At 38.0% G+C, this 141,989-nt stretch overlaps 2 protein-coding genes across 6 annotated transcripts; one reads left to right on the forward strand and one right to left on the reverse strand.

The window, feature by feature from the left end:
* The first annotated feature begins 52,881 nt into the window (after window positions 1-52,881).
* On the forward strand, window positions 52,882-71,255 carry LOC576677 (BTB/POZ domain-containing protein KCTD5). Its single transcript, XM_776958.5, has 6 exons — window positions 52,882-53,151; window positions 61,438-61,546; window positions 62,126-62,217; window positions 62,704-62,799; window positions 65,000-65,122; window positions 66,960-71,255. Exons 1-6 carry the CDS (start codon window positions 52,912-52,914, stop codon window positions 67,002-67,004), a joined length of 705 nt encoding a protein of 234 aa, XP_782051.2. The 5' UTR covers window positions 52,882-52,911; the 3' UTR covers window positions 67,005-71,255.
* A 9,460-nt stretch (window positions 71,256-80,715) lies between these two features.
* Window positions 80,716-121,686, reverse strand: LOC576611 (axin-1). 5 transcript variants are annotated; one of them, XM_003729028.3, is made up of 11 exons: window positions 119,164-119,294; window positions 112,319-113,225; window positions 106,501-106,650; window positions 99,270-99,378; window positions 95,723-95,854; window positions 94,809-95,299; window positions 94,454-94,591; window positions 93,741-93,971; window positions 93,101-93,256; window positions 92,277-92,477; window positions 80,716-83,002 (listed from the first exon to the last, which is right to left on the reverse strand). In XM_003729028.3, exons 2-11 carry the CDS (start codon window positions 113,146-113,148, stop codon window positions 82,870-82,872), a joined length of 2,571 nt encoding a protein of 856 aa, XP_003729076.1. In that variant the 5' UTR covers window positions 113,149-113,225; window positions 119,164-119,294; the 3' UTR covers window positions 80,716-82,869. The 5 variants fall into 5 exon arrangements, with proteins under 5 accessions (XP_003729076.1, XP_781992.2, XP_011682433.1 ...); XM_776899.5 differs by lacking the exon at window positions 119,164-119,294 and adding an exon at window positions 121,421-121,686 and having other exon boundaries at window positions 82,847-83,002; XM_011684131.2 differs by lacking the exon at window positions 119,164-119,294 and adding an exon at window positions 118,747-119,042 and having other exon boundaries at window positions 82,847-83,002.
* Window positions 121,687-141,989: the final 20,303 nt, after the last annotated feature.

The raw sequence follows: 141,989 nt of genomic DNA on the forward strand, positions 1-141,989 counted from the left end.
AAAAAGCTGCTAGTATATGACAACAGATGCTTATAGTTGTTTACTTGTAGTTTATTATTTATATTTATATACAGTCTCCTAATAACCGATAAAGGTGTATGTTAGATAGAGTATTTGATCGTAAATCCTAACTTTTCCTTTTCTTTTCATCCAGTATATATTCAGACAAATGTCTGTTTAACTTATTTTTTTCTATTTGTTTCCATGACGCACCGCCACACGAACAAGTAACAACAACAGCATAAGGCAATTAACCAAAATATACATGTTTAGCGTCCCCGCCCGCTTCCCTTTTGAGGGCCCCCTCCTTTTTTGTTTTCTTTTTTAAAGTTAAAAAAAACATACAAACACTGTTAAAGGTACTATGTCCCATTTGCAGGCCAAAACATGAAAAGGTTAAATTCCAACGGCATTTGAAAGACAATACTAATTTAGAACTTCCCTAAAAAGAGGGAGCTTGAACATGTCTTTAAGTGGGAAAATAAAGATTATTAGTCGTCGAATCGACTTAGGAGCTATAGAGCCAGTAAGTAATAGTCTGATTTTCAGACCATTGTACCGAATGGTCGTACGTTTTATGCTTCGCAAAGATTCAATTAGTTTAATTTTGGCCATTACAAGAAGTGGGTTATTGATGTAGACAAATGCTCATGTACCCTTTACAGCTCACTTAATATATATGTTATTACCAAAGATGAAAACAGCCAATCAGTCACCCAATAGTGTCTGACAGTGAAGTCAAGCAAGTAAACCAGTTTCATTGCATAATTTGAATATTAGGACACTGCTCAAGTTTAAATTTCACAGATAGGACATACATAACATATTCATAATTCCTGCAAAGTTCTGCAGAATTTGATGTAGGCTGCAAAAGGGACATTGTATCTTTAAAATGGATCTATTTCTGATTTTAAAATTTAAAAAATCCCCTCAGCCATCTTGGCTGCAGGGAAAATGTACCAAGCGGCCATTTTGAAAAAGAAAAAAAAAGAAGAAAAAAGGCCTCCTCCTTCCTATTTTTTTAAAAGGCAGAACGCTAAACATTTTTATTTTATTTGGCCTAATATATGTCGCCGTCATGTTTTCAAGTTCTAATGAGTTGCGTTTTAAAGTTCAGTCTAGAAATCAGGGGCACTTTATCTTTCGAACAAATATAAATCTAAGGTCGCCTCTATCGGTTATTTGGGGACTAAATAGATATGAATGAGGCCAAATAACAAAAACGAAGTGTTTCTCGCCTCCTTTTTGGCCGCCGCCTCCTTTTTTTGTTTTACTATTCCGGAACCCCCCCCCCCCCCAACAAAAAAGCCTGTGATATATATTTTGTTTAAATATCTTCTAAAGTGATACAAATCATTTATTTTGTCATACATTACATCACTATACTCACTTAGCACAATATCTGTGAATAAATGGGCTTGGCCAGCTATAATAAGCAATTGGCAGCCATCTTGGAAAAAAATTGAAAAATATAGGATTTCCCATTCAAATTAATTTGTCGTGCGTTCAAATTCGACGGTTTTAGTGCAGTCAGGTATATATCGGGTTTATATTCCCTTTTCTAGTTTTCAAATCTATGGAATTTTCGTTAGAATCTACGTATGTTTCATTCATATTAATAAACAATGTGCTTCTTTAGCTATTTGGTCATTCGATTTGGCGCAACACGATTTTCTGACAACGCGACGGTGTACTTTTAGCATTCTAATTCATTTGTAGCATTCAAATTAGCACCTTGTGCACTTCAATTGATGGTCAATAATACATTTATCGTTTATTACACACTTTTTATAGCTCATTCTTTTTCTTTCAAGATTGTTTTTTCATGTGTATTTCATCATATTTCATTTTCTTGCAATTATACACTTATACTTATTAGATTGATCTGATATTCATCAGCATTTAAGTTTGATTGTTAAGAAGAAAAAAACGACTTGCATCTACAGACCTGATAGTCTCGGCATATTTGTAAATGTTCATTTAAGGAAGATGTTTGTCTTATGTTTCATCATAAATTTATCATAATTTCATCATAATTTCATTATGGAAGAAGGGTACAATATTGTGACTGGGGTAGGTACTAGAGTCAACAATTTGAACATGATTCATTATTTAGCCATGTCTTTAGTCATCGATCTATGAAACTCTTTAAGAAAAACAGAGTGGTGCGCTGGGTATAAGAGACGATGTGAATTACTTGTGTAAAATTCCGAGTCTGTAGTAAAACAACAACAAAAAAAGGGGGGGCGATTGAGGGTACCCCTACCTTTCCCGGGTATATGAACATGTCTGTGCAGAAATGCCTTATCCCTTGATTTCGCCCCTTCTTTACTTTATGTCTGACTACACCCATCTGCATTGTCCTGAAAATAAATAAATGGAATAACAGCTTAGACCCCAATGGCAAATGATGCATTTTAACTGCATTATTTAAAAATTGTAAAAGTTTGTTGCAATTCTTCCCCCTAACATTCCTAACTTGAATAAAAAATATTACGAATACGAATGACAGGAGTTAATTTGAATGATAAAAAATACGCTTCGACAAGTGAATATTAATTTGAATGCTAGTTGAGCAGTTTCTATAAAAAAGTTTAAATACAAAAACTGGAAAATTGAATGATAATTGGCACGGCAAAGCCGATCTGCGCTAACTTAAATACAAAGTAAATGAATTCAAATGACAAACACGCAAATTTGGCCGGGAAATCCTATAGTATTACTAAAAAGTAATGCCCTGCATGCCTCCTCCGTTTTGTGTTAAAGTCTGGACGAGAAACACGTTATTTTTATTATTTGGCTTAATAACAAACATGTCAACGGCGAGCTCAACAATGAGGTATCTGTTGTCATATACTAGTAGCTTTTTACTACGTAGTCGCGCGCTCGGCGACTCAACGCTTTTTCGTGGGGCGGCGCGTCATGGAAACAAATAGAAAACATAAAGTTAAACAGACATAATGAAAGGAAAAGTTAGGATTCACGATCAAATACTATATCTAACGTACACCTTTATATGTTATTTGGGGACTTAATAGATACAAATAATAACAAACAAGTCAATGGCGAGCTCATCAACTAAGCATCTGTTGTCATACACTAGTAGCTTTTTACTATTCGCGCGCTCACTCAACACTAGTTTGATCGCTTTTGTCCGGCTTGTCAGATTCTATTGTTCTGGCGCGGGTTGAGGCTGCCTAACTTGAATTACCCAAAGTGTCGGCATGGCATAGGCTATGTGTGTGGAGGGAGGGGGTGATTTTTTTTTAAAATTTGTTAGATTTGTCGGATGTTCAATGTTTGATGAATGTTCTGTAAATATATTGAGTAAAGCATGACGAATAAAATGTCTTAGCATGCTGCCCGGCACGTCGAGGGCATGGGTCGCACCCCATTAATGGCATGCCTTATTTTCCCCTGCTGCACGCAAGGGGCTTGTTTCACCCAATCAACTGATGACTCCAAGCATGTCCAAATTATAATTCAAACGCCATAACTGTTTCCAACAAAACGCAACAAAACGGACGCTTCGTGTCACAACTCTTGGTATATAAAAGGGACTCTATGCGCCATCCCTGCAAGGCCTGTGGGCGCATTAAACAGTATTGCATGGCTTTCACGAACAATACATGGGTCAAAGAAGAGGAAGAAGCAAAGAAAAGGGGGTAAGGAGATCGAGGGCCTTGCCTCTCAGGCTGTTGCCTCCCCAACCCTCCCCAACCCTCCCCAACCCAACTCCAATAAAAAAAAATTAAGAGCGAAAGAAGGAAAGGGAACGAAAAAAGGAAAAGAGGAGATAAAGGAAAGGGGAAAAGAAGAAAAGAAAAGAAAAGAAGCCAACAAGTTGTGGATCGGGGGAGGCAAAATTCAAACGTGGTGTATTTCTAATTCCATAACCTTACGGTGACTTACAAATGTTGCTAAATGATGGTCATTTGACGGTAATTTAATGCCTAAAACCCCTGAAATTCTTGGGGGCTCCGTCCCCTAGACCTCAAGTCAAAGAGTGTCCTGCCAGTGTCACAAAATAATATGGTATAAAAAATACTCACCTGACCGTAATAAAAACGCCTTAAACCCCTAAGCTTCCGGCGGCTCTGCCTTCTGGACCAAACCAAAGGCCCTAAAGCGGGCCTCTAAATGTTTATCTGACCGAAATTAAACGCCTAAAATCCCTGGGCTCCCGGGGGCTCCGTCCCTGAACCCCATGCCAATACGTGACCTGCCAGTGTCACAATAAGATCCCCTCCCCCCCAAAAAAAGGAGATAAAGGAAGAGGACATAGGAAGAAAAAGTAGCAGACAAAGAACATTTATTTTTAATTCAGACAAGGATTATGAGTCGAGAACTCTACAAAGAATCGTCTTCTTTCTCTAGTAATATTTTAATGAAACGTCAAAGCTTCCGCGCTTCGCGCAGGAGAGGGAAGGGGGCAATTGAATTCAGACATGGATTAAGAGTTCATCTTCTCTTTCCTTAAAAACAGGCTTTACTACTTCAGCAAGAAGGGATTAGACCGCCCAGCGAGCCAGCGAGGTCACTGTGACAGGTGGCTATCTCAATAACTCAGCTCTTATTTAACATAAGAAAAAGAGGATCATGGGGGACCAACGGGCACCGATTGGAGAAGTTTTCTATATAGAGGGAGCTTTGAATTTGGCCGCCTTTTAAAGACAAATAATTAAGACGTGCGCTGACCGGACAATTATTGATATTTCTATCTTTCCTTCTAATCACGCACTTGCATTCTCGACATAACTTTTGTTTTCTTTTTCTTTTTAATAGAGCTATAGAATTTCTATTTTAAATGAAAAAAATACACTCGAAGAAAAACTGTTTATACCTTCTACCCTTTTCTATTATCGACCTATTTACTCAATATATTTACAGAAAATTCATTTAATAAAAAGCTATACGACAATATATGCTTCATTGTCTTGCTTGCCGTTGACATGTTTGTTTTTATTATCTATTCAGTCCCCAAATAACTCATAGAGATGTACGTTAGATTTATATTTTCTAAATTCTTCGAAAAACAAAGTACCCCTGATTTCTAGACTGAAATTTATCTTTCAAACGCAACTCATCAGAACATGACGGCGGCATATTATAATATAATATTAATATTGTCTGTCTCGCCTCGACTTGACAAAGATAATATTATCTGCCTCACCTCGACTTGACAAAGATAACATTTTGGCAGGCATATTTAAAAACAGATCATTGTGGCGGGCATAGTTAAAATCACGACTTCACATTCAACCAATCAGATGGCAGGATTAGGAAAAATTCTTAAAGTAAGGTATACAATAGGATTTATATCATTGAAGCATAACAAAAATAAACACAAATATATGATCTGGGTATTAACAACAATAGGCGAGCCAGTAATTTAAAATAGCAAATCTTGTGTTGTTACCAAAATTATTTTTTTGAATATGAAAATACAAGGCATCTAATCCATTTACAGGCAGGATGCATCTACATGAAGTGAGCCCACATATATCTAAGGTACGACTGGTCTCTTTATTGAAAAAGGCATATCAGAAAAGAATGACCACATATTTGTCTCTAGTGACAAGTTGTTATTGTTGTTTTGGGGTTTATAAGGCTGTCCAATCTGAAAAGATTATTTTCGCAAGGCTTTACTGGTTTTTTGAGTTATTTATCAGTGATGATAAGATGGCGCTGTTTATTTTGCTCTGACAAATTAGATTCTGCTTTATGAAGATATCGTTTGGCAGGATGTGGCGGTGAACCAGGCGGCGGGTGGCTGGTTCAATTAGGCCGGCGGGGGCCCAGACGACCTCATTAAGAAGAGGCTCGGCTCCCATGCGAGAGGCTGGAGTTTGGCGGCATATCACTGTCCTCCCGTCGGCGGCAGCCAGGCTGACCTCGTGTTTTCTAGCTTTTTCCGAGGCTCGGTTTCCATTCGAACGGCGGCAGCCGGCGCATGCTTTTGGATGCCATATCCTACCGCCAGGCGGTAGCCGGCTGAGCTAATTTAAAAAATGCAGCCAAGACGCATAAGTGCAGTTAGCTGCCGCCGGCTGGTATATTTATTTTTGACGCCTCGCCTAACATTGTCCGATTCTAATGATTTTAGGGTCTAATAATATGTTTTCTGACATGGCAAATTCAACTATACAACTTTCAAAAGTAAAGTGCTTACCTTGACCATGTACATTCAAAATGGCTGCCGTTTCGGTGACAAACATCTAACAACTTCTTATCCATGGGTTTGGGGGAAATTTCAAGTTTATGGCAACCACTTTTGACTGCACCGTTCACTGGGAGTTTAAGGATCGAGTCCAGCCAGCTCATAACTCACAAGTGCTCTATTACTACAAGTCATTTACCTACATTTATTTTACACCTAAAACATGAAGCTAGATAGAAAACAGAAAATCATCACCTGGTATTACTGCACTGTTTACTGGCAGTTTAAGAATCACGTCCAGCCAGCTCATAACTAACAAGTGCTCTAGTAATAAAAGTCATTTACCTAGATTTACCTATAATTATTATACTCCCCAGAACATAAATATAGTTGAAACAGAAAAATACCAAATGGTGTTACTGCACCGTTCACTGAGAGTTTAAGGATAAGTCCAGCCAGCTCGTAACTCACAAGTGCTCTAGTAATACAAGTCATTTACCTACATTTATTTTACACCTAGAACATAAAGAAGATAGGAAACCGAATACCATCACCTGGTATTACTGCACCGTTCAATGACAGTTTAATGATCAAGTCCAGCCAGCTCGTAACTCACAAGTGCTCTAGTAATACAGATGGTCACCTATAATTATTATACTCCCTAGAACATCAATATAGTTGAAACAGAAAACTACCACCTGGTATTACTGCACTGTTCACTGACAGTTTAAAGATCGAGTCCAGCCAGCTCATAACTCAAAAGTGCTCTAGTAATACAAATCATTTACCTACATTTATTTTACACCTTAAACATAAAGATAGATAGAATACAGAAAACCATCACTTGGTATTACTGCACTGTTTACTGGCAGTTTAAGGATCAAGTCCAGCCAGCTCATAACTCACAAGTGCTCTAGTAATACAGATGGTCACCTATGACTATTATACTCCCCATAACATAAATATAGTTGAAAAAGAAAACTACCACATGGTATTACTGCACTGTTTACCGGCAGTTTAAGAATCAAGTCCAGCCAGCTCATAACTCACAAGTGCTCTAGTAATACAAGTCATTTACCTACATTTATTTTACACCTAGAACATGAATATAGTTGAAACAGAAAAACAACCAGCTTGTATTACTGCGCTATTCACTAGCAGTTTAAGGATCAAGTCCAGCCAGCTCATAACTCACAAGTGCTCTAGTTTTACAAGTCATTTACTTATATTTATTTTAAACCTTAAACATAAAGATAGATAGAAAACCATCACCTGGTATTACTGCTCTCTCTACTGGCAGTTTAAGGATCAAGTCCAGCCAGCTCATAACTCACAAGTGCTCTAGTAATACAGATGGTCACCTAAAACTATTATACTCCCCATAACATAAATATAGTTGAAACAGAAAACTACCACCTGGTTTTACTGCACTGTTCACTGACAGTTTAAAGATCGAGTCCAGCCAGCTCATAACTCAAAAGTGCTCTAGTAATACAAATCATTTACCTACATTTATTTTACACCTTAAACATAAAGATAGATAGAATACAGAAAACCATCACTTGGTATTACTGCACTGTTTACTGGCAGTTTAAGGATCAAGTCCAGCCAGCTGATAACTCACAAGTGCTCTAGTAATACAGGTTATTCCCCTTAAATTATCTTACTCCCATGTAGATAAATATACATATGAAACAGACAATTATCAACTGGTATTACTGCACTGTTCATTGGCAGTTTAAGAATCGAGTCCAGCCAGCTCATAACTCACAAGTGCTCTAGTAATACAGGTTATTCCCCTTAAATTATCTTACTCCCATGTAAATAAATACACATATGAAAAAGACAATTATCACCTGGTATTACTGCACTGTTCATTGGCAGTTTAAGAATCGAGTCCAGCCAGCTCATAACTCACAAGTGCTCTAGTAATACAGGTTATTCCCCTTAAATTATCTTACTCCCATGTAAATAAATATACATATGAAACAGACAATTATCACCTGGTATTACTGCACTGTTCATTGGCAGTTTAAGGATCAAGTCCAGCCAGCTCATAACTCACAAGTGCCCTAGTTATACAAATCATTTACCTACATTTATTTTACACCTTAAACATGAATATAGTTGAAACAGAAAACAACCACCTTGTATTACTGCGCTATTCACTAGCAGTTTAAGGATCGAGTCCAGCCAGCTCATAACTCACAAGTGCTCTAGTAATACAGATGGTCACCTATGACTATTATACTCCCCATAACATAAATATAGTTGAAACAGAAAACTACCTCCTTGTATTACTGCGCTGTTAACCGGCAGTTTAAGAATCAAGTCCAGCCAGCTCATAACTCACAAGTGCTCTAGTAATACAGGTTATTCCCCTTAAATTATCTTACTCCCATGTAAATAAATATACATATGAAACAGACAATTATCACCTGGTATTACTGCACTGTTCATTGGCAGTTTAAGAATCGAGTCCAGCCAGCTCATAACTCACAAGTGCTCTAGTAATACAGGTTATTCCCCTTAAATTATCTTACTCCCATGTAAATAAATATACATATGAAACAGACAATTATCACCTGGTATTACTGCACTGTTCATTGGCAGTTTAAGGATCAAGTCCAGCCAGCTCATAACTCACAAGTGCCCTAGTTATACAAATCATTTACCTACATTTATTTTACACCTTAAACATAAAGATAGATAGAAAACAGAAAACCATCACTTGGTATTACTGCACTGTTTACTAGCAGTTTAAGGATCAAGTCCAGCCAGCTCATAACTCACAAGTGCTCTAGTAATACAGATGGTCACCTATAATTATTATACACCTTAGAACATGAATATAGTTGAAACAGAAAACAACCACCTTGTATTACTGCGCTATTCACTAGCAGTTTAAGGATCGAGTCCAGCCAGCTCATAACTCACAAGTGCTCTAGTAATACAGATGGTCACCTATAACTATTATACTCCCCATAACATAAATATAGTTGAAACAGAAAACTACCACCTGGTATTACTGCACTGTTCACTGACAGTTTAAAGATCGAGTCCAGCCAGCTCATAACTCACAAGTGCTCTAGTAATACAGATGGTCACCTATGACTATTATACTCCCCATAACATAAATATAGTTGAAACAGAAAACTACCACCTGGTATTACTGCACTGTTTACCGGCAGTTTAAGAATCAAGTCCAGCCAGCTCATAACTCACAAGTGCTCTAGTAATACAAGTCATTTACCTACATTTATTTTACACCTATAACGTGAATATAGTTGAAACAGAAAACAACCACCTTGTATTACTGCACTGTTCACTGACAGTTTAAAGATCGAGTCCAGCCAGCTCATAACTCACAAGTGCTCTAGTAATACAAGTCATTTACCTATATTTATTTTACACCTTAAACATAAAGATAGATAGAAAACAGAAATCCATCACCTGGTATTACTGCACTGTTTACTGGCAGTTTAAGGATCAAGTCCAGCCAGCTTATAACTCACAAGTGCTCTAGTAATACAGATGGTCACCTATAACTATTATACTCCCCAAAACATAAATATAGTTGAAACAGAAAACCATCATCTGGTATTAGTGCGCTATTCACTGGAAGTTTAAGCATCAAGTCAAGCTAGCTCATAACTTATAAGTGCTCTAGTAATACGAGCCATTTACCTACATTTTTTTTACACCAGAACAAAAAGATAGATAGAAAACAGAATACCATCACCTGGTATTACTGCACTGTTTACCGGCAGTTTAAGGATCGAGTCCAGCCAGCTCATAACTCACAAGTGCTCTAGTAATACAGGTTATTCCCCTTAAAATATCTTACTCCCATGTAGATAAATATACATATGAAACAGACAATTATCACCTTGTATTACTGCGCTATTCACTAGCAGTTTAAGGATCAAGTCCAGCCAGCTCATAACTCACAAGTGCTCTAGTTTTACAAGTCATTTACTTATATTTATTTTAAACCTTAAACATGAAGATAGATAGAAAACCATCACCTGGTATTACTGCTCTGTTTACTGGCAGTTTAAGGATCAAGTCCAGCCAGCTCATAACTCACAAGTGCTCTAGTTATACAAATCATTTACCTACATTTATTTTAAACCTTAAACATAAAGATAGATAGAAAACAGAAAACCATCACTTGGTATTACTGCACTGTTCACTGACAGTTTAAAGATGGAGTCCAGCCAGCTCATAACTCACAAGTGCTCTAGTAATACAAGTCATTTACCTACATTTATTTTACACCTTAAACATAAAGATAGATAGAAAACAGAAATCCATCACCTGGTATTACTGCACTGTTTACTGGCAGTTTAAGGATCAAGTCCAGCCAGCTTATAACTCACAAGTGCTCTAGTAATACAGATGGTCACCTATAACTATTATACTCCCCAAAACATAAATATAGTTGAAACAGAAAACCATCATCTGGTATTAGTGCGCTATTCACTGGCAGTTTAAGCATCAAGTCAAGCTAGCTCATAACTTATAAGTGCTCTAGTAATACGAGCCATTTACCTACATTTTTTTTACACCAGAACAAAAAGATAGATAGAAAACAGAATACCATCACCTGGTATTACTGCACTGTTTACCGGCAGTTTAAGGATCGAGTCCAGCCAGCTTATAACTCACAAGTGCCCTAGTAATACAGGTTATTCCCCTTAAATTATCTTACTCCCATGTAGATAAATATACATATGAAACAGACAATTATCACCTTGTATTACTGCGCTATTCACTAGCAGTTTAAGGATCAAGTCCAGCCAGCTCATAACTCACAAGTGCTCTAGTTTTACAAGTCATTTACTTATATTTATTTTAAACCTTAAACATGAAGATAGATAGAAAACCATCACCTGGTGTTACTGCTCTGTTTACTGGCAGTTTAAGGATCAAGTCCAGCCAGCTCATAACTCACAAGTGCTCTAGTTATACAAATCATTTACCTACATTTATTTTAAACCTTAAACATAAAGATAGATAGAAAACAGAAAACCATCACTTGGTATTACTGCACTGTTCACTGACAGTTTAAAGATGGAGTCCAGCCAGCTCATAACTCACAAGTGCTCTAGTAATACAGATGGTCACCTATAACTATTATACTCCCCATAACATAAATATAGTTGAAACAGAAAACTACCACCTGGTATTACTGCACTATTCACTGGCAGTTTAAAGATCGAGTCCAGCCAGCTCATAACTCACAAGTGCTCTAGTAATACAGATGGTCACCTATAACTATTATACTCCCCATAACATAAATATAGTTGAAACAGAAAACTACCACCTGGTATTACTGCACTATTCACTGGCAGTTTAAAGATCGAGTCCAGCCAGCTCATAACTCACAAGTGCTCTAGTAATGCAGATGGTCACCTATAATTATTATACTCCCTAGAACATCAATATAGTTGAAACAGAAAACTACCACCTGGTATTACTGCACTATTCACTGGCAGTTTAAGGATCAAGTCCAGCCAGCTCATAACTCACAAGTGCTCTAGTAATACAGATGGTCACCTATGACTATTATACTCCCCATAACATAAATATAGTTGAAACAGAAAACTACCACCTGGTATTACTGCACTGTTTACCGGCAGTTTAAGAATCAAGTCCAGCCAGCTCATAACTCACAAGTGCTCTAGTAATACAAGTCATTTACCTACATTTATTTTACACCTATAACATGAATATAGTTGAAACAGAAAACAACCACCTTGTATTACTGCACTGTTCACTGACAGTTTAAAGATCGAGTCCAGCCAGCTCATAACTCACAAGTGCTCTAGTAATACAAGTCATTTACCTACATTTATTTTACACCTTAAACGTAAAGATAGATAGAAAACAGAAATCCATCACCTGGTATTACTGCACTGTTTACTGGCAGTTTAAGGATCAAGTCCAGCCAGCTTATAACTCACAAGTGCTCTAGTAATACAGATGGTCACCTATAACTATTATACTCCCCAAAACATAAATATAGTTGAAACAGAAAACCATCATCTGGTATTAGTGCGCTATTCACTGGAAGTTTAAGCATCAAGTCAAGCTAGCTCATAACTTATAAGTGCTCTAGTAATACGAGCCATTTACCTACATTTTTTTTTACACCAGAACAAAAAGATAGATAGAAAACAGAATACCATCACCTGGTATTACTGCACTGTTTACCGGCAGTTTAAGGATCGAGTCCAGCCAGCTCATAACTCACAAGTGCTCTAGTAATACAGGTTATTCCCCTTAAATTATCTTACTCCCATGTAGATAAATATACATATGAAACAGACAATTATCACCTTGTATTACTGCGCTATTCACTAGCAGTTTAAGGATCAAGTCCAGCCAGCTCATAACTCACAAGTGCTCTAGTTTTACAAGTCATTTACTTATATTTATTTTAAACCTTAAACATGAAGATAGATAGAAAACCATCACCTGGTATAACTGCTCTGTTTACTGGCAGTTTAAGGATCAAGTCCAGCCAGCTCATAACTCACAAGTGCTCTAGTTATACAAATCATTTACCTACATTTATTTTAAACCTTAAACATAAAGATAGATAGAAAACAGAAAACCATCACTTGGTATTACTGCACTGTTCACTGACAGTTTAAAGATGGAGTCCAGCCAGCTCATAACTCACAAGTGCTCTAGTAATACAGATGGTCACCTATAACTATTATACTCCCCATAACATAAATATAGTTGAAACAGAAAACTACCACCTGGTATTACTGCACTATTCACTGGCAGTTTAAAGATCGAGTCCAGCCAGCTCATAACTCACAAGTGCTCTAGTAATGCAGATGGTCACCTATAACTATTATACTCCCCATAACATAAATATAGTTGAAACAGAAAACTACCACCTGGTATTACTGCACTGTTCACTGACAGTTTAAAGATCGAGTCCAGCCAGCTCATAACTCACAAGTGCTCTAGTAATACAGATGGTCACCTATAATTATTATACTCCCTAGAACATCAATATAGTTTAAACAGAAAACTACCACCTTGTATTACTGCACTATTCACTGGCAGTTTAAGGATCAAGTCCAGCCAGCTCATAACTCACAAGTGCTCTAGTAATGCAGATGGTCACCTATGACTATTATAATCCCCATAACATAAATATAGTTGAAACAGAAAACCACCACCTGGTATTACTGCACTGTTTACCGGCAGTTTAAGAATCAAGTCCAGCCAGCTGATAACTCACAAGTGCTCTAGTAATACAAGTCATTTACCTACATTTATTTTACACCTATAACATGAATATAGTTGAAACAGAAAACAACCACCTTGTATTACTGCACTGTTCACTGACAGTTTAAAGATCGAGTCCAGCCAGCTGATAACTCACAAGTGCTCTAGTAATACAAGTCATTTACCTACATTTATTTTACACCTTAAACGTAAAGATAGATAGAAAACAGAAATCCATCACCTGGTGATACTGCACTGTTTACTGGCAGTTTAAGGATCAAGTCCAGCCAGCTTATAACTCACAAGTGCTCTAGTAATACAGATGGTCACTTATAACTATTATACTCCCCAAAACATAAATATAGTTGAAACAGAAAACCATCATCTGGTATTAGTGCGCTATTCACTGGAAGTTTAAGCATCAAGTCAAGCTAGCTCATAACTTATAAGTGCTCTAGTAATACGAGCCATTTACCTACATTTTTTTTACACCAGAACAAAAAGATAGATAGAAAACAGAATACCATCACCTGGTATTACTGCACTGTTTACCGGCAGTTTAAGGATCGAGTCCAGCCAGCTCGTAACTCACAAGTGCTCTAGTAATACAGGTTATTCCCCTTAAATTATCTTACTCCCATGTAGATAAATATACATAGGAAACAGACAATTATCACCTGGTATTACTGCACTGTTCATTGGCAGTTTAAGGATCAAGTCCAGGCCAGCTCATAACTCACAAGTGCTCTAGTTATACAAATCATTTACCTACATTTATTTTACACCTTAAACATAAAGATAGATAGAAAACAGAAAACCATCACTTGGTATTACTGCACTGTTCACTGACAGTTTAAAGATGGAGTCCAGCCAGCTCATAACTCACAAGTGCTCTAGTAATACAGATGGTCACCTATAACTATTATACTCCCCATAACATAAATATAGTTGAAACAGAAAACTACCACCTGGTATTACTGCACTGTTCACTGGCAGTTTAAGGATCAAGTCCAGCCAGCTCATAACTCACAAGTGCTCTAGTAATACAAATCATTTACCTATATTTATTTTACACCTTAAACATAAAGATAGATAGAATACAGAAAACCATCACTTGGTATTACTGCACTGTTTACTGGCAGTTTAAGGATCAAGTCCAGCCAGCTCATAACTCAAAAGTGCTCTAGTAATACAGATGGTCACCTATAACTATTAAACTCCCCAAAACATAAATATAGTTGAAACAGAAAACTACCACCTGGTATTACTCCACTGTTTTCCAGCAGTTTAAGGATCGAGTCCAGCCAGCTGATAACTCACAAGTGCTCTAGTAATACAGGTTATTCCCCTTAAATTATCTTACTCCCATGTAGATAAATATACATAGGAAACAGACAATTATCACCTGGTATTACTGCACTATTCACTGGCAGTTTAAGGATCAAGTACAGCTAGCTCGTAACTCACAAAATAATGCTCCTGGGTGGTCACCTATAATTATTATACTCTCTAGAACATAAATATAAATGAAACAGAAAACTACCTCCTTGTATTACTGCGCTGTTAACCGGCAGTTTAAGAATCAAGTTCAGCCAGCTCATAACTCACAAGTGCTCTAGTAATACAAGTCATTTACCTACATTAATTTTACACCTTAAACATAAAGATAGATATAAAACAGAATACAATCACCTGGTATTACTGCACTGTACCGGCAGTTTAAGGATCGAGTCCAGCCAGCTCATAACTCACAAGTGCTCCTGGGTGGTCACCTATAATTATTATACTCTCTAGAACATAAATATAAATAAAACAGAATACAATCTTCTAGTATTACTGCACTGTTTACCGGCAGTTTAAGGATCGAGTCCAGCCAGCTCATAACTCACAAGTGCTCTAGTAATACAGGTTATTCCCCTTAAATTATCTTACTCCCATGTAGATAAATATACATAGGAAACAGACAATTATCACCTGGTATTACTGCACTGTTCACTGGCAGTTTAAGGATCAAGTCACCCCAGCTCATAACTCACAAGTGCTCTAGTAATACAGATGGTCACCTATGACTATTATACTCCCTTAAACATAAATATAGTTGAAACAGAAAACTATCACCTGGTATTACTGCACTATTCACTGGCAGTTTAAAGATCGAGTCCAGCCAGCTCATAACTCACAAGTGCTCTAGTAATGCAGATGGTCACCTATAATTATTATACTCCCTAGAACATCAATATAGTTGAAACAGAAAACTACCACCTGGTATTACTGCACTATTCACTGGCAGTTTAAGGATCAAGTCCAGCCAGCTCATAACTCACAAGTGCTCTAGTAATACAGATGGTCACCTATGACTATTATACTCCCCATAACATAAATATAGTTGAAACAGAAAACTACCACCTGGTATTACTGCACTGTTTACCGGCAGTTTAAGAATCAAGTCCAGCCAGCTCATAACTCACAAGTGCTCTAGTAATACAAGTCATTTACCTACATTTATTTTACACCTATAACATGAATATAGTTGAAACAGAAAACAACCACCTTGTATTACTGCACTGTTCACTGACAGTTTAAAGATCGAGTCCAGCCAGCTCATAACTCACAAGTGCTCTAGTAATACAAGTCATTTACCTACATTTATTTTACACCTTAAACGTAAAGATAGATAGAAAACAGAAATCCATCACCTGGTATTACTGCACTGTTTACTGGCAGTTTAAGGATCAAGTCCAGCCAGCTTATAACTCACAAGTGCTCTAGTAATACAGATGGTCACCTATAACTATTATATTCCCCAAAACATAAATATAGTTGAAACAGAAAACCATCATCTGGTATTAGTGCGCTATCCACTGGAAGTTTAAGCATCAAGTCAAGCTAGCTCATAACTTATAAGTGCTCTAGTAATACGAGCCATTTACCTACATTTTTTTTTACACCAGAACAAAAAGATAGATAGAAAACAGAATACCATCACCTGGTATTACTGCACTGTTTACCGGCAGTTTAAGGATCGAGTCCAGCCAGCTCATAACTCACAAGTGCTCTAGTAATACAGGTTATTCCCCTTAAATTATCTTACTCCCATGTAGATAAATATACATATGAAACAGACAATTATCACCTTGTATTACTGCGCTATTCACTAGCAGTTTAAGGATCAAGTCCAGCCAGCTCATAACTCACAAGTGCTCTAGTTTTACAAGTCATTTACTTATATTTATTTTAAACCTTAAACATGAAGATAGATAGAAAACCATCACCTGGTATAACTGCTCTGTTTACTGGCAGTTTAAGGATCAAGTCCAGCCAGCTCATAACTCACAAGTGCTCTAGTTATACAAATCATTTACCTACATTTATTTTAAACCTTAAACATAAAGATAGATAGAAAACAGAAAACCATCACTTGGTATTACTGCACTGTTCACTGACAGTTTAAAGATGGAGTCCAGCCAGCTCATAACTCACAAGTGCTCTAGTAATACAGATGGTCACCTATAACTATTATACTCCCCATAACATAAATATAGTTGAAACAGAAAACTACCACCTGGTATTACTGCACTATTCACTGGCAGTTTAAAGATCGAGTCCAGCCAGCTCATAACTCACAAGTGCTCTAGTAATGCAGATGGTCACCTATAACTATTATACTCCCCATAACATAAATATAGTTGAAACAGAAAACTACCACCTGGTATTACTGCACTGTTCACTGACAGTTTAAAGATCGAGTCCAGCCAGCTCATAACTCACAAGTGCTCTAGTAATACAGATGGTCACCTATAATTATTATACTCCCTAGAACATCAATATAGTTGAAACAGAAAACTACCACCTTGTATTACTGCACTATTCACTGGCAGTTTAAGGATCAAGTCCAGCCAGCTCATAACTCACAAGTGCTCTAGTAATGCAGATGGTCACCTATGACTATTATAATCCCCATAACATAAATATAGTTGAAACAGAAAACCACCACCTGGTATTACTGCACTGTTTACCGGCAGTTTAAGAATCAAGTCCAGCCAGCTCATAACTCACAAGTGCTCTAGTAATACAAGTCATTTACCTACATTTATTTTACACCTATAACATGAATATAGTTGAAACAGAAAACAACCACCTTGTATTACTGCACTGTTCACTGACAGTTTAAAGATCGAGTCCAGCCAGCTGATAACTCACAAGTGCTCTAGTAATACAAGTCATTTACCTACATTTATTTTACACCTTAAACGTAAAGATAGATAGAAAACAGAAATCCATCACCTGGTGATACTGCACTGTTTACTGGCAGTTTAAGGATCAAGTCCAGCCAGCTTATAACTCACAAGTGCTCTAGTAATACAGATGGTCACTTATAACTATTATACTCCCCAAAACATAAATATAGTTGAAACAGAAAACCATCATCTGGTATTAGTGCGCTATTCACTGGAAGTTTAAGCATCAAGTCAAGCTAGCTCATAACTTATAAGTGCTCTAGTAATACGAGCCATTTACCTACATTTTTTTTACACCAGAACAAAAAGATAGATAGAAAACAGAATACCATCACCTGGTATTACTGCACTGTTTACCGGCAGTTTAAGGATCGAGTCCAGCCAGCTCGTAACTCACAAGTGCTCTAGTAATACAGGTTATTCCCCTTAAATTATCTTACTCCCATGTAGATAAATATACATAGGAAACAGACAATTATCACCTGGTATTACTGCACTGTTCATTGGCAGTTTAAGGATCAAGTCCAGGCCAGCTCATAACTCACAAGTGCTCTAGTTATACAAATCATTTACCTACATTTATTTTACACCTTAAACATAAAGATAGATAGAAAACAGAAAACCATCACTTGGTATTACTGCACTGTTCACTGACAGTTTAAAGATGGAGTCCAGCCAGCTCATAACTCACAAGTGCTCTAGTAATACAGATGGTCACCTATAACTATTATACTCCCCATAACATAAATATAGTTGAAACAGAAAACTACCACCTGGTATTACTGCACTATTCACTGGCAGTTTAAAGATCGAGTCCAGCCAGCTCATAACTCACAAGTGCTCTAGTAATGCAGATGGTCACCTATAACTATTATACTCCCCATAACATAAATATAGTTGAAACAGAAAACTACCACCTGGTATTACTGCACTGTTCACTGACAGTTTAAAGATCGAATCCAGCCAGCTCATAACTCACAAGTGCTCTAGTAATACAGATGGTCACCTATAATTATTATACTCCCTAGAACATCAATATAGTTGAAACAGAAAACTACCACCTGGTATTACTGCACTATTCACTGGCAGTTTAAGGATCAAGTCCAGCCAGCTCATAACTCACAAGTGCTCTAGTAATACAGATGGTCACCTATGACTATTATACTCCCTATAACATGAATATAGTTGAAACAGAAAACAACCACCTTGTATTACTGCACTGTTCACTGACAGTTTAAAGATCGAGTCCAGCCAGCTCATAACTCACAAGTGCTCTAGTAATACAAGTCATTTACCTACATTTATTTTACACCTTAAACGTAAAGATAGATAGAAAACAGAAATCCATCACCTGGTATTACTGCACTGTTTACTGGCAGTTTAAGGATCAAGTCCAGCCAGCTTATAACTCACAAGTGCTCTAGTAATACAGATGGTCACCTATAACTATTATACTCCCCAAAACATAAATATAGTTGAAACAGAAAACCATCATCTGGTATTAGTGCGCTATTCACTGGAAGTTTAAGCATCAAGTCAAGCTAGCTCATAACTTATAAGTGCTCTAATAATACGAGCCATTTACCTACATTTTTTTACACCAGAACAAAAAGATAGATAGAAAACAGAATACCATCACCTGGTATTACTGCACTGTTTACCGGCAGTTTAAGGATCGAGTCCAGCCAGCTCATAACTCACAAGTGCTCTAGTAATACAGGTTATTCCCCTTAAATTATCTTACTCCCATGTAGATAAATATACATATGAAACAGACAATTATCACCTTGTATTACTGCGCTATTCACTAGCAGTTTAAGGATCAAGTCCAGCCAGCTCATAACTCACAAGTGCTCTAGTTTTACAAGTCATTTACTTATATTTATTTTAAACCTTAAACATGAAGATAGATAGAAAACAGAAAACCATCACTTGGTATTACTGCACTGTTCACTGACAGTTTAAACATGGAGTCCAGCCAGCTCATAACTCACAAGTGCTCTAGTAATACAGATGGTCACCTATAACTATTATACTCCCCATAACATAAATATAGTTGAAACAGAAAACTACCACCCGGTATTACTGCACTATTCACTGGCAGTTTAAACATGGAGTCCAGCCAGCTCATAACTCACAAGTGCTCTAGTAATACAGATGGTCACCTATAACTATTATACTCCCCATAACATAAATATAGTTGAAACAGAAAACTACCACCCGGTATTACTGCACTATTCACTGGCAGTTTAAAGATCGAGTCCAGCCAGCTCATAACTCACAAGTGCTCTAGTAATACAGATGGTCACCTATAACTATTATACTCCCCATAACATAAATATAGTTGAAACAGAAAACTACCACCTGGTATTACTGCACTATTCACTGGCAGTTTAAAGATCGAGTCCAGCCAGCTCATAACTCACAAGTGCTCTAGTAATACAGGTCATTTACCTACATTTATTTTAAACCTAGAACATCAATCTAGTTGAAACAGAAAACAATCACCTTGTATTACTGCGCTATTCACTAAAGCAGTTTAAGGATCAAGTACAGCAAGCTCATAACTCACAAGTGCTCTAGTAATACAGGTTATTCCCCTTTAATTATCTTACTCCCATGTAGATAAATATACATAGGAAACAGACAAGTATCACATGGTACTACTGCACTGTTCACTGGCAATTTAAGGATCAAGTCCAGCCAGCTCATAACTCACAAGTGCTCTAGTAATACAGGTTATTCCCCTTTAATTATCTTACTCCCATGTAGATAAATATACATAGGAAACAGACAAGTATCACATGGTATTACTGCACTGTTCACTGGCAATTTAAGGATCAAGTCCAGCCAGCTCATAACTCACAAGTGCTCTAGTAATACAGGTTGTTCCCCTTTAATTATCTTACTCTTATGTAGATAAATATACATAGGAAACAGACAAGTATCACATGGTATTACTGCAATGTTCACTGGCAATTTAAGGATCAAGTCAAGCCAGCTCATTACTCACAAGTGCTCTAGTAGTACAGATGGTCACCTATAACTATTAAAACTCCCCAAAACATAAATATAGTTGAAACAGAAAACTACCACCTGGTATTACTGCACTGTTTACCAGCAGTTTAAGGATCGAGTCCAGCCAGCTCATAACTCACAAGTGCTCTAGTAATACAGGTTATTCCCCTTAAATTATCTTACTCCTATGTAGATAAATATACATAGGAAACAGACAATTATCACCTGGTATTACTGCACTGTTCACTGGCAGTTTAAGGATCAAGTCCAGCCAGCTCATAACTCACAAGTGCTCTAGTAATACAAATCATTTACCTATATTTATTTTACACCTTAAACATAAAGATAGATAGAATACAGAAAACCATCACTTGGTATTACTGCACTGTTTACTGGCAGTTTAAGGATCAAGTCCAGCCAGCTCATAACTCAAAAGTGCTCTAGTAATACAGATGGTCACCTATAACTATTAAACTCCCCAAAACATAAATATAGTTGAAACAGAAAACTACCACCTGGTATTACTCCACTGTTTTCCAGCAGTTTAAGGATCGAGTCCAGCCAGCTCATAACTCACAAGTGCTCTAGTAATACAGGTTATTCCCCTTAAATTATCTTACTCCCATGTAGATAAATATACATAGGAAACAGACAATTATCACCTGGTATTACTGCACTGTTCACTGGCAGTTTAAGGATCAAGTCCAGCCAGCTCATAACTCACAAGTGCTCTAGTAATACAGATGGTCACCTATAACTATTATACTCCCCAAAACATAAATATAGTTGAAACAGAAAACTACCACCTGGTATTACTGCACTGTTCACTGACAGTTTAAAGATCGAGTCCAGCCAGCTCATAACTCACAAGTGCTCTAGTAATACAGATGGTCACCTATAATTATTATACTCCCTAGAACATCAATATAGTTGAAACAGAAAACTACCACCTGGTATTACTGCACTATTCACTGGCAGTTTAAGGATCAAGTCCAGCCAGCTCATAACTCACAAGTGCTCTAGTAATACAGATGGTCACCTATGACTATTATACTCCCCATAACATAAATATAGTTGAAACAGAAAACTACCACCTGGTATTACTGCACTGTTTACCGGCAGTTTAAGAATCAAGTCCAGCCAGCTCATAACTCACAAGTGCTCTAGTAATACAAGTCATTTACCTACATTTATTTTACACCTATAACGTGAATATAGTTGAAACAGAAAACAACCACCTTGTATTACTGCACTGTTCACTGACAGTTTAAAGATCGAGTCCAGCCAGCTCATAACTCACAAGTGCTCTAGTAATACAAGTCATTTACCTATATTTATTTTACACCTTAAACATAAAGATAGATAGAAAACAGAAATCCATCACCTGGTATTACTGCACTGTTTACTGGCAGTTTAAGGATCAAGTCAAGCCAGCTTATAACTCACAAGTGCTCTAGTAATACAGATGGTCACCTATAACTATTATACTCCCCAAAACATAAATATAGTTGAAACAGAAAACCATCATCTGGTATTAGTGCGCTATTCACTGGCAGTTTAAGCATCAAGTCAAGCTAGCTCATAACTTATAAGTGCTCTAGTAATACGAGCCATTTACCTACATTTTTTTTTACACCAGAACAAAAAGATAGATAGAAAACAGAATACCATCACCTGGTATTACTGCACTGTTTACCGGCAGTTTAAGGATCGAGTCCAGCCAGCTCATAACTCACAAGTGCTCTAGTAATACAGGTTATTCCCCTTAAATTATCTTACTCCCATGTAGATAAATATACATATGAAACAGACAATTATCACCTTGTATTACTGCGCTATTCACTAGCAGTTTAAGGATCAAGTCCAGCCAGCTCATAACTCACAAGTGCTCTAGTTTTACAAGTCATTTACTTATATTTATTTTAAACCTTAAACATGAAGATAGATAGAAAACCATCACCTGGTATTACTGCTCTGTTTACTGGCAGTTTAAGGATCAAGTCCAGCCAGCTCATAACTCACAAGTGCTCTAGTTATACAAATCATTTACCTACATTTATTTTAAACCTTAAACATAAAGATAGATAGAAAACAGAAAACCATCACTTGGTATTACTGCACTGTTCACTGACAGTTTAAAGATGGAGTCCAGCCAGCTCATAACTCACAAGTGCTCTAGTAATACAGATGGTCACCTATAACTATTATACTCCCCATAACATAAATATAGTTGAAACAGAAAACTACCACCTGGTATTACTGCACTATTCACTGGCAGTTTAAAGATCGAGTCCAGCCAGCTCATAACTCACAAGTGCTCTAGTAATGCAGATGGTCACCTATAACTATTATACTCCCCATAACATAAATATAGTTGAAACAGAAAACTACCACCTGGTATTACTGCACTGTTCACTGACAGTTTAAAGATCGAGTCCAGCCAGCTCATAACTCACAAGTGCTCTAGTAATACAGATGGTCACCTATAATTATTATACTCCCTAGAACATCAATATAGTTGAAACAGAAAACTACCACCTGGTATTACTGCACTATTCACTGGCAGTTTAAGGATCAAGTCCAGCCAGCTCATAACTCACAAGTGCTCTAGTAATACAGATGGTCACCTATGACTATTATACTCCCCATAACATAAATATAGTTGAAACAGAAAACTACCACCTGGTATTACTGCACTGTTTACCGGCAGTTTAAGAATCAAGTCCAGCCAGCTCATAACTCACAAGTGCTCTAGTAATACAAGTCATTTACCTACATTTATTTTACACCTATAACATGAATATAGTTGAAACAGAAAACAACCACCTTGTATTACTGCACTGTTCACTGACAGTTTAAAGATCGAGTCCAGCCAGCTGATAACTCACAAGTGCTCTAGTAATACAAGTCATTTACCTACATTTATTTTACACCTTAAACGTAAAGATAGATAGAAAACAGAAATCCATCACCTGGTGATACTGCACTGTTTACTGGCAGTTTAAGGATCAAGTCCAGCCAGCTTATAACTCACAAGTGCTCTAGTAATACAGATGGTCACTTATAACTATTATACTCCCCAAAACATAAATATAGTTGAAACAGAAAACCATCATCTGGTATTAGTGCGCTATTCACTGGAAGTTTAAGCATCAAGTCAAGCTAGCTCATAACTTATAAGTGCTCTAGTAATACGAGCCATTTACCTACATTTTTTTTACACCAGAACAAAAAGATAGATAGAAAACAGAATACCATCACCTGGTATTACTGCACTGTTTACCGGCAGTTTAAGGATCGAGTCCAGCCAGCTCGTAACTCACAAGTGCTCTAGTAATACAGGTTATTCCCCTTAAATTATCTTACTCCCATGTAGATAAATATACATAGGAAACAGACAATTATCACCTGGTATTACTGCACTGTTCATTGGCAGTTTAAGGATCAAGTCCAGGCCAGCTCATAACTCACAAGTGCTCTAGTTATACAAATCATTTACCTACATTTATTTTACACCTTAAACATAAAGATAGATAGAAAACAGAAAACCATCACTTGGTATTACTGCACTGTTCACTGACAGTTTAAAGATGGAGTCCAGCCAGCTCATAACTCACAAGTGCTCTAGTAATACAGATGGTCACCTATAACTATTATACTCCCCATAACATAAATATAGTTGAAACAGAAAACTACCACCTGGTATTACTGCACTGTTCACTGGCAGTTTAAGGATCAAGTCCAGCCAGCTCATAACTCACAAGTGCTCTAGTAATACAAATCATTTACCTATATTTATTTTACACCTTAAACATAAAGATAGATAGAATACAGAAAACCATCACTTGGTATTACTGCACTGTTTACTGGCAGTTTAAGGATCAAGTCCAGCCAGCTCATAACTCAAAAGTGCTCTAGTAATACAGATGGTCACCTATAACTATTAAACTCCCCAAAACATAAATATAGTTGAAACAGAAAACTACCACCTGGTATTACTCCACTGTTTTCCAGCAGTTTAAGGATCGAGTCCAGCCAGCTGATAACTCACAAGTGCTCTAGTAATACAGGTTATTCCCCTTAAATTATCTTACTCCCATGTAGATAAATATACATAGGAAACAGACAATTATCACCTGGTATTACTGCACTATTCACTGGCAGTTTAAGGATCAAGTACAGCTAGCTCGTAACTCACAAAATAATGCTCCTGGGTGGTCACCTATAATTATTATACTCTCTAGAACATAAATATAAATGAAACAGAAAACTTACTCCTTGTATTACTGCGCTGTTAACCGGCAGTTTAAGAATCAAGTTCAGCCAGCTCATAACTCACAAGTGCTCTAGTAATACAAGTCATTTACCTACATTAATTTTACACCTTAAACATAAAGATAGATATAAAACAGAATACAATCACCTGGTATTACTGCACTGTACCGGCAGTTTAAGGATCGAGTCCAGCCAGCTCATAACTCACAAGTGCTCCTGGGTGGTCACCTATAATTATTATACTCTCTAGAACATAAATATAAATAAAACAGAATACAATCTTCTAGTATTACTGCACTGTTTACCGGCAGTTTAAGGATCGAGTCCAGCCAGCTCATAACTCACAAGTGCTCTAGTAATACAGGTTATTCCCCTTAAATTATCTTACTCCCATGTAGATAAATATACATAGGAAACAGACAATTATCACCTGGTATTACTGCACTGTTCACTGGCAGTTTAAGGATCAAGTCACCCCAGCTCATAACTCACAAGTGCTCTAGTAATACAGATGGTCACCTATGACTATTATACTCCCTTAAACATAAATATAGTTGAAACAGAAAACTACCACCTGGTATTAGTGCACTGTTTACCAGCAGTTTAAGGATCGAGTCCAGCCAGCTCATAACTCACAAGTGCTCTAGTAATACAGGTTATTCCACTTTAATTATCTTACTCCCATGTCGATAAATATACATAGGAAACAGACAATTATCACTTGGTATTACTGCACTGTTCACTGGCAGTTTAAGGATCAGGTCCAGCCAGCTCATAACTCACAAGTGCTCTAGTAATACAGATGGTCACCTATAACTATTATACTCCCCAAAACATGAATATAGTTGAAACAGAAAACTACCACCTGGTATTACTGCACTATTCACTGGCAGTTTAAGGATCAAGTCCAGCTAGCTCGTAACTCACAAATGCTCCTGGGTGGTCACCTATAATTATTATACTCCCTAGAACATGAATATAGTTGAAACAGAAAGCTACCTCCTTGTATTACTGCACTGTTCACTGGCAGTTTAAGAATCAAGTTCAGCCAGCTCATAACTCACAAGTGTTCTAGTAATACAAGTCATTTACCCACATTAATTTTACACCTTAAACATAAAGATAGATATAAAACAGAATACAATCACCTGGTATTACTGCACTGTTTACCGGCAGTTTAAGGATCGAGTCCAGCCAGCTCATAACTCACAAATGCTCTAGTAATACAGATGGTGGCCTTTAACTATTATACTCCCTAAAACATGAATATAGTTAAAACAGAAAACTACCTCCTTGTATTACTGCACTGTTCACTGGCAGTTTAAGGATCAAGTCCAGCTAGCTCATAACTCACAAATGCTCCTGGGTGGTCACCTATACTTATTATACTCCCTATAGAACTTAAATATAAATGAAACAGAAAACTACCTCCTTGTATTACGGCGCTGTTAACCGGCAGTTTAAGAATCAAGTTCAGCCAGCTCATAACTCAAAAGTGCTCTAGTAATACAAGTCATTTACCTACATTAATTTTACACCTTAAACATAAAGATAGATATAAAACAGAATACAATCACCTAGTATTACTGCACTGTTTACCGGCAGTTTAAGGATCGAGTCCAGCCAGCTCATAACTCACAAGTGCTCTAGTAATACAGGTTATTCCCCTTAAATTATCTTACTCCCATGTAGATAAATATACATAGGAAACAGACAATTATCACCTGGTATTACTGCACTGTTCACTGGCAGTTTAAGGATCAAGTCCAGCCAGCTCATAACTCACAAGTGCTCTAGTAATACAGATGGTCACCTATAACTATTATACTCCCCAAAACATAATTATATAGTTGAGACAGAAAACTACCTCCTTGTATACTGCGCTGTATACCGGTAGTTTAAGAATCAAGTTATGCCAGCTCATAACTCACAAGTGCTTTTCCTACATTAAATTTACACCTTAAACATAAAGATAGATATAAAACAGAATACAATCACCTGGTATTACTGCACTGTTTACCGGCAGTTTAAGGATCGAGTCCAGCCAGCTCATAACTCACAAGTGCTCTAGTAATACAGGTTATTCCCCTTAAATTATCTTACTCCCATGTAGATAAATATACATAGGAAACAGACAATTATCACCTGGTATTACTGCACTGTTCACTGGCAGTTTAAGGATCAAGTCCAGCCAGCTCATAACTCACAAGTGCTCTAGTAATGCAGATGGTCACCTATAACTATTATACTCCCCATAACATAAATATAGTTGAAACAGAAAACTACCACCTGGTATTACTGCACTGTTCACTGACAGTTTAAAGATCGAGTCCAGCCAGCTCATAACTCACAAGTGCTCTAGTAATACAGATGGTCACCTATAATTATTATACTCCCTAGAACATCAATATAGTTGAAACAGAAAACTACCACCTTGTATTACTGCACTATTCACTGGCAGTTTAAGGATCAAGTCCAGCCAGCTCATAACTCACAAGTGCTCTAGTAATGCAGATGGTCACCTATGACTATTATAATCCCCATAACATAAATATAGTTGAAACAGAAAACCACCACCTGGTATTACTGCACTGTTTACCGGCAGTTTAAGAATCAAGTCCAGCCAGCTCATAACTCACAAGTGCTCTAGTAATACAAGTCATTTACCTACATTTATTTTACACCTATAACATAAAGATAGATATAAAACAGAATACAATCACCTGGTATTACTGCACTGTTTACCGGCAGTTTAAGGATCGAGTCCAGCCAGCTCATAACTCACAAGTGCTCTAGTAATACAGGTTATTCCCCTTAAATTATCTTACTCCCATGTAGATAAATATACATAGGAAACAGACAATTATCACCTGGTATTACTGCACTGTTCACTGGCAGTTTAAGGATCAAGTCCAGCCAGCTCATAACTCACAAGTGCTCTAGTAATGCAGATGGTCACCTATAACTATTATACTCCCCATAACATAAATATAGTTGAAACAGAAAACTACCACCTGGTATTACTGCACTGTTCACTGACAGTTTAAAGATCGAGTCCAGCCAGCTCATAACTCACAAGTGCTCTAGTAATACAAGTCATTTACCTACATTTATTTTACACCTTAAACGTAAAGATAGATAGAAAACAGAAATCCATCACCTGGTATTACTGCACTGTTTACTGGCAGTTTAAGGATCAAGTCCAGCCAGCTTATAACTCACAAGTGCTCTAGTAATACAGATGGTCACTTATAACTATTATACTCCCCAAAACATAAATATAGTTGAAACAGAAAACCATCATCTGGTATTAGTGCGCTATTCACTGGAAGTTTAAGCATCAAGTCAAGCTAGCTCATAACTTATAAGTGCTCTAGTAATACGAGCCATTTACCTACATTTTTTTTTACACCAGAACAAAAAGATAGATAGAAAACAGAATACCATCACCTGGTATTACTGCACTGTTTACCGGCAGTTTAAGGATCGAGTCCAGCCAGCTCGTAACTCACAAAGTGCTCTAGTAATACAGGTTATTCCCCTTAAATTATCTTACTCCCATGTAGATAAATATACATAGGAAACAGACAATTATCACCTGGTATTACTGCACTGTTCATTGGCAGTTTAAGGATCAAGTCCAGGCCAGCTCATAACTCACAAGTGCTCTAGTTATACAAATCATTTACCTACATTTATTTTACACCTTAAACATAAAGATAGATAGAAAACAGAAAACCATCACTTGGTATTACTGCACTGTTCACTGACAGTTTAAAGATGGAGTCCAGCCAGCTCATAACTCACAAGTGCTCTAGTAATACAGATGGTCACCTATAACTATTATACTCCCCATAACATAAATATAGTTGAAACAGAAAACTACCACCTGGTATTACTGCACTGTTCACTGGCAGTTTAAGGATCAAGTCCAGCCAGCTCATAACTCACAAGTGCTCTAGTAATACAAATCATTTACCTATATTTATTTTACACCTTAAACATAAAGATAGATAGAATACAGAAAACCATCACTTGGTATTACTGCACTGTTTACTGGCAGTTTAAGGATCAAGTCCAGCCAGCTCATAACTCAAAAGTGCTCTAGTAATACAGATGGTCACCTATAACTATTAAACTCCCCAAAACATAAATATAGTTCAAACAGAAAACTACCACCTGGTATTACTCCACTGTTTTCCAGCAGTTTAAGGATCGAATCCAGCCAGCTGATAACTCACAAGTGCTCTAGTAATACAGGTTATTCCCCTTAAATTATCTTACTCCCATGTAGATAAATATACATAGGAAACAGACAATTATCACCTGGTATTACTGCACTATTCACTGGCAGTTTAAGGATCAAGTACAGCTAGCTCGTAACTCACAAAATAATGCTCCTGGGTGGTCACCTATAATTATTATACTCTCTAGAACATAAATATAAATGAAACAGAAAACTACCTCCTTGTATTACTGCGCTGTTAACCGGCAGTTTAAGAATCAAGTTCAGCCAGCTCATAACTCACAAGTGCTCTAGTAATACAAGTCATTTACCTACATTAATTTTACACCTTAAACATAAAGATAGATATAAAACAGAATACAATCACCTGATATTACTGCACTGTACCGGCAGTTTAAGGATCGAGTCCAGCCAGCTCATAACTCACAAGTGCTCCTGGGTGGTCACCTATAATTATTATACTCTCTAGAACATAAATATAAATAAAACAGAATACAATCTTCTAGTATTACTGCACTGTTTACCGGCAGTTTAAGGATCGAGTCCAGCCAGCTCATAACTCACAAGTGCTCTAGTAATACAGGTTATTCCCCTTAAATTATCTTACTCCCATGTAGATAAATATACATAGGAAACAGACAATTATCACCTGGTATTACTGCACTGTTCACTGGCAGTTTAAGGATCAAGTCACCCCAGCTCATAACTCACAAGTGCTCTAGTAATACAGATGGTCACCTATGACTATTATACTCCCTTAAACATAAATATAGTTGAAACAGAAAACTACCACCTGGTATTAGTGCACTGTTTACCAGCAGTTTAAGGATCGAGTCCAGCCAGCTCATAACTCACAAGTGCTCTAGTAATACAGGTTATTCCACTTTAATTATCTTACTCCCATGTCGATAAATATACATAGGAAACAGACAATTATCACTTGGTATTACTGCACTGTTCACTGGCAGTTTAAGGATCAGGTCCAGCCAGCTCATAACTCACAAGTGCTCTAGTAATACAGATGGTCACCTATAACTATTATACTCCCCAAAACATGAATATAGTTGAAACAGAAAACTACCACCTGGTATTACTGCACTATTCACTGGCAGTTTAAGGATCAAGTCCAGCTAGCTCGTAACTCACAAATGCTCCTGGGTGGTCACCTATAATTATTATACTCCCTAGAACATGAATATAGTTGAAACAGAAAGCTACCTCCTTGTATTACTGCACTGTTCACTGGCAGTTTAAGAATCAAGTTCAGCCAGCTCATAACTCACAAGTGTTCTAGTAATACAAGTCATTTACCCACATTAATTTTACACCTTAAACATAAAGATAGATATAAAACAGAATACAATCACCTGGTATTACTGCACTGTTTACCGGCAGTTTAAGGATCGAGTCCAGCCAGCTCATAACTCACAAATGCTCTAGTAATACAGATGGTGGCCTTTAACTATTATACTCCCTAAAACATGAATATAGTTAAAACAGAAAACTACCTCCTTGTATTACTGCACTGTTCACTGGCAGTTTAAGGATCAAGTCCAGCTAGCTCATAACTCACAAATGCTCCTGGGTGGTCACCTATACTTATTATACTCCCTATAGAACTTAAATATAAATGAAACAGAAAACTACCTCCTTGTATTACGGCGCTGTTAACCGGCAGTTTAAGAATCAAGTTCAGCCAGCTCATAACTCAAAAGTGCTCTAGTAATACAAGTCATTTACCTACATTAATTTTACACCTTAAACATAAAGATAGATATAAAACAGAATACAATCACCTAGTATTACTGCACTGTTTACCGGCAGTTTAAGGATCGAGTCCAGCCAGCTCATAACTCACAAGTGCTCTAGTAATACAGGTTATTCCCCTTAAATTATCTTACTCCCATGTAGATAAATATACATAGGAAACAGACAATTATCACCTGGTATTACTGCACTGTTCACTGGCAGTTTAAGGATCAAGTCCAGCCAGCTCATAACTCACAAGTGCTCTAGTAATACAGATGGTCACCTATAACTATTATACTCCCCAAAACATAATTATATAGTTGAGACAGAAAACTACCTCCTTGTATACTGCGCTGTATACCGGTAGTTTAAGAATCAAGTTATGCCAGCTCATAACTCACAAGTGCTTTTCCTACATTAAATTTACACCTTAAACATAAAGATAGATATAAAACAGAATACAATCACCTGGTATTACTGCACTGTTTACCGGCAGTTTAAGGATCGAGTCCAGCCAGCTCATAACTCACAAGTGCTCTAGTAATACAGGTTATTCCCCTTAAATTATCTTACTCCCATGTAGATAAATATACATAGGAAACAGACAATTATCACCTGGTATTACTGCACTGTTCACTGGCAGTTTAAGGATCAAGTCCAGCCAGCTCATAACTCACAAGTGCTCTAGTAATACAGATGGTCACCTATAACTATTATACTCCCCAAAACATAATTATATAGTTCAAACAGAAAACTACCTCCTTGTATTACTGCGCTGTTTACCGGCAGTTTAAGAATCAAGTTCAGCCAGCTCATAACTCACAAGTGCTCTAGTAATACAAGTCATTTACCTACATTAATTTTACACCTTAAACATAAAGATAGATATCAAACAGAATACAATCACCTGGTATTACTGCACTGTTTACCGGCAGGTTAAGGATCGAGTCCAGCCAGCTCATAACTCACAAGTGCTCTAGTAATACAAGTCATTTACCTACATTAATTTTACACCTTAAACATAAAGATAGATATAAAACAGAATACAATCACCTGGTATTACTGCACTGTTCACTGGCAGTTTAAGGATCAAGTCCAACCAGCTCATAACTCACAAGTGCTCTAGTAATACAGATGGTCACCTATAACTATTATACTCCCCAAAACATAATTATATAGTTGAAACAGAAAACTACCTCTTTGTATTACTGCGCTGTTTTCCGGCAGTTTAAGAATCAAGTTCAGCCAGCTCATAACTCACAAGTGCTCTAGTAATACAAGTCATTTTCCTACATTAAGTTTACACCTTAAACATAAAGATAGAAATCAAACAGAAAACAATCACCTGGTATTACTGCACTGTTTACAGGCAGTTTAAGGATCGAGTCTAGCCAGCTCATAACTCACAAGTGCTCTAGTAATACAGGTTATTCCCCTTAAATTATCTTACTCCCATGAAGATAAATATACATAGCAAAGAGACAATTATCACCTGGTATTACTGCACTGTTTACTGGCAGTTTAAGGATCAAGTCCAGCCAGATCATAACTCACAAGTGCTCTAGTAATACAGATGGTCACCTATAACTATTATACTCCCCAAAACATAAATATAGTTGAAATAGAAAACTACCACTTGGTATTACCGCACTGTTCACTGACAGTTTAAAGATCGAGTCCAGCCAGCTCATAACTCACAAGTGCTCTCGTAATACAGGTTATTCCCCTTAAATTATCTTACTCCCATGTAGATAAATATATATAGCAAACAGACAATTATCACCTGGTATTACTGCACTGTTCACTGGCAGTTTAAAGATCGAGTCCAGCCAGCTCATAACTCACAAGTGCTCTAGTAATACAGATGGTCACCTATAATTATTATACTCCCTAGAACATCAATATAGTTGAAACAGAAAACTACCACCTGGTATTACTGCACTATTCACTGGCAGTTCAAGGATCAAATCCAGCTAGCTCATAACTCACAAATGCTCCTGGGTGGTCACCTATAATTATTATACTCCCTAGAACATAAATATAGTTGAAACAGAAAACTACCTCCTTGTATTACTGCGAAGTTCAGCCAGCTCATAACTCACAAGTGCTCTAGTAATACAAATCATTTACCTACATTAATTTTACACCTTAAACATAAAGATAGATATAAAACAGAATACAATCACCTGGTATTACTGCACTGTTTACCGGCAGTTTAAGGATCGAGTCCAGCCAGCTCATAACTCACAAGTGTTCTAGTAATACAGATGGTCACCTATAACTATTATACTCCCTAGAACATAAATATAGTTGAAACAGAAAAACATCATCTGGTATTACTGCGCTATTCACTGGCAGTTTAAGCATCAAGTCAAGCCAGCTCATAACTCACAAGTGCTCTAGTAATACAGATGGTCACCTATAACTATTATACTCCCCAAAACATAAATATAGTTGAAACAGAAAACTACCACCTTGTATTACTGCACTGTTTACCGGCAGTTTAAAGATCGATTCCAGCCAGCTTATAACTCACAAGTGCTCTAGTAATACAAGTCATTTACCTACATTTATTTTACACCTTAAACATAAAGATAGATATGAAACAGAAAACTACCAACTGGTATTACTGCACCGTTAACTGACAGTTTAAAGATCGAGTCCTGCCAGCTCATAACTCACAAGTGCTCTAGTAATACAGATGGTCACCTATAACTATTATACTCCCCAAAACATAAATATAGTTGAAACAGAAAACTATCACCTGGTATTACTGCGCTGTTCATAAGGATCAAGTCCAGCCAGCTCATAACTCACAAGTACTCTAGTATCAGGTGGTCACCTATAATTATTATACTCCCCAGAATATAAATATCGTTGAAACAGAAAATTATCACCTGGTATTACTGCACTGTTCACTGGCAGTTTAAGGATCAAGTCCAGCAAGTTCATAACTCACAAGTGCTGTAGTAATATAACTGTTATTTAGTCCCTACATGTATAAAGCAGGAAATTTGCCATCCCCACTCTTCTTTGCTCGAAAAATGCTAGAAAGTTATACATTTTTTTGTATTTATATGAAACACCACCCCCTAAAAGAAATGCGGCACACAAAATTAATTGTTTAATGTTTACATATGTGTGAGTCCAAGCTAGTTTGTCCCATACATCACCTACCACAGCGAAGATTTCATTACTTCAAAGAGGGTAGCTCTATTAGAGCCACAAAACATTATAAAATGGTAAGGTATGGGACTATTGGGACATAAGCCTACATTGGATACGACCACTCAATATCAGGTTTAGGTTCAACTTCAATTTCAAGTTCAATTTTAAAGTTGACATTTATTCCATTCGTTTATAAATAGTAACTTGATATCAGTCGCAACTATGTACATAAGAGATATAGGACTGCAAGCTTGTGATTGACTAGAGGACTTATGATTGATTCGGATTAATCGCAACTCTTTACAAGACGGGGACAAGGATATAAAGATATATGATATATAAATGAGGAGACGGCTTATAAAAGGCAAGAGCCTTGTTGGTGTTGCCACCGAAGCGGGAGATTACAACATAATAGGGGAAATATACAGAGAAGTCAAAGCAACTTTTTATTTGAATTTGTTAAAATAAAACAATACAAAAGTGAGACCCTTCAAGAAAGAAAAGAGTACATCCAGCAACTGTTCTTACTGTCCTGTCCTCTGACAGTTTGAGAATTAAGTCTACAAAATTTTGTAATAATAATACAGGTCAACCATCTAAACTCACCCTCACCATGCATGGTGCCCCCTCCCATATATGTGTATTGATCTTGAAAGATGCACGAGATACTCAAATTTTGAAATACATGTATCTCCATAAAAAACGACATATAATCCCAACAAAATTATACATGAAAATCTTGCCCACAAAAAAAGAATACACAAGTAGCAAATAAGACAGTAAAAATCTTAGATATATATTCTGCCCTGGACCCACCCCCAACAAAAATCGGGGTATGGGGGGGGGGGGGGACTCAACAATTGATGAATGATCTACAGCAGCAATTATTCTTACTAGTAGTTCACAGGAAGAACAGAAATCCTGCAATGAAGCTAATGTCTAGTGGGGCATCAGAGAGCCAATTATTCAATAGGCCATTTTTCAATAGGCCATTTTTGAAATGTAATCAAATTCAATGCACAAATCTTTAATGTTAGTTTCTAATATTTCATTTACCTGTTTCTAGGTAGGAAAAAAATTCGGCTTGTCCTACCTAGCAACATGTAATGTTGCCATTCGCATTCTGACTATTGAAATACAATTATTCGTAACAGGTGAATGAAATAATTTGTAACGAGTTACTTGACAAAGATTTTTGCATTAAATTTGATTACATTTTGAAAATGGGCTATCCGGTATTCGGCAGTTTTAAGCGATATGGGTGAAAAAATCCCAACCATATCCTCAGAATCTGATTACTTATTCGTATAATTTTTTCATTTCAATTATCATCTGGGTTAGGAGTGGTAATAAATATACATATATGTTCAATTCAATTCAATTCAATTCAATTCAATTTCGGTTTATTAATATCAACATATACAATGTACAATGCAGTAGTCCAGGGACCAATAATGCAATGTTTACAATGTGCATAAAAACAGGAATGATCATATAAATGTACAATAAAAATGATAAAAGATAAAGTTAAAATTATTGCTCATACCTAAAGTTATATACATATATAAATAAATGATAATAGATGGATGATAATAAATGTTGAACCAGTTATTGCAAGTACAAATAATCTTTAAATTTAACAGTTATTTAAAACAAAATATATATATATAGAGGGAGAGAGAGAGAGAGAGAGGAAATTATTATATTGCAATTGTTAACATGAGATCCATAGACTAAACAATTATACATGCAGGTGTGTCTGTTGTGTGACAGGTAAGGTCAAATTATGTTGAATATAATTATTACATTAAGAATATATCATTAAAGCATTTCATATAAAGTGATGTATAGTGCCCATGAGCATACACAAATTCTCATAATTGTTGAGTTTCACATTAAATTTTAAATTTTAAATTGGAGTTGAGTTACAATCATGTTATTGCAGCAGAATTATACACGGTGGTTTAAGAACAACTTCATAAGAAAAATGAAGAGCACTCCATAAAATGTGCACGGAATTTTGAATTTTGGATCGATCTTGAGTTGAATTAAACAAAGTAACAAAACAATAACTCCAATATTATTAAAAAAGAGAAGAAAAACAAATATGATATATTACTATAGATGATCTACAACTGAGCATTGACCAGTTTGACAAGTGTGGGGACACTTGATTTTCTATATCGTTCAGTTCTTGCATAAGGAATGTGTAGGTGGTTAGAATTCCTAAGTCCACCTCGCGAGAGATGCTGTCGTTCTGCCGGAAGCAAATCACGGTGTCGCGAGGAGACAAGGATTGATTTGGCAAAGTTGGTAAGTAAGTCACTTCTTCGCCTGGCAAGGGAGGGAATGCCGAAGCTGCTCAGGAGTTCCTCATAGTGCTGTTGATCAGGGTAAGATATCATCCTGAGTGATCTACGTTGTATCCGCTCTATGCTATCTGACTGCTGTGTTGTCAGGCTACTGCTCCACACTGGTGCACAATATTCCATCAATGGTCGGATATACATTGTGTATATGAGCACAAGATCACTGGTTGGAACTCCATTCCTCTTCAATTTGCACAGGATATATAAACGTCTGGATGCACGTTTGATGACCTGTTCCACTTGTAGATCCCACTTTAGGTTTGTCTGAATGATAACACCAAGCAGGCGAAGCGACGTTACAGACTCCAAAACTTGATTTCCAATAGTAATCACCGGTGAAGGTGGACCATTACGCAGGAAACTTACATGCATCACCTTACATTTTTCAGGTTTTGGTTTCATTGAATTCAACTCACTCCATGCAGATAGCGCATCCACATGAGACTGTAGATGACTTGGCTCTGCTTTATGGATAACTTCAGCAATAGTTACGTCATCAACATACTTCCATCTCTTCGAGGTAGTCTCGGCGGCATCGTTGATCATAATTAGGAAGATTACCGGACCGAGTTTGGTTCCCTGTGGAACCCCACATGATAGCTCTTGCTCAGATGATGATGTACCGCAATATCGAGTTGTCTGCGTACGTTGCGTGAGAAAACTAGCTATCACTGTGATGATGGCCGGGTTGACATCCAGTTGAATCAGCTTCTGTAGAGCCTTCGTATGGTCGATGAGGTCAAAGGCCTTCATGAAGTCGATTGTACAAATCGTTGCATGATGACTTGGCTTATCCAGGCCCCGCTGTAGATCATCAAGCAGGCTGACTAGGTAATGCGACACAGAGCTGCCTTTCATATTACCAAATTGCTTTGGATCGATTTGGTGTTTGATATCAGCCATCACCCATTCTGCCAGGAAGCCTTCAAAAACACGTGCTATGATCGGTGTGATTGAAATTGGTCTAAGCTGATTGTATTCAGTGACTGGTGATGTTTTCGGAACAGGACACACTGATGCAGTTTTCCAAGAGCTTGGAAAGTGTCCATTGTTAAGACAATTATTGAAGATGATGGTCAAGGGTAATGACAGTTCATACGCAAACTCCTTTAAGAGTCGGATGGGGACATCAGTTGGGTGTCCAGCCTTTGATGCATTCAACCTTCTGAGCCGTTTGTAGACTTCCTCCCTATCTATGGTTGGGGGACGAGGCCCAGGAAGGTAAGCCGATAGGGTAGCCAAGTTGAGAGAAGGAAGTTCATTACAGATTCTAGCAAAGTGACAGTTCAATTCATGAGCGATCTCTGCTGGAAGTTTACCTGTTTCCTTCAGCAGAGGTGGTGCTTTGCGCATTCCAGTTAGATTCCTTATCTGCTGGTGCCATTTACCAGGTTCGCTCTGTTTCAACTGTTGAATCTTCCGGGCATAGAAATCCTTCTTGGAGCGGAAAATCTCTCGTTGCACAAGATTACGAGCTTGATGGTAGGCACGAACATCCCCTCGGCGAAAGTGTGCATCACGAGTTCTAATCAGTCGTCTGATATAGTTGTTCATCCATTCTTTATCCTTTGGCCTACGGACGATGGAGATTTGTTCAAAGTGTGATCTATACTGAGCGGTAAGAATTTGTTGGAACCGGGCAGCTTTCATGTCGGTACCAGTCAATTCGTCTAGCTCAGACCAGTCCGCCTGCGTTATCCACTGCCCAAAAGATCGCAAAGAGGAGTCTCGAAAAGGTCGACTGAAGTACTGTGATCTCTGTCGAGGGATCTGACCACTCTTTGGTTTTAGAGAAATAACCATGTGGTCGCTTTTCCCTATTGGTGCAGTAATCACAGAGTCGTGATAGTCACCTCCCATGTCGGTAAAGATCTTATCCAGGACTGCAGTTCCTCTGGTTGGTTGAGTGACAATCTGGCGAAGTAACGTGTGTAGTTCAATAGGTTGAGACTTCAGGTCATTGAAGTCTCCCATTATTAGGAACGAGGCACTGCCATACGTCATGCGAATCGTATCAACCATGTTGATGATGTGGGTGCAGAGTTCCTCTTGGTAAGGAGCTCTTGGCGGGTAGTAGACAACGCAAGCAAAAATATCATTGTCCAGTTGTAGGTTCACAGATGATCTCAACCTGACCCACAAAACTTCAAGGTGTCGAGGGATAATGTCATCAAAGACTCGAGTAGCATTCATGTCCTCTCGTACATAAAGTGCCACGCCTCCACCAGTGCGGCTTTCTCGATCATGATGGAACTGTTCATATCCTTGAAGAGTACATGCAGAAGCAGGTTTTTCTTCTGAAAACCATGTCTCCGTCACTGCAATCAGATGAACATCCTTACACAGTGTATCAACCGTTGCTAGAAGGTCATCGACTTTGTTAGAAAGTGACCTTGCATTAAGCAACATGATGGATGGGAGATTTTGCTGTGGTTGCTGATTACGTGACTCAGTTAAATATCTGTTTGTTAATGAATGGCTGCTAATAGTTACAAGATCTCTCTTATCTTGTTTCCTCTCATGATCCCTCTGGAGTAATTTCAGATGTGTCCTTGGTCGTGTAATGACTGGAATAGGATGCTGGTCCTTGTGAAAGGATCGACGTCCACGTCTACTCTGCTGTACACTACATATACCATATTGTTGCAGTGTGTGGTATACATCTAATGTTACTGGATTATGCTTACAAGAAGCTCCAATTGACAAAAGCTCCTCTCTAGAGTAGGATAGATCAGGCATTGTTGTGATGGAGAACCAGAGCAAAATAACAATAGTAAACCTCACTATACTGGTCATCATGTGTCCATTCATGTCCATGTGTGCTCGATCAACTGGATGAAACACAATAGCTCACTGTGAAGTCAATGTGCTGTACCACTGCCATGTATACAGTACTAGGCAAAAATTGATTCAGTTATCCAAAATTATGTTCAGTCATATCAACTGAATCGGAAGATATAAGAACTTCAAACTGATCTTGTAGGTCCTCTACTACTAAGTAAACAGACTGGTATAGAACAAATGGCGACAGGATCAAAAATAATGGAGAAATCAATGAAAACATGGAGAGCTCTCATACAGTGCAACCTGAGGCGCCACTAACGCCCTCAATACTGAAATTTTGCTGATTGTCCGTCTACTGGTACTGGGGAAGCGTGTAAACAGTATCATTTAGAATTACATCAATCAAACATTGTCGTCACCCCTATCATTGAATTATCTGACCGGAATTGTAATGAAGTTACTTGAAATTAAATGAAGGGGAAACATGGACAAGAAAAGGGAAATGCAAGCCAATAAAAATAAAGCATATGCTGAATGAAAGCAAGTGTTAAATAGGCCATTTTCGTATGTAACCAAATTTAATGCATACGTCTTTGTGAAATGCCTTTAATACAAATGATTTGATTAAAGGGCCCATGACATCGAAATACAAGTGTATTCCTGTTGGTGTGCAGTCCCAGCATACATCTCAAATTTTGATATGTGAACTTTTGAATTTGTTTCATAATTTTTTTAATATTTTTTTAAATATGTGTTTTTCAAACTTGCTAAGCTCCACCCCAAAAACCTGCAGATCTCATTCCCCTTGTGACATCATCTTTCAGTCATCAATGAGCTAACTTGAAAAAGTGGCATGTAACTTTGCCAAAGTTGACCACCTGTTACAATAAGGGAGTTTACAGATAGCACATGGTACAAATGACCCCAAATATCCACAGATCTTTTACACATGGAGAAGTTCCACTTTGAGCATCTTAGAATAATAACTGCCAAAGTCCGAGATGTGCTTCATGAATACCTTTTGTGTGACCTCTTGAAAAGAATACTTCAACCTGCGTATCATAGAATGTACCGTTGGTGCATAAATGAATAATGTTACACAACTTTCATGAGCGCATATCCATTATTCATCTCTGTGGGTTTTACCATTTTGGTACCTTCATCTGCCCATGCGCAGATTGTATCTGTGAACTGGCTTATACCACAAACAATAGCAACATATAAGTTGCTATGTCAGACATGTCAGACTAAACTAATATCCTAGAATAGACAATGGTATGTAATTTCCCCCAGCTTAGGACACGCTCATAATAGAATTGCATGCTTCCAAACATAATGTACAATACATCATCATTGCCTTTGTCTTCGTGGTGATGCTACATCATGTCTGACATTATGTTGCTATTTTATTACGTATTGTAACAGGTGGTCGACTTCGGCAAAGATACATACCACTTTCTCAAGTTAGCTCGTTGATGACTGACAGGTGATGTCACTAGGGGAATGAGATCTGGAGGTTTTGGGGTGGAGCTTAGCAAGTTTGAAAGAAAAAAAATATTTCAACAAATATTTAAAAATCTTTGAAACAAATTCAGAAGTTTACATATAAAAAATATGATGTGTATGCAGGACTGCATACCAACAGGAATACACTTGTATTTCGATGTCATGGGCCCTTTAACCTGATAACAATAATAGTATTTCAATAGAGATAAACCGAACTAAATACATTATTTGTTGTCAGGTTGGACAAACATTATGGATTGATCTATCTAGCAACACTAATCAGTTTGCATTCTGACTCTTGAAATACTATTATTCTTATCGGGTGAATGAAATAATTTGTATTGAGGCACTTCACAAAGACTTATTAAAATGTTGTTACATTACGAAAATGGCCTATTGTTGAGAGCATGTTGAACGGAAAAACTACCTTGGAAATATACCTTGGAAGTAGGCATTTAAAGTTGAAAACTTTTTTCATCCTAATGAAAGGAATAAGTAGATTTTGTAAATTCATTTTACATTTCATGAATTACTTTTCAGACCAATTTAATCTAATAATTTAATCTAATGCGGGCAACTTGTATTTACAGTACCTTTTCGTTATTTTTCTTGGGCGTCCTTTAGGCTCGAGTTATCCGAAAGTCGCATGGAATCCGGAATGCCCGGCCGGAATGTCACCAACTTCCATGCTTGCCAACTTCCAATCACTTTTCCTACATGAACACGAAATGAAATGTGTGTATTAAATTAAAAGATACAGGAAGCACGATGAGAGATTTATGGCAACATTTATTTGTTATGAATGAAATTGACATTATGATATAGGCCTACAGGTAGCGTGTCCTACTTTTCATTACCTGCTAATAGGGACTTTTAGAATTGCACGTTGACAGCCTTGACTGCAACGTGTGACGTCATTTTAAGGCACTGCGCATGCGTCACGTCGTCTCAGTCGGCGATCGAGAATGCGTCAACCTTGATTTTCCTAAATCTAGTACGGTACTAGTATATGCCGCGTGCGCATAAAATATACAGTTCCTCAGGTAGACAAAGGAACATCCCTTCCCTGCTATTGTGTAAAAATATGTAGAACAGGTGTCACATGCATGTTCACCTGTTCTACACATTTTTACATAATAGCAGTGAAGGGATGTTCTACCACGTAGCAATAGGCCATTTTCGTAATGTAACCAAAATGCACAGGTCTTTGTGAAGTGCCTCAATACAAACTATTTCATTCACCTGATAGGAATAATAGTATTTCAATAGACAGAATCCTAACTGCATACATTATAGTTGTTGCCAGCTAGGTTGGACAAACATTATGGTTTGACCTACCTAGCAACACTTAATATATGCAGTTTGCATTATGACTATTGAAATACGATTATTCCTATCAGGTGAATTAAATAATTTGTATTGAGGCACTTCACAAAGACCTATGCATTAAATTTGGTTACATTACGAAAATGGCCTATTGTTGAGAGTAGAATGAGGAACTGTATATTTTGTCCTCTTTCTTTGTCTGTCATGTTCATATAGTGTTACTTCCTACATGCATGTATATCGTTGAGTGCAATCTAAAAGATTTCTAATTGTAGTCAACATGGGCAGTTGAGTACGTTGACACGCATGGTCAGTTGGCGTTCGTCGTGTTCTCGTCCACTCATTCTAAAAGTCCCTATTAATCATGTATCGAAGACTGTAGGCCATTTTCTTACAACACTTTTGCCTGGTGACGACTTTATCTTTACAGGTGTTCTTCACGAGTCAGAATGTAGATTGCACGCAGTTGGTTGTAGCTGTGTCAGGTCCAAGAAAATTGTACCTTGCCCGGCTTAACAAAATCATGATTCATGTAAACTGGATTCTGACTAATATATTGAAATAAAAACTCATTAGAGATGAATTAGTAACACTGTCGCAATACACCTGACAAAAAATAGTGAATTCAATTTGAATGCATTAGGCCTACCATGCATGTTTACGAAATATCTGATAGCTCTCACACACAGAAAAAGACTAGTAGATTATCCCTGCGAAATGAACAAATGAATTAAATCAACATTCTTCTCTAAATCATGACAGGGTGAATTCAAATTACATCCGTTAAATAAACATCAAAATGCTACGCGATTTTATCAATATCCAAATTCATACAACCTCAATGACATCAAACTTAACTCTTGACTTACGTGCGTGAGGTCCGAATTGAAAATGGCGCCTGAAATCATACGTTACCCGGTTCGCGCAAGCGCAGTCGATGTTTTAGTCTGTTGTGCTTTTCAGGACAAGCACTATAACGTAACACGACGAAAGTAAGGTAAAACGGGTTAATTTTTGAGAACCAATGCCTCCCTCAATTGAAGGAGGTCAGGGCAGGCGCGGATCCAGGATTTCTTAGGGGGGGGGCCAAATTTGAAATTATGCGAGCCAAATATTGGTACGTAATGGTGATACCGGCAGTGGCTAAAACGTTTGGGGGGGGGGGACAGACACACACAAATCCCCATCACCCCACTCTTACATGCAGGCCCCGCTCAACGTTTCTCGGCGGGGGTCAAGGGGTAGAGCCCCCAGAAGCTCAGGGGATATAGATATTTAATTACTGTCAGATGAGCATATTTTGATACCTTATTAATTTGTGACACTGGCAGGACATAAATTGGTGATGGGTCTTATACATTAATTACCGTCAGATTAGCATAATTTGGATACCTTATTTGTGACACTGGCTGGTCACGAATTGACGTGGGGTCAAGGGGAAAAGCCCCCGGATGCTCAGGGGTCTTGGGCAATACATTACCGTCAGATGAGCATATTTTGATACCTTATTTGTTACACTGGCAGGACACAAATTGGTGTTGGGTTCAGGGGGCGGAGCCCCCAGAAGCTCAGGGGTTGATACATTAAATTTTCGTCAGATGTGCATATTTTTATACCTTATTTATGACACTGGCAGGTCACGAATTGGCCTGGAGTCCAGGGGGCGGAGCCCCCGAAAGCTCAGGGGTCTTGGGCAATACATTACCGTCAGATGAGCATATTTTGATACCTTATTTGTGACACTGGCAGGACGCACATTGATGTTGGGTCCAGGGGGCGGAGCCCCCAGAAGCTCTGGGGTTTTATACATTAAATTGTCGTCAGATCAGCATATATTTATACCTTATTTGTGACACTGGCAGGTCACGAATTAGTCTCGGGTCCAGGGGGCAGAGCCCCCGGAAGCTCAGGGGTTTTGGGTTTTTGCAGTCAGATGAGCATATTTTGATACCTTATTTGTGACACTGGCAGGACACAAATTGGTGTTGGGTCTATACTGTTAATATCTGCAGTAGGTGTCAGTATGTTTTCTTTCTAGCATTTATGACATCTTTGAGGTTAATAGAGGTGCCGTGGGTGGATTCGTCGCTGGAATGTGAATCACATGGTTTGCAGTTCGAGTCCATCTGTGGCAGTAATATCCTTTGGCAAGATAGTAGTCTATATGTGCCACTCTCCACCGCCTTCTCCACCCATGCAGGAATAGTAAATGGTTACCCGATAGGAAGAGTTTCCTTGAATGCTTGAGCGCCCTCTCATAGAAGTTTGCTAAAGCCGGGGTAATAATATGATTGTAGGGCCGTCAGGAAGAACAGTATTAAGCTACAGTCCCATATACGTCCCGGACCGTCCCGGACCATCCCGGACCCCATCCGGGGTGATCCGGGATTCGGTCCGTGTTGACACCGTGTTGGCACCGGGGTGGTCCTGGATGGTCCTGGATGGTCCTGGATGGTCCTGGGCGGTCCGGGAGTCGACCCCGGATGTTTTTGACGGTCAAAAACTGCCGGGGTGGTCCGGGACGGTCCGGGACAATAGTTTGATCCGGGGTGATCCGTGTAGCCACCGTGCTGGGTCCGGGGTCATCCGTAGTGGCGCCGGGGCGGTCCGTGTTGATCCGTGGCAGTCCGGGAGTGAGTTATTGACCGGCCAGGACCATCCAGGACCATCCAGGACCACCCCGGTGCCAACACGGTGTCAACACGGACCGAATCCCGGATCACCCCGGATGGGGTCCGGGATGGTCCGGGACGGTCCGGGATTAGGTCCGGGATATATGGGACTGTAGCTTAAAAAGCATCACACTTTTTTTAACAAACCATCCCGGATCACCCCAGACCATGGTCCGGGATGGTCCGTGCTCGTCCGTGCTGGTCCGGCTTTCTATGGGACTGGGGCTTTAGGTAAAGAAGACATATTATTATCATCATTATCAGTATCATATCTGAGTTTTCATGTGCTGTTCGAGGCAAATACCTATGCACAACGTGCATGGTTGTATTGGAAAAGTGAGCAGAAATAGTTTAGATACTATGAGACAAGAAGTTAGTAGGGTTTTTTTTTTTTTTTTTAAATGTTTATTTATTCCATATACATAAATATTATACACATTCACATTCATTTTGCTAGTAAAGATAAATAGGTGCAGGGAGATGGGAGTTTAACTCAAATGATATCTCCCTGCTTCGTGTGAAACAGGAATATTATATGCGTGATACCGATGATGGCGACAGTAACAAAACTTTAAAAATATCTTAGGGGTTGAACATATTAGTCCAATGTTATTGCTAATATAAATAAATAATGTTGCGAACTCAGGATTTGTATGATTGAGTTATTTGAGATGAGCAGGGGCGTCGCTAGACCTTTTTCAGTGGGGGGGGGGGTGTAGAGGCCAACGATTACCGACAAAACTAGCCACCAATTACCGACAAAATTAAATTATTTTTCCTATGGACTATCTATATAATTATAGTACTTGCGTATGCGCAAAATTAATGGTTATTTTCCTCGACGACATAAATACATGAATTATTTCGTCAACTTAGTCAGCATAACTATATTTTAATGCAGGCGCGGAGCTAGGATCTTATTTTAGGGAGGGGCGGAAGAGAGCAAGCGAATCACTTAAAGAGCGCGCGAAACGCGCTCATTAGGGGGGTGGGTGATAGGCCTCCCGCGCGAAGCGCGAAAGTTTTGGCATTTCAACACAATATAGAGAAAGGAAGACGATTTATTGTACCGTTCTCGACTGTTAATCCTTGTCTTAATGAAGTTCCCCCCCCTCCCGCGCGAAGCTCGAAAGCTTTGACGTTTCATTAAATTATGAGAAAAGCAGACGATTTGTCGTACCGTTTTCGACTCTTAATAAGCCATATTTTTCTGAATTCAGTTTCCCCCTCTCGCGCGAAGCGCGGAAGCGTTGACGTTTCCTTAAATTATTAGAGAAAGAAGACGATTCGTTGTACCGTTCTCGACTCGTCTAAATTAAATCTTCCCCTTCCGCGCGAAGCGCGGAATTTTTGGCGTTTCATCACAATATAGAGAAAGGAAAACGATTCGTCGTACCGTTGTTGACTTTTAAACTTTGTTTGAATTTAGTTTCCCCGAAAATGTTAAACCTCTGATTTCTTTAGCTGATATTATAGGAAAGTGAAACTTTGAGAAAAAATACAAGTATTGTAGTTGTAGTCACTCTCGAAGTCGTCACAGCGGATAAAAAGTCACAGTTCGTAGGGAAAAGAACTTGTCAGCCGACCGACCGACAATATACATCTCACCGACTTCAAACTTCTGCATTGATATTAGTACACGAGGATCGAGCAAGAACACCGACACAGCTGACCCGACACATTATTTGACCGTGTCTTTCTTGCACCCTCGACGAGACGACTCCACCCAACAACCCCCTTCTCTCTTTTACTCCCACTCCTCTTCTCTCAGGCTCTTACCTCCCCTCTCTCTCCTCTCTTTCATCCGTTTCTTTTGTTTCCCTTTCACTCTTTTTTCTTCTTTTTTTTCCTTTTCTTTTTTTTCCTCTTCTCTCTCTCTTTCTTCTCTTTTCTTTCCTTTCTTTTCCTTCTTTCTTTTCTTTTCCTTTCTTTCTTTTCTTTTCCTTTTCTTTTTTCCTTTCTTTCCCTTTCCCTCTCTTTTTTTCCCTCCCCCTTTTCTCTTTTTTCCCGACGGCAGCGCAATTTTACCGACAAAATCCTGACAGGTGGGGGGGGGGGGGTGTCGCACCCCCACCCCCCCCCCCCCCTTTGGCGACGCCCCTGGAGATGAGATAGCCTTTTAGTTGTTTCTTAATCATATTCTTCGTTGGTAATAATTTCAGGTTGTCATCTGGATTGTCCTTTGAAAGCTTAGATAAACTGGATCACTTTAAACAATGAATCACTGATGCATGAAGCGGAATACAACTTCGAAAACAATTTAAAAACCAAATTTACACATGCATATGGCTTTACAACATTCGGTGCATCAGCCCAAACTAAGAGATTTGACAGCAATTTTTTTGTTTGTAAACCCTTGTGCTCAGTTATCCGTAGAAGAGTGGGTTCTTAACGTACAAGGGTGGTTACTCTCCTGTACACGGCATCCATATAACGTCCTATCAGAGGGACGGAGTGTTTTCACTTAGCATAGTCTGCTTCTAGGAAACAATGGGAGGGGCACGTTAACACACAACGCAGGCTTCAGTCATCCGCCTGGGTTGGATTTGAACCTGAGACCTTTGGTTCGACAGGCAGACGCTTTACCAACTGAGCCACCTCGCCTCCTCTGTCCTGTGTCCTCCACCTAGAGAAACCCGCTTGAATAAAGTCCAATTATTCAAAGCAAGAGTGTAAATAAATTCAAAGGATTGACATCAGCAGGAGTATCTACTACCTCTGAATTTTGTTGAAATCAAGAAAGAAAGAAAGAAAGAAATATTCTCCTCATTGCGGCAGGGACAGCAAGCCGTATTGTTGGTCGATCCTACTTGTACAATATTGGATGGTTTTGAGTGTGATACACGAATATATTGCTCGAGCTAGGACACTATTGACATAGCTCGAGCAATATACTTTTGTATCGCACACGAAAGCAAAGCAAAACTATAATATTATTTTATTCATATCAGGCTGACTAGCGAAATAACAACATGTATTGGTCTAAAGGAAATTCGTTGCGTTTACATGCATATTCACAGAGAAAAATAAATAAAATGTACATGTGACATGATACATACAACAATAAACATATATCAATTTAACAGTCACATTATATTTATATTTTCTCTGAATTTACATTATATTCAATGTTTGTTCATATATCCAGAGTAATTACCAAAACAATATAACATTGTTATTAATATTATTATTATTATTATTATTATCAATATTAATATAATTATGATTTTATTATTTGTATCGTTATTATTATTACTTTGACTCACTATATCATTATGATAATCAAAATATATGTAGGTAAACAATAAATCACAAAAAGTTTAACAATCAAAAAGATTTATCATAATTATTGTCTATGGTGGAAAATAAACCATGTATATATCCTAGTAAGTTACAAATAATGTTCATATTTGCTGGGGGAATGCAATATCCTATTTTGATAGATCCACAACAATAATTGTCCCTATAAATAAAACCTAAATAATGAGTGCACTCAGTGCAGTATGTAAGCAATATGAATACCTATTGAAGGCAGTAAACATGCAATATATTATGACATGTGAGTATAAATAGAAAAGAGACTTTTTCATTTCATTTGTGCAAAGATGGCCATTATAAGAAATTAAATATAATTGTCCTATAATAAATACAAATAAATTTGTGAACATTTCCTCCAATCAAATAGATAAGAATTTGATAAAGTCATGTTACAAACATTCATTTTTACGGTACAGAAATAGCCACGACACGTCAAAACGAGATATTTGACCCAAAAAATCACATTGGGTACAATGACCGGGTACCAGCTAAAGAGTTGTTGATTTACGATAATCAAGCAATATTGTATCGACAGTCGGAGCTCTCGGATGCCAGTAGAGGCGGATCCAGGGGGAGGGGGGCGGGGCCGGGCCCCCTCCCCTGGCAAAAAAATAACTAACTAATTATGCAGAGTTGAAATCAGGAAAATCAATTTTTAGTCAATAATTCTCACTTCCCAGTGACCACATGGTTATCATTAAGATGTGCCACAACTCACCCCATCTTCACTACCATCATTCCACCACCACACATCCAATATTTTCATCATTACCATCATAATCATCATCATAATCATCATCATTATCATCATCATCATCATCATAATTACCATCATCATCATCATCATCAAAATCATTATGATCTTCCTCATCATCATCATAATCATCATCAACATAAACATCATCACCATCATTATCATCATCATAAACAACATAATCATTATAAGCATCATCATCATCATCATCATAATTACCATCATCATCATGATAATCATCATCATTACCCCCATCATGATAATCACCATCATTATCGTCATCATCATCATCAACATCTGTCATTATTATCATAATCCTTACATGATTTAAACAGAAATTATCACCATTGGCGTCATCAAAATTTGACTTGCATAATCTCGTAAACAACAAACAAAAAGAAAAGTCTGTAAATCCATGATTATTTTATACAAAAATAAGAAGGTTTGGTTTTATTTACATTTTAGTCTTGCTCGTTTCATAAAATAGAAATGAGATATGCAGAAGGAAATTGTGTGTTCATTGCAAAATTGTTGTTTCGTTTACTGTCGAAATATTCCCTCGTATTCTCGTTTTCAGTATTTATACGGCACGAGTCTAAAACTAGGTATAATTGCAAGAGAAGTAGCTTTGATGTCTTTGGTGAACAGGGGGTTAACATTGCCTAGACATTTGCAAATTCAAGCCTGTCGCTACCCCCCCCCCCCCCCCTCTCACCATCCCCGTTCGTATATTTCGAGGGCTGAACCTTGCAACAAGTCATGGATAATTTTCTTCTGCGTGATCAGAAGATGCTCGTCCAAGCCTGTAAAAAGAAAGGAAAAAAATTGCATGATGAATAAAGTTGGCTAAGTTGAAGGCATATTTGGTCCAAATGCACCCCTCCCCCCCCCCCCCCCCCCCATCGTATTCATGATTTATCAGCAAGGCTGCATGCTGATCCTCATATTTTTTTAAATAAAAATAAAGACTATATATAATTATATACATATATACAAAAAGGTTCTTTGAACAAAATCTAGTCTTGTTGTCTGGCGAACAACTTCCTCATTTTCGTTTGTGTGGCATGAGTCCGAAACGCGCTTTGAGGTAGGCAAAAGAGTAAGCCTTGTTTTTTTTGGCAAACTTTGCCTCGATGTAAGTTGTCTTTAAGGCAACTCCATCGCTGCCCACTTCGAGGGCTGCTTCGTCTTTAGAACACGCGGTAGAAAAGTTACGAATGACTTGTGCAATTTCTACCGCGTGATCAGACGCTGAACCCAGGTTAAGACGCTGACGTCTTGTGGCCAGTCGCTGTTCCCGTCTCTGCATTTGAGCTGATATGTCCAAGTTTTGAACAGCTGGAAATGAAGCACTGATGGACGGGAAAAATTGGGCCATGTCGAGAGCCGTGTTGATTTCAGCTCCGTGGTCGACTACCGATCCGAGAGCAAGTCGTTGACGGCGACCGTTCATACGTCTTGCCCGGCGATGTCTCTGACCTGACATTTCAATGTCTGTTGGAGTCGTGATAATCATCATGCTGTTGAAGATTTTAAGGAAAATCATAACGGATCTCCTAAATATATACAATACTTCAAAATGAAATCTATTCTATCTCGTTTAATCAAGATATACTTTAAATCTGAATCATTGTATTTGTACGTCTGCATCTCTTGAGACCAAGATGTGAAAACAATACCCTGGTGTAATATAACCAAAAAGATGTCTGCTAGTGGAGTTCTTACTTCGTTCAAGTAAAGCTCAATAATAAACATATTTAAGGTTATGGGGCTGAATCGTATTATATATTTTCCCAAATAGGCCTACTAGAAAAGTACCACGTCCATCTGGGCCTACACCTAATACATCCAACCAACCTCTTGATTATTTTACTTTTATTTCGGGAGTCAATGTAGTATTACTATAATGTTAATGCGTGTGAGTGTATACACTTGCACTATAATGATACTGGGTCTGGGGTAATGATTTTACATTTTGATGTTTATTGTTATTTTTAAATATCTTATTCTTAAACTCACCTTAAAGATCTATTAAGCGGAGTATAGTCGGTAAAGTTCAAGAGAGTACAGAATTTTTAGCAATGATTGCTTCAAATTCGCTTTCGGAAACTCAGAGGAAGATTCACTACGTGTTCTCCACTGTACGATATATCAGAAAGTGTACGGTTTGTTGTGGTTATGATCTTAGCAAAGAGCGTGGTATCCAAGGGGAAAAGACGTGAAGCAGCTAAACTTTCAACCAATCAGCAACGAGGAATTCGATCACATGACCATGACGAAACAATGCCTTCGCGTATACCTTGTCTACGCCTAGCTGTATTGTTACGTTGTATTCGCGCAAAACATGCGTAGCATTATGATAAGGTGGCCCACAGAGCAATTCGAAAATTTTGATCTGTCATTCGGGTACTGCACTAAAGGTATTAAATACACTGATATCGTGTACCACTTAGAAACCTTATTTAACTGTCCTATAATAAATACAAATAGATTTTTGATCATTTCCCACAATCAAATAGATAAGAATATAATATAGTCACGTTACAAACATACTTGCTTAAGGAACAGAAGTCAAAGGGGGAGGCGGGGCTGAGTGGGTAGATATAAAATAGAGCTCAATACCCCCCTCGCTTGCTCACAAATAAATATTCAGACCATCACACCCAACTGCAAAGTATGATATTATCTTTGAACATGTAAAGAGAAAACAAACAATGAAATAATGATCTCTGATAATTGTATCATAATGTTGGGGTGTAAGGGCCTACTAATGTTTAAAAAATGTATATTTTCGCTATTCCTTTGTAGGTGCCCATTTCCCCCAGAAAGTGCCGTTTTTGTTGGTGCCCTCCACCCCCTCCCCTTCCTCACTTTGAATGACGCTCCACCGCCCCTGGTCCACGGGTAGAGGTGATTGTTAAATCTCGAAGAACAAAACATAAACCCATCAGCCTTATTTCAGTGCATTTTATGACATTTTTTTCAGAGCAATTCATCATGAATTATAATATACTAAATGGAAACTGTGGACATATTGGAGTATAGCCATGAGCCTCATGGCTATACTCCAATATGTTCACAGTTTACATTTGGTATATCATAATTCATGATAAATTGCTTCTAAATTGCTCTGAAAAAATGTCATAAAATGCACTAAAATAAGGCTGATATTGCACATGAGAGCATCTAGAATCCAGAGCTTCCAGGGTCCGCTCAAGAGCCTTTGCGCACATTCAGATTTTCAGGGTAAGTGCTGCAGCCCCCTTACTTCAAAAAAGCTTCCTACGCCTATGATCTACAATGTCTGTTTTATTAGGAACCTATAATCTACAACCACCACTTTCGATAGGTTCCTCACAATTTACGTAATCTGATTTGTGAATTGAGTATCATTGTAACCAGTGCTTCTACCATATACATCTATGATTTCTATTTCAGATGTCTCTCTTTATTTTCTGTAAAGTGTGGAAGAAAACAAAGAAACGTGAACAATTTGAAATGCAGGAAAACCCCAGGTTTTTTTAAGTTAGGATATAAAAATTGACGACGTTTGATGGAATAACCCCCTTCCCCCATCCACTCCTGCTCGATTTCTTCGCTACCTCGCGGGGTCACATTATTGTGTCATCCAATTTTTAAATTTATCCTACGTACGCCTGTCAGCACCATTGCTTGACACAATCTTCTAAGAATGACGAGGGAACTCCCCTTCCACATCCAACCCCTCTGTAGCAATATTTAGGAAATACATTTATTTAAGCGTGAGTGTAAAATCAAAATGCTTCATGTATCATGTGTTAAAAAGAGGGACATGTTTTTTCTTTTGGGAGAGAAAGATGAGGGCGAGGTGCAAAATGGCTAGGGGTTAATGCATTAAAATTTTGGAACATAAGATAATAATGACGAGTCACGCCACACATAACAGTAACCCGTGAAATGTTTGGCATCCCTCCTGTAGCTGTGCAGGGTATGTGACAAGTGATGCGTAAGCAACTTTTACAGTCTCACGATGTATAGAAAATAGAGATTAACCTGTTGAGGGCGTTTTCTTTGAAGTTGCACTATTCACCAAAAATGGCGACGAACGGGAAAGAACTGAATGGTGCTACACATACGATGGAGACTGAAGAAAATGGAATCGTTAACGGATTCGAACATTGCTTTGATCATGAACATTGCCCTGCGAAAGCGAAGTGGGTCCGTCTGAATGTCGGTGGAACATATTTTTTGACAACGAGGACGACGCTTTGTCGAGATCCCAAGTCATTTCTATGCAGATTATGTCAAGATGATCCTGACTTGAGCAGCGATAAGGTGAGCGCCCATCCCTCAAACGATGGCTAGCGCTAGTGCAATGCGGGCTTTGTCTGGCCCGACACGGTAGCCTGTTTGATGCAGCGGGTCCTTCTCATCTATATTAAAATGTACTGAATACCGGAATCTACCAGAAACAAGAGGTCTTAGATCTAGCACTTATCAAAAACAAAACTGATACACTCAAGGGCCGGGTGGGAGTATAAAATTCAAAGGAGCTCTGACATCAATGACAATGATGCTGAAGAGTGCATGGAGTGAAGGTCGGAGCTCCAGCTCCAGAGCCCGTTTATGAAAACGATTCAGCGGGTTGGGTCGCATGTTTTCGCAATGTAAAGAAGTAGTAATTACAAGTTTGACTTACAGTGTTTTCTCACTCCTAGCTCCTCTGGGCATCTTTCCAACCACTTAAATTTATAATTTGAAGAAGTCTTTGATGGGAAAAAGGGTGATTCTTCGTCCAAACCTGATGATTCATCCATGTTGTATCATTGATTTAAGTTAACATGGCGAAGAGAAAGTAGGTCTACGCTAGACCGAAAGCTTCAGTCTCTATAATCGTCGGTTGTTCCACTGAGACTACGTCTGGCTCCACTAGACCTCCGGTTATAGAGACAGAACGATCGCCTATGCCAGCCTATGTTGAACTTATTCCGCTAGATTTTAGCCGCTAGGCCCCTCCCACAAACTTGCCACGGCCGTATTGTTATGCCCCCAAAATCCCCCAAAATGTCATTTTACCTCGTTCATTTCCAATTTTAAATTAGGCCTAGGCTATAATACATCGGTTCCACTTACTAACTTCATTGATATAATCCGTTTAATGGTCCCTTTTAAGGAAATTATCGGTCAAAATCGACATCCATGTTGAAAATCTTGCAAGCCGTGTTAAACTCTCGCTGCCGTCAATCTCATCCTTTCTAGTCTACGCCGAAGGCAAAATGATTATGAAGGAAAAACTGTGATAACGCCATTACGAACGTGTAGATGGCGCACAGTTTTTCCTTCATAATCATTTTGCCTTCGGCGTAGACTAGAAGGGATGAGATTGACGGCAGCGAGAGTTAAACACGGCTTGCAAGATTTTCAACATGGATGTCGATTTTGACCGATAATTTCCTTAAAAGGGACCATTAAACGGATTATATCAATGAAGTTAGTAAGTGGAACCGATGTATTATAGCCTAGGCCTAATTTAAAATTGGAAATGAACGAGGTAAAATGACATTTTGGGGGATTTTGGGGGCATAACAATACGGCCGTGGCAAGTTTGTGGGAGGGGCCTAGCGGCTAAAATCTAGCGGAATAAGTTCAACACAGGCTGGCATAGGCAGTCGTTCAGTCTCTATAACCGGAGGTCTAGTGGAGCCAGACGTAGTCTCAGTGGAACAACCGACGATTATAGAGACTGAAGCTTTCGGTCTAGGTCTACGCATGCCAGGTAGCAGCGCAGCAAATATGAATATTCATATGGTAGAGCGCCGTTCACTCAAAATTGCTAAATTGATCATTTTTAGTGTACTAATTTCATGATATAGCATAGTCTTGAGTGCTTGGTGATAATGTTAAATATAATATTGATATCACCAAGCCTTCACTGGCTCCAATAGACATGCGCGGAGCGGCTGGTAAACATACCCTAATGTCATGAAGCCGAAATCACCCCTTCCAGCACCTGACGAATATTGGACAGTGGCTTTAACGTTTGCTATGCCGCTCCTACTCCTAATGGTCCTAATGATGCACTACAAGTTCAAATCGTAGGAAAAAATAACAAAATATTAGCAAATATCTTAACAGAGCGATACATCTTGAAGCTTCCTTTCCACATGTAATGTGAGAATTTACGATCTACATTACAATGATGTTGACCTCTGACATGTGTAATGACACTTCCGTAAAATATGCTGCTTCGGTAAAATGTGCTGTACATGTATTCACTTCCTTCATATACAGCACATTTTACAGAAGCAGCATATATAAAACAGGGTGTCTGATCGCACACTCGAATTTGTGTGCTTAAAACCCTTGCATGCTCATGAGCCTGCATAAGAAAACGATTCAAACAGTGGCTTGGGTCCCTTTTTTTAAAAAATATAAAGAAGTAATTACAATTTTGACTTACATGTACAATATTTTTCGACTCCTCTGGGCACCCGTTCAACCACTTGAAATTATAATATGAAGAAGTATTTGATGGGGAAAAAGGGTGATTCCTCGTCCTAACCCAATTCATCCTATGTTGTATCCTCGATTTAACATGTTGAAGAAAAAGTATGCATGCACAGCACATACCGCGTATTCAGCGTTGGAGCTCGATCCCTGGAGTTATTGTAAACCCTGGTACGTGTGGATGAGAAGTTACAGTCTTGGTTATCAAAGGTGCATGTTTGTTCAAAATTGAACTAAGAGTATCAGTGTATAAAGTAGGCCAATTCAAAACGGTTCCCACCTGGGCCGCGACTGTCGTCCTCAAACCCGGGTTTTAATGTTTGATTCAGGTATTTCAAAATTTAATTTCACATTCATATTATGCAATACAGAACTTAAAATATACAATTCAGTGGACCTTTGTCTGCATATCAAGCATGACAAACTTGACTCCCAACTTAAGCTTGGCCGTGATATACACAATTGTTTAAACTATTGAATTAAGCTCCGTTGAGCTTCAGACTGTTTTTAGCTGCACATAGAATTCTTGTAGAGCCTTTTTACTTGCTCTGTACACTTGGCACGAGACAAGCACAAGGTACGATAATACGCCAACTGCGGTCTGTACTATACTGGAAGAAGAAGAAGAATGGCACATTGCTATTGAGAAAAGCTGTTTTATTTATAATGCCTTCATCATAATATCTTATTTATGAATTATTTAATAGTTCAGCATTTTAATCTTAACTCTAATCTTAAATCTAAAATTATCAAGTCAAATCCGAGTTGTTCAAAACCTGTAATGTCTCAGTCCTACCTGTAGTATAAAGTACCTGGTAACCAATTCTAAAGGTCATTAGGAGTGTTTGTACATAGTGAACTGTTAGTGTTAAGCTAGATCACTTAACAGAAAAATATTTTCTTGAGGTAAAGGTGATTTGACTGAATTAAGCTTTTTTTTGTAGTCGTATAAAGAAACGTATACAATACGTCAATAAAGAATCAGCTTCCCATTTTATGATGAAGTTCTGGATGCTGTATTTTACAAATATCATACAACTGGATGGGCCTTGGCGAAGTTAGCATGACCGCACACTCATTTATTGGCCAGCTGTCATGTTTAGTGACCTCCTTTAGCTACACTTATAGGATGATTCTTTATACGACATTTGTATAAATTTCCCATATGGTCTAAAGCTGTCATGAGAAACAATTTGACCATCATTTTTGTTGTTGAAAATCAGGCAGATAATTCAACCTACACATGTAAACTAGACTCAGGTACAATTATTTTTCATCTAGAACTCTAGCTGTCAGTCGTATTTCCTCCTGCCAAATAGGCATGCTAATAGCTTTTAACCAACTGCAATCAAATTCTGTAATACTGTTTAACCTGTAGGGTTAAAGTGGGGTCTTAGCCGTCCACCGTTTTATTGTAAATAATAGACATCATTCACTGTTTTTAATTACTCCATGCACTGTCACTATGCCAGCACGTTGCACGGACATCCCAGTTAAGCTGTATGATAGCTGCCATCGGGATTATCTCTACAAGTAACAATCAACCTATAGTCCGGGGTTACGCTTATTCCACTTTCTGTTCAGACACAAACTTACCAAAGTGGGCTAGCCCCACCTACATGTATAGTACAGAATTAGCTGGCCCTGCAAAAAAGCAAGGCTAACTCCGCAACTGCAGTGCCAAGCAAATGAATGAGAACAGAAACAAAAAAATAGTCCTGTACTACGCAATGGAGCGTATCGGAGCTGGCGAAGCAAGGAACCCACTGTCCAATCAGAGACGACGTATTCTTGAATATGCATTTCCCAAAAAGCACTACATGTGCGCTTTAATACTACGGAGACTTTCACTGGTAATTGATTTTATTAACAGTATTCTTTTTCGACACATCTTTTATGAACGGATTGATATTACTGAAATGACAAAGAGTTAAGATTATGTTTTCAAAAACTCAGCTAAATAATAAGCGGCTTAACTTTAGAATATCCATACAAAACGTAGTTTGTATGTTGTTGGTTGCCAACGATCGTTAATATTCGTGACCAGTTTCTTAATTTGCCAACGCATCAACAGAGTTCCTAATAAGCAATTATATCTTTTTTTATTATTAAGTATATTTCGAAGTTGTATTACCAAGCGCTTTGTCTTTATTATTTTATTATGCAAGGAAACCCTTTTACTTTCTAGACTTCCCTGTCAGGCACTATTGAGTGACTGACCGACATGTTTTTTTCTTTGGTAATAACATACATGTACATAAAATGAGCTGTAATACGTTCATGAGCATTTGTCTACATCAATAACTCACTACCGGGTACTAGTAATTGCCAAAATTAAACTGATTGAATCTTTGTGCAGCACAAACATACGACCATTCGGTACAAGGGTCTGAAAATCAGACTATTGCTTAGGTGATTGCAATCACATATGTCGATTCAACAACTAATAATCGTTATTTTCCCACAAAAAGCTCATTCGTTTTGAGGGAAGTTCTAAATAAGTATTGTCTTTCAAATGCTGTTGGAATTTAACCTTTTAATTTTTTTTACCTGCAAATGGGACGTACAGGCAGTATCTTTAATGAGGTACTTTATATACCCTGTGGTTGAGGGAGTCATTTGATTCTCATCACACTAGGCTGGTAAAAATCAATAAATTTCTGTTATGTAATAACTGGTGGTAGTGGAGACATTTTGTTATTGATCTCAGTTATTTTGGTCTCTTATTGCCTCTTCAAACTGTGTAGGGACTTTGCTGTTTCTGAATAGATATATGGCATTGATTTAGAGGAGGAAAAAAATCAAAGCTTAAAGACCTGTGATAAAAATAAAACTATACAATGTACATAAATGGAAAACTGATTGGACGTAGAATACAAAAACATACACATAAAACTTATGTTTCTTTTTGTTATTGAACAATAAGCAGATAAATAATTAATTTTCAGCCCCATCTGAACTTAATGAGCTGCATTGTGATAACGTCACGGTTGTAGGTACCCTATGTAGATCAGCAAGCTCGATTGTACGCCGCGACCGGCCAGCCATGCAAATAGAAATTGTGCATGAGAAATTGTTTGAGAAAGTACATGTATGTGAAAGATTATGAGTTTATAACTGCCACATCTCTTGACGGATTTCTTTCAAATTTGTTTGGAGGTGTGTCTTAGCAATATCTACACATCTATAGTTTTTGGTGATGCTGCCGCCTGTGTTCCATCTGTTATAGGGTCAAATGTCATATTTTGGTGGCTATCTTTTGTACAGATTTCTCTAAAATTATCTGTAGAGATGCAATACATGTATACTCTAATTCACACACATATTGTTTAGGTGATGCTGCTCCTAGTCTTGACAATAGTCCAAGCCACTAGTTAGGCCCTAGTGGCCATCTCTACATGTACATGTACATGTACGTCATCCTTTTGTTTCAGGGAGGGGAGAGAGGATCTTTGTCCCTCCTTCGAACATAAGAATGACACAAATATCGCTGCCACTGCCGGAGGATACATTTGCATTGCGCAGCAATACAGATTGCGATATTTCTAGTTTTATACACCAGTCCTTTCAACACTGCTAGGTTTGCAATCCATGAAATAAAACATGTATCATGTACAATGTACTTAACATTGATGCACACATAAGTATACAAATTAAATCAAAGGGATAACTTGAAAGCAGTACCCCTTCCCAGAACATGCCATATTTTTTTATTAATGCCCCCCCCCCCCCCCCCCGATTGCAAACAAGTCGGTAGTGATCTTTTGCTCTATTTTTGTGTTTGTTGTGCATATTGTATGATCCAGTGCATTATGAATAGGTAATACCTACATGATGATGAATGCATGAACGTGATGGACCATGAATATTTCATTTGACCTTTCTTACTTTGCATGCCTGTTAAGTGCTGCCAAAATTGTCATAAAAGCAGTGGGAGAAATGACAACATCATGCATGTAGGGAACCTACTGAAAGAAGCATCTCTAAATACAAATTATTCAAAAGGGTCATTTTGCTCTCCTAAAGGTTACAGTCAAAATATTAGTGTAGAAATCTGATTGCAGGGTTTCATACTAGCTTTTTAATGAAGCAAAAATGTATGGGGACCTGCCGCCTGCACATTTGCACCAGGCCCCTATTTTACATGTAATTTTGACCTTTGTTGTTGATGTTGTCGATATGAATCATATGATCCTACATTTTTATGATCTGTGCATTAACTTTGTGTTAATATTAGACCTACATGTATTCTCTTAAAATAAAGTAGGGTATTTGTAGCGAGTATCCTTATGGCAACAAAGTTGTCACATCATTATATGCACATGAGCTTGCAGACACAACAACCATTTTTGGCTTGGTGAGATGCATGTACAAAAGATGTAACCATACCGGTAGTCATCCGTGCATTCATACTTGCCTCTGCGTAGCCAATGTCTAGATCATCCTAGCAATGACATGGATGTTAAATGGAAAAGGCTGAACTCCAAAGCAATGCTTGTAATTGCAAATACCTAAAATATTATATCAAAAATTGTTTTGCATTAATTCACTTCCAAATTAAAAATTTGTTGGTTCCTTTCTTTTTATATTTATAAGATTCTGAGCCTCTGATTGGTAAAAACTGCAGGCATGCGATTCGCTACTGACTGCTGGACAGTATAGTATAGTATTAAACTATTAATGACTGCTTTGAGAGAAATAGTTGTTTTTATACGATCAAGGGAAGGTTAGAATTGTGCTATTGCCCGAGACTACTAGACCTACTTACTAGAATCTAGGCCTACGAGATCCATTTAAAAAAATATTATGGAGAATTTAACGTACGCGTTTTGGTGCTCTTACTGTCAGCAAGTCTTGCATTTGATCATCATCAAGAAGTTGAAATCTTGGGAGAGTTTCTTCAACCATTTTTGCCTTCAATTTGCAATTTAGTACGATCAAGATTTCCATATTGAAATTACCGACCAATTCTTTGCGGTATCCTCGATCGGTCAAACCAGTTTTTAACATGTGAACCTATGGGTATTTCACCAAGACCGAACTATTTTTCCGGTAACCATGGTAACTGGAATTTTACCGGGAATTTTACAGGAATAGTTAAAGTTTATGACTGCAATCATCCACCCAATCAGATGGCTGGATTTCTTAAGTGAGGTATATAATGAATGATATTTACCGGCATAGTTCTACTTGCATATACAATGTAAAGTAGGCAACGGTTGCGTGTGACGCGCTGTAATGCAAATAAATAAATCCATTTTGACAGATTGGGATATTTTATTAAATTTCCTCATTTTGAGTATTGACACTGGATGTGGTATATAAAACAAATATTGACTGCTTATTTTTCAGTTATATTGCTCCTTGGTGATTTTAAGACTTCACTGTGCCCCTTGACTTTGTCTCGGCCCTCTCGGGCACAGTACAGTTTTGAGATCACCTTGGGCAATAGTTTTAACAGTGTCCCTCAAAGCAGACAATATTTGTATTTAATATATACCTCACTTAAGAAATCCAGCCATCTGATTGGTCGAAATTGGAGTCAGGATTTTAGCCATTCCTTTAAAGAAACGAAAAATGCCGAAACTGGTTAATAGTCCAAGAGTGAGATCCCTCAAAATTCTGGTTACCATGCAAATAGTTAATTTTTGCTGCGATACCCATTGGTTTACGTGTTAAAATTTCCTTTGTGCGAGCGAGGACACCAAACAGTGCTTTTTGTCTGCGATTTCCAACTGATCAAAAATTTCAGTCATTCTTCCAGCAAAGTTAAACAACAGTTTCTCAGATTTTCTGTGATGTTTTAACCAATCTTTACTCAATAAAAGGATAATGTAGGAATTTTTTTTTTTTTTTTTTTAATTCGGCATATAAAAGACATATTGACTGCTTTAATATTCGAGGTCTGGCTGATTTAAATAGGCTCTCGAGAACTTGTACATCTTGCCATGACCCCTCGGCGTGCCTCTGGGTCATAGCAAGAGGTGCACGCGTTCTCCTAAGCCTATAAAACAGCCAGGCCTCTCGAAGCAGTCGATATCTCTATAAAAGTATATTGTATTGATAAAGCATTCTTAACATATTTTGTTTCTTTTCTTTTCGCTCTTTGTGTAGGATGAAACTGATGCCTACCTGATAGACAGAGATCCCATGTACTTTGGGCCTATATTAAATTATCTCAGACATGGAAAATTAGTTATCAATAAAGACTTAGCAGAAGAAGGTAAAGTAGTATTTACATTTTAAAATCCACATAATTATGTAGGTGTTTTTTGAAGTACCGGTACCAACATGATATTATTTATATTTTGTTTAAAAAAACTATGGAATCAACATAAAATGAAATTGTTCTTTGTGGTGTCTCATAAATTCATGTTGTATCCACTTTCCGCCTCTCCCTTTCTCTCTCTTTCTCTCTCTTTCTCTTTCTCGGTTGAGGGGGGGGGGTATTTTACTATTCTTGATGTATGGGTATCTTTTACGATTAGAGGTCAAAATCGTCAGATGCCAGAGGTTTTGATTTTGATTTTGATTATTTTTGATTTTTTTTTGTGTGTGTAGAATATCAACGTATACATTTATTTTCACTATTTCTTTTCAAAGGAAATCAATAAACTTGTAACTATAACTATAACTAAGGTTTATAGTATGCATATGCTGTGAATTCCTGTACACATTGGAAAAGGCATGTAGACAGAGGTTTTTTAAGCTGTGAATGAAACAATGAATTAATACTTTCTAGGTTTCAAACATGTCCTTTTTTCATGATTTCAGTATATTTATTCTGTGTTTTTTTCTCCAGGTATACTAGAGGAAGCAGAATTCTACAATATAACTGCATTAATAAAGCTTGTCAAGGAGAGGTTGAAAGAAAGGGAAGCCAGAAATTCTCAGGTTAGCATTGGATTTTACTTCAAAGCCTTTGGGCCGGGCCCATTCACATGGCATAGTAAACTACTGCATTTTAAAAATAAATTGTAAATGAAAAGCAAGTAGGGATGAAGTAAAAATAATTGCACACAGTGAACGTCCTGCACGTGCACTTACCGGTACTCACTAAATTTGTATGTTATAAAATACATAAATGTGACGAAAATTAAGCTAATTTCATTATATTTTGCCTTGGTGATTTAATATGTTTTTAGGTTTTAGATTTATTTTTTAGTGAGGGTACTTACGTTCTCCTTACCATGGTGTGTATAACATGGAAATTGTTTAAGCATCCAACATTTCTGATAATAATAATAAGTTTAGATTATGTTCTATTTGTTAACTTCTGGAGTAATGTAGCATAGACACAGATTGTTGGTATCCAGATTAATGTGTTTCTTTGTGCAAATAAACTCACACGATTTATGACTTGATTTCTGTCTTCTGCAGGGTTCAAGAAAACATGTGTATCGGGTATTACAATGTCAAGAGGAAGAACTCACTCAGATGGTATCAACGATGTCAGATGGCTGGCGATTTGAGCAGGTAACCTGTCAAAATACCCCTTCCTAGCTCTATAAGATAACAGTGAAAAAAATACACGGGGGCTCAGGGCGAATTTGCCCCCGAAATGCCCAAAAGAGCCCCGAAAAATCAGAAAAGAGCCCCCGTAAATTTGCAAAGAGTTCAATGCAAAAAATGCAGGCAAACTTGAAAAGTAGCCCCCGAAAAATAAATGTTAATTTTTTCCCTATAAGATATATGAGAAGTGTCATAGTTGAGTGGTTTAATCACTTGACTTGAAATTCAAAGGTCGTAGTTCGATCCCCGTCATGGCACTAATGTCCTTTGGCATGGCATCAATCTTTATTTGCCGCACTCAACCCAGGTGAGGTTAGTGGGTACCTGGCAGGAATTAATTCCTTGAAATGCAGGAGCGCTGTAATGGCAGCTAGGCTAAAGCTGGGGTAAAAATTATTGCGCCTCGGAATAGAATTTCTGGATAGACGGGGTTATAGAAATGCCTATTATTATCATCATTATTAAGGTGTTGCTGTGGTACAGATGTGAAGGGTTTGTGGCCATATGTGCTTGCTGCTCATCAGAAAATTCTTTACTATGGTTTTGCAGTCGGCAGGAGGATAGCTATGTGCTGAATAGGGAGGATCTAGTTATAGTAATGTTGCTGTTGCACTGACCCAGGTTTAATCCATGTGGTGCCACTAAGTTTAGAAATGTGTATCAAAATCATCATTTTGTGTTTTAGTACAACTTACATGCTGTCATTCCCAATTTCTCTTTCCTTTCATATTATTTTGATGATACATGTATGTCACTTCACAATTCATAACTTGATTTGAAATTCCAGAAGAAAAACAGGCTCTTTTTTTAATCTGAAAGGGTTTTGTTTTGAAGCAACCTCTCTGTTTGGGATAGGGGGGGGGGGGTATAGTACTTCTGTAACAAAACTTACAAAAATAAATAAGTAATTGACTTTATTATTTAAAGATTTTCATTGCTTAGTTTACAGAATTGTATCAATTTGTATGGAATGAAGGATCTTACAAAAGCTGTGTTTCGTGGCTTCATTATTTTTTTTCATAGGAGATGAAGTTCTGCATTATATTACTTCACTTTTGTTATCATATAGCAAAGGGAAAGTCTGTAAACTTTCGGTGCCAAACAAAAAGAGAAATGAGTTGACTTCCCTTCAGGATATACCGTTTGAAACTGTTTTAACTACACATGTATATATCTACTCCTGGCTGCATTCCAATTGGCATGCTCTTTCTTCCTTTAAGTAACTACATTCTCAGCATACAGAAATTCATCTGCTAGATACATGTATGATATCATATTACACATAATGTCATGTGTTATACATGTACATGTAAATAGGGTTATTTATATATCTGGTTTTCTACCTGTAATATGTACATTCATGTACTGTCTCAATTTTGTACTTGCTAGATGAGATGTACATTATAACGGTTTTAAAGAGTATGTTTCTTGCTAAATTTGTTTGCAGATTTATAAAGCCCATGCCAATTGGACATATTTCTGGCCAATGTTCTATTGACCGTAACAAGACTTTTTTTCTCAAGGTTTTCAAGATCATATGTCCATGTCCTCATAAGCTGTGTCACAGAATAATTGAACTTGTCATGGCAATTCCAAGGTATTTTGTCCCCTACATTACTGACTTTGTCATTCTAGTACATGTATTTCTGTTAATCACAATGTATATCAAAATAGCCCTACAGCTTGGAGCAGATCAAATATCAAGCAAAATTACCCTTGCGATATTGTTTGTTGTTCAGTTTCCTTTTATTCATGGTAACGTATGGGACAGCAAATACCTTGGACTTTCCCAGTTTAATCTCTGTATGTTTAACCGACATCCTCCCAAATTTGGGGAATAACCTGCCATTTAAAAAGAGAGACCAAGAATTGTCTGTGGACAGAACATGAACAAACAAGACCAAAATGCTGCAGTACTTCAAATTTTTCAAGAACGTTCTCTCCTTTTAGGCTGTTCAATTCCAATATTTTCATGGTATCTGTACTTATATCTTAAATCATATTTAATCTAGTTCTGTTGTTTTGTTCTGCTGTTTTTTTTAATGCAGATGCTTGTACATGATTTCCTTTTTCTTTGTTTAAGCATGCCTTGAGAATCTGATTTCAGGTGGATTTGGGGCCTAACAAATCTCATGTATTATCATTATTTTATATCTCTGTATAGCTCGTAAACATAGGCTCATCCTATAACTATGGCAATGAAGACCAGTCAGAATTCTTATGTGTGGTGTCAAAGGAACTTAACAACACAGGGGCATCAACAGGGGAGAACTCAGATAGGGCAAAGGTAAGTAGCTTTTTTTCTTCTTAATTTCCGACCCATCCAGGACAGCAAATTCGAAAGGCTAGTGAACGACCTTTTCTTCTTCAAATCGTTATCTCTTTAGATTCAACTACGCATAAGTCGATTGGTTCTATTGATATGCTGCCTGATATTTTTTTTTTTTTTAATGTATTGTGTTGCTCATAATTTTCAATGACACCTGCCCAATCATTTGTAAATATTGTGAATCTGTTTTAATTCAATGAAAAATACAAAAACAGGAACAAATAATTGATTGTACAGAAATGTTTTTTTCTCTGGGTATGCTATAAACTACATTTTGTGGATTCGAAGTTGATTTGCCAAACCACAAAATGTGAAAATTTGTTCATATTGGGGTAATGCTACGTTTACACTATGTTCCCGGCGGCCACGGCAACCCCGTTTCGGGCCACCGTGGACGAAACGGGATTGACGTGACAGATTTTTAAACTGTCAAAAAATTTGCCACGGCAGTCACGGTGCGGATGAGAAACCTAGTAGGCCGTAGTAAAACGGGGCTAATGTAACACAACGTGACAGTCCTTAATAGGCCATAACAAAACTTTGAGGTGGTCCGTAGTGGGACGGGAAGCCTGCGCATTCCCCGGCATCTTACGGTCCTTTCAAGTTTTGTTACGTTTAGTGCACGTTTTGTCAACGTTGCTTCACAGTTGCTGCGCATTTTGTCCCATTTTGCCACGTTTTGCCAAGGTTTGCCTTGTTTTTCACTGCAGGCCAGGGTGTATGGTAGCCGTTTTGTCGCGTTTCATCATGGCGCATCCCGGCGTCTGACGGTTTACTGGCGCGGCGCGTTGCGTTCTGACATGGCGCATACGGTCGGGAGGAAGTATATAAAAGACGGGCGCGGCAGGAGCTTCATTCGAGTCTGAGCAATCAACGACACATTACTACATGTACAATACAAAGAAAGAAGGCCAAGCCATGCCACCAAAGAAGCCAAGACGTTCGAAGGCCCTCCGTCCTGCACCACCACCACCAGTAGTAGAGGAACAGGAACAGCCTGAAGATCCTCGCCGTTCACCCCTGCCAAATGAAGAGAAGCATGCTAATGCTGCTGACCCGGTCCCTGAACTGGAACATGAACCTGAGGCTGAGGAGGCTGGGGAGGCTGAGGAAGACGCACCAGCTAGGAGGAGGGCAGCCCCCAGGGTCGTCACCACCTTTACGGAGGATGAGAAGGAGCTCATCATTGACTTCCTCCAGCAGCATCCTACGCTGTACTTTATTGCTTGGGAGGCCTTCTTTTTATACCGTGGGAAACGTGAGGTACCCCATCAGAACGTGACGGGCCAGGAGGGAATGTACTGGCATCCGTGGTAGACCGGGGCCGAACCGTAGTGCGCCTTGGAGCCTCCGGGACTCAGCAGCCCCTTTCCCTGCATGGCCCGTCACGGATACCGTGAAAGACCGTGAGAAAACTTGACAAGACCTAACAAAACTTGAACACAGAGAAAAATATTGCCAAAATCCCACGGTGCACTACGTTTCGGGCAAACGAGGCTGCCTTGGCCACTGGGAACATAGTGTAAATGTAGCATAAAGGCACTGGATTTGAGGTGAAGTGTAATTAATTAAAAAATATATGCAAGGGATGGTTATTCAACAGGTCTTTGTATATTATGTCCCCTTCCTATTAAAGTCGATGTCAAAAGAATCCTGGCACTTTGAGATTTCATCCATCAATTGCAGTAAGCACCTGTATTTTTAAGCATGTTTTTGTTTAATCTTATTGATACCTAGAACACTCCGTGAATTTGTAACCTAACACTTTAAATCTCTATTTCTCTTCCTCTTTCAGATTCTTCAGGAAAGGGCATCAAGATCTCGAGAACACAGGACATAGGGAGAAGATTGCATTCTCTATCTCAACTTCTTCATCCCCATCTCTCGTGTGATTTCTGCAAGCCTTAGGCGGTTCTAGATATTGTAAAGAAAAAAGAAAAAAGAAAAGAGGATTTGTGTGTGCATGGTTTGACCTTCTTTTTTTTTTAATTCAAAGTTTGTCAGCTTTTCTTTGAGTTTTCATCCTTTTTATATTTAATGGTTCATTGACAACGAAAGCACTTGGCACTCAACAATCCCATGTTGAAAGAAAATTGAGGAAGGACTTGTTAAAAACTTTGGATACAAATTACCATGGCAACAAACATTGTGTGTCGTCATCATGTAGTGACACACCTAATAAAGTTGTCTGATCCGACATCATCATGCAGTGACACACCTAGTAAAGTTGTCTGATCCGACATCATCATGCAGTGACACACCTAGTAAAGTTGTCTGATCCGACATCATCATGCAGTGACACACCTAGTAAAGTTGTCTGATCCGACATCATCATGCAGTGACACACCTAGTAAAGTTGTCTGATCCGACATCATCTTGCAGTGACACAACTAGTAAAGTTATCTGATACGACATCATCTTGCAGTGACACACCTAGTAAAGTTGTCTGATCCGACTTCATCATGCAGTGACACACCTAGGAAAGTTGTCCGATCCGACATCATCATACAGTGACACACCTAGTAAAGTTGTCTGATCCGACATCATCATGCAATGACACACCTAGTAAAGTTGTCTGATCCGACTTCATCATGCAGTGACACACCTAGTAAAGTTGTCTGATCCGACATCATCATGCAGTGACACACCTAGTAAAGTTGTCTGATCCGACATCGTGATCCAGGCTTTATGAGGTCATTGAACTTCTAAAAGGTCACTTCCGGAATGTCAACTAGAAAAAGTTATCCTGTGAAAGGTCAATGTCAAAGGTAGTCTGGTTAGTGTACCATCCCTGAGGTGGCATAGAAATACTAGGAAGTGCATTATTGTTGAAAGAAAGAGGTAGAGAAGTCTTGTCTCCAAGTAATTGCCAGACATTAATAACGATTCCCAAAGATGTAGTCTTACTGAATCTAATCACTGACAAGGAATAATGTAAGGGGTGCTGGGTCTTGTACCCCAAAAGACTCTGAACCATTTGACTAAGCTACATGTAAGTAGCTAACATTTTATAGCAAAGTCAGTGACATCCATCTGGAGTCAATAAGATTGCCAATTTTGTCCTTATTGCTCAAATTTTGATCAAAGGACGTCACGGAACCATCAATATACTGTAGTTGAGTGAGTTCAGATAGAGCATAGTCATGCATGAGTCCAGATAAGTCTTATGACTGAGACAAGGTTTACCATTCACAGCCCTCTAGAATGTCTGCATAGGTTTTAACCCCTAAGAGATTCTGGTTAGATAAATAGTAGTTTAGCCTTTCCAATATAACTCTCCACAAAGAAGAAAGAATCAAATCAATTGGCCGCAAAAACAGAAACATGTATGCAGGCTAATCCCTAACAAAATTGGTATTTGGTAAAGATAAATTTTGTTAGAAGCAATATTGTTATGAAAGCTAGATCAAATACATATTTCCTCCTAAACCTCTTGCAGGATTGCAGAGGAACTAAACAAAATATGACTGATAGACTTGATCTTTCATGCACTGAACCATCTTTTCATTTCAAGTAGATATCTACAATTTGAATTGCACATCTTTCTATGTCAAGTAAGGGCATTACAATTAATTGAGCACAGGAATTGATGGTTTCGATGTTGCTGCCAGTGTATTCAGTGCCTTCCCCTATAAATGTAATATATTATGAAATGAACTTTGAAATTTTTTGTTCCCTTTTTCCTATTTATACAAGTACTTACCATGAAGAAAAAAAAATGATGTCATTAGTGTTTAATGCCAGCATTCTTTCCTCAATGTATATGATTCTAGTTTTCAGAGCACCTTTTTTACTTGTAGGTTTCCTTATTCATTGGTATGGTTTATACATACATTGCATTTTTTGAGATCCCCCCAAAATCATGTTTGTTGCTGCCTATAGAAAGAATTAAAAATGAAAAGAGGATTTTTAAATATTATTTTTCATTTTAGATGAGTTATAGTACCAAAATCTTTTTAAAATTTGAATTCTTCTTTACATCTTGTTTTAAGCATTCATTATTTAGACCTGTATTCTTGCATATTATTTTTTAATGCCTTGCCCACCGAAGATGGTACTGGACTGGAGGCACTATGTTTTTGGATTGTCCGTCCGTCCCGCTTTCTTGTTATTGCAATATCTCAAGAATTTCAAACTTGATGATAGCTTGTATCACCATAGGAAGACAATCTGATTCGATTTTAGATAAACTATGTCAAAGGTCACAGAGGTCAACTTATGAAATACCCGGTATTGGACTCGTTATCGCGATATCTCAAGAACCACAGGAGATATGAGGTTCAAACTTAGTTATACAGTGTAGTATGCATTATTATTGAAAGACAATCTCATAAGATTTTTGATAAGTAGGTCAAAGGTCAAAGAGGTAAAGTTTTGAAGTTAGAGGTATAACCCTTGTTATCACAATAGGTCAAGAACTACTTGCGGTATGAGCTTCAAACATGGTGACAGTATAACTAAGGAAGATGATCCGATTACCTTTTGGGGTTATTAGTTGTCAGTTGATCATAGGCTTTTTGTTTTCATCATGATATGTCGTCAATGAATTCATCCGTTTCCTATACTGAACAAATTCAGGGCAGAGGCTTATAGGAGACGTAGTGGCATTAAATAAATATATATGTATTTTTTAACTTTTGTTTTCTACTACTCTTACATATCCTGGTGCTGTCTAGTCAATATTTGTGAGTAATCAGTTTTTTACTTCATGTTTTTATGCTTTTCCACAATGATTATTGCAAATGGTGAATACAGCCACAAGATAGTTTCTTTATTTGCTCCATGGATCCATGTTCGCTCAAAAAAGACTTGAGCTGTGGTAGAAACTTTGCCTACAACGAACTTATTCTAGGTCAAGTAAGTTATGCTGACATTGGACATATACTCATCAGGTCAAGAAAAATGTTTGGCGATTCTTCTTCCTGAGGAATAAAAAAAGAAAGAAAGAAAAAAATGTCTTTGCCTTTGAACATCAAATTTTATCAACAAAGATTATTTGTGGGTACGGTTAGGGTTTTCCTGATCTCCATGATTTAAAATGTTTGTTTTGTAATAGTTGTATCATAATCCAGCATTTGCAATATTGTTAGAGAGTCATATACATGTATATCCTTGAGTGTTCTGTAAAAAATATTTTCACTTTTTTTGACAGAACCTTACTTTTTACCTCCATTTTAAACTTTTTTTTGGCTCTTCTAACTTTCTGTTGTAGTGTTATCAGCTGACTAGAAATATACTTCAGAGTATTTGCAAATATTTATATATATTTGAAACTCGTAATCATAGCTGAAATTAGTATTAAGCAATAATCATGTTTCAATTCAATAGAGAGAGCCTTTCTCTTGGTCAGTAGTTATTAAATTTTTTGATAACCGATTTTTGACCCTTTTGCAGCACTGGCATATGACACCTTTACTTTATTTCAAACAATTATAAATGCCTAAGTAATCTTACATTTTTATGCCAGCTTGTAAATTAATAAAAGTTTTTTCTATTTCCGTACCCTTTTTCTCTTCCTCCTAATATGCTTGAGCTGATTCAACATTTCTCATTGTAATATATAAGAAATTGGAATTTAACATACCGAGTGGCTTCATGCTTGTACTGATAATTGAATTAGTCAAAACTCAGCATAGCAGATTTTTTTAAATCTCTGTTTTATGAAGTTTGTTGGTTGGTTTCTTTGAATATCTTGTTGCATCAATGGATTTTGGTACATTTTTTAATACGGACTAGAAATTCGATGTTCAGTCTTTTTTTGGTTTGTCTTTTTTGGTTTGTCCAAGAAGTGCCATGATTTTTTTTACTTGGGAGATATAATGCTTTTAGTCAGTAGTCTAATTGAGCATTGCATTATGATAGGGCTGTGTTACATAAATATATGGGAATCTACCGGTATTCCAGTAAGACAGGTGTGAAGCTTTCCTGTACAAGGAAATACAAAGACATTTGAACTATCATGGCTTGTTTGGACCATTGGTCATTGGTTAAGTTCATGTTTATTTGTGTGTCTGACAACTATTGTTGTTTATCTTTGTAACATTCCTGGGCCATGTAAAGGTTCTATCTGAATGTATAATCATCTTTTATGGACCACTCTGGGCTGATTTTCTTCCCAGTTGGTTTAACTTTGTTGTGTGTGCATTCACTGTGCAAAGATCCATGTTCTATTGGAATCATGAGATGTGTCTAGAAGAAAATGCACATGCTTGACTGATATGTATTAAAACTGACCTGAGCTGGGGCCATTTAAAAAATGATGGTGATAAAATCATGATAAAATCAGGAACACAAAATAAATTATCTTGATTGTAGGCCATAATGAAACCGTAATACCTAGGTGTAAATGTTATGGCATGAATAGATTTTGTAGCATAAAGTAATAAATGATTTTGAGACCTAATTAATAAAGAACAATTATATGCATTAGCAATATACTATACGTTCTGTTTGTAATTATAGGTCTAGTATGTAAGTCTAACATAGGAATAAGTGTACAAGTTCATGTGTACACTAAGAGCTTTTGGTTAGGACATTAAACAGGCAGGACATACCATGAACTGCAAATTGAAGGGGAAAATAGAAGCTTTGTTGATGATGTGATGTCAGAAAAAAAGCACAAATATTTTGTGACAATTTTGAAACAGTTTCAGTGTTGAAGTAAATTGCTGTCCTTCTTCTTTATATAAGTGTCATTTTATATGCCTTTTTTTTCTTCTTGAACATACTGTGTTCATGTTTTTTAATCTTCTTGTGTATCTATTTTGGGGCAGGCCCCAGACGTGCATTTTAGAGGCAACTAATTCAACATGTTTTAATTTGTTGAGAAAACTTCAGTTTCTTTCTCTGTTTTGTTATTTGTGTACAGAGTTTGAACACATCGGTGTTGAAAACATGTATATTGCCATTATTAATGCACAGGCAAATTGTATCATATTTTAAGTATTTATCTCTTTTCTTACTTTGTCATGTGTGTACTTCAAGCAGGTCTTTTGTTCAAAGACCACCTGCAGAACTTGGGGGGGGGGGGGGAATGGGCAAAGTGAAATTACTGAATGAGATCACCGTGAAACATGCCAAGGACTTGCCCTCACAGATTTCTGAGTTTTTGCACTGAATGTGCGGTGGGAAATTGTAGCATTTAAAAAGAAACTGCCTTGAAAGACGTAATTTTGTCTGGTAACATTTTGGATATGGTTTCAGCAATCCTGCTCATTTTCATTAGAAGAATATTTGCTTTTACCAGATAATCACACATCTCTCTTTATACACAAAAGCTAAATCAAAACAATTTTTTTTGTTGACTTGTGTCAAGATCTCATGGACAAAAAAGTGCTTTGATGTTTCTCTCCCTTTGTGTTTGAGATAATATGTGTTGCAAGTTCTTTGGATGGTGGGGGGGGGGGGGGGGGGTTGGGGAGGGGAGGGTGGTCAGGGGCGGACTTGGACTGAAATGTGGTTGGGAGATTTCGATGCGACTGGCCCGCCTGACCTACAATTAGAAATGAATTAACCCATTTTTCCCATACTTGTCAAAAAAATCACTGATGGAGATATGGCAGGCACATCAATTGACAAGCAAATTTGAGAACCAGGCTTTTACCACAAATCAACCGGCCCTCAATCCAAAATACCAACCAACCCATGAGGAAAACTGGCCAGTCCGCCCTTGTGGAATTGCAATATTTCATGTTCTTTTGAAGTGCTGCCTTGCTCTCTTTATTTGCTTTTTATATGCAAATTAATTGTAGACAATTACTTATGTACAAATATTCTATGTAAATGCTGTCACCACATGAGATACAATGTAACATGTTAATGCTTATGTCTCGTTTGAATGCAGGATCAAGATTCAAATGTAATCTCTGAGTTTATGTTAGTTTGAAATTTAGCCCAATATCTAATTAGAATGTCATTTATAGTCATACTTTATAGTTATCCTACGTGTATCTTTAAACCTGTGGTATATAAAAGGCCACCTGCAGAATACGTGCTAGTAGACATGTATAGACAGCTTGCTATTGAGAACAGGTACAACTTTCTAGTGATTCATTATGTTGATGACAATGTATAGACGTTCATCCATTAGTATTTCATTCAGGGAATATATTATTTATAGTTACCCATTGTGTATACTCTAGTTGGTAACTACACTCGGTTAAAGATCGAAATTTAACTAATTTATGCAAACTTATACAGACATGTACAATGTTCATAAGAAAGCATATACAGGGTACAAAATAAAGCATGACTTCTCCCATATTTTTGTGATCTTTTTTTTTTCTCTGTAATTTTCTTTGTTAAATATTTGAATTTTTTTAAGTGAAGAGAAATTGAAAATTTGTAAGGTGTAGTGCGAAAAGTTCTTGATGAAAAAAACTTGATGAAAAAATGTTTTGTTATTTCCTACATAGAGCAGAACAAGGACTAATTATAAGCTTAACAAAAAGTTGGAGGTAGCATATTTTGGACTGAAATGGGCTCTTTGTTCTTGTTTTCAAAAAATTCTAAGTCAGTATCTTGATTATGTATCTTCTTTTGTTTTGATTCTCAGAACACATTTCAAAACACTGTGGAACTTAAAGGAACATGTTGAGTCAGAATCATGTTTATTTGCAGAAAGTGAAATTAAATTTAAAATGTGTTTGAAATTACAAGCTCATTGTTGATCATACCTTATCTTATTTGTTCTATAATCTATAGTGCCATGGCCATTTTCAATTATTCATTTATTACTGTTACTTCGGAGTAATTGATTTGTTTTAAGATTATGATTTAGGATGATTCTTATTGACAGTATAAAACAGTTACCATAGTTTTGAAAATTAGAATAACGTATTTAGAGGGTTTTTTTCTTTTTGGTAATTATAGCTATCTGGGTTAGCATTTTGATGAAATTCCTTAATTTCTGTATAAAGATTGAAATTTGTTACATTCCACATGTAAAGCAAAATGGATGTAAAAAACAATGTGATTTTAAATATACTAAAGCTTATTCCACAGTAATAATAGATGCTCTGATAAGAAAACAAAAGTCATTAACATATATATATAGTTATAGCATACTCAAAACAGACTAGCCTATTTCATTTAGTAGTTCGAATTTTGCAGTTGCAGTTCCTTATAGCAATATTTGTTCAGGTTTGATCATAAACTTCATGATATACAAATTGCATTTGTACAAAAACTATTTATTTATGAGTGACTCTATGGAGTTTAGCACAAATTAGTGTAGAGTAATAACCTGTGAAGTCAGTCAGTTGCATGATGCAGTTTGGCTGCCTGCCATACAATTAGACACATTTTATTTAGATATGAGATATATGTATTGTAGGAAACCCTTCTCACACAAATGTAATATAATGTCGTACAAATTTTGTTTTTCTTTACTTTCGATTGGTCATTGTATTTCATTTTATGGAAAAAGTAAATATTACAAATCACTTCTTTAAAAGGGAAATGTCAACTTTTGTTGCAGGATTAACCTTTTAAAAAATGTTTTGAAAGAATCTTTCTACTTGTTAAGAGGTCATTGTTATACCTCCACAGGCTTCTTCTGTAGGGAGTGGTTCATATCTTCTCTTATGCCATAAGTCATGTTCTGTAACAAGTAATATTTCTTTTAATTGAATCTGCCTTCATTTTTGTATGACCCACCTACAGAATATCTTATGCTTGTATTTTTTTCCAAGTCCTATCTGGAGTTTTTCTTACAAAATCAAAATCTACAGAAGACTTGATGTCAGTCTGCAATATTTTCTTAGAAAATAGTGCCACTACTTTCTATTCATGACTTATGACTGTTGGAAGTTCCTTATTTTTGAGATGCTAGCCAGACTTGTCAAGCTGAATGTAATAGCAAACGGACAGTAGTTTATAAGCCCCTAGTGATGTAGCTTTTCAAACAAGGACCAATACCAAGAAATAATATGAATAAGAGCCAAAAGGATGGAAGGGACAGATAAAGCCCGCGAGATAGGTCTCATCGGCCTTTTGAAAACAAAGTTGAACCTGGTTGAATGAAAGTGTTGGTCTTTATTCTGTACAAATCTCTGCATTTTTATAAACAAAATTAATCAAAAATATCAGTCCAGTCATAAAATGACAGTGAGAAATTAATGACAAAGATGTTTGTTCATTTTTAGAATTATGGTACTTTTATTTTTTATATAGAATGAAAAGGTTGTCAATTTGAAGCTGCGTATATGAGTGAAGTAATTCTACCCTCCTAGTCTGCTGGGTTTACACGTTCTTGTACAGAATTGATATCAATCCTAACTTATTTGCTATTGATATCAATCGCAACTATGTAAAGAAGAGATAGGAGATGGATTTGGATCATTCGCAACTCTTTATAAGATGGGGCCCAGCCCTGGCTAAAGTAAGGCCGGCCAAGCTTTTGGGGCTTATTGTTGAAAAAATTCTTGGTATTGATCCTCAAGCCTTGTTCACATATGAATTGGTAAACCGCCTTCAAAAAAAATCATCGTTGCAAAAATGAAACCCTTAAAGTGTAAGTGAAGTAGGGTGAACAAAAGGTTAGTTGTAGATCCCTTCTCATTGATTATGTGTAATAATAGTCAAAAGGACATTACGCATGTATCATTTCATTTTGCCACGGTGGTATTTTTAAAGGCATTTACAGCATCATAATTGTGTGAATAAGGCCTAACTAACTAAGGTAGGAGTGTGATCGCAATATTATGGGAGTGTTATTATTTGGGAGAGGTCTGTGACCTTTTGTCCAAGGCATGCTTTAAATCGTGTAAATTACTAGTCGATTGAATAAAAAACTTTTACATAAACGTGTATTCCTGCAGTCAAAACTTTGCCTTGATTATTGTCACCATGTGAGAGGAATATCCATCTTGATTATGAACATTTATCATTAAGAATTTTTTTAATGGAATATGATAAGGAATTAGCATCAATGTGAATCTCCCTTGGATTCATTTTTGATCCTATTATATTACTTTTTTCTAAATGCAAAGTCATCACAAATTATGTTTCTACCAAGGACAATTGGAAAATAGAGTCAGAAATGTTAAAGTAGCTATTCATTGATTTTAAAAACTTTATTTTCATTATTGCAAAGTTGAAACAAGGTTATCAAAATTCAATGCTTGGAAACATTCGAAGTAATGATTATTATAACGTACAAAATGCTAAAATACAGCCCCGGTATATGAAGAGCTCTCCGAACGCTGCCGAGATGTGTGACATCACATGACGGACATGATGTGCACAAGCAGACGATGTCCCATGACATCTCACACATTTTCAGTGCCTGTTTTTTCATCTTCTCTTGAGTTCTTTCTCTTACTTCACTACCGTCAGGCTAAATGTATAATCTATTGCCTCGCTCTAAACCCGCGCATGTTTTTATTTTGATGACAAATGCAGCAATACAAAAATAAAGGAATCTGTTGCTTGTAAACAAAATAAGACGCCATTGTATCTCGGCTGCACACCGCGGTATGTTAGGCATTTCAAGAGGGAACGAATGCCGTCCTTAATATCATTACGGGGTTTTTTTCAATTTGAAAGTGGTTTCTTTGATTGTTAATTAACCCCCTATCCTGTGTATTTACAAACAAGATTTTAGTTATCAGAATCGGTTTTATATCCCCTTTTGAATGGTTTGAAATGCCATCACATTTAAATACACTAAAACTCTTTGTAATTTGAGAAATAATAGCTTTCCCCCTCTCTCTCCATCTCACACTCCCCCTCACACTCCCCCTCCCAATCCCCTCTCTCTCTCTCTCTCTCCCTCCCTCTCTCCATCTCCCCCTCCCAATCCCGTCTCTCTCTCTCCATCTCACACTCCCCGTCCTAATCCCCCTCCCCTCTCTCCCTCTCCATCTCACACTCCCCCTCCCAATGCCCTCTCTCTCTCTCTCTCTCTCCCTCTCACACTCCCCATCCTAATCCCCCTCCCCTCTCTCTCTCTCCATCTCTCTCTCTCTCTCTCTCTCCCTCTCACACTCCCCATCCTAATCCCCCTCCCCTCTCTCTCTCTCTCTCTCTCTCTCTCTCTCTCTCTCCCTCTCACACTCCCCATCCTAATCCCCCCTCTCTCTCTTTCTCCATCTCACTCTCCCCTCTCTCTCTCTCTCTCTCTCCTACATCAACACTCTGATGCAAATACAATTCAATCCACATGAACAAGACAGTACAAATAGCTTTACTTTGTGTAATGCTTAAAAATATAGCACATTTAATAGTCATCTTTATTTACATGTATACGGATATTGTAGGTAGGCAAATACCGAGCCTCCCATTATAACATCATGTTTTCTTGTCAAATTCTTTTTAAAAAAGACGAAGAATTTGCATTTTTATCTATGCATATCACAAATGACTGGTACAAAAAAGTAGTACATGTACAGAGTCTAAACATGGTAGATTGTACACTGTCGGCATATTTTCATTGTACAATAAAGAGAGGAGAAAAGCTCATTAAAAGAAAACGTTTGGCCTAACATAACATATTTTATAAAACAGTCATTAGAAGAAAAAAATATACACGTTGGCTTAGCACATGCTATAGTTTGAGGTTAGAAGAGTACATGAGGATGTAACAGGAAATAATAGCAACTTAATCTGAATCATATAACTGAAATCATGGTCATAAGGTTAATTTGTTACAGTTAGTTTGCCATTATATATTCATGAGAATACAAAACAAGTGTAAGCAGTGAGTGGGAACGGATTAACAGGCCCAAAGTGTAAATGGGCATGTATTTGTAATTGGGTTGGAATATCCAGTTCATCTAGGGAATTGAATATAATGAAACAAATACAAAATAGATCTTGATCTGATTAAGTGTTAAATTCAGAACTCTTAGGGTTGGCAATTTATGAGTGGGAAACGTTTTATGTGAATTGTTTCTCATGATAATCCTGCAAATCAATTTCTTACTCTGCTCCTATTCCATTTTTGAATACTTTAAAACAACAACCTTTTCCATACGGTCATTATTCAATAATCACTTTTGGCACCATCTTCACTTTACAATACATAAAAAACATTTGCTGGATAAAAAAATGAAGAACCATACTTACATTCTATTTTCTTTAAACACTTATTATGAGAGTTAAGCTATAGTATTAGAAGATATGAAATCATGATGGTCATTATCATTATGATATTCTAATTACTTATAACTTGAATGTAGTAACAGTAATTACGATTATTTATTCAATTTTTGCTGAATTGAGACAGATACTGATTACTAACTTGTGACACCCACAAGAAATGTAGGTTTTTATTGATATTTTCTTGAAAGCAAATATGAGGGCTTAATCATTTTCTAAAAATCCTTTAATGAGTAACTGTGATGGCAGAAGAAAACATGTGCAAACAAATTAAATACTTTCATACTATACTATCTTTAGCAATTATGATGTACTTATGTGATTACGACAGGACTGTCATTTGGCAAATAAGGAATAAAACAGATGAATAATGATGATCAATAATATGATGAAAGGGGAAATAAATAACTCATTACTTATGATTTGCTTGATCTTTCCCAAAAGGGCTTTTAAATACTAGTTGATATGGTCTAGAAAAGATGCACATTGTGAGAGGATGGATACAGGCAGGTTATTACCTTTCCCTATAAATACATGGGTATAAAAATACAATCATAAATAAGAGGCAGCTTGTCATAATTTATGATCTGATATTGTCTGCCCTATATATTACAAAGTCGGTACAAAGCTTGCTTTCTTCTTAATCATCTAAAAAATAATGCAGTACAATAAATTCGGCTCATCTGAGGCATTTCATGGAAATGATCAGTCAGAAGAAGCTCTCTTAGTAGTAAAAATCACTAACTTGGCATATTTCTTTTTACCTTATAAACATACAAAACATTGACATTTAAAATGGTCTAGAAAATCAGAAAAGAAGAGGATTGAAGATAATGTCTCCTTTTCTTTTGTTGCATAGGTCAAGGATTTCTTCTTTAATTATAAATCTTCAAGAGTTTACATGACTCCATATATATATAACTGAATGGGAACACCCAAATTATAATATTTGTTTACTATGATGCTCATGATTTCACTAGTTATGATACGTTTTATTTCTAACCGGTTGCACTACGGATTCCTGCACTTTTTCTGTGGCATTAAGTTTTCTTTAACATTTCTAATTTGCAAGAGTTGAATAATCATTTATAATTATTTGTATTGTTGTTAAATTGGACATAGAATATTTCACAAGGGAATGAACTTTCCATGGAGACCCTTATTTCTCTTTTAAGAAGAAAAATATAGCAATTCTTTGTCCAAACATGTCGTTAAGAACTTAAATCCTTGAGCAAGATATACTGCCCTCAGGAGGGAGGGAAGAAACAACATTTTCTTCCTTAAAGGTACTATGTCCCTTTTGCAGCCAACCTCAAATGCTGTAGAACTTTGCAGGAATTATGAATATGTCATGTAGGTCCTATCTCTGAAATTTAAACGTTAGCAGTGTCCTCATATTCAAATTATGCAAGGAAAACCGTTTACTTGCTAAACTTCACTGTCAGACACTATTGAGTGACTGACTGGCTTTTTTTCTTCTTTGGTAATAACATACATGAAAAGAGTTGTAAAGGGTACATGAGTATTTCTCTACATCAATAACCCACTTTTTGTGATGGCCAAGATTAAACTGATTGAATCTTTGCGCAGCATAAAACGTATGACCATTCGGTACAATGATTTGTCTGAAAATCAAGACTATTACTTTTGGGCTCTATAGCCCTAAAGTCGATTTTACAACTAATAGTCGTTATTTTCCCACTTGAAGACATTTTCAAGCCCCACCTTTTTTAGGGAAGTTCTAAATTAGTATTATCTTTCAAATGCAATGCAGTTGGAATTTAACTTTTTCATTTTTTTGGCCTGCAAATGAGACATAGTCCCTTTAATGTACATTGACCCACACCAATGCTTAAATTCTTGTCCATGGCATTGCTTGGAATTATCAGTTACATGTATTGTGCTGGGTGTTGATTTTTTATGCCCAAAAGACTCAGGTGGTTTCTAGCTCATGCAGTGTTCTGGTAATTGGTGAGGTGTTTAGGAGAAGTGTTGTTTTGGTTGAGCTAGGAGTTCATGAACCTGCCAAGGTGTGAACATGGGTCGAGCAGTTCAGGACCAGGATAACCAATGTTTTATGAGTTATGTTTCCTATGTAGTAGGATTTTGCTTTCAGGTGGAGAATATCTGTGGAGACTAACTAATCTTCATTAAATCAAATAGAATAAATAATATTAAAAGGACTAGAGTACAAAAATCCTCTACAATAGGCTCAGTTACACTTATAAAACTGCATTTTTTATAACCAAATCATTTACACTGGGATTTTTTTTAAAAAGCTGAGTTTGGCTGCAAACAAAAATCTAGGGTTATTTGGCAAGTTGTACACATGCGCATCATGTCTGCTTGCAAATTTTTGTCCCTGGTGCCATGCGGAAAAAAATCAGAGAGCTTGGCATGGAGTTAGATAAATCACACTCCTTAGCAGGGCCTTCGGGGGATGATTTTTATTTTTTATTTTGGGGGTAGTTCTATAGCAACTTCCTCCGTATGTTTGCAAATTTAGAAGAATTTTTGCTAGGAACAAAATTCAACAACTTCCACATAATCCCAATTTAATGAATATGGTGGGCAAAAAAAGCCAAAGAAGTGGTATATATTGAATACGGTACAGCTGTTTTGTACTTGTTTGCACTTTGCAGTGAATAATAAATCCATCAATTATTGAGGCAGGGCTGTAAGTCGATCATTATTTATTCCCCAAGATCTTACAATACACTGTCTTTGCATAAATTTTGGATCAATCCCTAGAAAAATGGAAAGCTTACATGAATTCAATTTGTTTCTATGATCCCTCAGTTTGAATTACATTTGGATTTATTTCCAAGGATAAAAGGAGCTTATTAAACTCTTTTTCTCAAAGTTTCAAGAGTTTATAAACCATCTTTTCGATTCATGCCTTGCCCAAATAACAGGTTTTGCAATACTCTCTGTCGTGGTTAATGACCCAACATAATGTCTGCTGTGAACGATATGATGGGCTTATTATTAACAACATCCTGAGAAGCTGTTTTGTTCAAACCAGTAAGTAACTCTGAAAAGGCATATGCGTTAATACCTCTCTGGCTCTCAGCAGACGAGTGATATATCGCCACTGAGACTGGGGGAGACTGAGGAGGGAACAGAGCATAATCTTTGCACCTCCATAGATAGAATATACAAGGTTTGATGGCCTGCTTATCAATAATGAGATCAAAACACTGGATTATGTTATCTCCATGGTAGATGATGTTTAAGCCCAAACTTGACCCTCTTCTCTCTTTGTGCATCCGCATCACTTTGCATACCTCTCATCCATATGAGTTCTGTCCAACAGCAAACCAAAGCTACTCATTCAAGAATGGAGGCTAAAAAACATGCACAAATAACAAATCAAAAATAGAACTAATAAATGTTGTAAAAATGCAGCCTGACAACACAACAGCACTTCCATCATGCATTTCTTATAAGACCTAAAAATCAATGCGATGATAATAAACAGTCTGAGGTAGGATGGTCTGAGATGTCAACTTAAAAAGGGAAATACCCTAAATCACGCTCTTCTATTCACTCACACAAAATGAGCGTATATTCATGAAGAACGTCCACAATAACAAGAATTGATGATGGTTTAACCTGAATTCAGCATGGAAATGGTGAATTTATGTATACATAAAGCTCTCCCAATGAGGCGTTTGTTAATCATTTACCCAAATAAAAAAATTGTTTAAAAAAAAATTGGGGGGACTGATTCGCTCAAGAAGGATTTGTCTTCTGACATTTTTTGTTTTGTTTTTACATTACAATTTACCATTTGTAGCTTGCATGCAAGCACTACCATCACTGCCAGGTGAAAGTTTGGCAAAATCATGTTGCAACACAGGGTCATTCTATTAAACTTCTCCTTGTGAACATAATACATGATCTGAAAATGTGACTGAATGGTACATTATCACTGCCTCAAAGAATCTATATAGATATAATTTATCAGCATTGTGTAAACATATTGAACTCCATCAACCTTCCCTGTGTTGCATCGTTTTGTTAAATCGATAGTGCCCCTGACCAAGTGAGAGCACTAAACGTTCAAATATATTAGCCTGCCCCTCAAACAAATTTAGAAGTATTTAAAAATTTCACCAGAAACATGGCTTCACCCACTGTCATGGTTACTAAAATAACAAAAAAGATGCTACTCCACTCTCTGAACTCCTCGTCATACAAAGTTGCCTGAGAAAGTTGCTACGGTGATACACATCATCACGTATAAAAAGTTATTACTATATCTTGCTCTGTCAGTTTTAAATTAGAAAACACATAGCTGAAGAAGTCTCCCAAGTCCAAGTCCATCTTGGCTTTACCAAGCATACATGCTTGATGAGGAGGGCATCCCAATAAATCCCAGTGGTTCCTATGGTAATGTCATCCCAGTGGTTGCTATGGTAATGTCATCCACTGAACACTGCAGATGGAGAGGTGATGAGATGTAACTTGTTCATGTAACTCAAAGCACTCTTAGTTCTGTGTCCTTGACAGCGAGCGAGCTTCATTCCATGTCAGTATATCCAGAAGGGATCCCATCTTGTTGGGATCAGTCGGGTTGCTATGGTGACAGATAATGCTGCTCAGTGATCATCGACAGATTCCACCTTGCCTACCACTTTGCCTTCATAGAGGGGCAACACTGCATCGTCATCTACTATGATCTGATGAACCACTCCAGACTCAAACTCAGTGCTGGGCATCTTGAATGTATACCTGCATAACAAAGAAAGAAAAGGCAAGAATGGCAACATTAAAGATTAAGAAAAGTGTTATCATTTGGATAATTATTTCAACATGCATCATTTCTTTCATAACGTGAAAACAAAAGAATTTTGAATGTATCCCTGACAATGCACATGAATGAGATATGAATGGACCATGACTTGAAAGTTGCTTCAACAAGATGCTAATCATATACAGTGAAACCTGTACACACATACTGCTAGAGGGAGACAAGAAAAGTCGTCTGTATAGACAGGTGGTCTTTTTATACAGGTTCCTTAAGTACATGTTTCAATGAGAAATGAAGTTCAAGGAAAACAAAAAATGTCGTCTTTATAAACAAGTGGTCTTTCTATAAAGGTGGTCGCTAAGGCAGGTTTGACTGTAGCTATGATACGTGTTCTGTCATCGCTTCGTACCAAACGGAGGTAAGAATAATCATATCAGAGAGGACCACACAACTACAGGAGGTGTGGAAGTCTTAAAGCAACAGTAGGCAACATCTTTGTGACCAATGTCAAGAGTACATCCATCTTAATGACATAGGCTGTCTGTATGAGCCCCCCTCCCCTCTGTGAAACCAATTTGGGCTAAGGCTAAGGCTAAGGGTGTGCATGTTTGGCTACCAGCCAAGGGGCTTACCCAGCCCAGTCAGGTAACAAGGATCAAAAGGGGAAAGAGAGAAAAATTGAGAAAGAGATAGAAAGAGGGGGGGGGGGGAGAGAAAGAGAAAGTGAAGTGGAGGAAAATAAGGATAGAAAAAAATGAACAAAAGAAATTAAGGAAGAAATGAAAGATGATGTCAGTTCAGATGATTAAAAAAGGGAAGGTTATTAAAAAGGATAGTGGGAGAAGGTATAGATAATGATCTGTGCTGTCATATCAACAAGAAGTGTTTCTGTTGCTATGGCATCATGGGTCTCAGGGTAAAAATCATGATGAGTGTGGGGACAAACGATGCATCATCTCACTTCTTGAGCGATTACACTTTTAAACAGTCAGATGAAGTATACATGATGTGAGCAGGTTGTTAAAGCAGGTGGCCGCCCTGGCTAAGTGGAAAAAAGAGGAAACGCAAAAGAAAAAGCGAGGAAGAGACGTTCATGGCAGGTTTTGGAGAAGAAGAAGAAAGAAAGATAGAAAGAGCATTGAGGCAGGTGATCTGGCATAGGAGGAAGTCTACAGATATAAAAGATTAGTCTCTCAGTGACACGAGAGGACAAAGAGAAACTTGTCTGAGGAATTCAAGGATTTGGATATTGTGAAGCAAAGAAAAAAATGGATTTGTAAAGAGATAGAATTCTGAGTCGACAGTCAAGGGGGGGGGGGTCGATGAGAGAGAAAGTGAGAGACAAGTAGATGGCCTTGGGGCAAGGTTCAATATCAAAAGCATCCCGCCAGCCAGTAAAGCAAGGTGGCCTGCAGGTGCATCCAGAGAAGAGAGACTGTATCCCATCCCAGCATGGAAGACCTCTCTCTCCATTGGCTAGGAGAGCACAATTCAAGAGATGACGATGACAAGGAAGAGGCAGGGCAGAGATGAAATGAAATGAATTTTTTTTTTTTAAAGTAAGAACAACATACAGTCAATCTTGTGTCACCAAATGATGGCGATCATTCCCGGAAGTACAGATGAGCTTCTCATCTTTTTAGAACATGAAATACCATTTATCAAACTTATTCGGTGCATGCAGTGGAGAATTACTCCTGATCTTCCATCCTATTTATTAGCCAATTGACAAGATGGTGAAGAGAAAGAGAACAATGAATATACCACAAGATGGCCGTACTATTTGGCCAAGGCAACTAGGCATCATGGGACTGACCCCCTACTGGGTTGAGCACTGGTGGTGGAAAGATGAATGGGCATAGGATGGGAGAAGGGAGAATATGAGGGATGAACGAAGATACAGAGACAAGCATGAAGGATTTTGGTCTCCAAGGCACTATCAGGGGTAAAGATTTCAAAGGAGCAGCATTTTGTGAGGGGGTGAAATAAATAATTGGACAATGAATTTGGCGGAGACAAGGGAGGATCAAACTCCAAGGGTAAGGAAAAAAAAAAGTAATTCTGCCAATCAAATGTAGTAATCAGACAACTTAAAGCTAATCAGCATAAGAATGGAAAGCTGATTACAACTGGAACATAGGCCATAGTATTTTCAATTACAAAAGCATGAAAGTGGAGAAAATTAACTATTTTTTTCCCCTTAAAAGAAAAGGGGGATTTGGTAACAGATATAAATCTGAGCGACAATCTGCACTGTCACTGGCCAATTAGGGCGAGGGTGTTGGGTTTCAAGAGGTGAAAATTAGCTACAATGTCCTGCAGCAGCTAGGAGGAGACTTTGGACGGACGGAGGGTCGATGCGGCATGGCATCAAAGGGACCCCTAGCGAGCGGAGTGAATTAGGAGGGCATCACAATCACATTTACCATCGAGAGCCGCTTGTCACAATAACTTAGAGTTCAATCCCAAAGACGGCTTGGCCAGATGAGCAACCCATTTTCCACAACTTCCTCAAAATATTCAAATGAAGAATCACTTCTCTTTTCTAATATCAAAACATCCCATGAAATTCACTCATTTCACTCGCTCTTTTTCTGTTTTCCTATTGGTAATTTGCAAACTTAAATTATGCCTGGAAGAAGCCACTGATAGCAGATAATCAGACACTTGTGCCTCTTTCCGATGACAAACGTGAATTAAACTGTAGCCTATTCCTGTGTGAAAGCACCAAGGTCGTGACCTCAAGAAGAAAGTCTAAATGCTCTGCAAGCCACAGTCGGTCGAACGAAAAATGCATTACCACGCGGTCAATTACAGAGAAAATGGCAGGTGAAAAATCCCACCACAAACCCAGACAATTCAAACCAGTCACTCTCTCTCTTCTTCCTCCCCTTATTCTATATTCCTGTCTGTTTCTACTGCCGGCCTCTCCATCTCTAATTGAAGTGCCCAGCATAAAGATATGCAATCAATATTTTGTTTCAAAGATGACACATCAACCTTCAGTATCTCCTTATCAATATAATAGCACCATGCATCTCAGACTCTCCAGTGCTTATACAAATATGATATGTCAGGAAATGATCCCTCTTGAAGTTCAGGGAACCATAGACGAAAAACAAATTAAATGACCATCAACAAGAAAATAAAGGATATAAATCTGATTTTCAGACAAAAAATGAATTAAATTGATTGGCTGTGTGATTAAAGGTAATACAGAGTTTTGGTATGGGGTCTTCAATTTAGTTCAAATGAACATATTGGACAGTATGTGCGATTTTACAATATTCAATGATCGTTGTTGCGGTTGAAATCGAGTCTAAAGTGATGAAATTGTAAATAATAAACTCTTTATGTTGTATAGCTCCCTCTCAAGACTGATATCCCTTTAGCTTTAAAACAATGTTTCTTGACTACAATCGACAGATTTGCTCTTCCCGTTTGGAAATTATATATCAAGACTGCATATTCTGAGAGTTACATGGTCGCAGCTACCATGAGATGGCCTTAGACGCTATTTGAAATATTTGATTTTTTCCTTATTTTACAAGTGAATGTTGAAAAACAGCCTTAGTCTTTGCACATAATGTTATAAAACAGAGTCGTGTTATAAAACATTCTTTCTAGTTACATCTCGGATACAACATCGGAGTGTGAGCAAGACAAGACTTAGGGCTTCAGCAGTGTGAAGTTTCACCAAGTTGTTCTGCCCTAGTTGAAAACCCCTTGTACAATGCGATTGATTGCATATGAGTGAAGGTCAATTTCATAGCAGGAATGCAGGCAGGGTTGGACCATGGTCCAAGCGTTCACGTGAGAGCGGATGCAGTTTCTCTGACCAGTCCTAAGTCTGACTGACTGGCTGGTGGTGAAAGAGCAGTGACCCCATCTAGTAACTGCAATTGAATTGCATCCTTTACATATTACAGGAGGGTGCAATTAAATCCTTTAAAATTAATTAAAGCTTTTGAATATGTAATGGCTATCAAGGGTGAAGGCCCGTGAGAAGAGCACAATTAGTGTCTAAAGGGTGAAGATGTTATGCTTCAAAGAAATTTTAATTAAAAACTGTTCTTTATTTTATGAGATAAAAGCATTTTTTCTGTTTAGGGGGTCAAAGAAACAGGTTTTGTTATGGTTTCATATAGTCTCACTTCCTCAGAGAAATCAAATTCAGAATATAAAGCAAATCAATGGAAGCCTTTAACACATTTCACATTTCCTGAAGATTATGCTTGAGGGCTGATATGAACGGACGGACATGCACTGCAGTGTGATGGCACACCTGAAGGCATCAAGGCAGAAAGAGCGAGAGAAATGCAGACACCCCTATTCCCTTGGTGCAGAGTTCCATGAGTAATGACTAATCTTCCTTAAATTCTATATTTCACAAGACAATGCCTACATAAACGGTCCAAATAGGAGAAGACTGATAATATGATACAATCTCCATCGCAGCAATGTGAAGAGGGTATACACTGTCAAGATTTTCTACAACAGGAAATGTTTTTCTTATCTCAATAGCAAGTCAAGTGGGAAAAGAGGTGCACAAATCATAACCAATAGTGGCACCTGGATACAAGGCAGAACTTGTGTGATAAATGGACAAAGTATTCATCAAAGAGTCATTACCTCGTGCCCCATTCCTTCTCATGAAATGGGGAATAAATTATAAGAAAAAGTTAAGTTCAGTGAATTGTCAGAGTAAAATGATAGTCTATTGACTAAAGCAACAGAGCTAATGAACAAATGTTCAGTGTCAGCACACAAACCAGAGAATAACTGTGATAAAATGGAAGAAATGGCCTTCAATGTCTTAGTGACAACAGTTACCACTGAAAGAAGATGAAGAATAGATGAAAGATAGATCAGAATAGATGAAAATAGGTGAAGAATTACTTCAAAGTGGTGGCCATAGAGGCCGGAGTTAATGAGGCAAGACTAAAGAATGGGCGCGAATCGGCCCACCTCAGCCTCGGCTCCGAGCGAAGGTACCCATCACAACGTGGCACTTCAGCCAGGTCAGAGAGCCGTAAGACGTAATCAGGAGTCTGAGCGTCTGACAAGATGAAAGTGTAAAGCATGGTACATTAGATGTGACAATCACACCCATCATCACCAGAATGACAGGCAATCCACTAATTCATGACACCCTGCAAGCATCCCCAAACGAGCCCTCCGGCCGGTGCTAGCTACTGGACACATTCGGGAGAGCAAAGAGATAGCATTGGCGAGCATGCTGGGTGGGAGAAGGGAATTGTGGCAATTGCCTTCAGTGAAGCGTATGCAACTGCAAATCCATTATGTACGCCACTTCATACCCTCAGCAGCCTCTGGCACCAACAACTAAAAGGCAACTGTTTTGCTCAATGAACCGATCCACAGAGACGGTGCAATTTCCAATAGAGGCGATGGAGGTTACCAGCTCACTGTGGGATGGAGCCTTGCTTGAAGAATGCATTTCATTTGCCATCTCGTTGAATCTTCCATCAGAAGAGAAAGTGTTTCCTTAAGACAAGGAGGCAAGATACAGCCAGCGTGCTCTGCCTGCCAATCATGACAACCGGAGCATTCATAATGCATAATCCACTAATTCACACCACTTCAATTGGCAATTACCAAGTGGACACGACGACATTCTAATGGCTACTTCAGAAGTGCTACATGCAGGAGAGAGGAGGCACAAGAGAAGAGATGCAACAATGACGCATCTTGTCCATCTCATAACAGCGTGCTTCAGTAGACCACTTCTGTTTTTCCAATGCAACAGTAACAAAGACATGCCATACATTGTTTTATAAATTACTACAGGTATCGATAATCTGGAAAATACTGCTCACGTTTGAGAAATAATGACTAATATTTCCAAAGTTTCAAGAGAGCATGAATGATTTCATTATAAAGCAATGTGGCACTAGGAAACAGGATGTGCTAAATAACACTTAATTTCAACAGAATGAGAAATATGAAGAACAGAACAGAAGAAAAATTGTTATACAAAGACAAACAACAACAACAAAACATCAGTACACTTCCTTTTTTGGTGTTCAGCAGGTCCAATCATGTGCGGTAGACCTAGTTTTTTTAAAGGTAAGCTGGCTGGGCCTTGGGGCTAACCTCAAAACAGCACCTGAAAAGTACTTTCATATAGCAGATCAGGAGGCCTCTCTGTGTTGGGACTGAATGTATGGGGTATGTGGGCAATGGATGCAGCGGAATTAACAAGAGAAATTTGGATTCAATTCATGTTTCAGTGCTTAACAATGAAGTTAGTGAAGATAATAAAATATACCTATCAGATTCCACTAACATTCCTTGACAAATTTAGACAGTGATAAGGCGTACAAAAGTGAGAGACATTTTTCTAAAGACAACCAAAATTAACGTTTGGTTATAAGCCATGGTCAGAGGCCTGATTCTATCTCTCGCGGCAGGCATATCATGAATAATGCAGGAATATCAATCAGAAATACTGGTCAGTGACCCATCTATGATGGGAGAACTATTCCATTTATCATTTACCCCCCCCCCCCTGCAAGCTTTCTCAACATGTATTGCTACAAAAGTGAAATTTGTATCAAATATCTGAAAGGACAATAACTGTAACTGTGCTATTGATGCTTAATTCTGAAAGAAAATGCTCAGAAAGTATACATTATGCTAAGAATATCTTGCTTATAAACCTCTCTCATACACTTTGATGGGGAATCTTGTAGATTAATGGGTAAGAATACAATAATTTCTGAGCATAACTATAGTTATTTCTTGGAGGTGGGTTTCCATTAATAAAGGAGGTGTAAGAAGAATACTGGGAGAAGGAAAGGGGGAAAAAGGGGGATTATAATGGAAAGATTAAATATAGTGTGGAAAGATTAAGATGACTTGCAAGATAGATCAAGTTGTTCATTTCTTGACAAAAATGACTAACCACATTCATGAGTGGAAAGATGATAAAACTGTGGCTAAGTATCAATGACAAAAAAACCCAAGTACGATTGGAAGGAAATGCCACCACAAAATGTTTATTCTTCAGATTTTGGGGGACAGAAATTCTCATTAAGAATCAATCGAGAAAAATATGAGTCAGAAAGAGACATGTCCATCGGCTTATGGTAATTCTGTCTTCCCATCTCTCTCTCTTTTTCTTCATTTAGTGTGAGAATGTCTTGAACACACAGCTGATCATGCTGCGTACAATCCATACCCACACACACACACATGGGCTGGCTGCGCACAATCAAATGTCAGATTACATGGGCTGGGCTGCAGCAGTAAGCAAACAGGGTGAACGACCTCACAGTCATTGCCCTACGTGATGCCATCACAGCCATCATGCATGCCCACAGGGCCAGGCAGGCAATACAACGGGAGAGAGAGAGAGAGAGACAGAGAGAGACAGAGAGAGACAGAGAGACAGAGAGACAGAGAGACAGAGAGAGAAAGAGAAAGAGAGAGAAAGGGGATCAGCACAAGCTGGGAAACAGAGGACAGGTACATGCAAAGAAGAATGAACAAAATAAAAGAACAAAAGAAGTAAAAGTCCAAAACACTAACAAAGTTACAGGAAATGAAGGACAATACATATATACAAGAATCAAATTAAAGGGTGGAATAAAATTTAAATTGATCAAAGGCATTTTTCTAAAATGTAGTAAATGTAGAAGTACAAAAGATACGACTTGTACAGACCAGATATGAAATACAAAACTGCATAATCAGAATGGGAGAGTACAAAAAAGAAGGAAAAAAAAGGGGATTTAAAAAAAATTATATATATAAAAATTGAACAAAAAAGTAGGAAGGCAAAATGATGTAAAAAGAGAACATTTTGTTTAGAACAAAGAATCTATAGATAGGAAAACTGTATTTATTACAAAGAACGCTGTCTTTTTAAACAAAGAAAATCATAAGAACCATCCACTATGATGTGAATTTTTTTTTAATGCAGTGTAATGCAAAATATCACAGATTATCTCAATAATTTCCACTTTAACCCATAAGCTCTGTGATGGAAAGAAAGAGTCATTTCAAGCAACCTTCATGATTCCATGATTGTATTCATAAGGTACCTGTGATATACATGCAGCACTAACAATAATTCTGACATAACATAACATTGAAAAAAATATTACTCCAATGATTATGGATCAATTTATTAAGTTTTGACAAAATTCAGCCTTGAATGTGATAAATACAGTTGAAAATTAAGAAATTTCCAAACCACACATAGCATCACGTTCAATTCATTCATGTATCGATCAAACTAACAGAATTGATTTCACATGCCCCCAACAGATATCATAGATTCATCATCTGAAACAAATACCAGAATGAGAAGGAAAATAAAATCTCTTGAGAAAAGTGCACTCGGGCAATGACTTATATGATCACTATCTCTCTGTCATCCTTTAGGTTGTCATGTGAATAGGAGACTCTCATCCATAATTCATTGCCTCAATTGTCATATCTTATCTTCTGCACAGATCAATCAGTCATCAACAACTTAAAAGCCCGGAAAGTATAAAAGAGCAGGGCAAAAATATCTGTGTCATTTCAGTTTGACTCGTCGTAAGTTGATGTGAGAGTTGGGGAGGGAGAGAGACAGAAAGATTTGGAAAAGGGGAAGAATATGGGAGAGTAGGGCGTGATGTTGGGGAGGAGGGCAATCTATTTCAGCAGCAAGGAAATACAATTATGTGGCTAACTCCCTGCACATTTATTGGCTTCATATAAAATATAAAACACCCCATTCCCCCTCTAATAACTGAAATATAAATTGCATTGTTTTTAGAATAGACTGTTATGTGCGATATGAAGTAGATCGGAGAAGGAAATGAATAAGGGATGGATACAATGACTCATTAACACACCTGAAAAACAAATCTGATATTCTAACATTCTAACATACTTCTTAACCAAAACAACAAAAAATGCTTACAAAATCAGTATTAGTTGTGTGTTCTGCAAAAAGGACGTGGCAGGGGAATTCCAAAGCATGTCATAATACTATCTCCTATATTAAGCCAGAAGGATGTTAAAGCTTAAACTGTTACTTCATACTTCATACAGATAATATCATCTTGGCTTGTCACAAAGTAAACACCCTCCCAGCTCCTAACAGACAATAATGTCTGTAAGAGGTATGAGCGTGTTCGCTTTTTAGAGGTACCGCCTTCTTAGCTCTTAGCGATGGTCCTATGGACTTTCATGACTAACGTCCTTCTGCCTGGTATAACAAAGAGTTTTGTTTCTTACCTGTACGTGCCCTTCTTTGAGATGAGAGCCTTGAATTGTCTTAAGGTGATTTCTGATCCTGGGAGACTGGTTCTGTATGGGATGGGATCGTTGCAGAGATAGTATGCTATGGTTATGTTCGGCTGGACCTTCTTCTCCATCGTACCACTTGAAGACGTCGGTCGGCCTTTGCTAGAGGAAGACGAGGAGGTGGGCCGCTTCCTGAAAGGTGGGGAAAAACACAAGAAGTGGAAAGTATAAAAACTTGTACAAAGCCTGAAAGGTATATTCTAAGGCACTGGTATGATTACATTATTTCAGAGAGCTCTTTCATTCCTGCAATAGTCTGTTTGAGTGGATGTATTAGCAACAAACTTTCTAAATAATATTACCCTTTCCATTTACCATTTCCTTGAGAAAATTTGATGTGTTCACTTCGAAAGTCATTGGTGTGCTATTCCAAATTCATTTTTTAGATGACCATAAAGATAATATTGGACATTTCATTCTGTCAGATTTGATGCCCACGCTAATAAGTTAGAAAGATCTGCAGGGGAACGCAAGCATAAAAAAGGGAGTTGTTTTGTGAGGGCTTCTTTGTCCTTTAGATTAACTCAACGGCAAGGCAATAGCAGTCTTGTCATGATGGCAAGGATGACTGGGTTCCACTACAAAATGCTCAGGTTACAACTGCTCCATGGTCTATTTCCTACACTAACCGATTCCTAACTTAACCCTGGACCCTATTTTATACAACTAGTTATACAAAACTAGTGCCAAATTCCTGTAACAGATTTGCTTGCAGCCTTTCAGTGGCTTTTATCAGTACACCAATGTTAACTTACCCTCCTGTGGTGGAAGGTCTAGAGAGACCCGGATAGATCTGGTTGTCAGAGATACTGGTGGGCATCATCGATGATCGGGTCTGACCTGACAATGATAATGAGGTCATGCTAGGTATCATGGCCGGCCTCTTCTCCTTCCGAGGGTCGCTGGTTTTGCTGTGGAGATGATTGGATGAGTGATTAAAATGTAATGAGGGCAAGATATAATTAAATACCACGTTGAAGTGATATTATTTTCAATTTTCAATAGAGACAAATATTGTGTCATACACAATGGGGGCAACTTCACAAGACATTTAGGATCACATATGCGAACTGCAGGGTTTCAAAATTGCAGGGTGAAGATGAATGAAATTATGGTTCTTTAGCTTTTGTTTTGAGACTAGTCAGTTTGGATCTGCAAACGTGAAATCCAATTTACTCTCTGGATGAAATCTTCACTAAAAAAAGAAAAACCTGTTTGCAAATGCAAGCATAACAAGCAATACTCTAAATACTTCCAAATCTGCATATGACACCCTCCTCATGCAACAACCCCAACATACCCCCCCCCCTATAACACAATGGATACTTCCCATCTACACTTCATTCTATACATGACCAGGTCATTCCACTCTCCTGTCGGGGGTGTTCAACTCACCTACTCATCCTCTGCTGTCTATTTGACATGTCTATCCTTCTCCTAGCCTCCTCTAAGACAGTGAGTGGTTCGGGTGGTTGCATGAGGGGCATGTTGGGATCCTGGATGAACGGCTGCTTGGGCAAGTGGGGTGAGCTCCTCTTAGGCAGGTTAGTGGTGGGCGTGTGCGTCCTTTCTCTCTCCATCGATTGGGGCCGCGATGTGTTGTACTGAACTGGCTTCTTACCCATCCTGGAAATGCAACAATTGGACATGGCGTTTAAGGAGATGTATGAATATGTACACATGTTTAGATTTTAGAAAATTGCACTGGCTATTAGGGAATATAAGCTACATAGCAATATTGCCATCTCACAGAAACAAAATCTGTCACCTCTGTCAACTTTCATAGGGTTCAGTTTGGGATTTCAAGGTCAATATTTCATGTATTGACCAAACTACGCCATTTAACATTATCATTATTATTCCAAACAGAATATAAGTTGAACAATTTTTCAAGTTTATAAATTCCACTCATTTCATAATCTGATGTGCAAACTTGAAAACTTTCTGAAAATCTGAAGAGTCCCATAAGGTCTCCAAAATCCACAGCAAGCCGCCGGGGTAGGGAAAAATTGTACGGGGCCCTGTATTTGTGACCTAGGTATAAGTCCACTGAAACATGGGTACAATTTGACACTATTCACATGATAAAAATCTGCTCTAGGACTTACTGCTGGGGCATAGTGATTGTAGTGTTATGGTCAGGATGCACACGATGCCTTTGTCTATGATGCATAGATTGATTCTGTACACGTGGGTCAGGGATATCATTCTCCTCTCTGATCCAGTCTGCACAACGCTTCATTGAACTGTAAGGAGATAAACCGTGACAGATTTCTTAAAACTTGTTTGAAAAGATCACCGTCATTTGGAGACATCATGTACCAATACCATCTAAACAATATTCATACAAGGAAAAGACATATCGCATGATTGTGAGAGGGAAATGTTCACCTATTTCTTTTCTTAAGCTACATCTTAAAACCAATTAAGATCTAACCCACACCATATCCTTTCTGAACTTACTTTTCTGAATCCGACGGTAATGATGGTGCTCCTTCGAAAATTCCGCTATCTGTTGTCTTCGATATCGACGAAATGTCTGACTTTTTACTGCTGCGCTTTTTGTGCCTAACAGTATCCTCAATATACGCCATGTAAGGTGTTTCTGCCATACCGACAGTGGCCATATTGGGTGGCACAATGAGTTCTTTTGATTTGGACATGTGATGTCTGCTGTGGTGCGGGTGGGATGAGATCTGCTTCGGATGCAACGAGACCTGAGGCACGTTGGCCATAGAGGGCGGCAGCTTGCTTCTGTGGTGGTCAGGAGGTGACCGGGAACGAGGGGAGAAACCTCGCGGCGTGTGCCTGTTGGAGTCTTTGAAAACTCTGGACATGTGGTCCTCCAGAATACTGTTGGGGTCATCCTCCACAAAATCGTGGACGGGGAATATTTGGGTGCCTGGCGGCCTCATGGTTGTTGAAGACGGCGGTTCGCTCTCGTGCTCCTCCTCCTGTAGGAATAAGAGATTTGGTGACAACTAGATTAAGGATACATCATAAATGCATAGCGGTGAATAATGTTGATTTTCAAATGCTCCTAGCCCAAATATCACTACCAAACTTGTAGAGATAGCCACTAGTTGTGTGGATAAAAGTATGAGCCATATACTGAAGTTGTGCCTGTCTGAGTACTTTAACCCAACTTACAAAATATCAAATTTCTGAAGACATATCATCCTAAGTTTGTTTGTCCTCCAACAAATACTATATAAGCTGATGAATAAAATATATAGAATAAGTTTGCAACTTTGCACATTCCTAATAGAAAGCCCATTTTTACATGCTGTTAATTTGTGACCCCATAACGATTCGGAAATTCACTAACAGACAATCCTTACACAGATAACGGCTTGAACAGTAGAAATATTGTGTACCTCAACTTTGCGTAATTTGGCAGCTAATCTTTCCTTGGCTTCTCTCTCTTGCAGAACCTTCTCCAGCTTCTCAGTCAGCTTCTTGGCAAACTCTACAGGGTCGGTTGGAGGTAGCTCTCTAGGATGTGCTCGCTGAATTAGGAGAGAGGGAGAAGAAAGGAAAGAGGAAGTGAGATAGTGGAGTTAAGAGGGAGCCCTTCAACATGAAAAACAATGAGCATATCTAATACGAAATGAAGGGCCTCATCTTGTTCCAACATGGTGAATAATTCAACTAGCCAAATGGAGAAATACTATCTACTTTGTATGTTTGGAGCTATAAGGGTGTTAACACTGTGATAAAAAATAGAGTTACCATCCTTCAGGCTCCAAACAGACAAAAAGATAGAGGAGTTATGGTTTCTCTGTAAACTTATTAAATACTTCTTTACCACACACATTCTTAAAATGAACAAATTGTGCTTATATTTGTGAACAGCTAAAGCCTCGGTCACAAATGCTATTACCAACTGCTACAAACGCCATACGAACGATTTTCAGATAATGGAAATTTGGGAAGACAATGGAAAAACAGGGAGATTCGAACAAAATTATCGTTCGTACGAACCTTTGTGACCGTAGCATAAATGGAAACAATCAGGCATCAGAAGCAGCCAGGTATGAACACATTTTGGAAAGTGCACAAGCATCAAAGGTTTTATTTTTGTAGAATATCCTACCAGGCACATAAAATACATTAGCATTACATTCATGTTTCAGTATCATGTCAAACCGCTTTTGTCAAGGTCTCTTCAGTTTTCTCTTCAGGTCCTCTGTCTTTTTTTTCTCCACAGAAATGCATGAGTAGCAATTACGAATTTCACACCCCAGCTGAGTTGTGAAGGTCAAAGGTCATGGAAGTGAAGCCTTAGCTGGAGAAGAGGTCAGGTTGTTTAGTCTGAACCGCTCAGACTCACTTCTCATTTGGGAAGGTCAATGGAATGATAGACTCCCTCAATAAGTGACCAATGAGGACTATGGAGGGAACCACACCATGATAGCTATGCAATATTCACTTTAAGCTTGTGTAAAGTTTCAGGAAAACTATTTGTTGTAGGTATAATAGGCTGATGGGTCTGGGATGTAAATCTAGTCGCACTAAGGGGCATATGAAGCACATATGGGGTGCTGGTAGGTAGTCAAGGTCTGCCCTAGCTGCACCACCACGATGGAATTCAACAAGTTCAATTGCAAAACCAGCTGACTGAGTGCGAAATGATACAGGATCCTCCTAGATCTCTTGCGAATGGGGGCACAACAAAAGGGTGGGGCATCTGAAATGGTAGACCAATTTAGTCTTCTAGAGACCAAGTGCGTAACAAATATATGTCCTTATACAGGAAAGGCTTCTGTGGGGTTGTTAAAGGAGGAGATTGTGAAATTCATGTTTAAAAAGTTCCTAAAGGATAAAAGATTTATTCATTGTAATATTCCCTATTTTGTAGTGTCTTAGACTCTTAGGCCCGAATTCACAAAGCAAGGTTTGAGCTCAAACCTCCTTTTGTTTCGCCAAACCTCCATTTGTTCTTTACAAACCTGGTTTGTAAAAACCGCATAAAACGCGTCATATGACGTACGAAAACCAAGGTTTGTCGACAAACCTCCTTTGTGAATTCGGGCCTTAGAGACTTACTTGGGTTACCACATTTGGTATTCAGATTAAAAACAAACAAAATAGATGTCTGTTGGGTGGTCACAGGTCACTTTTCTAAAGAAAATGCATTCTTTCAAGAGGTCAAAAGAAAATATTGCATTATAGTCCTTTCTTTCCCAGATGGCATTGCCAGGACTAAGGGTGGATATTTCTATATGATGAACTCATTTTGGCTTGTCTTGACCTCAACATGTATGTTCACACCTGTAACATGTAGAGTGACCTACTCCATGATGCAAGACTTGACCCTTCCTTCCTTTCAACTGAAATGCCGGTGTACCATAGTCACAAAATCTGTGTTGCTTTCTTTCCCCTGTATCCTTTCTTTTAACTTTATTCCCTCGTTTAAAATCCTTGTTTTTTACCCCATTCATTCCTATCTCTTTTTAACATAATTCCCTTTCTTTTTCGTTTTATTTTCCTGTATTCCAAATTATATCCCCCTCAATTTTTTCATCATTAATAATGGTCTGTTTCCACTCAAACTTTCAAATTATCTTTAATTGTACATCTAGCATTGAAGTCACTACCTCAGTAGCACCATTTGCTCTCATCTGGGAGTGGGAGTGTCGTGGTTGAGTGGTTTAAGGCGCTTGGCTTGGAGATGCGAAGGTCGAGGGTTCGAATCCTGACACGGCACTAATATCCTTTAGTAAGACATTAACCTGCAATTGCTTCTCTCCACCCAGGTGTTAAATGGGTACCCGGTAGGATGCGACCGTCATTGTTGGTCAAACAGTTTTTGAGCGTCATGAAACGCCTGGCTGGAATGCTCCCCAGGGAGTGGAGATTGTGCACACATTGTGTGCGGCCAAGCACTAAATCCAATGACCGGGGCAATTTTTAAAGCGCTAAGAGACTTAGAGCGTTATATAAAAACAATTTTACCAAGTCCCTTTAACCATTAATCCAGCTCAGAGAATGAACATAATGAAACACATCAAGTGCAGACTGAACTCATATTCCCAGACATGCCAGGGTAGAGCACTAATGCAAAATTCAGTTTTCTGGAGTTTCTCCAGCAGCTTTTCTGCTTCATATTTATACTGGTCGCTCAAAGCTTGTCTGCAAGCGATATAGATTATGGTTTATTTTTCACAGAAACGCTATGTTTTCTCCCTCATAATCTATCCTTTCTGAATGACAGCTGCTGGACAAAAATATCTGACGTCTGACTGAAATGCGGTTTCTGATAGTTTTAAAGATGACTTTGGTCTGGTAAAGACGTAATTTCATGACGTCAATTGAGAGATGGTAAATAGTCTCCACGTAACTCATTGCTGAAGCAAGCATAGACTTTTAAGGGTCCCATTGTTCCTTTTCTATTTTGAAAGGGGGACAGATTTTAAAAGGGGGATTATAATAAACCTCCCCACATGGAAATACCACTATAATCAGATGGTAATCATTTCATAACTCATGTTAAAGAGGCAGAAATATAAACAAGAGTGGGCAACCGGCAAAAGGATAGAAGGATAAATATAAAATACAGAGGGACTTCAAAGGAAGAGAGAATTACTATGATTAAAAATAGACAGAAAAAGACTTCCAGAAGTTCATCTACATTTGCCACTCTCCACCCAGGTGTAAATGGGTACCTGATATGCTTGAGCACTAGTTACTTTGGCAGCTCGGCTACGACCAGGGTAATATGTGTAAAGCACCATGAGCATCAGAGCCTGATAGATACGGGCACTATATAAATAACCATATTATTATTAACTTAAATATCCATGCACTCTGGAATTAGGTATTCAACTGCCCATGACAGAGGTAACTGGTCAAATATTCAAGAGCTACTGGCCTAGCTTTACAACAGCACAGCTAGCTATGACTAGGGCTAGGGCTACTTACTGGGCAGGGAAGATGTGTCATGACTTTGCCATTCTGTCTGATGTTATACTTCATGTTCCTTTTCTGTCTTCTCTTCTGCTGCTGTCTCGACCTCACCGGAAAACCATCCCTGCGAGAAAGAAAGAACAAAATAGGCATTAAATACTTGAGATCGAACCGTAACATGAGTTTCTTTCGAATGAATGTTTGCTGGGGATGCACGCATGAAGACATGTATGATATTGCAGGTCCTGACAGAGATTTAGCATCCAAGGGCAGAAAGAGCATGCTCTATCCCATAAGACTTGGTTCAGCCTTACATATTGCATTGTCATATTTAAAGCCTCATGACCCAGTTCATTTCACTTGACAGTCTGCCATAACAGACTACCAAACAACTTTTTTTCTTTCCTCTAGCGCTCTTTAAAAAAGCAGTCTTTCTTTTCAAGTGTCAGAAATGCCCATCTCTGAGTCTGAGATAAGAAAGGGATGAACCTTGCGAGGGCTTGACTCCAAACATAACTTCTTGCAGGCCTACATAGTGTCATGGGAATGGCCGCAGCAGCACATCAAAAACAAAAGGCCTGCCCTCAAATTGGCTAAGATTGAAACACTCTGTCAGTATCTGTTAGGGGAGGGATATGTATTTGTATCCAAATCCCGTGTAATTGATCCCCTTGTAAACCTGGTTTTGGTTTGCATCTTTGCTGTTCACATTTTCCCTTTTTCTGGCTTTAAAAATAAATGACAATTTTCTGAGTGTAAATTTTTTTTGACTTGCACTGTAGACTTACTCAAACTTAGTACGCAATGCCTGACAAAATGGGTTCAAAATAACTACCAAAAAATTGAGAGTATCAAAAAGACAATGAGATTAGATAACCCTGTTGTAATACAACTTATTTGGTTGAGCAATACTTACAATGTACGTGTTTGCAATGGTAACAAAAAATGCTTTCGTCATTACTCCCAATATTTGGATACAAACTTTCAAGCCACATTACGCATGCGCACACACAAGTGAACAAGCCATGCGAGACGGAATGTGATCAAAAGAACGATGGAAAATATCACCGAGAAAATCCACAAGACCCATTCAAAGAGCATTTTTTGAGCTTTTTGAGCTGCTAGTCCAATGAGGTCAAGCGCAGTTTATTAGACGTGCATGCAAAGGATTAGGGTAGCAGTTTGTCAATAATATCCCAAGACTCTCTTAATTAACACTGCGAAATCATTGAACATTTTGGAATTATGTATTTTTGCATGTACATGTACAGGTAAAGTATTACTGTACAATACTTTTGTCTGCTTAGTGCTCATTATGTAGTACTTTTGTTATGTTTTACGTACTAATGCTGTTATGAAGTTTTACATACTCGAACACAATAATCACAATTTGTTGATGGTCGAATAGTGTAAAAAGTAGCATTCAAGCGCTAATCAGCGCCCTGTAGGCTATTGAAATATTAGTCCCAGGTCTAGAAAATAGTGATTGAGAAGTAGAGATGGGGTCTGGTCTGGACTGGTAGAGAGAGGGTACAGATGAAGTAATAAGATTTGTGCCTTATTTTAGAATCCTGGGCTTAGCACCAAGCAGCCAGCATGGGCCTGCCCTGTGGGGATGAAGGAACTACTTCTCTTCTCTCTGACTGCAGTAAAATGAAAATGAGATTTCATCCATCCGTCATCGCTGGAGCAATGATGGTACTGCTTGCAGCAAGTCTACTGCTACAGCTGTGGTAGCTAGCCTATGGGATGCAGACCCTTACTCTTATGATCATGCAGGAGGGGTGGAAGCGTATTTATTGAATCGGCAGTAGTTGTTGGGGATGAAAGGGAATCCAACCCAAATAGACAACTACTCTAAAAGAAAGCAGAAAAATCAGAGAAGCAAACTGATCAAAGTTTCAATTAAATCTGACTAAATTAATAAAGTTATGAATTTTTGGAAGTTGTAATCCCTATATGTATGGGCACTTCAAATTGGCTGAGGTAATGTCGATGTGATGTAGTGCCGGTGTGATGTAGTGCCGGATACTTTCCCATCTGTTCCATCACATAAAATGACTAAATTTTAAATTTTTCAAAAATGTATTGCTCAGGATGGTCTATTCTTTTAGAGGACCTATAATGCTATCTATAATATATTTTGAGTTGTGCCCCAAGGGAGAAATAACTTGTGATACAAACAGGATTAATGATACTTTGCACACTGCAAATGGGAGAGTTATCCAAGTCCTACATCATTATCCACTGATCGAATTACCAATTTGAGATTCGCATAGGCTTAGTGATCTCATATTTGAAACATTCATAACTTCCTTACTATTGGTCCGATTGATTTCAAGCTATTGCTATTCTGTTTCTGTTATTTTTCTGCTGTCATACAAATCAGCTTATTACAAGGGTTGGATTGCCCTTTAACTGTTTGAAATAATGCTAACAAACAGTGAAAGATAAATGTTTGAGAGTATCCTTGTATTAGGCTTGAGTCGGTACGGTCGATCACACCGGGACCCGACCGTTGCCGTCGGGTGCCGGTTTCGTTTTTTGAGAACCGACGCTCCGAAAAAAAATAATGAAATATGTAAGAAATTGTAGTTTTGCACACCACTAAAATCAATCCACCTTAAAACTTTAGTATTTAATTGTTACCAATCATTTTCAAGCTCATCCTGAATCAATCCGAACTTCTGATATAAATATGGGTTGCAAAGAAGTTCGCCCCATGGCATGGGGTTGTTGTTGCCAGCTGCTAGCTAGCTACTGTACTGGCCGGGTCTCTCGGCAGGATTAATAAATCAGGTTGAAAGAAAAATTGATGTTTAAATAATAAAACGGCTTTCTAAAAAGTACTTCTTTACAACATACCAATCAAATAATTTTTAAAAGACAAAATAGATATTTTTTCTTTGATTTTGAACACCGCATGCTTCTTTTAAAAGTTGAAAATTACTTGGTAATCACAAGAAGTTCCGATACGGATAGCTGTTGCAAGGCAAGTTCAGACTAGTCTCGGAAAAATGCGCAGTGCTCCTCGTAATTAGCTGTAATGCGTGCCAGAACGAACCCAGACAAAGACGTGATCGTAACGAGAAAAAAAATCATTAAACACTACGAGAGCACAATTGGAAAGACAACTACTCAAAATTATCGTAAGAAGATACATACATTGTAACTTGGAGGAAGAACACAATAGTTGTCCAAGAAAAGCCACAGAAATAGTGATATTTAAGGAGTTACTATTTAAGGAGTTACTATAGGTACAATCATTATCGGAATGGGCCTGCTGATATGTCCGAATTACACGTGTTTGAACACGAGGCTAGAATGAAACCAAATACCGCCCTCTACGGTAAAAAGCAGTATAACATAGGATTCGAGTATTTGCAGCAGGCCTTGCGATAAAAATGTACCCAGTTACTCCTCGATTATCACAATTTCTGTGGCATTTCTTGGGCGATTATTGAATTCTTTGTCCAAGTTATGTATCTGATTATGGTAATTTTGAGCAGTAGTTGTCTTTCCTATTGTGCTCGTAGTTTTTAATGATTTTTTTTCTCGTTACCATCACGTCTGTTCGGGTTCGTTCTGGCACGCATTACAGCTAACGAGGAGCACTGCGCATTTTTCCGAGACTAGTCTGAACTTGCTTTGCAACAGCTATCCGTATCGAAACTTCTTGTGATTACCAAGTAATTTTCAGCTTTTAAAAAAAGCATGCAATGTTTAAAATAAGAGATAAATATTTATTTTGTCTTTAAAAATTATATGATCGGTATATTGTAAAGAAGAATTTTTTAGAAAGCCGTTTTATTATTCTAACATTCATATTTTTGACCAGATTTATTCGACCTGCATAAATCAAACTGGCGGCTCGAATGTTGTCTTTTGATTTTTGCCTCAGTTTTTTTTTACTTTTAGAGGCACGATAATGGCACTAAACATCGCCAATCATGGATGAAAATAATGTCAAATGGAAGAATATACCGATCTGAGCCGAGGTATGCATGTGTTGATTTATTTGATTGACAAAAAAGGTCACTTTTAAGGGACATACTGATGATAATAATCATGATTTGCGCCTTTTATAGAGGCAAGTGACAAATCTTGCGAGCTGACTTCGGGACACCGGGTCCCGATCGGTGCGAGGCCGTCGGGACCCGGTTTATGAAAATCCCGACATGACTCAGGCCTACCTTGTATATGTAGAGATTTTGTCAAAGTCATTAAATCAGTGCTTTAGAATTGATGACAAGAAATGCATTCAAGAATCATGCAATTTTTTTATTGGTATTAAGGCTTGTATAAAGTGAAGCCCCTTCACTCCACAATGTAGCCAGTCGCTCCCTAAATAAGCATTTCACATATGGACATGATAGCATGGAAGAGCACAACATACACATATCGCCCAAAGCAGATGCATGGTTGATAGCTAGCATTAAACTAGCTCACGTGCAGATCATGAGGGGTGTCTGTTTCCAGACTATTATTTTGCCTCCATATATGAGGAGAAAGAAGCACACACATATCACAGGTCCCAGAAGATGAAACAATTTATTTTCCAGCAGGGCACACGGAAACCGAATGCAGCCAGCCGCCATGAGCCCCAGTGACACAGCTAAATCAAATTACCAGGAGTAGAAGGGGGGCAGGCAGGCAGGCAGGCAGGCAGGCAGGGAAAAAAAATGTTGTTCACAGGGAAGGGCGGCAGGCAGTGTCGGCACTGGATCAAAGCACTGTAAGGAGATCCGCAGAGGAGAGAGAGGGAGAGGCTGGGAGAGAGAGGGAGAGACTGGGAGAGGAAGAGAGAAAGCGGAAGAGGGAGGGGAAAGCAGGAGAGATGGAAAATGTAACAGTCTCACAGGCTAGGCACCCCGCTTCCATCTCCAAGATTTCCCATTTGGAGACCGCCTTTGTGTTAATAGGAATAGCCTTGGGTAGATTAGAAGCACAGTGTGAGGCAAACTTGTATTTCACCTCAACATGGAAAACAACTAACAAGCAGTTGCTACTTTGTAGCTGGCCGGCCGATACATCATCATCCTCTCCTGGCTTTACCATGCTCTCATAATGCGGGTGTTAACACACTTGTTTCAACAGCACCAAAATATATTCATACATGTACCTCAAAGTGCAGTGTTTCTGCCTACGGTATGAAATATGGTTAATCTGATACTACATTAAAAGGAGAGGGAATTCCATACATGTAGGTAAAAGAAGCGGGAGGAAATGACAGAGAGGCTTTGCAAGAACCTAATACAGAGAATGTACCATTAAAATGCTTATAGGAATCACTGCAAATTAGTTGCAAAAAAAGATAAACTTTGAAGTTCATGTGACACGATGGGCAAGCAGAACAACATTCACCAGAATGTTTTTTTAATGAAGAAAAGTGGGGTATGCCATAAAAAGGCGGCATACAGTACATGACAAAACGCACTGGCAGCGAACAGGCAAAAGGGATTATAAGACAGCCAGGAGATGTGAAAAGAGAGAGGAAAAACAACAGAAATGAATAAATATGTGAGTGGAGATGGATTTTTATAAACAGATTTGAACAAAGATAGCAGAGCAATGCAGGTAATCATATGTAATACCCACACATAGAGCCATACACACAGAGGAAAAGAGGGGGGAACTGCACATACAAATAGGATTCATACAACCAATATAAATGCCAAGCAATGGGTTTTTATTAGAACTCAAATTTTCCATGCATGGTCGAACAGCTATGGTAGGCCGCAGACTTCAAAGCACCGACCCGCCTGGATGAAAATTTGATTCTGAAGCTTAACAAGCTCCATACAATGGCGTAAATTGGTGTAAAGCTGAGGCCGCGGCAAGCTCCCTACAAAACAATTTACAAACATGTTGGCAAAGGGATGATATCTATCCTTACCCCCCCCCCCCCCTTCTCTCTCTCTTTCTCTCTCTCTCTTTCCTTTTGATCATGATAATCATATTGCCATAAATGACTGGGCACGGATGGAATTAGTGGGTTAGCTGGGAGGTGGGCTGTGAAAAATTCAGCACGCACTGCATTTGTTGATGTGATTAACAACACAAGGGGCTTAGGCAGAGAGAGCTTCCGCTGTAGGCACAAGTTTGGCCAGCTCTGACTGCTCTCGCACAATAGCCAACCTTCTCTCCTCTTTTCCCTCCTTTCACTCTCTCCTCTCTCTCTTTCATCATTGTCATTTATTTCTCTCTACAACTAACCTAGTTTGCATTTTAATAAGAATTGCCCCTAAACTGCGCTATTACCCAAAATACAAGGCTAGGCTCATTGTGTGGTTTGTGTGTGTTCTGCTGATTTCATCAGCATGTCTATTAGAACCTGTATTCATTTTTGTTTATCTTCAAAAGAAAAGTATTCTTCAGAAGATAGAAAGGAACTCCAGGTAGGTCACTGAACATTGATTTGAATAACCGACAAAAAGAACATTCTTGCATTTCTTATCATCTAACTCATCGTGATCAGAATGAGATTTGATGATTGATTATGAAGGATTATATTGTCTGATGTTTGTAAAAATTTGTAGAATATTGGGAGATATGTTTCATTTTTCTCTACCTTTACAGCATTTGCAGTCATTTGAGGCAACTGCAATTAAGTCCTACCAGATCTGCCAAAGCTCTATCAACATTCATGCTAAATCATGCAGGATTCCACACTATACATACAGATTTTTTTTTTTAAACAACTAAAGACATTTTAAAGGGGAAGTCCACCCTGATATCAAGTTGGTTTTAATATAAGCCAAAGAATGGGAGAAACAAATTTGTAAAAGTTTGAACAATATCCAATCAAAAATAGGAAAGTTATGAACTTTGAAGTTGTCATCAGTGAAACACTAATTGATAAGACTGTGGAGTATCGATGATGGAATACTGTAGGTTTCAATCAGGGGTTGTAAACAAAGCATATTTCAATTTAAGTATATTTAGGATGAAGGTATGATTGAAAATAAGGGAAAATATAAAGCTTTTTAGTACTGGGCATGGGGGGGGGGGTTCACAAGATGCGTCACAGAGTTGCCAATTAGTTTTTCACTGACGACTGCTTCAATAATTCATAACTTTTTTTCATTTTTAAGCAGTTTTTTTATCAAACTTTCACAGACCTGTTGTTTCTGCTTCTATTACAAACTTATTATCAAGGTGGACAAAATAAAGTATGGTGGTCTTTGGTGATTCTATCAAACGGAGCATTCCTGTCCATCTATTTCTTTTCTTTTTTGCTACTTACACACTAGAGTCTGTTAGGGACATGGTATCGTCTGAGATGGCATCACTACTGAGGGATTGAAGCTCGGAGTCATTGTTAGACGTTGCAGGGGCTATGGCAGCACAGCCTGGGTGATAGGGGTTCTGCCCACCAAGTAAACCGGGGTATAACCTGTAAGGGGAAGAATAGGAAAGTTATGTTATGTTCTGTAATTAAGGGAAACTTCAGCTCTGAAATGCTCTAAATGAGCTCTGGAAAGATTAAAGAAGAAAAAATTGCATAAACAATAATCATGTAGTTTTTTTTCTTCACTAGCCACGATTCAAATTTTGACCAGCAAGTAATTTTTTTTAGAACCAATCTAAACCATGCATGCAATACACATAAGATACAGATACAACCCACACTATACACATGTACATACAGTAATGTATGCAAGGATTCAATTTCATAATCAAGATCTGAATTTCCATTTCATCATCCCAAGAATGCACAGCCCCCTCAGTGGCCTTGCATGACCAGTCCCTACTACCAAGATGACAAGGGCTTACTCCTTGGCTGGCTATCTGACCGAATGGTGTTGTGTACGCTGTGTGGTGTGTGCGTGGGGGATAGTAAAAGCCCGGTGCTGGTCACACACAAGCACACACATACCATTGGTCCTGGCACAGATTGCTTGGAATTGAACACCTTATTGACTTTGTTTTCTTACACCACCTCTTCTGTTGGTGTATGAAACCACTAGTCTCCCCATGTCCAGACAGCTACAACTGTATGCACTTTGCCAGGTAACCCATATTTCTGGGTTATACATGTAGGCCTACACGTACATGTACAAAGAGAATTCTGACTTACAATAAAGGAATACGTGCCTTTACTTATTTCAACATAATTTCTCATACAAGGTCTGTATTTATGCATGTTGGCATAAGTTGAACATTTGACTGAACAATCATCATACTAAGCCTACATGCAAGTACAAAAACAGGCATATTAGAGGCCTACATGTAGGCTGAAACATGAAACTTTCATGTATTGTTAGTTTGAGGGCAGGCTCTTTTGCAACTCTATTTTTATTGCATTCCATCCAAACATATATCACAACCTGAATGATCAAATGCTTCAGCGATTGCATGTACTATCAAGAATTATTGTGAGCAGGATTTGTCAAATGGGTATGGCAAATAAGACCACAGCTACTTCCACGAGCAACCCATACTGGGCTCTACCATGTTGTGCAAACGGTACTTTGTTTGGACATTCCAGTATCGTTGGTCAAAGGTCAAATGAACTATAATAAAATGGGGCCAGGGTGGCGGATTGCCTTTCTCCCTGTCACTGCAATGGCTTGGTTTTCAAACACGGACAAGACATTTCTTTTTTTAATCTGGTCTTTGAAAGGCAAATCCCCTTACAAACCTTTGAAGGCACAGTACAACAAGCAACAAACAGCAACACTTTAAAAGATTTCTTGATTCTTGCAATGTACTGTATCTGTGCTTGGTAAACAGTTAGCCTTAGGATCTACATGTGGTCCTAGGCATAGTCTTATATGTGGGGCTACATGTACAACTGTTGATCTAGTCACTGAAGGGATACACCTTACATTACCATAATACTGATTACTGTGTTCTTAAAATCAGAGAATACTGTATGGCCTCATACAGAAAAACATGCAGTTCTCTAGTAGAGGTAACATACTATTTACATAAAATTATGTACCTTATTTTCTTTTTTGGTAAGGACTATGGCTATTCAATCAAACAAACAAAAATCTTTTTGTTTTAATGTTGTTCAACAGATTTTAAGTGTCAGTATAGAGGCCTAAATTGTACATATATGCAATCTAATAACATAGAAATCTAAATGACATAGTTATGAACATTGATCAATGCCGCACTTCTAGGCTAATATTAAATTCTACATCAGTGCGAATAAGCAGGTTGAAACTATGTGATCATGTCGGCATTGTCGATATGAAGCTCTTATTCAAGATCCATTTTGGGAAGGAGGGTGAATGCCTGAGTGCGCATCACTTTATGAAGTCCTAGGAGCAAGCCGAAACATAGCCTAAGGGTTAACCAAATTAATTTCAGCCTCCTACAAGCAAGGGAATCAAGAGACAATTTCCACCAGGCCTACTGCTCCCTCTCTGGCTCTCTCTCTCTCACCCAAACGTGTTCCTGTTCGATGTCGGAGCTGTTTGGACAAAGTCCGACTGCCGCGTATCTCAGGGGGCTGGACCACACAAAGTCTCAGTGGGAAGCCATTTTCTAATTTTCTCTTTCTTATTTTGACCCTTCTTCTTTGAAACAACATCAAACTGTGCTCCATTTCTGTCTGGTCTCCTTCACAGCTTTGTAATTCATATCTATGAAAGCGTACTTCATCTGCGTTCCTGTTGGGTTCACACTCACATAAAACTATCAGTACATCAGTACGGTTATAACAAACATCCGTTGAAAATTACAATGTATCTGCTGTCAGAAAATGGCCAATCGTTACAAGAATATGAACATTCACAAACTTCCCATTCATAAATTGTTTGCCTTCAGGCTTAAAAGGCAATCCAACCCTTGTAATAGGTTCATTGATATGAAAGCACAAAACTGACGGAAGTTTGAAATAAATTGGAGAAAAAAAAGAAATTTATGAATGTTTGAAATATGAGGTCACTGGTCTATGTGAATCTCAAATTTAAGTTGGTAGATTGTGGCTTTAATAGTTGTGTACAAAAATATCATTTACATGTACATCTGTTTTTGCTCCTGAATTCTTTCTCCGTCGGGGCACTACTAAGTATATTGTGGATAGCATTATAATGTAGGTCTTCTAAACAGAAAGAAACTCCAGAGTCAAACATCTTTGAAAATTGACATTTTAGTCATTTTGTGTGCTGGAACAAATGGGACATGGGGAAAGTGTACCGGTACATCACAGAGACATTACTTCAGCCTCCCGAAGAGCCCTTACCTTTTAAAAGTGAGGACAATTTTGATGATATTTTCTTTGCTTTAAAGTTAGGACACACATAGCACCCTGTGACTCAATGAAAAATCATACACGGCTTCTAATAGAGAGTCAAATGCGTTCACGCCGAGATGATATTTGTTTCTAGCCTTCCTCACTAGGCACCCAATAAAAGAATTGCCAAAATATAGCCTTCAGTGAAAGAGATATTAATTGTTTTTCAGATCAAAATCATCATAGAATAAACTATCAAAAATATAGAACTCAAAATAGTCTCACTTACGTACATTAGGTATTGATTAACTGCTGTTATAGTTTGGTAGAAAACATTATTACTCAAAACAACTGGTGACAAAAGCCTAATGTAGGTATATGAGGACCACCGATGTTGTAGTAGCCGATATACCACTGCTTTGTAAACAGGATAGTTGTCAGATGATCTCAAATCTAGCTCAAGAATGCTATTTGGAGTTAATGTACATGTACATGTGAGGCAGTGAAAACTGTAGGGCAAGAATGCATAACTATATGTTAACTCATGAATATCATAGTGATACTGGTAATATAGTGAACCAAGGAGCTTAATAGACAAATGGAGAAACAGCAATTTCTTTTAAGAGCAAACCAAAAACTAGTTATGTGTTATGCTTTCTTTCATTCTCTGTTTATCCTTCTTTTTTCTCTCCTTATGCAATCTTCTGTTTATCTTTTTTTATCAATTTCTCTCAAGCTTATTGATACTTTGTTTATGGTGGCTACTGGCTAGCATTTTACTGCACTGCAGAATCAGCTGAAAAATGTGCCATTTGCTGCTTTCTGATGGGAGGGAGCGTCGGTATTGTGAATCCATCAGTGAATGAGGTGTAGTGACATCTTACAAATTTCTTGAATTATCATGATGATAACATGTAGATGTACAGTGTAAGAGACCTTTAAACCTTCTGTATCTATTTGCTTCGTACGTGTACAGTATTCTATTTAAAACAACTGTTATGTACAAGGTATGGCTACCGTAGTTGTAAAACCTTGTTTTTCCTTACATGTACATGGTTGTTTCTTAATTCATTATCTGCACAACAGAAATAAATTATGCTATTACTCCTACCTACATATAGCATCCACCTTTGTTATCGTTATTTTATTTACTTAATTACCTTTTTTAGGGGAGGGGGTATTCATCAATGACACCTGATACAGGAAAGAAAATTATCTGTGAGTTTATGACCTAGAGATGCCAAGATCACTCCTGCTCACTCTTAACTCCAAGGTCTTGATCAAAAGCTATATTTCTCTGCACACAATCAAATTCCCCTAGCCCAGATGTAATGATCTTCCTTTATCACTCACTATTACATAACACAATGCCAAATGCAAACCCATCAGTGATGTGAGATACAGTACAAACACTACCCCCACTGAGAAATACTCAGCCACAATAAAAGGCACCTTCAAGTATTTTAGCTTTAATTCCAGCTATTAGTATTAAGACCTACTTTGTACTGAACATGTAGGCTTTTGTTTACTCAATGAGTGGATATTTTAACAAGAGGTCCATGTATGCTTCCAATATGTTCATTTGAACCAAATTCATGACTTCATAACAAAACTATGTATTATTGTACCTTTAATAGCATTATTCAGCATGCAATTAATTGCTGTTATTTTTGTTCATTATATCTTACTTCTATTCCTTGTTTATAATGCAGATGATATTGATTCCAAGACGATTCAGTGCCTAACAGATCTCATACATGTATATTATTATCGTTAGTAATAGTATCATACATGTACTGTAGCTACTCGCATACCGAAAGTGACCCCTCTCAATAATCTATGAATTATGTCATTAGGGAGCCGCACTTGAGAAAAACTGTGGTGTACCAATGCCGGACTGTATAAAGACATGATACACCTTGGCTGGCTAAATTGCATTGGTCATCTAGTCAGGCAGGCAGGCAGGCAGGCAGGCTTGCGCTTGGGAGGCAGAAAGAAGTACAGCGAAAGGTCGTCTGCAGTGCATGACCGTGGAGAAAGCTGGTAAATTAGATTGGACTGCAAGCGGCAAGCCAGCCTATGGGACCGAGGACAGCAGTATAATGGGACATAAACAATGTATCAGATTGGTGGCAAAAATTACCACTCTCATTCCCCCTGCATTTTGGCAACTTGCTAAAAAACACCCAGATTCTGAACACCTAAATGGTTTAAACCAAGATATTTTGCTAGTGCTTTTCTCTTCAGGTAATGACTTTTGATGTACCAAAATCTTTTCTCACATATACAGTGACCCAAAATGTAAGCGTTTTTTGAAATTATTCCAACATTATTGTTTTTAGCCTGAGTTGTTTATCCTGCATGAATCAAAATGGCAGATCACATGTTCTCTTTCAGTGTTTTGGCTAGTTATTTTTACTATCAGAGGCATGACGATAGCACTTAACATCACCACACATGGATAAATATCACTTCATGAGATATTTGAATATTAACCAAGATATGCATGTATATTTAAAGGTTATTTGCTGCTATCAATGGTCAACTATAAGCAAGCATGTTTATACTTTAGTAGGAACATTTAGATCTAACAATGGTAGATGTAGCAGATGTGTTTTGTTGTACCCAGGAACCTGCCCAAAATTTGAGCAGGTACCCAATTTAAAGAGATACCCAAAATTCCCAGCCCTAATACATGTAGGAGGTTTTGGGAGCTCATCTTCATGACATTTTGAAATTTGGGGTAATGACAACAAAAATGTTAACATTTGTACAAAATGACTTTTTCACATTAGTTTGACATCACTTCATATAATAGGAAAAGTCAGACTGATAAGATGCTGACAGTATCAAAACAAAGTTGTGTAATGCTTACCTGTCCTGATATCTTTCTGCGTTATGCCTGTGATGGCTACTCCTGAACAGAAGATCCGCTGTAAGAGACCCTGCCTGAGGCAGGTCTGAAAGTTCTGAGTCCTCCGGTAATGTTGGAAGGTACCCTGCCTGTACATGATGGCCATTACTACCATTACTGGAGCATCCTTCTGAACTCTTTGGACTCACCCCACCATTGTTAACATATTGCACGTACACGTCCGACTTGAGGAACATTGGGTAGGACGTCTCCCGCATGTACTCCTCCACTTCCCTCTGACTAGCATCAAAGAGTTTACCAGCCACTTTGTTAGTCCTTATCGACTCGGCCACATGATTCCGAGTAGCAGTTTGTAACCTGACGACCTGTTGTCCTTCTTTCTTGATAAATCTCCTGTAAATGAGTTTGGCCAGGTCAGTCCTGACAGGATCATTGTCTGACTTTTTCTTGAAACCCTGCGTGGCAAGCCAGAACAACAGCGGGTTCTCCGCATTCTCCTGAATGAGGTAATGTTTAAAAAGTTGGATCCCATCCTCATCGCAAAGCAAGGCATGCAGGGATTCCGTCCATCTCGTGTAAGGTGGTGTCACAGATGCCGAGCCTTCGGGTTCAAAACCCAGCGGAGCACCTTCTTCCAGCATTCCTCCTTTAGCGGCATCTTTGAGATAGGAGCGTCTTGGCGTTCCTGCAGACTGGTCACTCTGCTTACCACTCTTGACGCTGGATGACACGCTTCCTCGGTCTTCTGTCTCCTCTCCTGGCACTGGAGGGCGCTCTGACAGCTGACTCCCTCCGCTATCAGCCAAGAACCTATACACTTCTAGACTCATGATGGCTGAACATTGTAGGCTGTTATTCCTTTACAAATGTGCCTGCCATCTCACTCAATATGTGCGCATCAACAAATCTGTAAAATGGAACAGAAATCGAAGGAAAGAAATAGAATTATAATGCTTGAGGAATTCTAACAATATTTTGAATTTATAAGGTGAAGGTCTAGTGACTCTAGTGAAAATGCATGAATTAGATTAGTAATATGTACAATGTCAGAATACATAAATGAAAATGCATTCTCAGAAAAAATCTACTATTTCTAAATTGATAATTCAAATTTCAACACAAAAAAATTAGATCACAGAAACAGTGGGGGCGATAGTCCTCATTAAAATGGGGGAGGGAGAGGCTTATCCATACTGTACTTCCCTCTTCTTCTTCCTCCATGCTATCATTACTCTTCAAAGACAACAAAAAAACTTCAAATCTAACAGATTCAAGACAACATAGTAGTACCGATACTATTACTAGTGGGGGGCTAGTGGCCCAAATTGAAAAATTGGCTTGAGTTTACAGGATTTGACCACATGTGAACATGATCAAACCCTGGTGGTTGGACTACCAAGTCTTTGAAAAGCTCAATTTAGGTCCATGCAGGACTTGGGGACAACTTCTTCTCCACACACACTTGCAAAATCAGAGTCCTTCCACATGCCAGTATGATGTTGATAATCCATAAAGAAGAGGAGTTTTACAAAAATGAATTACAGCTCATGGTATAATTTTTTTCTTTCTTCCAAACACTCATTGTAGTAATAAATGACACAGAAGTGGGGGATCAGCATGCATGCCACATTGCACAGCTGGAATTTCTGACTATAAAAAATATGATCAGTGCTATGCTCTTCCAAGTTGACTAATGCAGTATTTTCTGTGATCCTTTAACAGCAGATCAAGATATTAAACCCCTGGAAGCTGAACAAAAACCCTACTTAATGTGATTTGCCAGTACGGGTGAAAGGTCAAGCTCTCAGTGAATGCTTGGAGAGGTCTCTCACGGGTCACCAGGCCAGGTCCCTAATTTACCTGTACTCTGCAGCATCAGAGCTTGTCAAAAGATACAGCAAGACGATTCTGTTCATCTTTCTTTTTACATAAATTCACAAAAATGATGAAGTTCTTGAAAATTTGACAAATTACATTTTGTACTGTAGATAGTAGTACAACATTGGAAAGATTTTCACATTTAACATTCAAGGCAGGATATGATGTCCTCAAAATTGTACTATATTCCGTACTGAGATACGGTATGTACATAACAGGTACACTCAATACAAAAAAAGCAAAGCAAATCAAACGGCAAATCTGTTCCTGAATCACATCATCTTGACCGCAATTTACGATTTCTCCTCTCTCAAAAAAAAATCCACAGAAAATTTCATTGATCAGACAAATTTGTACACATTCTAGCTGTCATTTGAAGCCCTTTCCCCGCACAATATTCACATTCCTTCTGCAGATTTCTCACGACTCAACAAACGTAAATTCCAGAAGAAAGCCGGCTTCGCAAGCACCCTTGCGCTCACGAGCTACGGTTCTTAATCTCAATCGCATGCACATACATGTACGTATATAATGTAACTTGTGGTGGTTACTGTGAGAGTTCCAAGCACAGCCAGCGTGTGCATTTGCTATGCACAGAACACCAGCATACATAATAAATGTAGACTCAAAAGCCAGCCATCTGATTAGCATACATTAAAAAGGTCACTTTCTGTGATGTATACAGCACATCCCTTGTCTTCCCATCAAGACAAACCACTGGCCGGCCGGCCACTGCAATTGATGAGCTCCACATCCTGTGACTGTAAGAAGGGAGAGATCCCCCCTCAGTCTCTCATTTATCCCGCTGTATCATTTTCCATGAATTTCTTGCATTCCTAGTACAATACAAGGAGCTGACCTGCTCATTTTAATTCCAGATTCCATCCATTCAGTCATTTTCCCTCAGTACCTTCACAAAAGCCATTCACTGGGTGGTGCAGTGCTGGCTATTGAGGCTCACTGGGCTTTTCTTTCTCCCACACTCTCCCTCTTTCTTTCTTCTCTTATGTGTTCTTAGACTTGCAGGCCAGTGCAGTTTTACTGAATAGCCAGCTCTCTCCCCTTTTGTTACATACAATCCCTGCCTTAGCTTCTGGCAGTGCCAACACTGCTCGATGTTTTGTCAGAGGTGGAAGTTGAAGCACAACATTCAGTGTGCATACGAGCAGAAAGCTGGCATGACACACAGTATACTACTGTGAGATCGCTGCTTGAATTGTACAGTGGCCGATACACATTCTGAATTTAGGAAAGCACATTTCTTTTCTGTAATAATCACTGCATAAAATTCAATGCACATGTACACTGTAGTTCATATGTTTTATAACTTACTTTGTTAATCTACCATATTATTAAGGAAAAAATAGAGAGAAGCGTGCATACACTTGATAATTGGTATGAAGTAAATGTAAAATCAAAATCAATTTTTTGGGGGGCTAACTATTTCATGTCAGTCCTTTGCAAATAAACCTGCAATAGGGCCTACTCTGTACTACCATGTATAAGTACATGTACACGTAGGTGGATGGATGGTTATTAATATTACGAATCTGCAACATTAAAAGCACTCCACTTCAAAATACAAATATTCTAACATTCTAAAAATTTAGAGCTTGCACTCTGGGGCCTGGGCTTTCAGAAGCATACAAATAAGGTAACAACATACATGTACATGTCTGAAGATGATTAATATGAACATTACAGTACATGTATATTACACATAATAATACCCATTTTCTTCACTAAAATAAATCATTAAAAGGAAATATTGGAGAAAATATATTTAAAATATAACAAAATACATGTTGTTACAGGTACATGTACACTTTACATTTGCAGTAGGCTAATCTACACATTATCTGTATAACATACACTATCCAGTATCCACTCAGAGTTTTATGGTAACTAATGTTCAACACTTTCACTGGCAAGAATATGAATAGGTGGAACCACTGCATGTACAGTACGTAGAGGACAGGGTTGTGGTTAATGAATGAGGCCAATCCATTCATAAATAAGTAGTAAATAAATGAACAAATCCACACTATTTCCCCCCACAATTTAAAGTCTATATTGCATAGGCCCCATAAATGGTAGCATTTTGATATTTTGGGTTACGGACATACAGTACTTGTACATGTACATGTAGATGCAGATTAGGGCACCCATCTCAAATGTCTCAAGGTTTGCATTACACATGCAAAAGCAAAGGAAGATTCCCCTTGTTCTCATGTTCGACTATTAATTATTTCCTACTATTCCTAGTTTCTACTCAGTTTTTATTTTAAAACAATACTCAAACTTTCACTACTAGTACTCAGTTTCTTTTTGCCCAACATGGCAGTCAAGTTTTACAACTCTAAAAACCATGCAATAGCTTTGGGATCAGCCCAAGAGGATATCCCTTGTACTTGAGAACAATGATAATATTCAACAACAAAATTCTCACCGCAGGCTTTTTTATATTTATTATTATTCTGTGAAATACTGGTATAATACAGAACACAGTTTGTAATATCAAAATCAGATTAGATTGGAACTTGCTTGAAGATCATCAAAATGTTTCTCATGGAATTTTTTCTAATTGTGAATTACAATGAAAAACAAATATGAATGGTATTGTGGTTCCATAAGTATGGATTGGTAAGGTATGATTATAATCATGAATTCGAGCAGGATTAGGGAAATATACATTGTACATACATGTACATTATTGTAGCTTGAGATTACTTTTAGGATTTTAAATACATTTATAGATATGACATAAAAATACATGAGCCTGGATTTTTTTTTTACAGAAAAAAAGATGGTTGGGGAGGTACATGCATGTACAGTATATCGCGATCTGATTGTCATCTGGCAAAAGATTGGCCTATGCACGGTAGCCTGATTGCTGAGAACACAGGCATCCTTCCAGAATCTTGGGTAAATTAAAATATGCTACACTTCTCGTAATGAGTCTGGTGTAAACTCTATGCTTTGTATGCCTGCATACACAACTGATAATCTTCCTACAGATCTTGTGATAGGCTGCATGCATAGCCCTTTGAATATTAACATAAGAAGAAATCAACAAATAATGTAATAATTAAATCTCAAATGCTTGAGAAATGTGGTGTGCACACATTTCCTCTTTTTCTTTTTTCAAAAACGTAAAAATAACATTCTAGTCTTTACAAGTGATTGGCATGTACAGTGTAGAGTGTATTACACATACATGTACATGTACATGAACATGTAACTTTAACCTTCATACATAACAGAATAAATGCTAATTTCAATAAAATTGCAAAAGAATTTGCTACTATCAAGTATCAACTCCTTTTTTACATTCAATGAATGAAAATTTGTAATGTTAAATACTGTGATTAAATTGTATGTTGATTAAATCGTATGTTGACTAAATCTAGTCATGTGATTAGTCTAAATTGGAGTCGTGATTTTAGCCATGCCTGCCTACCGGTCAATAGTTTTTTAAAGATGCCTGTTGCCCCAGGTTACGAGGTAACGAGCCGCATAAATCAATTTTGCCGAGATCCCCATTGGCTTACGTGTAAAAAGTTTCTGTGTGCGTGCGCAGATACCATACAGTGCTCTACCATACAGTGAGAGATAAAACACGTGCCGTAAAGTAATTTGGCGACAATAGTCAAATCACTGACTAATCGCCAATAACTCAAAACACAACAACAACAACATTTGTCTGCGATTCCCGAATGATCGCTATACAATCAGGCAACTTTCCAGCGAAGATTTACAGAAAGTGTCTCAGATTTTCTGTGATGTTTTAAGTAACCAATCTTTACTCAAGAAAGGATAAGGTAAGAATTCTTTGTAGATTTGTTTGTGAATGCAGTATATAAAAGATATAATGACTGCTTTAATACAGGCTCTCGAGTACGTTACATCCTGATATAATCCCCCAGCCAGCGCGCCTTGGAGTCATATCAGGCAGGGGGGAAAATACATGGGGACTCAGGGCTAATTCGCCCTGGAAATGCCAAAAGAGCCCCGAAAGTCATAAAACTAAAGAGCCAAACAAAATTTCCATAGAGTTCAACGCAAAACAAATTAAATAGTGTTATTTTCATGCAAGCAAGCTTGAAAAGTAGCCCCCAAAATTTGATTAATATTTTTTCAAATGATATCAGGATGTAACGTCCCCTTGAGGCTTGAGCCTATAGTATAAGAAACAGTGATACCTCTCAGACAGTCTCACTTGTCATGACTTAGCAGTCAATATTTCTATACTAAATTACTCAAGTAGTTCTAGTAAGAGCAGGGCCACTAACCTCTACACTACAGCACTATCATGACCATTGGGCCTAGCTAGGCAAAAAAATCTGCATGCAACCAATTCACTCACAGCCAGTCAAATTTATGATACAAATTGCAATGGTAAACTAATGGTAGTAATATTGGAAGCGAGGGCACATACACGCTACATGATTGGTGCGTGTGAAATCCACACACAACACCAACTTCAACTCAACTTCAAGTCAACGATACCGCATTTGTACATTTAACAAGTTTCACATAGAAAATCGAACCTGGGATCACTCAAATTATGCCTGCACTTGGCTGAAGATCCACTTGTATGATAATCCAATGTAATAGCTATCCACGAGGTCCAGTTTCGGCAGAGTAAACGTATTCTTGAATAATGTTCCAGCTTAACGGCCATGCAGATACACGGCCCATCGATGCAGCCAGGCAAAGCAGTAGTCGATAGTCCACTGTATAGCTTACCCCTCGAAAGCTACGGGACGGCACTGCGGTGTGTATACGCACCACGCACCGTGCATAGGCCCTTTCGAAGTTTTGAATGCACACATAGATCTAGATCTACTCTCTTCTGGAATAAAATCTTACCCACAATGAATAAAAGTTTCAAGCTCCTCAGCCTGATATCCAGAAATATTACTCAACATGCACTGAATTAGATACAACCAGCTAACCTTCCTTACCTTCTAAACTTTCGAATATAAGATCAACCGATGCTCGCATACTCGTCAATGCATCGTGGAACTGGCAAGTCACTTTACATTTGCGGCATATAGACAAGCCAGGGAAGTTTCTCAGTGTTGCAAAGTGCATGAAACATCAAAGCACATGCCCGCCGCCCGAAAAGCTCCCAAAGGGCAGTGACGTACACACAAACGACAAGCCGCACCAATCAGAAAGCAATTCATTAAGTCGCTCGGACCGCTTCCACTCGAAAATATAGGGGTGTTCATCTTAACGTAAATAGATAAGGCTTGGGTAATATTCAAAGCACGTTACGTATTATGCAACAGAGAAGCAAACAATCGTTCGTATCATATAAATGCTGATTGAATATTTACTTTATTGGTCGAACAGTCAGATTCTTACTAATAAAGAGTCGGAAAAAAAACACCATAACCCCGCAAAAAAAAGCCGAACACCTTGATTTTCACCCTATATTTTTCATACAGGTCACACTGTCATTGTAGCGTGAGAAATTATTAGATTTTTCTAATCCTATCCCCCTCTTTCCCTCTTACTTTCCTTCTCTCTCTCCGAAACCAGTGGCTGACGCCAATGTTGTTTTACACAGCCGCAGGGAAGAAATCTTCTTATTTCTTTCTCCTCTAACGAGAACACACTTTGAAAATACCCTTGTTTTGTTTTCCACCAATTCGATACCCCACTCCCCCCCCCCCCCCCTCCCCCATTTTACACCACACATTCAACATAAGCTTATTGCATAGCGTTTCCTTTAAAACATCATGATATCCCTTCATCATATGTTGGATTGGGGGAGTTTTAAATTCTATCAGTCTTTTGTCAAAATGGGAGAATGAAAAAAAAAAAGTTTCGTTCCCTTAATTTTCTTTCTTTTCCTCTGCCATGACATGGTCGAGCGCTCTTATTTACAATAGAAAACAGGGGAAGCGGCGTCGTATAAAATCTACAGTCGGGTTTATTCAGGTAGTAAAAATTCACTGGCTACAATTGTGATGACTCGCCGTCGCTTTTTATTTGTTTTTTGTTTTTTTACCACCTGGGCTCTCCTTGCTATATTCCTCGCCAGGAATTTGTGGGGCCGAGATTCTATCGCGAGTTTTTTAGTGGCTTGTGACTTTCGGTATTCAATCGTGATAGTGCTCAGATATTTTTAAGTGAATGGATCGGAAATAAATTGAACAGAGAAAGAAACTTAGGCAATATCAATGATTGAAAGAAAAAAAAGATATTACACCAGTATAATTCAAAGTTCTTAATACAGAGCCTGCATGTATTATGATATAATCTCAACGCTCTATGTGTTCTTCGATATACACTTTAATTTCATCAAGAAGAACTAGGCATATCGTAATTTTCATCAATTTGCATTTCTACATTATAAGTATATAAAAAGGATATATTCCTATATGGCCGTATAATTATGTGTGCCCATTAAATTGTCCTGCCTATAATGTCATCATAGAAATTAGCTACAGAATTACCCAATTATAGAGGCATGGGTATGCGGCATCGGGGTCGCCTCTTGCGTCTCAAGAGAATCACAATAATTGACCATTTTGAAATTTGTTGATTTGAAGAGAAATTCGTCGCCCCGCTGTCCAGTACATAATGGGATAACAATAGTAGAAACAGACAGCTCGATTTTTGCTAATGCATATTGCATAAAACATTCAGGATTTAAACTCCTAATATCAATTTAGGCTGATGTATTATGATAAGTATATTAAATTCAGTATTTACATTATTTTTAACGTGTAAGATTGTCCAGGGTACGGTAGTCCTATTACCTCTACATGAAATGGACGTGACCTCCAAGTTACATGCATGTGCAATGCAGAAAAAGTTGTATAGAAAAAGATAAATGTTCACATTAGATCAATGATCAAGGCCAACCGTTAATAATGTTAAATGAATATTCCCGACATGATGTCACCGAATGGAAGGCCTTCCAGGATTGAAGAATATAAAGGCAATATTAGGTTTGTTTTTAGAGCATTGTTATAATTGTTATTACTAATAGTAGTACATATACTATTTCATCCTTTTCTAGAACATATTTTACACCTAAAATAGATTATTATGCATGGGATTGCACTAATCACTATTTTGGATGGTGAGGTCAAATCTTCAAGAGACTGTGCATACTGTTTTGGGCTATATAAAGAAAACATCTTGAAAAATCACAAAGTATCAATATTTGGTTACATATCAAAATCTTGATTTTGTTTTGTTTACCTGATATTTGATGTGTGCCTATAAATCCACTTTTGAAATGTCGACATGCATAAATGCTCAATTTCCCCTCGTCCAATCCAGCATTCACTCAGATAATAATTGAATTTTGTCAATTCTTCTACGAATAATTAGCGAGAAAAGAGGGGGATCTCACAAACAGCCTTTTTAGCTCACGTTTCTCCTCCTATTTCATGCCAATTCCAAATCATAATCGCAGGAACGACGTATAAAGGCAAAGCGTGTATACCACGAACGATGGCATGAATAAATATAGGGAAGGGGAAATGCGGGAGCGAGCGATGTAAAAGTTGAACCGCGGAGCTGTTATACCGCCTTCATTACTTACCTCTTTACGGGTGTTAATGATTTATCGCGAGCAATAAAAATAAGCCGCCGCTCTGTGATCTATGCCGACACGAAGCCCCGCCGATTCAACGCATCGCCTCCGTGCCGCACTGTTCAACGTATAGCTCCACCTCTGTGTTGTTCGTCCCTTCTCTCATCTTCTCTCATATTCTGTTTCCGCTCTATTCATTCATTCATCCTCTCCCTCTCTCCCGTTTTTAGTTTTTTATCTTGCCTATGCTTCTGACTTCATGCAAGGGCTGATTTTGATATGCCGAATAACAATCTGTATACTTGTATCTTTCGTATAATCATTTAATATCTTTCTCTCTTTCCCCTCACTTCTCATTTGTATCACTCTTCTCCTTCGCCCCCCCCCCCTTTTCCCCGGCTATAACCCCCCCCCTCTCTCTCTCTCTCTCTCTCTCTCACTCTCTCTCTCTTCCCATCTCTTCCTCCATCACTCCATCATTATCGCTGATAATAATTATCTCTCCATCCGACTCTCCTTTTCGAATCTCTCTTTCTGTCTATCTATGTTATTCTTTTCTCGACTGAGTCCGCGCTGTTTAGATATCGCTCAACAAAAGGAAGAAATTGATTGTGTTCAGCTTTAGGTCAAACGTGATTACAGCACAGTATGAACACAACATTCCAATTCTGTATAATTGATGATATCATTGGAATGTATACATCATCAGTTTACCGGCAAGATTATATGGCAAAAAATTCTGATATTGCTATGAATTAGTCTCGTTTGGTTTGGGCTATTTCCTCGCCTAAATTTCGACATTGCTCATTAAAATCAGTTCTATTTTGAAAACGAAATTAAAATACAAGAGGTTACCAGAAACCATATCCCAGGGTTTAAGATGAAAACCAAGGCTGAGTATCACTTTTTCTGTGATACAGTATTATTATACTTGTATCGGTTTCCCCTTTATGTTGTTCTTATAATCAACCAATAACCATTTAATTGTCTCTCTATGATTGTTTTTCAAATCTGTATCTGGTTTTATTGCCAATTATTCGGTATTGCAAGTATATCAATATACTCTGTAACAGATTATAGTGGAGATAACTATGACATAATGGTAGATTATTATTATACATCGTTATCATCAGCACCGGTGCCAGGTAAAAATGTCAGAGGTAAAATTATTACTATGCATTTAATTATTATTGGCATTCATAAATTTGACTAATTTGATGTAGGAAAGGAAAGGTGAAAGAAAAATGAAAATACGTCTATTGATTGCATAGAGTTCTATCAGTTCTGACACTTTAACCTCTGGCATTTTTACACCGATCCACTGGAGCCCCGTGTCAGGTATATAGAAAAATGCACGCGTATCCTATTTTTGGATAATTGTTTTAATAAAATAAAAATAAAAAAAATCACAAGGGGTGGGGGTGCTCCAAAATACACACATAAAAAACTGAAGGGGTTAACCCCCCCCCCCCCCCCCCCCCCCCCCGCTGTATACGCGCCTGCTAAACCCTAACCATATACCCCTACAAAGCGTAACGTTCCAGGCTTTTTTCTACTCTTTTGGCAGAATCCAGAGAATTGCCCTACTGCGAACCAATGCAAGCATAAATATACTTATCTATTTATATTATTATGATGTATTAGATGACTGAATTCATTAGCATCTGGTGCAGGTGAGTAAGTGCAGCATTTCGGTTTTAATTTTCTTCTTATTAAATAGTTCTATCTATGCTCAGATTGTTTTCAGGATTTAGTGTCTCTTTTGAAGGCTGCATATCCTCACGATGTGCAATAACCTGGATTTTGAAAACATGAACATAATGGGAAGGGTGCTTGAAAGAGGGTTTCAAAAGAGAACATCTTTGAGAAGGAATTTGCATGTCGCCACGTTCACTTGTTTTAATTTTAAAAGGACCTTTCTTTATTCATCTGAAGGGCCATTAGAAATGCTAGAAAGGGAACATTTTAGCGATTCCCAGGAGTTGCAAAATAATGCAGAGGTTTACCAGGGAGATGTACCCACGATTATAATTATATGTGCATTATTTTTTGGAGGCCTAGTTGTTCTGGTGTTATCGGCGGTTCCCGTTTGTACCGAGACTTAAAGGGCACTCTAACCCTTGTGATAAGTTAATTTGTATGAAAGAAGAAAATAACAGAAACAGAATTGCAAAAGTTTGAAATGAATCGGAGCAATAGCAAGAAAGTTATCAATGTTTGAAATATGAGTTCATTAAGTCTACATGCGAATCTCAAATTGGTAGTTTGGTTAGTGCATTGTAACGTAGGACGTGCATGGATAACTCTCCCATTTGCCGTGTAAAAAAATATCACTAATTTTTGTATTTATCGTAGGTTCCCTCTCCCTTGGGGCCCTACTCAAAATACATTATAGAAAGCATATTATTAGAGATCCTCTAAAAAATAGACTTTTTGAGAAATTTAAATTGTAGTCATCATATATGTTGGAACTGATTGGAAAATGGTCCGGCACTACATCACATTGACATTACAATTTGAAGTGCCCATACGTATAGTAAATTACAACTTTCAACAATTCATAACTTTCTTATATTCAGTCAAATTTAATTGAAACTTTCATTAGTTTGCTTCTCTGATTTTTCTGCTTTCGTTTAGAGTAGTTGTCTATTTGGGTTAGATTTCCCTTTAATATTTACGCCTTTCATAATGAATGGGTTAATCTTTTAGTGTCAACGCACCCTCTCGGCGGCCAACTCATGATGATGATAAACCAATCGGTTCTTTATAATAGTACAAGCCAATTCACTTCGCTTCAATGCCCCGTTCACCTAGTGTTGTCAAGTGGCAGACTATAATCCTTTTCTACTTACAGTGAATAATACAGGGTCTTTTCTTCCCTCACTCTTTGTTTTTTATGAGGTTCTTTTCATGCCCGATTCGCTGGCATTCCGTCATTGTGATGTTGTAAAAAGGGAGCTTGGAAAAGGCTCTGTATAGAGAAACATGAAGAGAGAAAAGGAAAAGGAGAATAGAAGAGGATGGGAGGGTAGAATAATGGGATAGAGGAAAGCTGGAACTTTTTTGGTATTCCAAAGAAAGAGCGCGGCGGCATCGGTGATATCTCAATTATTATTGGGCCTCGTGCGGACAATAATTACAGAGCCAGGATAGACGCTTTTAAAAAGATCTCCCGAAAAGAGTCTTTGATAAGACCCTCCTCTTTTGTCTCCCTGTATCGCCTCTGCCTTTTCCCGATTTCTGAAGGCCCCTTTTCATCTGAAATAACAAATGCATAAATAAGTGTACGTCGGTGTCAATTGACTCTGTTGCCCGATTTGCCTTTTTCCTTCTTTTTTTAACTAGGCCCCTTACAGAGGCAGCTCCGGGATTTAGTAAAAGTGAGGGGCCTTATCCACCCCTTTAAAGGTATACTATGTCTCATTTGCAGCCAACATCAAATTATGTAGAACTTTGGAGGAATTATGAAAATGTCACGTATGTCCAATCTGTGAAATATAAACGTTAGCAGTGTCCTAATGTTCAAATTATGCAAGGAAACCCGTTTACTTTCTAGAATTCACTTCAAACACTATCGAGTGACTGACTGATTTCATTTTTTTCTTTGGTAATAACATACAGAAAATAAACTGAAAAGGGTACATGAGCATATTTTGTCTACATCAATAACCCACTTCTTAAGATGACAAAAATTAAACTGATTGAATCTCTGTGCAGCACAAAACGTACGACCATTCGGTACAAGGGTCTGAAAATCGAACTATTACTTTAATGATTGCAATCACTTATGTCGATTCGACAACTAATGGTCGATATTTTCCAACAAAAAACCATTTTTAAGCCCTTTCGTTTTGAGGGAAGATCTAAATTAATATTATCTTTCAAATGCCGTTGGAATCTAACTTTTATTTTTTGGCCTGCAAATTTTAAACTTTTAAAAAGGAATGTGAATGGTGAAAAGAGAAAGATATCAGATTTCTGGCGTGAAGATTTACATCCACAAAGGCCAAAAGAGAAGCAAATAAATGAGTGAAAAAAAATTAATCAAGCAACAACAAAAAAAGAGTAATAGGCCTAAACCTAGTCAAGAAAAATGGGGTCCACCTCTTTGCTGGGCTTATTTCAGTAGACCGACAGCTTATGATACCGACATAACAAAAACATATAGGAAAATAATTAACAAGGAAGAAACGTTCTCAAAGGTCAATGACACCATCATGCATGATGAGGCTGACGGCCAATGAAACCGAGCATGACACGAGACACGAGACTGACAAATATAGACAAATGTTGGTCCCATGGGCCGTCGGTCTAGTTAACGAGACTGACATTTTCTGTCGGTCTCGATTTCCATATTTCGAAGTCCCGGTCGAAGTTGACTGTCAGAGCAACGCCACGGAATGATAATGACGCGTAAGCAAACATGTTGTATTGCCCTTAAAGGTAAAGACCAGTAATGGTCATGCGATTGCATTGTGAAAGAAACGTTGTGGAATCGATCAGAAAAGGTTGATCATCTAGCATCTAGCATCTGCAAGGTTCTGGAATCATCAAAATGATAAGAAATTTGGCCCATTCTTCGTAAAGTTACAAGCACTATACACAGAAAGATGTATATGGGACTACCCTATCTCTCTCACCAGACCATGAGAGAAATAAATTTACCAAATATATGAATTAGTAGGCGGTTTCCCGGCAAATTTGTTATCATCATGTATTAGTCAAAACATATTCTTTCACATGATTGGTAATGAGAGCTTCCATTTCATTTTTTGAAATTGGGGCGTTGCCAATACTGGTCTTTACCTTTAAGTTTGTGATCGTCTCACAAATCTGAAAATCTACCGTCGGTTTTTTACTTTAAAATAACTGTTTTTTAGAAGAGAAAATAAGTATCGTGTTTGTATGAATGGGATATACAATTCATAAAATCATCATATTATTCCCAAATTCTCACTCGTCTTCTGCCCTAGGCTATTGCATTCCCCAATCAAATATAATTTTTAGTGTGACTTTATGCAACTTTGATTGTTTCTTTTTATAAACATGTATGTATTTATCAATGTTTTGCGTTTAAAAGTGAGTTTTTGTATTACTGAATCAGTTATTGTTATTGTTTTTTTTCTTATCATGAAATAATAATTCATATTAATTACTTTTACAGGTGGGCTTACACCCTACAAGCTCTGCTTTTTAGTCGGCCCTCCTTCCCTTTCAATTTCATGTTTATTTTTTAATGTATTGTATGTGCAAATTGATCTATATGTATATAAATATGTGAATATGTTAAAATGTACCTTCAATGTAAATATGAACGATTAAAAGAGGAAAAATAAATGAATTGAATTGAATTGAATTGAATAGTTTCGAAATCCTGCTAGTGAAACAAGTAGAATGTACACGTGTATATCGGGGTGTATATACCACGCATTGCACCAGCTAGAAACGAGTGATTTGGGCGACGATGACCGTTTTGAGGGGAAAGAAAGAAAACAAAACAAAAAACGAAATCCGACCGACCGACCGACCCAGGTTCTGGCACCTAAAAGGCAATACAACATCAGTTCTTTTGTTTTTAGGCCTGATACAACAGGAATGATGAGAGAGAATAGCAACAAGAGAGGGAGCTATATCCTTTAAAGACATGGGACCATCACACACAACTTTCGCTGTCAATAGTGAATGGAGTAATCCCATTAAATCAAGAATTGAAAGTCAGCATTTAGCCAACAGTTTACATCAAAATTTGAAATAGGCAAATTCATAACATTGATATAACCATGCATAAGAACGGCTTTAGTCTTACGTTGTTTAATTTTGTTGCAATCATCAAGTGAAGCAATAATATTATATTATGGTTGTCAGTATTTAGAATCAGTTTTTGGCTACCCTCCATTCCAGAAATTGAAAATGAGCGAACAATTTGGTGATGATAGTGACCATAATGTCGACAAATCTACATACTAGTGCAAATAATACTGGATGTATCAATTTTATATTACATAGCATGCATTTTTTCAATATCCATACGGTATAAGTCTTTGGTGTATTGCCTTCTGACAAAATTCGATATTATAAGTGGTTCATCAGGAACAAAGAAAAGAAGCGGCATGTTTTACATTTTGAAGATGAATTCATCAACAAATCACCACCTTTTAGAACATGTCCTTTTGGCTGACAATTTTCAGATTTTAGTGACATCCATAATGAAAAATAGAAAGACTTGGAACGAAATTGATATTCTGAGAAGAAATATTTTTTAGAAGATTTGATCTATACTGTACATGCACCTATCGGGGTAAACAGCAATTTTGTTCGAGAGTACCAAAGCGAATGGTGTGATCTGCATCATGTCACTGATGTACCGAGGATGTACCGATTATCATCACTGGTAGAGCGATGGACTGGTAACCGGTAAACCAAGTCATCGTTTCCCTCGGAGAAAGTATCATCTCTAAGAATTGTAAAGTATACATAATATATTCTCCCACATATTGTATGTACAATCTCCATTCACGGGAAGGAGCCTTCTGGACGATCCCTAAATAACATATCTAGTCTTCTAAAGCCGGAGAATCACATAATAATAATAATAATAATAACAATAATTATTATATTCATTTCTATAGCACCGTCTATCTATAGAAATTCTATTCCAAGGCGCATTAATTATTATCCGAGCTTTAGCCTAGCTGCCATTACAGCCCACCAGCATTTCAATGAATTAATTCCTGCCAGGTACCCATACACACAAAACAGATTAGTATAATTATAAATACAGATTAGTATAAATATGCGTCTATTGAAAATGTTATAGCAACTAAAGATCTGACAAAGATGATGTTTATGAAGAGGATCTATCTCTTCGTATCTATACACGCTTATCGCCCTATTTCTCGAAGTCTTATTACCTTGATGTTGATGACCATCCACACCAGGAGAATAATTAAAGCACTTCACACCCATTCAAGTTCTACAGGGCTCTAATCGGCTGCATTCACTGACCTCCAATAAACTGCACCATTCATTTAATGGTTAAAGATAATCGGTGTGGGAACACCATTCTACCTCCTTAGTAATAATCATGGTAATATAGAGTAGGATGATGAACATGATAAGGTCACATCCAAAGCTACAACATGCCCAATCGTTCGGGACTTACATAATCAGTGATTTTTGTAATTAGAAGTCACACCAACCCTTAACCCCTGCTTTACACCATCACCAGTGGTGTATCCAACCGGGGCATCGCTATAGATGGGGGAGGGGAGGGCGAGGGGGGGGGGTCGGATCAAATGTACATCCCTCTTGTTTAAAGGGGGAGTCCACCCTGATATCAATTTGGTTTTAATAGAAGCAGAAAAATGAGGGAAACCGGTCAGTGAAAGTTGAGCAAATTTCGATTGAACATAAGACAGTTTTGATTTTTGACGTGCGATCAACCGAACACAAATCTACAACTCTGTGACGTATCTTGCGAGGTCCCCTCCCATTCGTCCTGTACTAAAAACTTCAAAATGTAATTTTCCCTCAAGAAAATATTCAATCCTACATTTACCCTAATGTATAATTCTTGCAAATATGTTTTATACAACCCCTGTATGAAACAAATCTACTCCGCCATCAATAACTAAGAAAATGAAAGTTTATGTAATTTGTCTGTACAGAGCAAATTGGAGAGGAGCTCGCAAGAAACGTTACAGTGTTGCCAAGTGTTAAATTGATAAGAACTTCTAAAATTCATAATTTGTCTGTTTTCAATCATATATTGGTCAAATTTTAACTAATTTAATTTTCCCATTTTTTGTTTGCTCTTATTTAAACCAACTGAATAATGGGGTGGACTTCCCCTTCAAAAGTTAGAGTATATATATAAAATGCAGGGGAGCGCAGCGACTGAGAACACTATATTTCAGCTCTGAGCTGCTGTAACTTTTCTCAACGAATCTCTTCGTTTGGTCGCCACGTTCCCTCGCATAATATTTACAATTAAAAAGATTCCATTGTGTGTTTTCAAGAGCTATATAGATAGACAAATAGCAGGTCTTTCCCACAAAATTTGGGGATCGTTTACTAAATAGGGGAGGTCTCTTCCTGGATAGAAAATGTTAAAAGGGGTCCCCAGATATTGGAGAGTCTGACGGATGGTTCAACGCTGCCTGTCTGCCCCCATGGCAGAACAGAGAACATGGGATGAAAGCTCAGAAAACAAGTGCTCTGAAATTCAAAGTTTCAAACTACACAACGTAAAACTCCCAGCTTGATCGCTCTGCGACGTTTCAAAATAAGATATCCAATTAAGCGAGGATGACATTAGAAAGTGAAGTCTGTTGTATACGAGAAATGTCTTTTTATTTTTGGGCTGCAGAGTATAGCCTCCCCCCCCCCCCAACAACAACAACAAAACAGAGATGAAAAAGAGAATCTCAGCCCCCTCTAAATTTTTCGCTAAATGATGCCACTGATATTACCATCACTTAACCTTTAACTACATTGCTATTGCAGACGGTGCTCTAAAGTATCGGGAGGATACAAAAATTCCCACCCTCATTGAGAAATTACAACTCTTGTCAGATAAAATAAATGGCTGTATTCGGAGATAAACATCTAAGTGCGAAAATCGCTATGTTTTCCCAGGGTAGGATATTCTTGCACATAAAATACTAAGCCTAGGTGTGAGGAAATTACGGGTTTTAAGCCCTTACATAGACGGCAAACATGAAAGGAGGCCTTAATAGTGATGTCATGATGATCAAGTATTATATGGATTGGGCGGTACCCTCATTTTCAGAAATTTCTATGATTGCTTCTTTGCACCGCAAATTTTACGACGCGCGATGAAAGCAGGGTTTAAGTCTTTCCGCTCTTCATGCTCTCAAAACATTCTGATAAATTCTATTCTTTGTTACCCGTCTCCCAACCCCCTTCCCCTTCCTTCCTTCCTTCTCTCTCTCTCTGTCTCTATCTCTCTGTCTGTCCGTCTGTCTGCCTGTCTGTCTGTCTGCCCGTCATTTTTTTGTTCTCTCCCTCTCTCTCTCTTTCTCTCTCTCTCTCTCTTTCTTTCTCTCGCTCTTTCTTTTTTTCTCACTCCCTCCATCTCTTCTCTGGTAGGAGCATGCGCTATGTATTTTTTTGTATTATTCATGTTTTACTCCAACTGTTATACGCCCTCTACTTCTACGCCTTCTTCTTCTGCTTCTGCTTCTGCTTCTACTTCTTCTTCTACTTCTTCTATAACTCTACTTCTTCTACATCTAATTATAATGCCACTTCTGAATATACTTATATACTATTCTATAACTTTTCTTCTACATATTTCCTATTTTTTCTTCCATCTAAGCTATTCGTTACTATTATGCTAATAAGGACGTAGAATATAATGCGTTTCGTGAGATCCAGCTTCTGAATTTAACCAGAACCATGTTTGCAAGCCTGAATCCGAATTATACAATGGAAAATATTGAAGTACAGGGGGTGAGGGCATTGACCCCATCCATCGGTCAAACTAAAGTACATAATGTACATACTGGTCACTTAATGATAGCAGCCAAACACACATTAGTGGTCAAACATTGCCATTGAACATGAATGGACTGACCGGAAACTAAATGGACGCGTAAATGCAGAACAAAGGACTATTATGAATAACATTGTTTGTGCGTATTGAATTCGGCACACTTCAGGGAATACTATAAAACGATTAACAGAGAGATCAGTCGATATTGATTCAACGGATTTGAGATCATATCACGACCTTGAATCAATTCCTGGGAATCATTGTGCACAATTGACAAAATTGTGGGAAAAAAAGTTTTTGCAAGAACTTGGGCGAATGTCAAATATGAGTTATAGGGGCCTGGGTTAGGGCACGTCGCTAATGATTTTCCTAAATCCCTTCTCATGAAATCTCCATGAAGATGTGGAAAATGTGTTAGCATTAATTGGGTTAGTGTTTTTTATCGACTCTTAAGAGAAGGAGTCACGAGTTGTGTGCCGACGAAGCAACGATCGAGTTCCGAATCTAGTTACCATGAGAATAGGCCTACGTACCATTAAGGTCCAACATTTCGAGTCGCCCCTTAAGCTTTTGAAGTGGTGGCGTATAGCCCCCTCCCCGAATTTCGAAATTTTCCATGTTTCGGCCTGCCGTTTATATGAGGTGGGGGTGCCCGAATATTGGTGGATCGCTCGCGGGGCGCAGAATATACACTCAGTAGTCTTCATTAAGGCGCCTATTTTCCAAGAGAGATAAAGGTACTCCATGAAAGATACCACGCCCATATTCGTCCCTATCGCTTGTGTCGTGCACCTCGACTAACTTTCACGTCATCTGGATATGTATAGCTTCGAACAATGGCATCAACCATTCCTTTATCATGTCTATTCTTTCATTTTTCGTTCTGTATTTCTTTCACTTTTCCTTTTATAATTATGAATTATTTTTTAAAGGTAAAGACCAGTTTTGGAAATGTCCCCCTCTCAAAAAATGAAATGGAAGCTCTTATTACCGATCATGTGAAAGAATGTTTTGACTAATACGTGATCATACGAATTTTGCAGAGAAACTGCCTACTAATTGATATATTTGGTACATTATTATATCTATTTGGACCTGATAGATATAACGCACGTGTCGCGTAGTCCCATATACATCTTTCTGTGTACAGTGCTTGTAACTTTACCAAGACTGGGTCAAATTTCTTATCATTTTGATGATTCCAGAACATATAATGCTAGATGATCAACCCTTTTCTGATCGATTCCACAACGTTTCTTTCACAATGCAATCGCATGACCATAATTTGACCATTAATTGAAAGGAAGAAAATGATTTGTTTCACTGTTCGTCATAATTAGGCTACATTACTAAAGTTATGTGTCTTACCTTTGTAAATTGATTTTTTTTTTTCGTTTTGTAATTCTAAAATCGACATCAAAAGATAACCAAACAGACCCGAGACCTACCTAAAATTATTCTGTTCTTTCATTTTTTATAATAATTTTCTCTTATCCTTTTCTCTTCTTTTCTTTCCCTTCAATCTTCTGCAGTAAGTCACGCGTAACTTAAACTCTTCGAACAAAACTCCATATCAATTCCAAATCGGATTAGATTTTGTTTAATGAATTACCCACTATTTTCCCGCTCTGTTCTTGATTAATGATAATCGCCTGTACGTACACGAAAAAACGACACGACCCGATCGCAAATGAAGGAATAAAGCTTTAAGACAAAAAGTATGCCCTGGGAAATGATATATACCCGCTCAGAAAGCGTGTATGATGAGGGTCTCTGGTCGATGTTTATTGCGTCTTAATTCCCCTCACTCCCGTCTAATATGTTATGACATAAATACAGTCATTTCAACAGCTTAATCAAAATTATGATTGGAGGAGGGAAGAAAATGGGAGAAAGAAAGAGTGCATGGTTGGGGGGGGGGGGTGAAAGAGAAAGACATAAACACATAACAATTATGTTTTTCAAAAAAACTCATCGCGCTTGTCTCGCTTTTTGTCGGCAGCCTGTGATCATTTAACCAAACACTGGCGATGTAACCCAATGAAGGGAATTTTTTGATGGATGCCCCAATACGACATCAAAAGGCCCGCCGACGACATTAATAATCGAGCAGAAGTACATGTCTCCAAATTGGAGGAGAAGAAGATGCAAAATGGATCGCTAATTCGAGTCGGTTAAAAGAGAGCCCGACCGAGCTCCGGCTCTGGGACCGCATATTGGATACATTGAATTTCTTTCTGCAATAATATTTATATGCGCGCCAGCTGCTTGCCGTGCTTGCAGCCGCTCGCTCGTCGTAGCGTCTAGATGGCGAGCGCGGACGCGACGAACGGTTCTGACATTGCCGTAGAATGATCGACCCGTCGCTGCCCGGGTTAATAAAAGGTGTAGTCTTAGCTTGCCAGACGAAACTTTACTTTCATCTAGGTCAAGTGTAGTAGGAGAGTATATGTTGCATGATTGTTTGAGTCTATATCCTTCCAAATACATATTCCTTTTCAACTGAAAAGACAACTTAAGATGGAAAAGTTCATTATACAAATTGATTCGACGATTAATGCGCTGTTTGCCAAGCGCAGTCTCCAACTATGTCAAATTTGGGCGACTAAATTGAGTAAATTACATTAACAGATCATGACATGAAGTTTATTAGAAATAATTATGTGATTTGTTTCATAAGAGCTCTACAAAAATATATAAAAACAAAAGATTTAACAAAAATGAAACATAATTATTACCTCCTGTGTCATTTCAGCCCCCCCCCCCCTTTTTTTTGTGTGTGCAAATTTTTTTTTTCAATGGGATACGGGGTAGAAAATAATACCATGTCAATTGCTATGGCCAATGAGAGGGGGCAAGTCGGAAAATTTTCCGACGTGCAAGCAACCCCCCCCCCCCCCCAACAAACAAAAAAACAACACAACAACGAAAAATCCACTGTAATTTTAACCTGAGATGCTGAGGATTTGTCCTTAGTGTCCTTGAAGATCACCTTGGCGGTAGGGTGTTCCAGCACTCCTAGCACCATGCATCGTCATCTGTCAAAATACATTCACTAGCTGCATGATAAAATGATTATAACTTAATCAACAGTACAAAACACATGAAAGAGACAGACTTTTTTTCCCCTTCGTTTTCTTAAAATGAATTGTCCCATTACTGATACGTCTTTTGCAGGATCATGCATACTCCCTTCAACGTGGAAAACTATATCTGAAACCCGATAGGTCATAAGTACCCCCCAAAAAAGGTGTTGCCCATTAAGTTAAAATCAACTTTTAACCTCTTTTTATGAAGTGATTGTGAGAATATGATTTATTCTTCGTAGGTATATTTCTCCTCAGAACTTTAGCGGTCAATCTAAAGAGTCACAGAGATCGACCAATAAGGTTCTAAGAAGATATAAACTTTATCTATCAAGAATAAACCATATTGTCACAATCGTTTCATAAAACTATGGGAGAAGAACAAAATTATTCCAACTTAATGGGTGACAGAGAATATATAAGAAGACGAAAATGAAACAAGAAAATTGATTCAACGTAAAACTCCGAAATGTAAATGGAGTCATGTTATTTCTTCAAAGAAGTTTTTTTTTTTTTTCTTCTTTCTATCCATATCACATTCGTATTTTTGTACCAAATTTGCAGGAATTTCGATAATATTTCGACAATTTTGTATTACAGAACTGTCTTTTTACGGTCTTGATGCTCTATGGTGTAGAATTTTAGGTAGATTATACCTTATGTGACAGTGAAGTCTAGCAAGTAAAAGGGTTTCCTTGCACAATTTGAATATGAGGACACTGCTAACGTTTAAATTTCATAGATATAGGACATACATTATATATTCATAATTCCTGCAAAGTTTTACAGAATTTGATGTTGGCTACAAAAGGGACATAGTATCTTTAAAACACAGTAAGACTTACAAAATTCTAACTGTAAAACTAGTATCTGGTAAAACTAGATGAACGAAACCTCTTTTAGTCCTACGATATCCTCAGTGCCCCCACCCCATGTATTATTGACACTTCATACCCTAAGAGCACTTTTAAGCACACTCCTGACAAAAAAAAGTTCAAGATTTAGAATTTTCCGCCCAAAATGTTTTAATAGCAGAGTAAGAGAATACAGAACTTTGAGAAAAGAATCTGGGAAAAAGAAATAGTAATGGTTAAGTAAGAAAATAAAAAACAAAACCTAACAAAAACAAAAAGACCCAAGTTTGGACATGAAGATACGATATATTTGATAAAGTCATCGCTCCACCATCGCAAAGGATAACATTAAATAAAATGAAATCATTATCATGTTCTTTTACCTCTTCTGATCGCATATCAAGTCATTTCTTCTAACTTCAACGATATTCCTCGCAGACAAAAAAAAAAAAAAAAAAAAAAAAAAAAATTGCATAAATGCCTTTTGGTTACAGAAAGTAGAGCAGACAGTCAGCTTGATGATAAACGAGGAGATTAATCCAGCCATGGAATGAACGACACATCGACAGAAGGCAGAGAGAAAAGTCCTCAGATAATCTAGAACAGAGCTCAATACCCGGCAAGCCCCCCTCCGGGCAACTCAAATAAAACTCGTAGTAATAGACATATCGAAATATGACATTTTAATCCCGCTGTCCTAAATATAGAGGGAAGGTATATATCAGGACAAACTGTGCATTTGTGATAAAAGCACCAAATTTAGCACGGATGTAGTTTAACATGCTTTTTGCAAAACTGGAGGTTGGGTCACCTCAAATTGGGCACAAGAGGTCCGTTCTGCCCAATCTTCTAAATGTCCCTGTCAGGATACGTTTTACTAATTGTATGAACTGTCCAAATTGGATGTATTTAACCAAATTATCTCAGTTAATGAAATGACGTTGAAATAATACTTTTCAATTCCAGGCAACAACAAAAATGCTAAAATTTGTAGGTGCTCAGTTTATCAAACAAAAGCCCTTTTAATACGCTAACGCATAATAAAGTTATTGAATTGGGAACAGGGAAACGTTATTTTATTCGTAAATGACAAAGTAGATGGCAGAGGTGCCAATCCTGGTGAAAGGGACCAAAACATACGCGTACAAATATAATTATAGATATGGTTTCAAAGCGGGCGATTCATATGGATCACACTTTTGATAATAATAATACTAACATTAAAAAATTGTATAGCGCTCATATCTGTCAAATTTGATACTCCTGATGCTCCACAATAATTACCCCGGCATGGCTGCTTTAGTGGCGCTCGAGCATTTCAAGGAATTCCTGCCGGGTAGCTACCCATTTATCTCACCTGGATCGACAGTATATAGCAAATATAGATTAATGACCTTATTGCTTTGGCAGGTATTCGAACCCCGTAACCTGTGGCTCACAGTCTGACGACAAAACAAAATGGCTGTGTGAGGCCACGCAAGCTTCAAAATGGACTTGATATGACACGTTTACACCGATTCTCAATTGATAGTTTTTGCAGTAGACTGTATCTAGGACTAGTTATGCAACAAAAGCACAAAATTGCAGCAGTTTTGAACGATCCCCGACATGGCAATAATTAAATTTGATTTTATTGACCTTTTTATTTTATTTTATTTCTGCATTTTTCCAAGTACAATAACCAAATAACAAAGAAAATGTAAACGTAAGGTATGATATACACAGGCGCGCCGGAAGCAGTTTGGGATTGGGGTGGCAAACATTCCAGGGGGCTCACCTTCCAGGGGCAGTTATGTAATGAGCCAAAAAGTTTGGAAGGGGGGAGGGGGCAGAAGAAAAATCTGCATTACCACCACTCTTACACGTTACATGCAGGCCCTGCGGAACGTTTTTCAAAGTGGAGTATTTACGATCAGGTAGAGCGTAAATTGGCTTGGGGTCCAGGGCCTGAGCCTCGGCAGGGGGTCAAGGGGCTGAGCCCCCGGAAGCTCACGGTTTTTAGGCATTAAATTACGGTCAGATAAGCATATTTAGATACCTTATTTGTGACGCTGGCAGGTCACTAATTGGCGGAGAGTCCAAGGAGCAGAACCCCCGGAAGCTCAGGGGTTTTAGGTATTTAATTACGGTTAGATGAGCATCCAGGGTCCCTCTTTAAGGCAATTGATGTGGTCCAGGGGGCAGAGCCCCCGGAAGCTAAGGGGTTTTAGGTATTTAATTAAGGTCAGAGGAGCATCCAGGGGGACCGTCTTAGGGCCCTTGGTGGGGTCCGGGGGCGGAGCCCCCGTAAGCTCTGGGGTTTCAAGTTTTAATTACGGTCAGATGAGATTTTTTTCTCTCTCTTTCTTTCTTTTTCTGTGTAACATACTTTTTCAAAAAATGAGAGGGCTCGAGCCCCCGAGCCCAGCGGTTTTGCAGACCATGCATATTTTCGCCCGACTGTAAATTTGGGAATTTCTAATTTTCGAACAAACGCATAAAAAGGTATGACTAACCAAAAATTGAGAAAAAATACTGGAAATTCATGTCATTTCAGCAACATTTGTAAATCACTGGAATCGAATAAGAAATACCCCCCCCCCCCCCCCACTCAGTGTTATTTAGGGTACGCGTATGCTCGTTCCCTCTTTTTGAAAGCACCCCCTATCTGAGGACTGCCAACATTTCCGAACCCCCCTATCGCGGGCTTTTCGCGGACTTTTCCTGCCTTGGAGACCCCCTAAATACGGAAAAATGCTCAATGTACCCCCCTAAATTCGGAATAATTTCTCAGGAGTTCAAAGAGATGAGAGAAAGAAAAAAAAAACACCCCCTTTTTAAAGAAATCTCCGGGTGAAAAGTCAAAAACACCCCTTTTTTTTTTACAATTCTCGGGCCGGACTTTGTCGCACGAAAAGTATCCCTTTACCGGACATTTTGGTAATACGCATGCGGTCATTCCGTACCCGGATGGGGGGGGGGGGGGGGCCGAGTCAGGGGCTCATGTCTTCTCACCCCTATAACAAAAAAGAGACACGCTTTCCCATTCTCTCACTATATGTCCACGATATGCGCGTATCGCTATCATAAAAACCTCCATTGATAAATATGGCATGCGCAATTTATAGGAAATTTAATTCCTGTTAACTCTCCTTTTCTTTGAATGGAATTGTATATGTGATTTAATTCTGTTTTTTATTATTGTTATGTACTTTTGGGTTAAAAATACAACCATCTTTACTCCTTTACTGCTTTTTTTTTTTTTTGGGGGGGGGGGGGCAAAAATGCGTTTTGCCCCCCCCAATTTTTTGACTGGGGGCGGACTTTGTCGGGGGCCACCCCACTTCCGGCGCCTATGGATATACAAATATGCAAACAATGACAACTTCGTTTTAAAATGTGATTTACATTATATACATATAATAACGAACTTAATGTTACCGGGTGGGATATGTGTGAACGTTTGAGTTGAAATTGTAAATGTTGCAAAGTAGGGATGGGAGTTGATTGTCTAAATAATATGAATATCTTGTAGTTTCAATGTTTTAAAGCGATTTAATAAAGGTTCCTTATGTGATAAATGATTTGAGTTAGTAATCATGCGAATCGCTCTCTTTTGAAGCAAAAATATATAATTAATTCTTGATATACTACAATTTTCCCATACAATGTGACAATATAAGACATGTGATAACATAAAATAATTATATCTTTTTACAGTAGTAATAACGGTCATTTAAAAGAAAAAACACTTATGGTCTTGTTTAAAGAAAATAAATGTTGTGAATGGCGTATATTCTATTCTCTCTAATTCACTTCATGTTAAGTGTTTCTGAATTAAGGCACATACATTGCACAGAGCACAACTTGTCTTCAACCATTACTAACAAACGTGGAATTAATGTAAATATATTCCGCACACCCGAGGCTATATATTTTACTTTCCCCTTTTTCGTCAGATAATGACCCTCCTTTAGGTCATTTTGCATGCTTATGACCACTCGAATCCATGGCGTCACTGATGGTCAAGCGAGATTGAACAGATAGTGAGGTCATTCCAGGAAAATTACTAAACAGATGTCCGTTTGCATTAATAACAGGCCTATACCATTTCCTATCTAGCAGTAAGAAGCTATTGGTATATTTGATTTGGTTTTCTTCAATATGAACTTTCTCCCAAGTGTTATTGCCATGAATTTAACCCAGCTGCCGTTTTACTAAATTTAAAAAGTGCTATATAGTATCTATATAATGTCTTCTGATTTGAACTTATAATATCAAAAAATAATAGAAGACAAATTGGTAGATGACAAGGAACAGTGAAAAAAAACAATTTTCCTTTGATATTAATTTTTAAAGAGTAACTTGAGAGAAAGAACCAAGTTGCGCCTTCGTTGCTTAGGCGACGTACATTTTGATTCTGGCTTTAATCTGTCACAGGTAGAGAGATAGAGTTTGAGTTGCGACGGGATCTGGGTTTTTAGGTTAGGGTTTATTTATTTCAAACAGTTAAAAAAGTCATTCGAGGTTTGCTTCATTTTGACAAAAGATAATATAACATCAGTATTATGCATAGTAGAAAAATATGATAAGATTTAGAGCCATATGATAAACTTGATGTGACATTAATTAATTCAAATTAAAGATTTATTGAATACAGTCGGAGATATTTCTTGAGTTGAATAAATACATTAAGTGTTTGAGTTGAAGTGAATTTGCTTGAATTGACATCAATAACAGAAACTAAATAGATTGGATTGAAAAAGATCACATGCGTTAAGAGCTGGCAAGGTGACTTTAATGTAAAATGATCTGCAACGTTTTGGGTATGCATGCATGGATGTAAAAAGGCATGATATAGAGTCGAGTCCTTGGTTGAAGTTGGTGGATTGTTTGGAGAATGTGACCAAGGCGCAATGGCAGGCATGCACTGGAATCATCATAGCGTGCAATCAGAAATCAATTTTAGCCAGAATTTGGCATTGGAAAGATGACCTGTCTTTTGAGGAGAAATCTTTCCCTCCATCTGAAAGGAAAAGAATTACAATTAATTACAAAGAAAGGAAAGACAATTATATTCGCTGTTGCAATTAATTGGTAATTTATGCGTGACATGCGCTAGAGTAGGAATTACCCTCCATATTGCAAGACTGAATTGAGCTAAATCTGATGTTTGAATGTCTTTAGTATCAAACTCAAACTTTAATTAAAGATCGACGAGGAGGGGCAAACATAAGATATCTGCATGCATGCCGGATACCATTTCAACTGAACAACCCTCAATGGAATTGATTATAAAGTGGAGGGGACGGCATAATGCTTTTGCTTCACCGACCCAAACCCGACTGGGAACTTAGCGATGTAATGGCTTTAAATTGACTTATTACACCCTGGCAGGGGTAAGCCTGCATGGGAACAATTAACTATCGTTGATCAATACCTCTCCAGATTCGCTTTCCCTCCGAAAAACTTGCGCTCCCAATCGGAACGCCTGTGAAATCGATACCTCGGTGTCTCTTCGCCGATCGCATCCTTCGTTCTGCTTAAGTGCTTGTAATAATGGCGGTCCCTTTGATGTAGTTTCAGGTATATAATAATAACCGTGTCTGTGGCGGCGAATCTCCTCATGCTCAGGCCCTGAATAATACATTATTATCATCCATATGCGCTTATATAGCAGCTAATAATATCATTCTAATTTCCTGTTGTTCGCGAAATCCTTTTGAAGAGCGACAATAGAAGGAAAAACCGCCAGCGATATTTGGTATGCTTGAGCGGCTCAGTGGTGGCGAGCTTGCCCTACACTCGAGGGAGGTGGCGGCGAAAATGAAAGGGTTTCGGTATGCCAATCATAAGTGTTCTGTTTTTCTCGTCAGATGTCGAAATTCTAAGAGGGATGACGGGGAGAGATAGCTGACGTTAGTCGGGGCACTTGTAATTTTGAAGTAATTTGGGGACTCCGCGGGGAGGCTGGGCCGCTAGGGGAAGTTAAACCTTCTATTCTGCAGACTGAACATTTCTATTCTACCAAGTTTTAAAAAGTGTTTCCAGGCACAGCTGTGTGGAAATAGATTAAGAAAGATTAATTTTTCCTCAGACATTTTCATACCGAGCCGTTAACTTTCCCCTCTCTTATTAATTGGCAGTGGTACGAGCAGGACATTATGGCCTGAACCTCTCCTAGTCCCGGTTTTGTAAATACATTTATGGATATACTTATACGAAGTACACGAAGGACAGCAATTCGGTTTTATCTATCAAGCATAATTACATTCAATACTTTTTCAAGAAAGAAAGCCAGAAAGAGACAAGTGAGGAGAGTCCATTACACCCCATTAATCAAATAAAGTCTTTTAATCTTTGCAAAAAAACTGATGTTGAACCCATTTTTATCTCCCTCAAAGTACATTAATTAAAGTTATTCTTTTAAATTATTGATCGAAACAACGAGCTTACAATGAACTTGTAATAAAGTAAAGTATTATATTGTAAATAATTATACACTCCGTGTGTGACTGTTTGTTGCACTATGTTCATTTTTGTGTGATGTCGCCGTCTTTATACTTGTACAATGTCACATTGCGATCCAGTTCAAGATATATCATCTACGAGTTTTATCGACTGCTACAACTACTAATTTTTGACTCATCGTTATAGGACAGGCTTTGCAAGGAGTCCAATCTTCTGTTATGGCCATTGAAGGGATAGTTGAGTTCTGTTTTCAGACCGCAAATGCCTTCAAATCATGGGTGTCGACCCCGGGGGGGGGGGGATGGGGGGATATATCCCCCCCCCA

This window comes from Strongylocentrotus purpuratus, unplaced genomic scaffold, assembly GCF_000002235.5.
Source record: "Strongylocentrotus purpuratus isolate Spur 01 unplaced genomic scaffold, Spur_5.0 spur5_scaffold_14, whole genome shotgun sequence".
In the NCBI taxonomy this organism is placed as follows: Eukaryota; Metazoa; Echinodermata; class Echinoidea; order Camarodonta; family Strongylocentrotidae; genus Strongylocentrotus; species Strongylocentrotus purpuratus.

Excerpts from the sequence above, each read along its gene's own strand:
- LOC576677 (XM_776958.5), top strand. The coding sequence starts at position 52,912 with ATGGCGACGAACGGGAAAGAACTGAATGGTGCTACACATACGATGGAG. Across the intron at positions 53,152-61,437 it reads CTGACTTGAGCAGCGATAAG|GATGAAACTGATGCCTACCT; the intron begins GTGAGCGCCCAT and ends CTCTTTGTGTAG. Across the intron at positions 61,547-62,125 it reads TAAAGACTTAGCAGAAGAAG|GTATACTAGAGGAAGCAGAA; the intron begins GTAAAGTAGTAT and ends TTTTTTCTCCAG.
- LOC576611 (XM_003729028.3), bottom strand. The coding sequence starts at position 113,148 with ATGAGTCTAGAAGTGTATAGGTTCTTGGCTGATAGCGGAGGGAGTCAG. Across the intron at positions 95,300-95,722 it reads CCAAATTACGCAAAGTTGAG|GAGGAGGAGCACGAGAGCGA; the intron begins GTACACAATATT and ends TTATTCCTACAG. Across the intron at positions 83,003-92,276 it reads TCAAAGAAGGGCACGTACAG|GTATACATTCAAGATGCCCA; the intron begins GTAAGAAACAAA and ends TTTGTTATGCAG.